The 144,179-nt window shown below is 32.3% G+C and overlaps 4 protein-coding genes and 2 long non-coding RNA genes across 11 annotated transcripts; 3 read left to right on the top strand and 3 right to left on the bottom strand.

Moving 5' to 3' along the window:
* Nucleotides 1-1,922: 1,922 nt before the first annotated feature.
* Nucleotides 1,923-22,993, bottom strand: LOC105343467 (uncharacterized). 2 transcript variants are annotated; one of them, XM_011450860.4, is made up of 10 exons: nucleotides 22,497-22,993; nucleotides 18,443-18,598; nucleotides 14,339-14,457; nucleotides 10,222-10,346; nucleotides 6,892-7,259; nucleotides 5,648-5,701; nucleotides 4,420-4,558; nucleotides 4,169-4,284; nucleotides 3,463-3,556; nucleotides 1,923-2,614 (listed from the first exon to the last, which is right to left on the bottom strand). In XM_011450860.4, the coding sequence occupies exons 2-10, from the start codon at nucleotides 18,533-18,535 to the stop codon at nucleotides 2,406-2,408; spliced, it is 1,317 nt and encodes a 438-aa protein (XP_011449162.3). In that variant the 5' UTR covers nucleotides 18,536-18,598; nucleotides 22,497-22,993; the 3' UTR covers nucleotides 1,923-2,405. The 2 variants fall into 2 exon arrangements, with proteins under 2 accessions (XP_011449162.3, XP_065940561.1); XM_066084489.1 differs by lacking the exon at nucleotides 22,497-22,993 and adding an exon at nucleotides 18,847-18,866.
* Nucleotides 22,994-37,896: 14,903 nt separating this feature from the next.
* LOC109620838 (uncharacterized) lies at nucleotides 37,897-38,698 on the top strand. The gene is made up of 3 exons (XR_010714155.1): nucleotides 37,897-38,088; nucleotides 38,236-38,355; nucleotides 38,510-38,698. It is a non-coding gene; the product is annotated as an uncharacterized lncRNA (long non-coding RNA).
* Nucleotides 38,699-40,433: 1,735 nt separating this feature from the next.
* Nucleotides 40,434-64,189, bottom strand: LOC105343466 (tenascin-R). 3 transcript variants are annotated; one of them, XM_011450858.4, is made up of 19 exons: nucleotides 64,054-64,189; nucleotides 63,827-63,890; nucleotides 63,190-63,225; nucleotides 58,830-58,874; nucleotides 58,226-58,264; nucleotides 48,442-48,564; nucleotides 48,051-48,350; nucleotides 47,806-47,880; nucleotides 47,648-47,713; nucleotides 47,121-47,414; nucleotides 46,537-46,830; nucleotides 46,150-46,440; nucleotides 45,732-45,980; nucleotides 44,310-44,366; nucleotides 43,318-43,602; nucleotides 42,904-43,173; nucleotides 42,383-42,670; nucleotides 41,606-41,756; nucleotides 40,434-41,000 (listed from the first exon to the last, which is right to left on the bottom strand). In XM_011450858.4, the coding sequence occupies exons 2-19, from the start codon at nucleotides 63,828-63,830 to the stop codon at nucleotides 40,871-40,873; spliced, it is 2,997 nt and encodes a 998-aa protein (XP_011449160.3). In that variant the 5' UTR covers nucleotides 63,831-63,890; nucleotides 64,054-64,189; the 3' UTR covers nucleotides 40,434-40,870. The 3 variants fall into 3 exon arrangements, with proteins under 3 accessions (XP_011449160.3, XP_065940939.1, XP_011449161.3); XM_066084867.1 differs by lacking the exon at nucleotides 47,806-47,880 and having other exon boundaries at nucleotides 64,054-64,184; XM_011450859.4 differs by lacking the exons at nucleotides 58,226-58,264; nucleotides 58,830-58,874; nucleotides 63,190-63,225; nucleotides 63,827-63,890; nucleotides 64,054-64,189 and adding exons at nucleotides 54,350-54,393; nucleotides 54,519-54,644.
* A 76-nt stretch (nucleotides 64,190-64,265) lies between these two features.
* LOC105343465 (titin) lies at nucleotides 64,266-70,491 on the top strand. Its single transcript, XM_011450857.4, has 16 exons — nucleotides 64,266-64,595; nucleotides 64,693-64,738; nucleotides 65,162-65,446; nucleotides 65,566-65,598; nucleotides 65,723-65,767; nucleotides 66,206-66,268; nucleotides 66,417-66,470; nucleotides 66,784-66,822; nucleotides 67,029-67,100; nucleotides 67,264-67,578; nucleotides 67,704-68,000; nucleotides 68,137-68,421; nucleotides 68,911-69,183; nucleotides 69,452-69,739; nucleotides 69,888-70,032; nucleotides 70,248-70,491. The coding sequence occupies exons 1-16, from the start codon at nucleotides 64,407-64,409 to the stop codon at nucleotides 70,366-70,368; spliced, it is 2,550 nt and encodes an 849-aa protein (XP_011449159.3). The 5' UTR covers nucleotides 64,266-64,406; the 3' UTR covers nucleotides 70,369-70,491.
* A 3,797-nt stretch (nucleotides 70,492-74,288) lies between these two features.
* Nucleotides 74,289-86,161, top strand: LOC105343464 (collagen alpha-1(XII) chain). 3 transcript variants are annotated; one of them, XM_066085575.1, is made up of 16 exons: nucleotides 74,289-74,605; nucleotides 74,736-74,775; nucleotides 75,285-75,575; nucleotides 75,890-75,940; nucleotides 76,108-76,152; nucleotides 76,548-76,613; nucleotides 76,960-76,989; nucleotides 78,268-78,312; nucleotides 78,540-78,611; nucleotides 78,871-79,185; nucleotides 79,632-79,928; nucleotides 82,698-82,970; nucleotides 83,230-83,517; nucleotides 83,739-84,032; nucleotides 84,852-84,990; nucleotides 85,710-86,161. In XM_066085575.1, the coding sequence occupies exons 1-16, from the start codon at nucleotides 74,597-74,599 to the stop codon at nucleotides 85,822-85,824; spliced, it is 2,370 nt and encodes a 789-aa protein (XP_065941647.1). In that variant the 5' UTR covers nucleotides 74,289-74,596; the 3' UTR covers nucleotides 85,825-86,161. The 3 variants fall into 3 exon arrangements, with proteins under 3 accessions (XP_065941647.1, XP_011449158.3, XP_034327371.2); XM_011450856.4 differs by having other exon boundaries at nucleotides 74,291-74,605; nucleotides 75,887-75,940; XM_034471480.2 differs by having other exon boundaries at nucleotides 74,293-74,605; nucleotides 74,720-74,775; nucleotides 75,887-75,940; nucleotides 85,710-86,160.
* A 38,240-nt stretch (nucleotides 86,162-124,401) lies between these two features.
* On the bottom strand, nucleotides 124,402-132,495 carry LOC117688212 (uncharacterized). Its single transcript, XR_004600947.2, has 3 exons — nucleotides 132,335-132,495; nucleotides 130,858-130,954; nucleotides 124,402-124,602 (listed from the first exon to the last, which is right to left on the bottom strand). It is a non-coding gene; the product is annotated as an uncharacterized lncRNA (long non-coding RNA).
* Nucleotides 132,496-144,179: the final 11,684 nt, after the last annotated feature.

The raw sequence follows: 144,179 nt of genomic DNA on the forward strand, positions 1-144,179 counted from the left end.
ATCCGATTGTACACCCTAATGCCATAGCGAGAGTTTAAAAAATGCGATCAAAATTTGGCTTTGTCATCAAGGTCTTACATAATTGTGGTGAACAGTGTAGAATGATATAAGCGAAAAAATTTTCTTCAAATGCTCTAATCCGTATCATTTAATTATTATTTTTTGGGTATTCATCATCATTAAAAGTTCTATTAAGTTTAAATGAAAAATTGAAGAAAAATATACTTACATTTTTTAATTTTTTTTAGGACATAAAATTGTTCTTTTATTTCAAATTCATGTACATGTATTACGTACAAAATTGTTGTAAAATTTATTTAGGTAAAAAGGCGATGAAAAGAGTAATATCATTATACCTTCAAATCACTTTACATCAGAATGGATATAGTTTATTTGAAGCATGTAGCCCCATCTTTTTTTGTAGTAATTTTGTCAAGGCTTTGTAAAATTAAGAAAATAAAATAAGTTTTTTGGTGTCATTATTCACAGTAAAAAGAATCAAGTTAATTAGCATCTGATCTATCAAACATTGAAATTCATTAACACTGCACAAATTGAACATGCTTATTCAAGGGCTTGGGCTTGAACTTGAGGGCAGTTTGTCATACGTATCCCTTACTGCGTAAAGCGTAAAAGAATGCGTTTCACTATTTACATGCATACGTGTACCGAAGGCTTTGCTGAGTGTTACAATACCCCTTTCCTCAAAATAAATATTCTATTAGACTTTCTTGAAAAAAAATATGCAAATCTGGTTCTAATGTTTAAAATATCGTTTCCCCCACCCCCATTCCCTAGTGTTTTTCAAAAATAGCCATAAAGAGGAGAAATAAAATTTAGATGAACGGTATGAGTTAGACGTGATTAGAGTTGTTCCGCTTGAAGTGGAATAAAATTTCAACATATTCCAACAGTCTGGTTATCCTATTTCGTGTGTTGATCGAGGTTTTAATATACCTGTTTGAGCACATATTGGAGAATTTAGTAAAAAGGTGTTAATTTCGTGTTTGTTTCTTTGACCTTAAAAAAATGAGCAAACGTTGGTGTGTGTATTACAGTAGCGAAGTCTCAGAAGACTTGGGTTAAAAATGAGCTATGTAATCATCGTCAATATTTACTTAACAACTAATGTTAATAACAAAAGCATGTACATGTAAAATTACTTGAATTCTATTAAATTATACATGTAATAAAATTCCTCATCATATGTTGATGAAAATCATCACTTAACTCTAATTTTTCCAAAGGTAAGATAAATGGAATAAAATGCATATGGCCACCGACCTAATATACTAGCATCTTCCTTAACCAATGATTTCACAGAACGTAATGTTTACCAAAAATCAATGTAATTGACCTGATGTGTAAATATATTGTAACTTGTTTGTGAGCTAAACATGAATTTATGGCGTTTATGTTCCTAGTTAATGAAAGTGAAAATCCTAGTCCTAAATTACAACTAAATCTCCAAAGAGCGTCGCCACGCACCAAACATTGCCCCGTTCGCCGCCATTCAAATTAGCCTTGATGTAATTTTTCTTGGATATCATCGAAAAAATCAATTCAATGCACCAAGAATATTACTGCATCAACATGCATGTAGTTTTTGGTAGTGATTGTAAAATTTTAAGCATGGCAATTCTATATTTTGACGAATTGTGCGAATTGTGCTCTGCAGCAATAAAATAAAAGTTTAACAGACGTTAGCTTGCAACCATGAACGGTGCAGTATTAAGTAGTGCAATGTTCAGGTATATATAATGTATCACATGCAGTTTTATTCCCAGTGAACTATATTTATTAAATATCAGCAAAATATAAGACCTTTTGAGACATAATTATCATCTTAATAATTCTAAACTACCCCCTCCCCCCCCCCAAAAAAAAATCACACACAAAATAACAACAATTAAGTCAGTATGAAAACTTCCAAATTGCAATTTATTCACACTGTAAAAGTATCACAAACAATTAAATTCTAAAACTCATCATACAAACAAACAAACAAGAAACGGATGCATTTCAGAACGAACAAAAAAATTGCATATAACGAATAAAATCACGTTTCGTCGATAATAAACAACAGTGCCGGAGAAACGAAATCCTCCATCAGGATTCCCGAAACTAGTTCCGGGGAAATGGAAAAGTTTCCTGTAATATAATTTGACAGCGCCTGTCATGTCAAACAAGCATAGGATACATTTCGGATCCTCCAATCCTCATATCCGTCGACCAATTATTGGAAAGATTGGCGTTTTATCAAGCAAATTCTCTCGGCTTGTTAGGGAGTTTGCCTCTCTCCGTAGCAAGAATTATCCTTTTAGCCATTTGTGTATTGGAATGACCAATCCTGACCCCATCCAAATGCCTTCTTCAACACCGATAAATGTTTTTTGTTTCCCTTGTCACTCTATTGATTTATCACATGCTTTCTCCTCTATACTTTCGTTCGATTCGTTGTGCTTGATTGAATTTCCGTTCCAACACTTGAAACCCTGTAAATCTAGAGACGGAATGGAAGGTCTAGGGGAGCGATCACGTGACTGGTCACTCAGGAGAGGAGACATAGAAGAGGCATCCAGGCGCACTTTACCTTTTCGTTTTCCAAACGTCGCTGCCAAGACAAAAATGAAATCAAAATATATCATCATTGATGATCTACATGATGAACTAAATTGACCAACACTTAACGATTCTTAGAAACATTGTTGCTAACTTTTGTAGCATTGTTGAGCATTCAGAAATTCAGAAAACGTTTTAAAATAAGCAATATAAAAATGTAATACCAGAATTATTAATTTTTCAATGAAAATATAATTCTAAGCAAATTCATAAAATGTGTTTCCATGTCTTCAACCAACCAGTCTGACATTCAGGAGCTAAGAATATTTGATGAGGTTATTTCTTTTTATTTGCACAGAAGATTAAATTTTCTTTCGACAGACCAGTTTCGGATTATCACTGAATCTTGCATTATTTCATTTTTGTATGATCAAAGTGAATAATCAACTGTTTGATCTTTTTAGATTTAGATGACAAAAAATATAAGTATTTTGAAAAATGGTCCGACATTAATTGTATATACTGGAATTTTACATGTAATATCTACAAAAAATATTTTATAACTTTCTGTTCATTAAATTTCATCATTCGAACTGTGCACAGTGAAATTAACATAAAGTTCTTTTTCATATTACTGCATATTAATCATGGTCTCTGCAGGGAGAATATTTGTGACCCTGAGAATGAGCCAAAAACCCAGCGGGTCAAAGTGATCCGAGAACAAGTACACGCGAATAACAAAGTGATTATTGATTGAGGTAATTAAATATAAAATTATAGAAGTGAAATTGTGAATAAATGATCTACATAAACACTAGGGAGCAGGGAGCACAGTCTCTCAGGAATCGACGACTTTCTGTTCATTTCTTTCACTCAATTTCAGCTAATTAGCTTACTTACACTGGTATTTTTGTTCCGCTTTTACACACTGATCAATTTTCCATTCATCGAGTCCCTCCGATAAACACAATCGCCGTAGTGCATTGCATTGATACTGTAATTACAAGAGACAGGAGTTATCATGGGGAAATCTCAGTAGATACTGCGAAAGGGACGGGCGCCACCACTGAGAAATTAATAAATTTGAAACTTAAACAAAACTACGGAACGCCGTTGCTGCGTGCTCCAATGATTTTTTTTTTCTACTTTGAGATTAAGCGCAAAGGCTAAAAGTGTTTTTCTTAGAGTTCAAAGAAATGATACAAATATTTATCCAGAAATTAGACAAAGTCTGATTTACTATTTTACAAATGCTTCCACACAATTCCATAAGTTAAAAAAGCAATAAATCAAGTAATTTCAATTTAACTGCTAGACATTTTTTGTTCCCTTAATTTTTATTACTTCCAAATAGGTTATATTGCAACTGATTTAAATCCAAGAATCTCTCGTACCCCAAACCTATAAATTCTTTACTTATTATAGCCAATTAAACCTTAAAAGCTCATTTTCTACTTTGAAACAAAATAATCAAGCTTTAATTTATACCAAATTGAAATAATTCAACAAATTTCTAAAATGTCTAATACATCCAGTGAATTATTGACTTCTTTAACAGGATACGACACAATTCATCTAGAGAACTTGAGAGTCAGTGTATCATTACCTGGAATATTTGTGCTTTCACCTCCATTTCTCTCAAGTTGCTTTGAATTTTCTTTTTCCGTTTATACACAAGTTTTAAACGGAAATGTTCGTGGTCTTTCACGGCCACTACTAAACCTGAGAAATTTTAAAGAAAATTTAAAAAAAATTAATAATTTCAAAAGAAAAAAAAATTAAATGATTACTAGTAATAACTATTAAAAAAACCAAATCACTGTAAGGAAATTTGATTATTCGAATTAGAGCACGTACTGTCTACAACCCGTATAACTCTCCATGGCAACAGAAAAGCCAGGATGAAAACAAAGTCCCTCGTGTTGTAATCTGGGAGCAGCAGGAGTAAGCAAAGGTCCGCCACAAAGGAAGTGATGACAATGAAGGCGTCAAAGACCTGGAATATCAATACACCACAATCACTCCGCCATCCCGTCATCAAACAAGTCTCACATTTCTGGCATTTGACTCTCGGAACAAACAGTCTTAAGGGGATGTAGCCAGGCATTTGGCAACAGAAATATGCTGCTATTAGTCTAATTATGAAACTTTTATGGGTTTGTTGACTATGCCGACTAAACCTTTCTTGATTTATAATACTTTAGTCTATACCCTGAGTTTATAAGAAGATAAATACAGATGACCAACATTATGTATTTTGTATTTTATATACAGTTAGAATCATTTTAACAAGACCTTGGACTTTCGGTAGGATGTAACTATCTATTTCTTGCGTCAAAACAAGTTTAAAATGACGCTAGTTTCAAGTGAAATATACACATATTGCCTGGTCTTAGCTAAAAACCAGACAAATTTGTTGATTTCCAAGAGCAATGGCCGAGTGGCGAGCAATGAAATAGACAGGCCTCCGTCACTTTGCCGTTTGACACAACTACCCAAAGTCCAAGTTCTTGTATTCTATTATATCATATCATATATCATATCATATATCATATCATATTAATTCTATTGGTGGGACGTCTATAAATTCTCAGAAGCTTGCAGATTTGACAGCTTGTGTAAATAATTCACGTATATTGGAAATATTTTTTTACATAATCTGATTCAATCTCATTGTCCGCGACCTACTCGCAGTACAAGATAATTCTAATGTAAAATCAATCCTTCAAAGGCAGGAAATAATGCGATTACTCTAGGAAAAACTCACACGGTTTTCTCGGTTTACGAACAGTCGCTTCTAGTTAATTGATTAGTTTATGTCTGAATAAGAAATCTTTTCGAACACTATTTGATGAATGTATACATCATTTAGGACTTAATTACACATCTTTGCGAACAATGTTGCTTTGTTTCGTTTTATTTTGAACTTATTCGGATTTTGGAACGTACGAGTATATTGATTTTGCATATAAAATAGTGTGTAGATCTAGATTAGATTTTAAAGGAAAACTTTATTGAATGAAATAAAGAGACTATATAGCATTTTCTGAACACTGAATGGAAACCTGTGAAATCGTTAACATACCTCAAGCTTTCTGTGGAAAAACTGTCTTCCTGCACAAACAGCCTTCAACAGAGTCTGCAAAAATAAACACAATTTCATAGATAATTTAATCTCAAATACTTGTAAAAGTAACATATTCTCCATTGTTGTGCATGAATAAATAAGTTCAGTTCAAAGCGACAAATTACCACTCTTTCAGATGGCCCGGCTATAACGGGGTTATCAGTAGCTGCAAGTCTGTAGCTCCCGGTCTGAAAAAATTCGGATGGACGACCTAGGAGCTACAGTGCCTACCATAGTTAAAAACTGCAATTTACGGCGCACAAAAAACTGCGCTAGTTTTGGACTGATTAACCTTATTTTCACACAAATTCTGGCAAAACAATTAGTACCATCAAATTCTTCAGACAATTTACTACTGATATTTCTACTTTACTTGCCTCAGACTTTCTTTGAAACATGCTAACCGACCTCGGAAAATAAAGTATATTAATTCACGTCGAGATCGAGAGTCGCCATTTTTACATGTAAACAAACTGCACCACTTCACTTCACAGGGCTGGTGATCGTGTTAAGAAGAATATCAGAGGCAAGTGAAGTGACGATATCTGTAGTAAATTGTCCGAGGAATTTTTTGGAATCAAATATTTGTACAGAATATGTTCGGAAATGAGATTAATCAGTCCAAAACTAGCGCAATTTTTTGTGCGCCGTAAATTGCAGTTTTTTACTATGGGAGGCACTGTAGCTCCCAGGTCGTCCATCCGAATTTTTTCAGACCGGGAGCTACAGACCTGCAGCTAGGTTATCAGAATAGCGGAAAACCATTATGTGCAAGATAAGAAACATTCTCAATCGGAAAATTGTTATATGAAGCTTGATTTTTACAATAAAATTAGCTAAAAAAATAACTTCAATGATCTTTGTCTTGAACGTTTTGAGAGGACGTTTTTTGTTCAGGAAACCAAAATTAACTTATACAACCATATGCATACTTGTGCTTAACTGTTTTCATGTGAAATCATTCATGTATAGCTGACATATGGCGAGTTTGATTAATAATTAAGTTTATAACATATAATTAATAACATATGGCCCTCCTTTCACAATGGTAAATAAAAATGGATTTTTCTATCAAAAATCAACATTGTAACAGAATTTTCAAGATTGGTGTTTTTTCCTCTGGAAAATAAAGAGAATTAACGAAATCTGAAATTTCGCTTTCTCTCTCTGTTTATATGATTTCCTCTAAAAGCCCACTATACCTCTAGCAATATAATTCCTAGAAGTGAAATACTTCCAAGGTGTAGCGCATGCGCGATCTTTTCCTCGATGCTATACTCTTTTTCAGGAATGCCAATATGGCTGGAGTTTATGTAGCTTTTGTTGTGTACTTCCGCGCTTCTCGGGTTCCTGGACGACACTAAATCTTGAATTGTCGCCTCGTCGTTGAGCTGATAATGTTCTTTCAACTCGCTCTCCGATTGCAAACTCCATCTTATATCCGCTGTTAATATCATATCAAAAACTTGTTCATATTCTTTATTGCTCAGAACTGTGGGATTCTGCTGCCTCATTCTTAGGAGAAACATCATGGTGTGATTTGTGAATTTTTCGTTGTCTTCTAATGTCACTGTAAAAATCCAATAAAAAGCAATATTAGACAGACTGTGAACACAGTTACAACATACAAACACTATGTATCGAATACATTGTACAAAAGATATGCACCACAATTCAAGACATGGTTGAAAGCTGTATCTTACAAATATGCAAGTGTATTTAGCTGGAGACATTCAAATTAAGGCAGTGAGAATCAGAGAACGAACGAATGAGCCGAGTTGAAGGCAGATGTAGCAGATATAGATATGCTTTGATTGCAACCAATTTAACACCAAAGCCGATGAGTTAGAGCAATGAATTCCCATTTTTACGCTGCTTGAACAGAGAGCATGTGAGTCATCCGACCTTAATTTTAGATGTAGCATTGATCACCAAACTGACTCACTGCTGAGACTGATTGAAATCAAGGTGAATTGTAAATCAATAAGAATACTGAAAACATAAAATCATAAAAATGTAGTGATAAAAAGGTTTCTTAAATTTAACTCGAATAAATGTGTGTGTATGTGTATGTCTGTAATATGGAGAGAGAGAGAGAGAGAGAGAGAGAGAGAGAGAGAGAGAGAGAGAGAGAGAGAGAGAGAGAGAGAGAGAGAGAGAGAGAGAGAGAATCATAAATTATATTTATTGTTTAAATGATTTTAAATATATTTTTAAAGACTTCCTTTATATCAAATAGAAATTAATAACGAAATATTTGAAAGATGTGTCCAATAAATATTTCCAATAGACAGGTGTTTGTCCAGAAATCTCTTTGATCCAATACAACTTGATATAACCGAGACAATAGATTTAGTAATTGTTATCATGTCTCGTAAAAAAAATAAATTATTTACAAAATGCACCATCTGCTTGGTCTAGACAGTCACGTGTCATTATGAAAAAATTAGCGACTCTCCCTGGAAAAAAATATCATATCCCCAACCATTAGGATATCCTTGGATTTTATACAGAAGGTATCAAAATATTTACATTTCAGATATTTTATGATTAAGTACTAAAGTTCTTCCAATCCATGACCATATATTGATGCTTCTTGATTTTTCTATTACGTTACCAAACTTCGCAAATGCTTGTTTCCATCAACTACTGTTTCCCATGATCTGTATTACGTTTTCAACGTTTCTGAATGTCAGTAAAAATAAAAATCTTTGTATTATATCGACTAAAAGACTGAAATATTCTCGAAACGATAGTTAACAACAATTTCCAAATCAATCGATCAGCTGAATTTCTACGTTCATGGTATTTGTTACATTTTTTACAACCAATGATAGACATGTACAATAGTTTGTCAAGTTCTGACATTTCTGCATTGATTCTATTGTACAGTAGGCTTTCAGTTTCATAAAATGTTCAATATATCGATAGAGAGTTAAGATTTTCGCCGCATTTGTTACGCTTATTTCACATTTGTTATTTCTGCAAATGAAAAGTGCTCTTTTTATGAAGTCGTATATATATAATGGTGTTACAAACCTCTGAACTTTGACTCTCAATATAAATGGCACCTTTCTATCGGCAATGCGATATCTTGATAGATGGCACTGATTCATCATTCCATGGGAAATGTTTTATTGTAAAGTATTCTCTCGCTTTATTCCATCATAAAAATAAATGCCAAATTAGTTCCAAAACATTAAACTTTATTGCAGCATCGCTAAGTGCTCGGTGTAGAAATTAAATCACTTCAGATAACGTACAGATTTAAGATTGATTCTGAACGGGTTAAGGTGCTTGGATATGGTTGTTCCGATTATTTGCACGTCCACTTATATTGGAAATCTTTCACCCGGTCCCAAACAAAACAAAACATCTTTTCTCCAAACAAACCCCCAACCCCCCCCCCCCCAAATATCAAACAGAACAACGAACAATATACTAATACAAGTAGACCAATCTTCAAATACGTGCACTAGTGTCGCTCTGTCGACACCATCCGAATAAAAAAAAACCTAGGAAGCTTCATGAAAAACTCGCGATCTAATTCTATCACTTAAATAAAATTCTCCCCAGGACTAAATGCGACTTCATTTAATAAACCGTAGATATATGTAACTAAATGAGGTACTGGATTGTGTAATGAATTAATTATATTAATTAAATGTGTTTATTGCAATAGAAAACATCTGAAGGAATAAAACATATCATATGCTGGCAAGCTTTGGCGTGTATTGATAAGTATAGATATGGTAAAATGTATGATTAAAGACCTTCAATATAGGCATCTAGAGATATAAATAATTTAGATACAATTGATTTGTATGCAAAATGTGCACGTGTGCTGATTGAAGTAGCTTTAGATCCTGTCTGATTACATACATAATATATACGTCTAATTGTTTCATGAGGCGATTTAGCTGTGCTGAAATTATGATCCTTTTTGATACCATTACAGAATGACAACGGACGACCAGACATGAGCCATAGATAGTTGATAATATCAACAAGGACTCCATGCAATTCAAACATCGTAATAGCTAGGGAAAAAGGCAGATGCCACCTTAAACGCATTGCGATATAGACCAAGGGAAAGTAAACGATACAGACACAAATATCTCCAAAGAACCCATACAATATAGACCAGAAATAATATTGACCATTGAGACGCAAATATTACCAAGGAACCCATGTAATGTAGATCAGAGAAAGAGGCAAACATCACCAAAGACACGAGAAACACAAACCTTCAACCATCGATAGAAGCTTATACCATCGTCAGAGGAAACATTGGAAAAGACTCTATGTGATGTAAACGAATCATTGTTAAACGTTACCTTTGATTTCAAGTAATCTAACGTTGTTTTTGTTCTTTGGGAAAAGGTGTCAATTCTTCATGTTTGTTTATCTCTGACTTGGTTTCTCTTGATTTACATGTGGTATATTAAGTTTTATTTGTGTATTCTTTCGACGTTTTTTTCGGGGTGGGGGTATTGTATTGGTGTCAGTACTACATGTACACGTGAGTTTACCTTTGACTTTATAGAGATCCAGGGTGAGCTCTCCTAACACCAGGGCACAGTCCACGATACACAGGATGACCACTGTCAACAACACGGCCTTACTCTTAAAGAAGGAGTAGCCCTTTCTTCTCCACCTACAAACAGAAACGCAAAATCATTCTTTGTACATGTAGTTCAATTACTAATAGAGTGTATTTTTATTCTCTTTAATATTTATATATAAGATCTACTGTAAAATTGATAATTTTCATGGTAATGAATAATTATGGTACACTTTTAGCTCACCTGAACCGAAGGTTCAAGTGAGCTTTTCTGATCACCTGTTGTCCATCGTCCGTCCGTCCGTAAACTTTTTACATTTTTGACTTCTTCTCTAGAACCACTGAGTCAAATTTAACCAAACTTGGTACAAAGCATCCTTATGGGAAGGGGATTTCAAATTGTTAAAATGAAGGGCACAACCCTTTTTAAAAGGAAGATAATTGCGAAACTGCGAAAATTAGGTGGGTGTCTTAAAAAATCTTCTTCTTAAGAACCACTGCACCAGATATGCCAATATTTACACCAAAGCTTGTATATATAGTGAAGATTCTAAATTGTAAAAATCGCGATCCCCGGGTCAATACTGGGGTCCCAAGAAGGGTTCAAAGTTGATTAAAAAGGACAAATTTAACATAGAAATATATGGGGAAAATGTTTTTAAAAATGTATTCTCAAGGACTAAAGTGCTAAAATTAGTGAGATTACTAAACAAGTACCCTAAGACAGTGTAGATTCTAAATTGTGAAAACCGTGATCCCCGGACTAATACTACGTACGGTTCCAAAATATGTTCAAAGTTTAACATAGACTTATATAATGAGAAAATGTTTTAAACTCTTCTTTTTAAGAATTACAATGCTACAGTTTGTGAGATTACAGTGCAATCATTCTAAGATAGTGCAGATTCTAAATTGTTTAAATCATTTTTTATTAAAAGAAGTATTAAAAAAAAAAGAAATTTCCATTATAAGTTTATCATAGTTAAATTATCTGGAAATACATGTGTATGTTTATCGACTAGTTTTTCTTTGGGTTTTTTTGGAATTTCGATCCCGACATCAATTACTCACATATCGGGATCCAAGTGATCGGGATCAACGATCATAAATTCAAACAACTTCAAAAAGGTGTGGATCTTAGTTTTTACGAAGTTTTGATTCACAAACACACAGTTAGGAAAGGTAAAGGAACAAAAAATAAAAAATGGTTTTGGAAAAAAGTAGGAATCATTGATAGACTTTATCAACTATATATAGACTTTCCATGTTTTTTGAGTTTAGTCTTTAAGACAGATGATCAATGAGAATGCAAAATCTAACATGCTTAATGTCCTCATCCCACCTGCAATATTTCTATTTGATGAATCGATAAAGAAGCTTTTAATGATTGAAATACAAAACAGATGCCAATATCATCTTTTAATTATTTAACGAATATTTTTCAATTTTTTCAGTGAAATTGGATTTCCATTTACTGCAAATGGGAATTTTAGAGCTTGAAATTCAGGCTCATTTGATGTGTAAAATAACTATGAATAAAAACATGACAAAGATAAAATTGTTTCTTCTTTTTATGTATTGTTTAATATATGGCAAAATCTTGAAATATATGAGTTTTACGATATTTATTCAGAGTTCACTTCATAATAAACCCTTTCGAAATAAAATGATACAAGGACTATTGTTTAGGTGAGCGATTTGTGGCCCACGGGCCTCTTGTTTAGATATTGTTTTTATAATCTATATAACCCTTCATTAAGTTAAACGGTAAATATAACATTGAATAAACAATGTTATTTAAAAATTCGTAATGAATTCGCATGTCCTAATTTAGATATTTCAACATAAAGAAAAAGAAGCATTTCAGAGCTTATAAAAATTTAAATTGATGATTGTTTAATCTAGATTAAAAGCGTGTTTAGAACGTTTCTTTAAATCGATTTGATTTATTTAATATGAAATTGGACGATTTTGTAAAGGTGTTCCCTCGCTACGAAATAGCATTGCTAGGTAGCAAATTGCAGAGGAAAGCCGAAATGTGACATACAAGTTAATCAAAGAAACAAATCAATATATATTCATAATTCTTAGAGTGAATTACTATGCATGTACTATTATTGTACATGTATTTTTTAAATGCATTGTACCAGAGTGCTTTCTGATGATCAATATTATATTAAACTACTTGAAAAGGCGTTCCGAACGGTTCGGAAATACTTGTAAAATTTCTACTCTCTGTTTTGTACGAAAGACGAATAGGACCACATATAAAAATATTTTTATCTCGTAATTACGAGAAAAGATCTCGTTATTACGAATTGATTATCTCGTAATAAAGAGAAAAGATCTCGTAATAACGGTAAAAGATCTAGTAATAACGAGAAAAGATCTCGTTATTATGAGTTAATTTTCTCGTAATTACGAGAAAAGATCTTGTTATTACGAGAAAAGATCTCGTTATTACGAGATAATTATCTCGTAATTACGAGAAAAGATTTCGTTTAACGAGTTAATTATCTCGTTATTACAAGAAAAGATTTATATAAAATAGTACTTCTGAAAAGACCTTCGAGTCAAATGGTTCACCCTTTCATTCTATTTTTTTCTTTCCAGAAACGTAAATTCAATTTTGATTAATTTCTAAATAACAACGGTCATTATTCATTAATTCATACATAAAATGATCGGATTTGACATGTTTTCTTATATGAATAAGTGGAAAGAACTTCCTGTAACTTATTTTGACCGGTGTAAAATATCGATTTTAGGAGATTTGAATATGCAAAGTGTGGAATTATGGCGATTATGTTTTTCTTTAAGCATTAAATATTAAAGAGCTAAATATATACATGTATCTACACGTAATTACTTTTGGCAATTATGGTATTCATCTCAAAAACTGTCAAATAATCATCACCCCATTAAAATTCACGAGCAGCATGGCGATGAGTGATGACGCAATGTCTTTATTTGCCCATGCGATTTTTTTATTCCTCAAGTTAAAAAAGAAAAACAGTTGACACCTATTGATTGAATGTTGCATCATGCTGTCGTTTCAATAGTTCAATAGTGGGTGTTTTTACTGCTTGTCTGTACAATTAAATTACAATGTAGTAGTGCATTATTTCATCCGAAAAAAATAAATTTTGATTCAAAGTATCAATCTAAAAGTAACTGGAATTGAATAGTCAACCGTCTATAAGTAGAGAAGTGAACTCAAGAGTTATAGATACGCATACATGCACATACAATGTTCATTCATTTTGAGTTAATACTTTTTTACTTAGCTTTATATCAGATATCTTTCACCACAATTAAATGACTTTAATTTTCATATCGTGTTTACAAAACATTGATTTCGAAATATTTGCTTTTCTTTTGATTACCCAGGAAGGACATCAACGGGCAACTTCATGACAAATTTATTACAGTTCTACGTGAATGTCACATCTGATCCGATCGTAAGGGTCTTTCACTCACTGCATACTAGCGATTGCATCATTTTAGTGAGCACGACTAAAATATGTCCAGAATGTTGCACAATTTAAGTAATCATCTCGACAAGACATAGTGATGGATCAATATACATTGCCATTATGGGGGTACAAATGTAGCCCGCTGAAGCCTCATAGAATCGGGAGATTTCAGAATCTGCAAAAAATGTGCCATAATCTGCGAAAGAGATATTAGATTAACGGACAACTTCAGTCATTTACTGTGTTAAATTGTTTACATTGCAGACGTTGTCACGAGACGAGACGAAGGATCAATAGAAATTATTTCCCCCTTCTCTTGAAACGAAGACAAAAGAACATAGCTGGAATACATGCAGACGGACAAAAACGAAACTCATCACTCTTTTCACCTACATTAGAGCCGAAAAGTTGAACACGAATTCATGGTGATTACTTTTCCGCACAAAGGCTATAATCCATCACCGTCTAACTTTCTTTAGAAAGTTTTCACGCTTTTAGCTTATTAAGTTTCTGATTGAATAAATTGACAAAGTTTCCCTACCGGCCTAAATAACAGAACCGATGTCTAAATACCAATGACATTTGCAAGAAACCCATTGCAGTCCTCACCTTACAAGATCCTCTTTTGGGAGGTAGGTTTCCTGTAATATCTCCTCCTCGAGTTCGTTTTCTATCTTTTCCACATATCCATGAGTCTTAGCCAATACCAATGTCTCTGCTACCAAAGTCTGAAACATACACACAAAGGAGATGTTGGAAGTTTTTTTAAAACTGCAATGGGGAAAATAAGGAAACTATTGGCGAAATCTCAATGCATGCCACTTTATTGTTATATCTGTACTGTATATTATATAAAAAGGAAAATAACTAGTATATGAACACAACACTTACTTTGTATTTGTGTTCAGATCAACAAATGAAAATTTGTATTATAAACTAATTTTACCGTTTGTTTCTGTATAGCATTTTAGCTATTCTGTTTTGGTTACGTTTAGACTTCATAAACACTATTAAAAATACATTTATGTAGTAACAGTTTCAGCGTTTTGTGATATTTTGTTTGTTCTAACGCAGATCTGTAAACTTTTGAGATCGTACCCGGGAGATTAATTCCAACAGCATTTGAGACAAGGAAAAGGTTAAGAACATAAAAATCTTACAGTTTATGTAGAATTGCGATTCATGTTTGGACCCTCAGGCCTTTTTAAAACCATAATTATGAATCCCTCCTACATAATATACATTTTATTAGAGTAAGAAACTTTCAGTCGAACCTCTTGTCATTTGAATTGCTATTACAGTATGTGGGATCTATTCAATTACATTTATGAAATCGATGAATTTGAAGAAGCTGAAAAGACTATGGATTTTTATGAACTATTGTGAATACAATTACATGTACAACAAGTAAAATGAAGCCGATTCATATAAGTTCAACTTGAATCATGTTCAAGCAAATTGTTCGAGGATTAAAAGATAATAATCATCTGATAGGCTTCCTTGGACAGGGACTTGCTATTGCTCTGCACAATAGCAAATAAGCTAAAATTCTTCAGGAATCATCTCCACAAAAGAGATATAAACAGAAAAGAAATATGGTCTATGTTATAAAAAAAATTGGCATGACAATCTGGAAATGGACACACACAAACAGACAACGGGACTGAAGCATTTTTGCTTTAGAAATCTGGATCTGTGTGCAGTAGATGCCTACGATGCCAACAATTTAAACAACAGAATAGCATTATTACGTGTATTCGACAGTCTATTGAAAAGCCCAAATGTGCAATTCGTTTGGCGTAATTGACAGTTCTTGCTATGACACGTATAATGTTATTTGTCTGCATTGCGTTAACAGTTCCCTAGATGTGGGCAAGAATATCAACTCGAAAAAACAATGCCGTCCCTCCCTTTTGATGCGAATCATTTTTTTGTAATAAAAGAAATGAATTATATAATTTGACAAATACAACTTCATTGAAAAATAAGTCTTGCAATATTTTTGGGATAACTAATTTACTTGTTGGCCGTCTAGGTGCGAAAACTGACATTTTCTGTTTCTTGATCATAAAGATTGACATTTCGCCTCTCTATGAATCAATACAATAAGCTAGAACCGGTGATGGATAAAAGAAATCATCGACCTTTGGACAAGGAGTCATAACTGATAATGCGACTTAATCTTATAATCCTTCGGTATGACAGAGAACAAATATTATTACCGTTTTCCTTATCAAATAAAACATCGCCCTCATTACGTATCCTAGCTGGACCGGATCTAATCTCCGGAGACCCGGAAACGCTCGTTACCAGATACCGGGCGCTGTTATGTAGATTAAAAATACATCTGAATTAAAGAAAGGAAAACAAGCTACATTGTAGCAAAAAAAAACCAACCCAAAAAACAAAGGATTTTTTCTTTCCATTTCAACATGTTACTGAAAATAGCCTCCGAGTGACTTGTCATTGGTGTGACTGATTAAGTGACTGGTTTAGTCCAGTTACCTTAACAATGGTTTACAAAGAAATAAAAAAAACCAAGTTGACCTTGATGACCCCAATATCTTTACTAATTTTGTTTTGAAAGCACAGTCAAGCGATTCTTCTCCCTCAAAAGGCTCGAAATCCTGTAAACAGCTCTATTTTTGTCTAATCACACTTGTGGCAAACAATTTATCTCATTTTAAGTTCGCCAAATTAAAGAAACATATTACCGTTTCAAAATCGCCCATCAAGAATGAGGGCTTATGGGACAAATATAAAAAATAGAGGCAAATAATTTCCTATATATTTGAATCGATGACGACACTTAATATGGCCTTTAATATCCAGAGTTGATTTTCTATATTACACAGAAGATAAAAATTGTGTATACAGAATGTATAACTAATAAATAGGTATCATGTATTTTGGTTACTATGTCTTTTCGATTTTGGATGATAACACTTAATATTATACGTATATCATTAAATGAATAGGCTATGTCAGTGTTGGAAAGAATTTGTTTTAAATTTCAACATCAATTTCCGCAATAATCTTTTTTTTTTAATTCCTTATAATGACCAGCTAGGATATGTACCATTCCTGTCAGGTGTCAGGGGATGCATTATAACATACATAATAATGTATATTAATCGATAAATCACCTGATATTTAATGACTTTAGTCTGATTTTTACATGTATTATTAATTTATAATTTTTGAAAAATAATTTGGTTCGAACTAATCGCAAGGGACACGTGTTTCCACAAACATCAAGAAGTTGTAGACAGTATTAGAAACTGAATTAAATAAGTACAGCGAATGAAAAACAGAATCGATCTAAAAACCTTGGCCTTAGTTTTGCATTTTATTCCATTTTCTAGATAAAATATCAATAGTACTGAAGTACCACACAATGTGCTCTTCTACCCTCACAGCAAATCAAAGTACATGTAATCTATAACAATTCAAGTCCATGAAATAACCATTTTAACCCAATTATAAGTTTTTTTTTTTTTTTTTTTTAACTATAAATCTGTTCATCTATGCTACATGTATATCTACAATGTATATATGTTTCTATACTAAAATATCAGTCTTAGATGTTTGTCTTGAATATGTGTCAATTTACTTTTAACATTTGATTAATCTGCATGACCCGATATATTCATCAGCTCATGTTGTAAATTTTGTATTCACTGCCACCCGGTAAATTCAAAATTTACAACATGACAACACAATGATGACGAAAGATCGGCAAGAGTTATTAATATCAATGGCCGCGACCAATTCAGGCAGGTCATGAAAATAAGATCATTTTTATATTCGCAGAACCGATTTCAAACATCAATTGCTGTAACGAAGAGGTTGATGATTAATTATCAGCATCGAAATGCATTCAAATCTTCCATGTGAACTTAATACCCAATCATTTCAAAAAATGGTTTTATGGTTAGTAAGGGATGAACAGCGGCTTTATTGTTCGTTTCCCCTAGAGAAAAAAAATGACAATAAAGTCTGGGGAAGACAAAGCACATAGCCAGATTTTTGACGAGGACACCCCGTATGGAGCGTAATAGAGCCCGAATGATGAAGATTCTATTTGTCCTTTTATTTTCCGGTTTTTTTTTTAAATTGACCTTATTTTACAGCTTGAACGTGATAATAAACAAGAGGCTCGTGGGCCTTCACGGTCACCTACGGTACAATCAAAGAAATATTAGTATACGGTTGGCAGATCTTAACTTTATTAAGAATATTGTATAATTTGAGAAACACCAAATGAGGTGTCGGGGATGTAATGAAACGAGACATTGCTTTTTTGCATTATCACATTATAAAATTGTTCGTAATGATTTATTCAAAATGTATGGGTTAATTCAGGGGGTCTGAAGAGTATTAAAAAAAACCCAAGGCATTTGACGATTTATGAAAAAGAAGTGATGGAACTTTGGTAGATGACACGATACTTGTAAAACTTTCTCGCTGCTGTTGAGTTTTCTTTACATAATCACAGAAAGAATAAAAGGGAACCATTGTAATGTTTGAATACGTACTTTCTCTGCACAATCAATAGTTAAAGTAACTTTTGTTGATCTTTTAATGTTTTTTTCGTACAAATATTTTATGATAGATCCGAATCTTAATGCTTCAGGCAAAAAAATAAATAAATAAAACCCCACCCCCACCCCCCAAAAAGACAGATAAAGGCTGTGATGGGCGCTGACTTACCCTGATGGCACTGTCCTTTCTTCTGTACTTGGACACTGTGTTGATGCCATGACTGGGGGCCTGGCCGCCATGTAAACCTAGGCTAGGAAACATGTAGAGTGTTTTCGTACATGTAAGCCTTCAAGCTCACAGCCGGGTGGATAGACATTCAGTCACCTTGAAGGACAAAGACTAAGCTTAGAACATAAAAAAGTAAAGAAGCATATAACTGTCACCAAGTCTTATGATAACCAGTAAAATTCTTCACCGAGTACAAGCGTTCAATAAGCAAACTTCAACAGGTCAGACTAGAGTATAAATTGATAGCAAAAACAGAAAAGCAAGAATGTTTATAAAGATATTTTAAATCAGAATTCTGATCATTCATAAGAAATTTTAGCAATTGAAAGCAAATACGCATTCACCATGAAATAAAATGACAATTCTAGAGTTTTCAGATTCGAAAAATATGAAGCTGTTTTCTGCCACTTTTATGTAAAGAATGCAAACCACTTCACGTTTTATGAACCATTATTCAAACGTAAATCCTTATATCTCTGACTCAATCAGTGTGTGACGTACACCTGCCTCTGACGTCACTCGGTAACTGCTAGAAGGTGAATTCCTGATTTCCTGTAATTAACCTTCTAAGTATTCACTAAATAGCTGGCAACTATGTAGGGTTATTCTATGTGGCCTACATGCTATTTTAAGAAAAAAGTGATTGATTTATAAATGCAAGTGATTTTTTTTTTGCTTAACTGTGGGTTTCAAACGTATTTTATGGGTCAGGGCACTTTATGGTTAAAAAAAAGATCAAAAAAGCTAAAATTAAAAAAATCAAACGGTTACTTCCTCCAAGGATTACTTCCCACTTGAAAAACAAAATACTAGGAATGATTCTGCATGCGGTGATTGCATAAAGCATGTATCCTTTTCGTTTAATTGTCTGACTGATGAAGCAAGGTTTTGAAAATGCCTCCAAATGTGATCCTTCAAAGGGCTGGAAAAATACACTTACTCGTTGATCAATGATATGGGGATAAAATTCCTATAGAGAAAATTGGTTTTTTTTATTCTTCATAAAAGGCATGATAATTGACCCTGACCCTTTTGATATATTACGCAACATCGAGTTAATAAAGAAGGTATTATCTTGACGTATATGAAAAAGAATGAATGACGAAATTGGCACATTTCAGTCTATATCACCCCAATCTCGACAATACAAATGAATCTGTAAAATCCAAAGCCATTAACTTGTCTTTAAATTTAATTAAGTCTAATTAATTTAGGTATTAGAATCAATTTATTCATCAGCCTTACAAATTTCTCGATTTTTCAAAAACAAAAGTTTAGAAGTTTGAAAATTTCATTTTTACTTGAACAAGCGCACAGAGAGAGAGAGAGAGAGAGAGAGAGAGAGAGAGAGAGAGAATTTAAAGCTGAACACCGCTCGTAAATAGGCACCGTCACACATGTACCTGGTATATAAACCCTTCGATTTCGTTACACCCGATTGCACATCTGAAACTCGTGGCCGACGTGTAGTGTTCCTTTCGTTGTCTTTGGATTTTTATGCATTTAATTGTTATTTATGTGCATATTATGTCTGTAAATAATGCAATGACCAGTTCATTTGATGTTAGTACTCTCCTGGTTTGAAAAAAGTGCGTAAAACTTGACAATTTCATCGCGACCGAGTAACATGGCGAGGCAAGATGTACGTCCACACAGGTGAGACCTCTACAGTGATATACTTTGAACTGTTAAGAGGTCTATGGCTTATATAGGGGTGTAGGAAGAGCGGTGCTGAAAGAGAAATATGGCGGACAGTGCCTATTTACGAGCGGTGTTCAGCTTTAATGAGAGAGAATTTAATGACTACTGAAAATGAGATGTGCACATCCTTGAATCATCCCCACGGTACTTGGCACAATAAGAGTATCAAAGACGCACCATGGTGATTGTCTAGAATATCATTTTCTCTTAAAATTCCATCGGTGGGCGAACCATGAAAAGGACGCTCAAGAGCCGTGATGTTTGAATAAAAGCCGTCGTGAAAATTGAATAATAACAACAATGGACTGTGTTGAAGAACACCGCTTGTCACTCGGCTTAGGAGAACTATGTATATCATATTCTTTATTGACTCTTCCGCCGCCAGGGGTAGCTCGCAATAAACCTCGTTAATACACTTTTATGATGGAATAATTTTCACGCAAATGAACTGACGTTATTGTGATGTCGATGGGAATCTGCTACGTGATTTGCAATATCAAAAAGCATATGATAGCAATCAGAGCATTTTCTCCATTTCTTCGCCAATTTTATGATGTGTAAAAAGGTGTAAAAATATACATTGTAATTGTCGATTTTATCCTTTAAACATTTGAATTACATTCGATACTCACTATTTCTATACGCAATTCACATTTTTAATCCAATGATAAATGATTTAGTATTTAAAGGAGGGATTCTTTCTCCAAGCTAATTGAAGAAGCTTTCATGTTCAATCGTTTTTTTTTATACATTTAACGTTAACATCTCTTCGTTTCGTCACAATACGTTAGTACAGGTCAAAAAAACCCAACAGATTTTATGATGATTAAAAACTCAAATCAACATGAGACCTAAATACAACCTTAAGCATAGTTATGTTTGGTAATGAAAAAACACAAATCATGGAAAATGCCAAGTTTTCGACTTTTCTTTAATTCTTCTTACGTGGAACAGATCATAATGCAATAAAATGCAATAATTCCTTTAAAAAAACCCCAAAACAACATCGAACATACGTAAGATCGATTGTGAAAAAGTGGGAATATATGTTAGGCTAATGTCTTGATATACCACGGCCGACGTCCTGGTTATTTGATTTTGGGAGACGAGACTCTCCGTATTAGTATTAGTAGATTTTTTAATGATTTCTTGGCATCAGGGCAAGCTATGGATCTTACATCAGTGTATTTATATGCAAATGTTGCACAAGAAACACACCAGATTTAAAACAGCTAGTACTGTATGATTTTTTCTTCTTCTGAAGACAGAGGGAGACAAACGGAAAAAAACACCTCACCACGTAGTTTGATATATAAATGTTGCGTGGATTAGATGTAAAATAATAAATTTTTATCATAAAAATAACTGTCTGTAGGAAAACGGTCAAACTCTATATTTTGTTTTACCAATAAAAAGCAATATTTCTCATTGTTTGGGGTCTGTGTTATTTCCATTGATTTTTGGTAATTGATAAAAAGAATAGTATATCCTCTACTCCGTGTCCCGTAATCAAGACATTCAATTTCCTGATGAATCTTGCATCATCAGACGTAGCGTGCCATGATGACGTGAAGGTTGATTTCTGAGCAAATTGTGTTTACGGGCGGTAACGACCACCGTATTTAGGGTCAGTGTTGTATATTAGAGTCTATAACATATCAAAGAACTTCAAGAATTATTCAGACAAATTATTTTTCTAAAGACACGAATTGCAAATATTGAACGGTGAAGAACACGGCCTTATGTACTAACCAGCACGAAGAGGACTAGGTAAGTAAGTAAGTAAGTAAGTTACTGTAACGGTGAAGAACAGTGCAGCTGCTTGGTATCTTAGGTTTAAGAAAGTTGCCTATTGTACCCACACAAGTCATCTAGCTTTAACCAAAAATGTTTCTAATCAAAGACTGTATTGTAAATTGTGATCGCTGTAACAAATCGTTAGAGTTTTCATGTTTAATCATTTTGTCCGCACTTAATTCAGTGCTTGTCATGATCAAGCAACAAATTGAAGTTAATGGGATAGTTAGCGCAACCTTCGCACATCCTCTGACTTTGATTACAATGCAGAAAAAATTCTTTTTGATAATCACGATGCAGATATAAATAAATGTTGATAGTAGAGATTTATATATCAAACAGAGAAAACCCCCACTGAATTTAGAAAGAAAGTTTCAAAATATTTTTTATTGATGTATGTTGTGGGTATTTTATTTTAACTTTTATGATACCTATAGGAATGTAAGTGTCATTAAAGTTTATTTGCCGGTTTAAAACAAAAGTACAAAATATTTACCTTAACGTGTGACAAATTCCCATGAAATGAAACTAAAAATCCGAATGACGAAACGATGAAATCATCTGTGTACAGTGCACGCACTTTCAGTATTCCGAGCCGTGAGTTCCCGTACGGAATGTGTTTTGACTGTGTGCTATCGACGTTTTTGCTGTTCACGTTCTCGCCCTCCTCGTCGGCTTTACTCCAGTACTATGCTGTGATGGTCCAGGCCGTGTAGTTCCGAGGTTTAGTCACAAAGTCAAATAGCACAGATCATGAATGAAGCGTCTTATGGAAATGATCAGAGATTATATTATTTACGATACGTTTAACGATTGTGTCTGATGACTCTCGCTCTCTCCGCTCCCTTTACTCCAGTACTACGCTACTTGTTCCAAAGTAGTATCGACAAATAAAGTTTGTCTCACAGAGCTGATAAAAAAATAAGACATTTTATGGAAATGATCAGAGATTTTTTTCTTTACGTTGGAAGATCTGTATGCTGACTGTCTTACTCACAGCATCTGGGGATTCATTATATCCATCTTAAATCAAACTGTAAAACTCATAATATGGATCAATCGCTTCCGGAATTTTTCATTTCATACCGATATTTTAACCCATACTTTAGACTGTGGGCTGAAAGATATATTCATTATTAACACACCATCAGCCGATCAACTTGGTAACTGCAGATTAACGTGATAACAACATCACTAATTTGTACAACAGAAAACCCACGGTTATCGTTAATTCTTTGTTCAATGCTTGATGGATTGCTGAAAAACTGTTTTGAGCAATCTTTGCAAGAAAACGTCTAATTATGATATTTGTACCGAGGGTAGGCGGGAGTGAGATTTTTTAACAAAACGAAGTTGGGTACAGCGAAGAAAACTCCATAATCATTCAAACACTGACATCAGATCTGTTATTCAGCTTATTTTGTTTTCTGTTTTTTTTGTACCTCGGCCGTTCAGCAGTGAATGTGTACAGTAAGAAAGTGCACGTGCGCATATGTAATAACTTGCACAGCGCATGTGTGTGTTGATAATGATAAATATGAGATAATAAATACATACAAGTTGCTGGCCTTTAAAAAAGGACTACAATACGTGGACCATTTGCATGTGTTTCAAAACGAAAACGTGAAAGCCTTAAAATTATCAGAGATTCCACAGAATCCAGCCCTCTGCTTTTAACCACTTGTACGTTGTATTGCGTATACATGCATGTATAGCCCTGACTTTTTATCTCAGAATTTAAAGGATTCATACTTCTAAAATAATTATCATTTATCTATGAATGAAGTTTGCATGTATGGTATCAGGCATTCGGTGAATTCTGCTATTTGTACACACATTACGATTCGCTTTACTTTATTAACTACGCAGTGACAACTTTGTGTAAATTAAAAAATTTCATATTTTGATGCATTTTTCTTGAGATTCAAACTTTTATAGTGACATAATTATTCAATCATACTTAAATGATTAAAAAATTTAATCGGGAATTTCTCTAGCCTCGCCTACTATAAATGTAAAGTTAAGTTACATGTGTATTCGGAAAACACCAAAACATTGTAAATTATGCTATTTAATGCATGTTGTAGTTTCGGCATAACATTAACTTATTTCATAATACTGATAGTTCATATCACATGCCAATCATTTCTTTAAAAGGAATACCTTGTCTGTACCGTTTACCGACAACTTTACAATTACAGCGCCTTTGAACTTATATGTGTCATATGGCACGGAATCCCGATCCCGATTCAGATAAACTTGTGCTAGCCTGGTTCCCTGAGCTACCCATTACGCACAGGAACCAGGTTAGCTCATGCGCAGGCTGAATTTTCCCCATAGCATCCGGTTTAACCTCGCTTATATATTTTCTGCGTGGACCTCAGGGTCCACGCAATTAACCAATAAATGTTTAACTTTAAGGAAATGATAATGATGATGATAATGCAATACATATCAACCAATAAATGTAGAACTAACTATAAAATGAAGTTCATTAACCACTACTGTATACAGGGTTATTTTTATCCCGTGTTATTTTCGCCCTTTTTTACTTGCAAACGGTTTCGCCCCGTACATTTTTTACTCAGGTTTGAGTTCTCAAATTCGGATTGTTACAAAGTTCAATGTCATGAGTAAAATTTGTTCTTAACACTAAACGTATTTATGAAATGATTTTTTTTGACAAACCATTCGATATGTTTACTATGTTATGGATTTTGGCTCAAACAAAGTTGGACCTTTAGCAAAACAGAGGAAATTCAGACTAAAATTTTTAGATTTTGTTTTTCAATGAAATATTTTTGGTAGTACTGTAATATTCAAAGTTCAGATTTTATTTGTTTGTTATCATTATTTTGCATATTTTCTGTTAGTTTTATCTCACTTTTTCGTTTAGATATTCGAATGGCACACACTACAAAAATATTGAAAAATGCTTAAAAACGATCAAAGACACCATATCTCAAAATTTTGATCATTGACCTTATATAACGTTTATGCCTGCAGAGTAAGGTCAATATACCTAGTTTAATGCTATAAATGTCTGAGTATTATCATCATTCAGTTTTTTGTAAAATTTAATCAAAAAAGGGTAGGAATTTGAAAAATGATACAGGAAATTCGGACTGGAATATTTATAAAAATTGTGAATTAAAACTTAATGCTTTCTGTCTGTTTAGTGTCACTGCTATTCATAAACTGTATTTCATTTTTAAAAGAGTTAAGCAATTATTATTATTTTCACAATTAAGAAAAACTCAATCATAGTGTAAAATTTTTAGGGACTTTTCTTCAATTTTCAAAAAATATTCAATGGCCATTATCTCAAAAAGTTGGTCATTGACCGGCTTTTTTGAAAGTGAAAAATAGCACTACCACGATAGGTCTTTTACACACAAAAGATGATTTTTCATTATCATCAGTGGAATTTTTTTCATTCTTAGTAAACATATACCTTAATATAAATTCGCCTTAATATAGTTGATTTTAAGAGATACAATTTGAGACATCACACTGGCGTCGGAAGTAAATTGAAAGTGGGGGGGGGGCTAGACTAATCCTCAGAAATATTGAGATAAAAGTAATTCCCTAAATCATGGAAATCCTAATCCGTGGGGGGGGGGGGGGGGGGGGTATACCTATTCTTCCAAAAAAAAAAATTACTTACCCAAATTTCTTTTCCAAAATCATAAAATTCCTAATCCGTGGGGGGGGGGGGGGGAGGGGGGGGGGGGGGGAGTATGCTTCTGAATCCAACTTCTCAATCTTTCAAGGTAAATTTAGGAACAATAATCTTTCCTGCGAGAAAAAGTGGGGGGCTGAACCCTCTATCATGCTATGTTTCTAATGGTTAGGTAAAACTTTGCAAAAAAAGTGGGGGGGCTAAGCCCCCCTAGCCCCCCCCCCCCCCCCCCCCCCCCCCCCCCCCCCCCCCGGTTCCGACGCCTATGCATCAGAACTCGCCCAGTTCATCCGCCGACAACGAGGGCGAAAGGGATGAAAGTAAAACAGGGGCGAATATTTCCCTGTATACAGTATTCAACCCAATCTTGAGGAGAACATAGGGAACTTGAAAAAAAGAGGACCCCCTCCCAATAACGTTCAATGATCTATCAGTTCAGGGAAACTTTTTCCAGTTTCCAGGGTTCTGTTTTGGAGCCAATTATGGTGAATGTCTGATGGCTCAGGAACATGTCCTTTTTATGTTTTTTGATGCATGAATCATGTTCAGTGCTGTAAGGGCGTTGCTGGTTTTTAAGTCGTTGGTTATTGATTTATGTATTCCGAGAGGAAACGTTGCTTTGAAGGTAAATTAATATCGTACGTTAAAAACCAAGTTTGAATTTCTAATTATCTGAATTGGGTTAATACTTTGAGCTTGAGTATGGAAATAGCTAGCTTGAAGTAAAATTCTTGAATCGAACGTTGGCCGGGCTAGCAATTGATATTAAATATTAATGCTAGAATATTTGAAAGTAAAAAAAAAAAATCAAATGTATTTAAGATTAATGAGAAAAAATTAAATGTATTTAAGATTAATGAGACTTTGGAGAGATTTGGAAAAGGAAGTCGGCATTCTATGCATTAAAACCCCCCAATATATACATCATAGATTGATTACAATGTAGGATACAGATAACTTAAAATAGAACGTATAAACCATATATTTCTGGATCATGCTGTCTTAGAGAAGGAACAGCTCCAGATGATGTTATTATGTGTTATAAGTCTGATTTAATTACTGATTGCATGTGATCTATTTATATTATGATATTTTCCATTTCGTTTGCTACGAAACAATTTCCCCTAGAATTTTACCAAATCGTTCATACCAAAAAATTAAATTGTATTTGCGAACTGTTAGATGTAAGAGGGGCAGTCGGCTTTCGGATGGGTGGGTGTGTGTGTGTGGGTGGGGGGTTGAAGTGGTGTCCCCCTTCTATATAGGATGGAATGGGTCTTCCAAAGATTTATGATACCTTTTATAATATATACGTTAGTGTGTTTTTTTAAATTTGCATTATAGACTATTCAAGAACTGCAAGTTTTACAATGTAGTTATTCGATGTTTCAGATATAATACATACGTATATAAAAAATCATTTATCGAAGGAAAAGATGGGGCGTTCGTAAGTATTTTCTGTTTAAGATAACATATAGTGTACATTATTTATATGACCTACATACAAGTCATTTTATTTGCACCGACTCCTTAGAACACCGTTGACCCTTCGCCCCTCGAAACTATTGTGCTAAATACATTAAAGTCCATAGCACGCAGGTAATTTTGAGCAAAAGTAGGTTCGGATAAGTAACGATGATTGAAAAAGAAGTATTTTCGCTGCTTTTTAAAAAAGGAATTTGATATCTCCACTCCGTTCTAATTTAACAGCGATGAATTTCAATTCTTTCGGCGATAATGATTTATGAAACGATGGGGAAGATAAATTTTGGATTGAAAAATTTGATATCATACATTGAATTTCAAACGTGTTTATAACAAAAAACATTTTATTCTCAATTAACGCGTAAATGTAAAATGTTTGTTGTTCAAGATGTTTTGTTTCAGAATATTTTAGACCTTTTTTGGGTACTAAATGTCATGGAACATTGCAAGGTTCTTCATCGTACTAATACCTACCGGAACCTCGGTATTGAGATATATATATTCACGTAGATACACGTAATTCACGTGGTTTCTTAGAAAATTGTCGCACCTCACTACAAATACGAACAAGGCTTTGTTTATAGTCCTATCAAGAATATTTAGGCTATGATCACTATATACACTGTAGATCAGGGTATAGTACAAATCATAAACCACTATTTACTGCGTGACCGTAAAAACGGGGGAATTTAAGGAAGCCAACTTTGTTTTTCATTGCGCATGCTTGTAAAATACCGTGTAACTGCAGTTTTTATGCAAAATAAGTCGGCCTTAAGCCGCGGTCCGGAGTACGCGCATAGCTCCTTCCAAAATGGAAAACTCTTATATAGAAGCATTGATCGTGGTTTATGGTTTGCGATTTGATTTTGATTTTGAAAATGGTAACACCCCACTGTATAAAACAGGATAGTTCACAATATACTACAGCATAATAGGGCATTGTATAGGTCAGAGTAATCTATTTAAAGTTACATTACATGACGTCGAAGGCATAACAGAATATTTGCCCTAAGATAACAGGGAAGCTTTGGAGATTTATATCGTCCGATGTCGAAGACAGGGGGCGATATAACATCCAATGCTTTTCTTGTTTTTGTATTGTCACCGAGAAGCCATGATACATGTACATATGTATAATGCAATTTTCTTGTCAAATAAATTATCCTTGGCTTTCGAAATCAAATAACATTGTCCCGACAAATTAAAAATTGAATACGATTGCTTTGAAACTGGCTCTTCAAATTTAAACCCAACTTAATTAATGTGCATTTTAATTGCACGCGAGGGTGACATTACTGGTTTGGGAGGGCAGTACGCTGATAAAAGGTAAAATCTTTAATTTTTTCGAAAAGTTCAATGAAGGCCAAAATCCACCGTCATTTTATAAAAAAAATGATCTTGGGCATCGAACATTATAGTAAGTACAAACGAACTCTTCGCTCCTGTGGGTAAAGAAATCTCAAGGAGAATAAAACAATAAATCAATTAAGGAAATATGTAAATGTATAGACATTTGGATAAATCAATTACATGCACACAGAAGAGCGGTTTGTCTCTTCCTGATTCCTACCGGGAACTAACACAAACAAAGTAAAATAAATTAACTAAATAAATCGTCAACAGGAATTTAAGGGCGAATTATGTACGTGACATAGATTTGTATGCATCATGTTTATATAAATCAATATAGAGGAAATGTTCAAGGTTAAGGCAATGTGAGAGAGAGAGAGAGAGAGAGAGAGAGAGAGAGAGAGAGAGAGAGAGAGAGAGAGAGAGAGAGCTTACACTTGTCCTAATTATTTAAAATTACAATGGGAAACCTTAGTGTACCAGTTGCAATTTTTTATTCGATATATTTATGTTTTTTAACTTGTCTATAGGTTCCCTTCTACAATCTATGTACTTTTCTGTCCATGTAGTGTCTATTCGCTCATAGATCTAATTTTAGTCTGCAACATGCTGTAACACACACAAGTAAAAGAAGATCCATATGATAATACTTCAAGAAGCTATATACATGTAGAACACACGTTAAAACACATAATTGAGGGTGTGCTGCAGTTTAAACTTATGTCATGTTGTAAATTTTGAATTTACCGGGTGGAAGTAAATTACAAAATTTACATCATGTTGTAAATTTTGTATTTATTGCCACCCGGTAAATTCAAAATTTACAACATTGCACTTAGTGCTAACTTAACTTAGAATTATGGAACTTTTATTGGAAATAAAATTTGGAGATTATTGCGTTTTGTAATATAGCGTCCACATATGAAGAGCAATCTTTATAGAATGATAAAAAAACATTTTGCATAAAGATAGATGGTGTAATATTTTTGAATTTGTTAATCGACCTGACAGAACATTTATTACAACCATATTTTCTTCACTTACTGAAAAATGCCCTACGTAATGTATTTTAAAACACTGGCCACGTAGAAAAAGACTGTGTTAAATGAAATGAAATTAAAACAAACTGTAAAACTGAAAGAAAAAAAACAGTCTGGTTCTCTCACAAGAACCAGACTGTTCATGTTTTACACATTATTGATTTTGAGCTTTTTACTGGGATTTCACACTAGGGTATAGCAATTCATTTACTGCACAGCACTGCCAAAGGTGAATTTCCAATTAATACGAGAACGGGTTAGAGAAGCATGAAATGACCGGTAATTGGCAATTAGTAAGCGAACTAGGCAAAATGTGGAACACGATTCCCATAGTTTTGAACCACCTCAATCAATGACATGAGAAATACAAGGATGCATATCTACAGTTGCAGATATTTTTTCCTTATATCGAAGAGCATGCAAAACATTCATTTCTGTGTGAACTAATTCAGGGGTCAAAATGTCATTTTTATGACATCACAATGACCGTTGCAGGAACTCTTGGTACTTCTGTATTAATAAAATAGGTTCATGTTTTAGAAGATACTTGTATATTTTCCTTTACAACTGCAGATATTTTCCTTATATCGAAAAGCATGCAAAACATTCATTTCTGTGTGAACTAATTCAAGGGTCAAAATGTCATTTTTATGACATCACAATGACCGTTGCAGGAGCTTTAAGTATTCTGTATTAGTAAAAATAGGTTTAAGTTTTAGAAGATTCTTGTACATTTTCCTTTACAGTTGCAGATATTTTCCTTATATTGAAGAACATGCATAACTTTCATTTCTGTGTGAACTAATTCAGGGGTCAAAATGTCATTTTTATGACATCACAATGACCGTTGCAGGAGCTTTTAGAACTTCTGTATTAGTAAAAATAGGTTCATGTTTTAAACGATACTTGTATATTTTCCTCAAACGTAATTATAAGAAATAACAATATCAACATGTTACCTAGATATTATTAAGAACGTGGTTTAATCACATGGAGAAATCTAGGAGCTCCAGAGGATTTCGTCACGTTAGCTATCAATGTCTTATCCCTGTGAACTTTATTAATAAAAATAGGTTATTTGACTACAGCAAACATATACAGTTGGTATTTATTGTAATAGATGATTGAACTGATTGCTGAAATCAAGGGATGATTTGTTTTTCAGTGTAATGGAATTGAAGTGTTAATTGTGTCATTTTTGTATTTTTGCTTATCGTTGAACGTTTTAGCGGAAATTTTGATAAAATGGGTAGGAATTTCATGTCATTTCTCAAATATAGGACTGGAGGAATATGAATAATGAAACAGAACTCACCCATCACAGAAAACTTCGTTATAACCCTAATGGTCAGATGTCAGAGGTTGTTAATTCAAATCTCCCGAGAAAATCACCGAAATCATGCAAGGAAATTCTACCCTTTCAATCATTTTGTCGGTTTTATAAATTATAAACTTCAGAACAATATCATTTCAGTTCGACCCAACACTGAAGACTTCTTGTATTGAATTGTGCATTTCATTAATTGATGGATTTTTGGTTATAATTGGCAAAATTTCGATAAGGAAACAACGCAGTGATCAATTATTAACACACAGACAGCGTTCATATCGCATATATAATAGTGAAGATGTACTTTATTTCTATATCCCATTTTCAAAGAATGGAAAACGTATGGTGCATGCATTGAATTATTTATTGATATCCTTTTGTTTAAACTTTGACATATTCTTTTTAAGAATTGTTGCTATAGAATGCAGAAGTCTTATTGATCTCGTATTGTCAGATTCAAAATGGTTGAGCTCATCTCGTTTGTGAACGTTACCTTTCAAGAACAAATGCCTGTCTGTCTGTGTAGAGTTTTGTGATAGTCCACAAACTTTCTTATGTATTGAAACACATCTGAGACAATGTAACATGATATGTAATAATCCTTCCTCAAGGTCGTTCAAAAAGGTTAGTGTCATATTCCATGCATTAATTAATGTTGTATGAAGTACAAAGTAAAAAAGTAAGAAAAAGAGTAAAGCAATATGAGCTGCAATTTTCATGATCAAATTTTTTTCTCTGAAAATGTTATTTTCTACTAAAATGACAAAAAAAAAATCATGGTTTTTAAATTTCTGTTAGCCATATTTTTGTGGGAAAAGCTGTAAAGAAGCCTAAAATGAAGCAAAATTGAAATTATTGTCGTCCTGTATAAAAATTGATCTGCTATATATTCCTTAGAAGAGAAACCTTTCTTCTGTTAAAAATTCGTGATTTTTTAAAATCTTATTTATCATAAAATTTAAGTTACATGCAGCATTATCACTCTAGCAGGTGATTGCAAAATAAAGGTCTAAAAAATACAACATATACACCAAATACACAGTTATTTTTATCTAGGTTCTTCGCAGTCCACTGTGCTATTAAAACCGGATGAATATTTATGGCTGAATAGAAATTACCATTGAATTTTTCGATTCCGTTTTCATTTTAGGTTTATTTTGGATGAAATCACATTTTAATAGAAGGATGTTTATGCGAGTTACATCAGATCAATGAAAGCTTTAGCAACAAAATAAGTTAAACCGATTTACTATAGTAGTTCCGTTTTGACAACGCGAGTCTATATATAATGAAGCCTGTTGGGATCGGGCTTGGTGTTCTAGATATATTCTAATCAGATTTCAAGATATATAATGAAATAATTGAAAAAAAACACAACCAATATGATTGATTACTTTTTTGTACAAATGGCCAGAGAGATGTTTTAATGCGTTTGATAATAATTAACAATGTACATGTATATTGATAAGATTGCAAAATGCATCTTTTAGACTTAGGTGGTATTGGACACCCGTCGATATTAATGTGGATAGAAGTACAAAGGCCTAATATACTTTCGCCGATTTAAAATTTTCGAATTTTACAATACTTGACCAAGAAAAATGTTTTAAATACTTTTTGGAAAGGTGAAAATTATACAAGGCCCATCTGGATTCGAACTCCAGACTTAAAAATCCGTAGTTAACTCTTTTAGATGAAATTAAAAAAATATCCCAGAAAAACCAAGATACATGTATACAACTATTGTAAAATGCAAATATGCTGCTAACGGCTTTAATAAAATTATATTTTTGTTTGTAAAAGATAAGAATCTGCGGTTGATATAACCATAATTATGTTTTTAATTTAACACTGTTTTCGATATCATTGTTTCAACATATAGCATTGAATTCTTCCTTTTTTCATGCAAACAAAACATTTCTCTGTCTTTTATATACTTTTTGTTTATCACTAAAAGGAAAGGAAAATATAACATCTTTGAGTTAAAAATGAATAGATGTTCTGACAAAAGCCAAGCTCTTGATGTTCTATATCTGTAAAAAATATCACAAAAAACAAGCAAGGACAGAAAAAGTTGTTTTCCGATGAAAACGTGCACGTCCAATTGTTTTTCAAGGCAACCATCAGATCTTCCTTCGAGAGCAGTGACAGGGCCTGCCGCTACGGAGAATGAGGGTGAAACTTACAGCGCTTAGAATAGATACACAGAATTCCAGGTATCCAGTTCCAGCTATTTTCGAAACAATTGTTATTTATGACGCTTTTTTCCGACACCTCATCATTATATTCAGGCGTCTTTCAATACAACGGAATGATTGTCATCTAAACTCCTGATCATCCCCTCGTCAAAAAAAGACTTATCGTTTCCGAAATCATAGTGCGAATATTTGGGAATTAGGCTATAATAGTAGACTTCCGTGAAATTTGAGTAAGTTATATTGGATATTTTCATTTCCTGCTGTGGTCATGGAATTCCAGGGTTTTAGGGGGAAAAGATAAATGAATGGGTTTGCAACAATGTAAACAGTCCCAAGGCCATTCACATGTCAATCATATAATAGATTGATTATTGAGTCATATAGTGCTGATGCAGCATCTTTGAAAAAAGGTTTCCTTGAAATAAGTACGTGTATTCAGATAAAAGAAATCATTCAAAAGTATGTAACTTAATTAAACATTTATTCTAAAAAAAAAAGTAAAAAAAAAAAACAAAACAAACAAAACAAAAACAAAAAAAAAATAAAAAAAACACCAAAAAAAAAAACCACCAAACAAACAAATAAATAAAAACAAAACAGGGAACGTTCAGTTCATCTGCATTGAATTGATCACGGGCGAAGCTGACCAAAATTATTTCTATATACCGTAGGGTATATTCTGGCTTTATTTATAATATTCGTCGACATCAATCATACACAGATTCAGAGAGAGTCAAGGGAGGGGGGGGGGGGGGAGTTCTCGACACCCATCTAAATTTTAAAATGAAAAATTAATTTTACATACAATACTTACGGAAATAGAAACTGGACCCCACTCTGCTTAACGGATAACACAGTTTCCCGAAATTAAGTTTATTTTCATGAACAAAAAATTGAGAGGAGGTAGTTGTAAGGACATGCACGAGCGGGCATTTCTTTAAAAAAATCCTTTACCCTTCTCAAGGATATGTAAAATTGATGCTGCAGACTAATAATATTTGTCCATGTTTAATTCTATGAATTATCCATAACACACTAACATCTATATTTAGAAGAGAATTCGCTTCCATGATTTAAAGAAACATCTAGAAATAATATAGGAAGTGTAATGGTCGGTAATACATGTAAGTGGTGCGTTATTGGTTACAAAAACTCAGACGGAAGGAAATGCGAATTCACTGATATTATGTACCGGTGTTTATTGAACTGGTGCATGTATAGGGGCTTTCTAGAGCAGATGTTTAATAAAGAAATCATAATTAAAAACTAAACCTCTGGGGAAGATATCACAGCAGGTAGCTTCACGATTAGGTGGAAATAAACATCAAACAGGAACACCTGAATCTAATAGCGCACAATCACTTACCTGACGGGGAATAGAGTTATTTGCGGTGAAGAATATGCTATTAATGCATTTCATTTTCAAATTTACAACCAGTTTTGACTCTCTGGGTGCCATATACACCCCCTCAAATGAACTTTTATGAAGCAGTACAATTGTGCTAAAATCAAGCGGTGGTATTTTAAATTGCAATTTTCTTTAAGAAATATTTCTAAGTTATATTTCTAGGTTATGAAAAATGTTGTGTTCGGGATTTATAACAATTCACGGCAATGAACTTTCAAGAGCAGTATGAAAAAGGCTGGTCTTCAGCAAACCTTATAACGTTAAGCAATTGCTTATGGAACAGGGAATATGCTTGCATTCTGTTAAAATACTGATCAAGTTCCGTATTTTTCATTATTCTATTTGGTCAAAAGGTCGAGAAATACTAAAAAAATAACCATGACCAACCAGCTTAAAGTTAATGACAATTTATCATGTTTAGAGCCAACCCCTTAAAAAAACCCCAAAACCCTCTTAAACACTGAAAGGGACGTGGTCACGATCTTGGTCAAAAATTATTTTTTCGATTTTAATGTTTACAATGCTTCAGTAAGGAAGTTTTAACAAACAACCTAAATTTGAGTGTCATTCGTTGAGTTAAAAGCGAGTTACAGAGCTTACAATTCTTGCTATGTAAACCAAAGCTTTTGTTTACATTTTGAATGTTGAAATGCAAAAATTCAAGTTTTAGACCTAAAATGAATGTGTTAAACGTTAGGAACTGTTTATTTATGCTTGATATGAACTACATAGACAAAGCAAGTTGAAAACGATTTTTTACTAGTATATTAAACCTATGTAAACAAAAACAGGACACAAGCCTTGTTTACATGACAAAGAATTGTGAGCCATGTGTCTTGCTAATAACTCTACGACTGACTCTCAAATTTCATTTGATCATTAGAAATGCATCCCTAAAGCATTGTAAATAATAGAAACAGAAAAAATAGAATTTGACCATAATCGTGACCATGCCCCTTTAAACTCAGGAAGTATGATATAATACAGAGCCGGTTAGTTTGATCATTAAAACTATAACTACTTACGCTGTTTGATTAACATTACATGTCATTTGTGTCTGCTAGTGTGTCGCTATCAGCCCTGTTTCTGCTCCGTTTTGCGTTCCATTTCCGTTTCAATTCTATATTTGTTGCTGGTATGTTTGCCCCCCCCCCCCTCCCACGATTTACCATTGTTATAGAGGTACAGTAAGAAAGTCGAGTCATTTCCTACTCTCCGCTTCACATTTGTTTCAAGTGATAGACAAGATAAGTACTGTGTTATCCAAAAGTACAAAAGTACACCCCCCCCCAAAAAAAATGTGTTTGATAATGATATACACACGTGTGCTTCTTATCTTTTATGTGCGAAATTATGTCTGCTTTCAAAATTATATATAGCAATAAGTATCGAAAGAAAAAAATAACAGATTTGCAGATATTAAGTTACTTTCAAAACTCAGCAATTTTGCATGCTCTGCAGATAAACAAGTGCCGATTGCTTTATCCAACAAGGTGAACTTCTTTGAACCGTTCCCCACAAATCCCCAAGGAGCCTGGTCAGTCCATACCTTGCGTGCTTTTCCCGACTCAAGAGCGATGGTTAATTACGAAAACTTTCATAAAAACATGCCTTTGAACGCTGGTATGTTAAGAAGAAGAGGTAAATAAGAGATAGTGATATCATGAAAGCAACTAAAAATCCAGATCCTCCGAAGACAGGGGGTTTAACAATGTGTTGATTGGTCTTTGGTTTTTTGTTCATGACTCTCTAAAGATAAGATCCATACATCGATGATAGGTAGTAATTAATTCGAACGCGTTTTTCTTTCGTAGCTCACGTGGATTTTCTGTTTTATACTAATAACACCTTTACTTGCAAATGAAACTGGAACAATGCAATAAAAATCGTAGATGTTTACAAACATTCTTTAAACACATGAGAAATCAATGCTATTTCGCTTTCATTGAGGCCGACTTTATGGAAATGTGGTGTTAGCAAAAGCATTCTTAACAGTAGCAAAACGGTCTAAAGAGTTCTGTCTTCCAAAGTGGTTGGACTGTGATATCATGTCAGTTACAGTTATTTTTTTGTCTTTTTTGCCCTTTATTTATTTCTTATTTAAGAGAGAGAGAGAGAGAGAGAGAGAGAGAGAGAGAGAGAGAGAGAGAGAGAGAGAGAGAGAGAGAAAATAAGCGTCTTTTTTGCGACGTGTACTTGCTTCTCATTTCAACATGGACCAGAGAAAAAAAGAGATACCATAATTTTTCGTCACTGTTATGTCTGGGTCACCGACAAATGTTACATAACCCAGGCAACATGGGTACGTTATGATCGCATGTCAGATAGGAGACATTTATCTTGCTCACTAATTAAAAGATGCAAATTCCTTGTCATATTATAATGGATGCGCGGGATGATGGTATAAGCGATATGCATTGGCGTTGTTGCTTTTTCTGCTAACGTTACATCACGGTTCGGTTGCTTTTGGGTGCACTTTACTGCTTTATTTTGCAGGGATATGGTGAGGCGAGGAAAGGGAAGGTTTGTCATCGATTACAAACAAGATTAAAGTGTTCTCATTGCCAAAGGTATGCATCAAAAGAATAATATACTGTTGAATTATACTAATGGTAAGCGGTTTAAGAAACTTGTAAGCGTGTTACGTAATAAGTGACCGATCGTTATTCATGAATCAGTTACAGTCAGGTTTAGGGCACATGCATGTATTAATATGAGAAAACAATTACAATAAGACCAATTCTATATTTCTGTTGGGTATATGACTAATAAGGAATTTTTGATCTTAATTCTTAGATAAAATAGTGCATGTTACCTTGAGACAGAGTATAAGAAAAACAAGCAAAAACAGTCATGAAATCGCCGATCGGAGAGGATTATGTAGTAGTTAATATGCATCATATTGCCTTATTAGACGATCGATGCCTAGTTTCAGCTGTTATCAAACAATATGTTTTAACTGTGGAACAACTCATATCCAAATATATTTATAACATTACGAATCAGTTTTGAAGACTATAACCCAATAATTTCATAAAAAGCTGAGCGACACAAAATCATACATGCCAACTATCCCGATTTTTGCGGGATTCTCCCGATTTCACGTCGTCAAAAATAGAAATCCCGATATCCCGATCGGGATTGTCAAAATACCCCGAAATCCCGATTCTCAAAAAATCCAACCCGTTTTACGACAATAAGTCCCGATTTCCATCTAAAATTTCAAATCCCGCGCTGTTTGTCTACGCTAACCAATCAAAAAGCGGGATTATGACCGCCATTGCTGTTTACCTGTATCGCGTGTGTGTATATCGGGATGTGTGAATTGATGTAATTATATGTACGCTACCTGTGTCTGGGTGTTTACAAACCTAATGAGGAGCATGTTATGATAGCCTAGTAATTAATCGGGAAGTATCGGGGTGAACAGCAAAATGCCACACTTTAAGTTTTTACACAAACTTCGACAAGAATGGGGTTACACCACCAAAGAAAACGAAACTTTTATCCCAATATCGGGAGGCAGATTCCCGATTTTCGGGATGACTATCGGGATCGTAATTGGATGACAACCATGTGTATTGCCGTGTAATAGGTATGTTTAACCTATATATAGTACAACTGAATATATTTATTGACAGTGTACATTCTATTGTGTACACATGCCACTAGGCGAGAACATTATCTACAAGAAGAATAGATATGTTAAACTTTATGAGTAACAATTTATTTTTATTTTGAGGGATTTTAGGGTAGACAATGATGGAATGAATGATGTTACAAAGAACACGAAAACAGCCATCCATCAAGCCACCTGCTGCTACCAACTTCTTTGTGAAATCAAAATTGGAGCAAGTTGAAGGTAACTAAAATTTTTAATAAGCTAATATATAATATCTATAAAGAATTTTAAGTCAGGAAACAATTATAAATACTTCTTTTCACTTTTTATAGCAACTTGACCCATAAATGCTTTTTAATATTTAATTTAATTAATTATTCATTTTATTTTGTAGATGTCACAAGAGCAGAGGTCCTGTTTGCCAACTGCATTGCAGAACTTAGTGCTTTTTGAACTGCTATACCATTCTATTTATTGTTTGTTGAGATTTTAAAGATTGATTTAATAAAGGTTGATTTAATATATGAAAATAAAGTTATGTACTTTATTTATGATTTCATTTGAAAGAGGAGATTGTTTGATAAACACATTAGGATAATGTTAATTTAATTTAATTTAATAGGAAAATGTCGTCGCGCGTAAAATCCCCCATGGAGATTTTCAAAAGTTGGCATGTATGCACAAAATGGGCGTGTCTTATAACGTAATCGAAAAACGGCATTGGCATGGCCGCGTAGTAATGCATACCATGTGCTACATCTAAAAAATAGTTATTTTAAAATGCTGTTTTAAAATGTTGAAATTTGAAATAATATAACTATAAGTAATAAGAAATCATTCTTTGAATATTATGAGGTGATAATTTTGGTCGGAGCGTGGTCAAATCTATCATAAAGCCCTTCGGGCTTTATTGGATTTGACCACGCCCCGACCAAAATTATCACCTCATAATACTAAAAGAATGATTGATTCCTTAAATAAACACACGATTAAAAAAGAATGTAGATTTAACCACGTTAAACTAGTTATTCTAAATATTTCACTATGCTTCGAGGAATTTTGTTCTCGTTAGATGTTCACAAGGATAACAAGCTGTAGTAAGTACAGAGCACCAGATCGATTTATCTACATCAGCGTCAACTGATTGTTGTGATTCGTTTGATCTTGAAATTGTCCACTGAAGTAATGTTATTTTGCTAATATCTGCTGATGCACATGGTATAGTTATTAACATATTATTCACTGAATTATTTCATTAATGTATTCTCAAGCCAGTGAATCGGAGTCTTTATTTTTTTTTGTATGACATGTACTTTCGGGCGTTAGATGGCGCATAATGAATACAAGTACTGGTGCATTTGCTGGAAGTAACTGTTATCACCAAACTGGCAAATCTTAAGGTGAATCTTCTATCCAATACAAACATTTTTAAGGCGTGCTAGTAAGAAAATGCTAAATTAAACACGTGAAATATATATGCACGTGTTCACAAAACAACTCTAAAACAGCTCACGTTGAATCCTATGTGTAACTACATTGTAAGAAATAAACTAGTATACAGCATGTTTGAGATTAATATTATGGTTATAAAAATTGCAAAAACAGTCTCTAATGATATAGATTTGACCCGACGAATATACAAATTCAAAATGTTCACGTATGTTAATAACAGGTAAACCAAAAAAAAAAAACCCCCAACACTTGATATAGAAATAGAGCCCAAGAACGCTAAAATAATCCAGCTTTGTTTTAAACTGTTTCATTGTAGTAGGGCAAGGAATTCTGCAGAAGTGTGGGAGTTCATTTCTATACAATTTGTGAACTGAGTTTCCTTTTCCATGACGTCACTAGAATCATTGGATCTTATCAGTTCACAAAATACAGCAGAAATGCAATTGCTTGATTTTTCATTCATTACTTTTCAGCCGTAGTCTTAATCAATAGCGCCAAGAGAAAAGTGCATGAGCATGATGCAAATCTTTAATCGATTTTTTCAGAACACGATCTCTAAATATTTGTGTACACAAGATAAGAACTGTTTAAAAATAATATAGTGCATACAATTAATTATGATTAACTTTTGAAGTTTTTAATAACGCTGCTAAACATACAGATTTTTGGATTATTTTTCATACCAGGAATTTAATTGATGTTTCTAAATTTATTAATTTTACAGACAGATTGGAATCTTGAAATAAACTACAAAATCGTTTTGAAATTAATATTTTAACATATGTAAGAGCAAATACCACAGAATATACACCTAGAGAAAATTTAACATTGGTTTTTTTTTTACCGGGTACATTGCATGGAACGAGTTTCTTGAATACTTATATTTTATTTGTAGATTACAAGGTTACTATACAGGTCCCTAGACTTTCCCTGACAGAATTTACAAATGCTGTAAATAATTATAGCGATTTGACATTTTACTTTACTTATAGCATTAAAATATCCAATCTTCGGGTATCAGGAAAGACACATTTAGCATGAAGTTCACAGTTTTGAATTCTAACAATAAAACGTAAATTAAAAATAATTTTACAACACAACCATTAGGTACAAACATAATAAAAAAAATAAGTGTTGCTTAATATTCATTTCATCGCTAAAGGATCTTAAACATATTATGATCGATTAATTATTGTGTTATTGTGTTTTATGTAAACAACAAAGGGCAAGATAAAAAAAAATAAATACAGAATATATCGAGAGTGAAAATATATTGCGCGTGGGAGTTCTGATGTCCAATTAGTCAAGGTTCTTTACCGCTGGCCTTTGGTGAGTCCAACATGACATTTTCCATAGAGTAATTAATATTAGTCACTGTGTATGATGTTAATTTTTCACCATTGATGTCGGCTAGGAGCTCATCTACGGATTTACTGAAACAGGAAACAATACAAACATTAATATCCGACCTTTTTTCCTTCAAAGGAGGCATATTTGTGTTGTTTTAGTATCCTATTGAATGTCAAGGTTTCAAAGAGAAAAAAACCCGCCAAAGAATGATAATATTAAGAATATTTACAACGAGAATTTAGCGTCGAAAGTACCCTCTGATATTTGCATTTTTCACTTTCAAAGTCTAAACAAACAACACTACATGTACATTTAAAACCATAGTCTCATAAAGAAGAATTCGAGAAAATGATGAAAAATATTTTTTGGTATCGAAAGATGTTTATTTTAATCGAAACTATGGGTTTCACTCAAAACGACATATTACATGTAATTTATTTGCAGTAAGATACAGTTGAAAAGTTTAGAAACAATCAGTGGTTCTATTTTCCAATCAGAAAACACCAAATTAAGGAGTATGTCATACGATAAAACGAAAAACAATTCATAAATATATTCAAATCCAAATATCTACAAACATTTTAGTTAAAAAAAATAACATTGTTATTATTTTGTGAGAATCGATTAATATAAAGATATCTCCACAAATGTTGTAGAGATCATTTAAATTCATCTACAGATAACAAACCTGATAAAATCCTCACGGAATTGTTGAAGAAGAGCCATAGTATATAGCCCGGATTCCAATGGTTCATCGGCTGATGGTGATTGCACTTTACATAAAGCAAAGGAAATGATGAAATTATCTCCCCTTGGTTCTAATAAGGTCCGAGGGGGATCTGAAAAAAGTAAACTTGAATTTATTTTAAAAATGTGTTACATAGTGGTTTATGTTATTATGTGACAAAATTAACCACGGTAAAACTCATTCGCCTATCTATTAGATTCAATTTTTTCTCTGTTCACTTTATCAGTCTGAGAATAAACCCTATCTATTTACATTTTGACGTTATGTTAAAATTCCTTAAAATTCATTTTTTTACTAAGTGAAGTTTACATTTAATTATAAAATGTGTTCAGATTTCGGTTTATAGAATTTGAATTTATCGAATTTAATATAGAAATGGTGACATTATTTATAGGGTGCAATTGCACATGTACAAACTACATGTAAACCTTCTTTGTTTGAAATATCTTGAACACAATACAGAAATTGCCGATTACATTCAAATCTACTTACGTGGCATAGATACATGTAGGTTATTTCCTCAGACCTATTAAAATTCGTTTAAATCGCACGTATTAACCCTACGTGGTTTCATAGCTCAAGGAATTCATTGCACTCACTAATGTTTTGTGGATTATTTTGAACTTATATTACGGTTAATCTTTTTATTTACCGGGAAAACTATTGATCTGTTGATACTTTTCATGAAAAATAAAAAAAAAACCCGAGTATATGTACCGCTTTTGGTTTTGACCTTTATCACTGTTGGAGCGTACTTCCGTTTTCCATCAACCAGTGTGAAGCACTTGACAACGTAAGATGTCGATGACCATAGACCTCCAAACTCGCATTTGAACCTGGAAGATTTTTTGTGAAACGTGGCTTTCTTCTTTATTTTGTCCCCGTCCTCTCGTTCCAGCACAACCTGGTACTGCAACGATCCGGAAAAGTCTTTTGGAACTGGCGGGTTTTGCCAGGCGAGATGAATCTCCGAGGAGTTCACTTGGTGTACCAAATTAGCCGGCCCTTTAAAGATATACGCTCTTCTTAATGAAGATAAATGGCATGCATCAATGATGGATAGAACTTTGTGCACGTAAAACTTTATTACAAAAACTTTTGATTAAAGGAAGAAAACAACCCAAAACCACTTCGATGTATAAGTAAAAAAACACACGCATGAATGTCTAATATTGAATATCTTGAGTAAAAGTCATTGGAAAAAAAAGAATGCCAGGGTTTATTCTTAATAATCTTACCGAATTGAGGCGTTGTGAAGGATTTAACAGAGGGGTCGCCCTTATCCTGGTTACGGACTGATACTTCATATTGGAGATCGGGATGCAAGTCTGTCAGGTGCACAGAATAACCCGGTACCCGCTTCCGTATTGGGGTTTTCATGATCTTTGGGTCACATTTATACTCCACAATGTAAGTATTCTCCGTTTCCTCCGATATATAACTCTCCGACCAGTTGACAAGCACCTCAAAAGATGAGATAATTGTGATGGTCAGGTTTTCTGGGTTACCTGTAAAACCATTCATATATTTATTTTTTTATAATTATAACTAATGAATACCGAAAAAATGCAGGGAAGCATCATGCATTCATTCCAAGAGTATGAACGACAACTCGGTTTGGTCTAATTACTGTTGCAGCGAGAGTGATTTACCTTTTGGTAATGTCTTTACTTTGACTTGTTGTGTGTACATCCTACTTTGCTTGTAAATTGAAACACTGTAATTAGTATTGCTTTCAAGCTTCACAATCTCGTGAACTTGACGGCATTCGGGTCCCAGTTTGAGAGGTACCGGTTTGAACCTCTTCTTTCTCGGGTCCAGGGGCTTGCAGTGGGCGGTGTAAGTAGAGGCCATGTCTCTATCTTGAATGTCTACCCACCATATCAACTCGCAAGAGTTACTCGTTTTGGAGGAGACAAAAAGTCTCATCGCCTTATCTAAAAATATGTATCGAATCCTTTAAAATAGCTATCCAATCAATCCACTTCGAAATCCAGTGGCTGAATTTTTTATAAAAATAATGATTATATTTTTACAAGTAGTTCAGCATGATTAAAATTGAGTCAGATAGAAAAGCTATCTTTTAATTCAAATGTTGATTGATTGACTATTTCCGCACTAAATGGTTAATATATTATATAAAATACGTGCATAATACTTGTTTGTTACACTGTACAGTCATCATTGGATTTTAATTAATTATTATAATTTAAGACGGCGATGCATTGTCTCTTAAGTCAATATCATCTTAATAGACGACGTGGCCATATATTTACATGATGTAACGTGTGCAAAATGTCATTAGTTAAAAGTCAAATATTAGATACTTATGTAGAATCTTTTGAAGAAAAGCGAGGTCATTTGGTGATTATATGTCATCATAACTATATTTAATAAATCATATTTATAATGTTAATACTTATTACCACACCATTGCAAATTCATTTTTTTAGAAAACAGAGTGTGGTTATTCAAAAACTAATGTTCGATACATCTACATGTGACTGGATAAGTATGTAAAAGTCTAGTCAATAAATAAAAGTCTTTTTTCAGCACATACACTTGATAAAGTCTTTAAACTGATCAGCAGGAGTCTTGTTTGTGACGTTTTATTTGAGGTTTATTTCTTTTTACCAGTTCTCACCTGTTTCAATGCGAGCGATGATGGACTCGTCAAGCTTCTCATCTGGACTTTCAGGATCTGAAATATAATGCAACAACAATTTCATGACCAAACAAAGAGAATTCTAAAATGTTATTGGCCGACGCTTCGCCTGCTAATTTTGACATTTCATATTATGAAATACAGAAACCGGATGCCGGAATTTCTTAAAGATTTTGGGGTAGTTGTCCTTTAAATTTTTTTTAAATTTGGAATAGTTGCCCTTTGAATATAAACGTTAGATTGTTGTGTCTGGAGCAGAACAAAATAGCAGCGTCGAGATTTGCTCAAATCTTTGCAGAGGAGAAGGAAGAACATTTAAAATTGAGTATAACATTATAATTAAACATTTTCAAAGAGTATTTGAAAGGTAAGATTAATAATTCTGAAGAGTTTAAATGACTGAAATTGGACAGGATGTTAGGCAGTTCGTACATGAATTTGCGTAGATCATCACTTTTGTGAATAAATTTGTCAATTCATAGTCCCCAGGGAAACAAAACAGTAATTAGGTTTGTTACTGACTGACTTCAGTAATATATCGGGTTGATCAATATCATAGATGTTGAGGCGAAAGTATTGTGCATGTTTTTAAGAAAGTTTCTCACTCAAGGTACTTTTTCGTTTTAGATATATACTTTAATCGACGTACATATAAGTAATTGTGCCTGACGTTATTTCATATGATTTTTTTTTCACTTGAAATTTCATGTATAATTCATATGAGGCATATTTTTTCATGATATGAAATGTTAAATTTGATGAATACTTTACACTAAGGTTGTCACGGACATTCCTTGTTGACCTTATTACCCGAAGTATCTCATGATTTTGGAATAAATCAAAAGATGTCATTTGGGACATTTTTTTCTACATCAAATGTTCTAATAGGAATTGTCTATGAGTAATTTGTAGTTGATTTTTGTGCTCTTAATTACAAGACAGTTTGAAAATTTGATCACATTTTAAAGGACAATGACATTTGATAAGCAGACAGAGTGCATTATGTAATTCTAAATTTAATTTCTGTATTTGTGTGTTTGTACTAACCTAGGGATCAGAACATTGTACCAGACGTATAGTTGCATTTAAAACCAGACGACTGATCGCACTACAGACACGCCAATTAATGCAAAAATAGACAGGTCTCTCTTTTCTCTTTAACTATGTCAATTGCTCTTCAAGATGGAAGTAATTGGAGACCATCACCTTTTAGATAGCCGTATTGAAGTCTTTATCTTAAAATACCAAGACCCAATGTATGTAAACAAGGAATTTCTTTAAATGTTTTTGTTACATGTATTTTCGTTTTAACTTCAATAGATAAATTACTGGTAATTGTAAATGTATATAGTCGGACTTTGAAGCCAAGCATATGAAACGTCTTGTGTATTAGAAACTTACTCTGCATAGCAATAGGAATTACTTTCACGTAGGCATATGGTATTTCAGGTATGTAATTCACCGGTAAACATCTCAGTTCTTTTGCAACATCAAAGGTCGTTGTCCTGTTATTCCGAAAAGACAAACAATCGGAGCAGACGACAACGAACTTTTCTAGCACCCCCTGTTTATCTACCGGAAACTGCCAGTCAACCCAAAACCCAGAGTGCGATTCCGACATAGCAGTGACATGAACCGGTCTCAGTACATCTGAAAGAAAAATATATGATCATGAATAAAGCCATATCATATTTATAGGCATATAAAATCTTAGATATTAAAGGTAACTTTGCACTAAAGAATTGAAAAACGAATTGGAAAGGTGTCCTATGAAAGTTCTTTCTCTTCTTAATTTTAAAAAATTAAAGATCTTCAAAACCTAAATATGGTCCCACGTGGTAGCTGACGGGAAAGAAAACGTCATCGTATGACCTGATTGTTACTTTCACAACGTGTTCCGTATCCGGTCGGACATCTGTGATTGTGAATGATGTTTTCTTAGTTTCTTTTTCTGACCGTTTGGAAAGGGTAACATTGGCGTGGTCTGTCCAGGTCACAATATACGACAAATGGTTTGTTTTTCTTATCTCTGGAGGTTCCCAGAACACAAATATTTCTGTGTCCGATATCCTTTGCGCACAGAGACTTCGAACTGCTAATACATCCGTATCTGCGACGAAATATTACATGCTAACGTTTACGATAATGCAAAATAGAAACTGCAAAATAATTTCGGGTTTTTTAAAACTAAAATATTCGATTATACCTTTGACGATTGCTCTGGTTCTTATGTTTGCATAAACTAGATGTCCGTGTTGTTTTCGTTCCTTTCCAATAACTGGTGTTACCTGGAATCTATACTGTGTATTAGGTTCTAGGTTGGCAAATTCTATTCGAGAATTTGATTGGAATACTTCTTTCACTTTTTGAGAGCCTTTGAAACACTCCACGTGAAACTGAACCTGGTCTTCTTCGTGATAACGCGGCGGTGTCCATTCAAGAATAACTTCTCTGGACGAATTCTCTGTCACCCGAACACTTCCATTTGTCATGGAAGGAACTAAAATTGTTTAAATTTAATGAATTAATCGTTGGCGCAAGAGCAAACTATTTTTTCTACCAAATTGGCGACATATTTGGTAAACAGTTTTAAATATATTTCAATTCGTGTCCTGTATACGCGAACTTGCAATCCAAACCAAATGTTTGATAATTTAAAATGACGAAAAAGATAAAATTTGTTTTAGAAATTTATAATAGTTAATTAAGGTCCGACCCCCCCCCCCCTCCTCCGAAATATGCTTAGATAATGTAAAAAAAAAAACCCTGAATAAAATGAGAAAGTGATACCTCTGTTTACGTGGACGTGTATGATGTCAACAAAAATAACTTTGGGTTTGTTTCCAAACTTGTCTTTGGTATGTTTGTAAATTTCGATGAAGGGAATAAACTCTTCGTCACTCCCGTAAAAGCCGTAATAATCTCCAAAGCCGATGATGACACACACGAACATTTCGAATCCTTCAAACACTTTACTTCTATCTAGTGCCTTAAACCATTCACGAATTTTCTCCCTTGGCTGATTCTCAAGCTTGACAACAGTTTTAAAACGCAATGTTTTGTCATAAAAGTCAAATATTTCCCCTGAAAACAATATTTCAAGTTTAATTATATTCTAAGCAGCTAATTACCAGATAACGCATATAGATTTAAGAAAAGATGATTTTATTATCAAACGAGAAAACTTCATATGGATGTTTTGGTGATTTTTGATGTAGGAATTGATTTTCTGCCTGATATTCGAAAACATAAACCAACAATTTAAAGATTTTTTTCTTTTACTGAATGGTACGAATAAAAGAAATAAAAGTTCTTACTCGTTTTCACGCTTTGCTCAGTATGCATTCCGTCTTTATAGTCATTTACTATGATAACACACAGTTCTACAATTTAAGCAAAAATAAATTGTAAACGACGAAATAAAAAAAATTAGATTTGTGTCACTTTATGGTATTCAGCATTTAGACTTCTATACTTCTCTGGTCATATACAACGGGGGAATGTGGAGGGGAAAGAAATTCACTTTCTTCAACGAATTCAAGACGTCTATCTACATTTAAATTTGAACAAACAAGAATATATATATATATATATATATATATATATATATATATATATATATATATATATATATATATATATATATATATATGTTGAGGCAAGAACGCATTTGTGTTTCTAGAACTGAATGCACTACTTCCTGAAGTGTGGGGAGCGTACCTGTGCAAGCATGCGTTTGTTCTGCAGGAGAAATGACTTTGTCGCACAGTGCAGACACTTTCACCTCGTAGTCTGTCTCGGGCGTCAGGTTCTTGATGATATAGACTTGCTTACTGCTCTCACCCCTCCGCCATCCTTTCTGTTCGCCTTTCTTTCTCCATTGTATTATGTACTGTATTCCGTCGAATTCATCCTTAAGTAACGTGTCCCACGTGACCTTCATCTCTTTACATCCTGGTGTCACGTTTAACTTGTGGACTCTTGGAATCTTGTAGTTGTTTTTCCGTATTGGTTTCCTTTCTGTTGGGATTAAAAAAAAGGTCTTTGTTAAAGACCACTTTTTTGAATTATTGATATTGCTAAGTCCGTTTGATTCACAATAGAAGCTCACCCTGAACTGTTCTTGGGGAAGGGAGTACAAAAGTCTTTTGATGGCGGTCTGGCTGGTCAGTGACTTTCACTCCCCCTTCCTTTCCTTGCATCTCGAGACCCCCTTCTTCTTTTTCCAAGGAATCTTATTGATAAATTAAACTACATGTAGTTGATTTTGATACAATACACTGATTTAATAATATCATGAGGGTTTTGTACTGTGCTACATAAAGATGATACATATGAAGCTATGCCAAAGAATTCATTTATAATATTGCACGTATTATTTTGCAAAGTAAGATCATGTAAAAATTCGTATTTGATATCAGTGATAACAACGTTATCAATGACAAACGACACGCACGATTCTGATACACGAACGATCGCGCACTATACACGAACGATCGCGCACGACACACGAACGATCACGCAGAATACATGGACAATCTTTAACTTACTAAATTATCACGATACACAAACGATAAGGATAAAAAACGCAAACGAATGATTTTACACCATTGAACACGCAAAATGAAAAATATTTTTTAAGATTAGAATTAAGAAAACGTATCGATTTAATATGTTTTACAATGCCTGTGTTTTATTGAAAAGCGGCATGTACAATATCTATGCACTAATTTATTTTTACGAAATAAGCGATAAGATAGGATTCACATACAAATTAAATTGTTTTGTCCCTATAACGAATTAATGTAAAGTTTTATCATAAGGTGAAGAAAAGTAAGTGTAGAAGTAAAGATACTGCATAATCTTCACGAATTAATTTTAAATTACACACGAGTTGATGTTTATGTAAATCTAAAGTAGTGGTTTTTAAGAGAGATGGAGTAGTTGCAGGTACAGAAAAATGGACGTTCATTAGGAAACCTATGGGTGTGGAGACTTATTACAAGTATCTTGGTCTCATATTTTCCTGTAGACTGAAATGGGTCAAATGTTGTAAGTCACTTGCACCACGGGCACAAAAAGCATTAGATATGTTTTAAAAACTCCTTTAAAATCCTGAATAACCGTGAACCTAGAGTGTGTTTTAAAATTTTTGATAGTATTATTGTTCCTATTCTAACATAGAGATCAGAAGTGTGGGGAACTGATATCATTGAAGAGGCTGAAGCTGAACAGAGTGACTTCTGTAAATGGATATTAAGAATAAACATAAAAGCTACTAATATAATGGCTTGGGGAGAATTTACGTTATAGACATGATAAAACAAGTGAAATACTGGTTGAAAATACCAAACAAGAGGCCAATAGGCCTGAACGGTCACCTGAGTACCATAGCCCAAACCCAAAGTTGTGGAGGAGTGTCATAAATGCATTTAATTGAGTTCACTCCCTGCCTGCATTCTCTTAATCCTATATGTTTTCAAAGATAAACTATAACAAGTATACTACTTATTACTTTACTATTATAAAGTCTACATGTTTATTTTAAGAAATTTAAAAACTGGTTTTGTTTCAAATGATAAAAAACTTGCATCACTATTTTGATCATACACCTTCTTTATTACATTATTATCTAATGATTAATTACTGAATATGAACAAGCCAAGGAAGATAACTCCATTTTGAAGAAGCAAGGGAAGATAACTTCATTAACTGTTATACTCCTTTTCCCTGAACTCCTTTCAAATGCTTTCACAATATAATATCAATAACTTTGATGGACAGCTTCATTATTTTTCTGTTCTAAACATGTGAATTAACTCATTTCTTTTATTGAAATTCCTGAGCAGAATAAAATAAGACAAATACATAACCCTCTTCCCAGCCATAACCCTTGCCTTACATGCTGGTGACAAAAAATATTATTAAAGATGACAGGATAATTTTTTCCTAAATATGCAGCTAGTTTTTATTCCATGATCTGTGTATGTAGATAAGATTTTTAAACATTATGTGTATTAACACTATATGGCCATATTGCACCCCCCCCCCCCTCCGACTTGAACCCCTGACCCAGGGGCCATGAATTTCACAATTTAAGTAGATGAGTTTGTGGACATCATAATCATGCATTCAGTTTTTTCCCAACATATGTGAATAGAGAATGTTTTCTAAGATATAATACATTTTCACTATATGGCTTAATCGGCTCCGCCCATGGGCCTCAAATCCTGTCCCAGGGGTCATGAATTTCACTATATAAGTAGAATAGTCAGTGGACATCATAACCATGCACTCAGGTTTTTTCAAATATATATGGGATTAGAGAAGACGATTTTCTAATAATTAATACATTTTCACTATATGACCAAAGTGACCCCACCCTATAGCCTGAACCCCTGATCCAGGGCCTATAAATTTCACAATTTTAGTAGAGGGCTTCATGGACATCATAATCATTCCTCACATATGTGGGAGTAGAGAAAAGGATTTTTGAAAATTTAGCTTTTTTGCACATTTTGCCCCTTCTGTGCCCCCCCCCCCCCCCCCCCCAGGAAAGGTAGAGCCATAAATTTCATAATTAAGAACCCTCTTACCATAGAGATGCTTCACACAAAAATGGTAACAATTGGCCTTGTGGTTTTCAAGAAGAAGTTAAAAATGTAAAGTTGTTACTCACAACGCACAAACGCACGACGATAGACGAAGACCAACTGCAATAGGTCACCTGAGTGACTCAGGTGACCTGCAAATGAAAACTTCAAGATACCCAAGACAGTGTTTTGAGATGCTTTATAATTTGGATTTGTGCAGCAGTCGTTCAGCTCCAAACTGGGTATCTGAACTGAAATCAGTCTCAAATCACTACGGCTTTGGGAACGTGTTGTTAATTGGTGGACCTGGAGATCCAAAGGCCTTTCTGTCAGAATTGAACCAAAGGATGAGAGACTGTGCCTCTCAGAAATGGAAATGACAGTTAGCAAATTCACCAAAGTGTGCTTTCTATGTTATATCAAAAAAAAACCCAGCTTACATGTGAGAGTTGCCTCTCTTTCCTATGCTACCCCTTAAAACAGGCATTGGCTTCTTTTAGGTGTTCCTTACACAAACTACGTATCGAAGAGGCTAGATTTGAGGGAATTGATAGTGTAGATGAATTATATCAGCTTTGCAACTTAAGACAAATTGTCAATGAAATACATTTTCAATTTCACTGTCTAAAGTTGGATGACTTAAGAAAGAATTTTCTAAAAGAAACAGCCAAATCGTCTCCTATGAGACGTTGAGTCTGACATCATCATGATTATTCACGCAGTCCGTGATTTTTCTTAAGCGGCTGAAGGTTACGACCAATTTCAAAATATTTCAGTCCTGTCAGTTTCTTGTCAGTTTCAGCCGCTGTAGATTTCGACCAATCGATGAAGGGGCGCGTAGAATTCAGTTTGGCCGTTTCTAAAGAGCTATGAATTTACGAAAGTTTCCGTAAGAAATAGAGGAAATCATACTCGGTAGATTTAAATATATGAATATGATGCCTAAAGGAACAGTGGGCAATGGCCTTTAAGTACCAAATAAACATCTTATCCCTCTGGTATTTATTTAGTCCGATTTTCTACGTACGATTTAATTATGCAAATTGGTAAGTTTGTTACCTTGTTTCAAAGACTTTCGATTTTACACATTCCATTATCAATTGATTGAATTCTATTTATTTTAGATTTGAAAGCGTCTTAGTTTTAAATTATAATTAATGGTTAAACAATGTAACAGAGGTATACTTGACCGCTTTCATTTAACGCGTCTCTCTTGCTCTACGCAGACTGATAATAATTAAATGCATGTGTCAAGATACAAGGGGTGCTTTATTTATACTAATAACAAAATCATGCAAAATTGAATCGACCGATCAAACGGTTAATGAGCTGTTGAAATACTTACTAAGAGATAAAAATTAAAAAGGGTTAGTGCCAACGTGATACATAAATGTAAACAATTGTCAATATTCTTCTATACAAGTTCGAAATCACATTTTTGCATTGTTTAAAAAACTACTCGTTTTTTTTTAAGGATAAATCCTGGCATTCCGTAGAAAAGGTACAAAACGAAAATAAACCACACGATCACGCACGGAAAAACGCAAACTTATTTTTCTGATAAATTGATCATCCCGCACGATACCGGAACGACCCCCCCCCCCCCCCCCCCCCGGTACACGAACTTTTTAACACGATTTGTTTTTCAACAATCACGTTGTTACCACTGTATCCATTTACCTGTTTTAAAAAATTAGTAATCATTCGTATACTTTCAAAACAGGTAAAATATATTGGTTGTTTAATTAGTCATTGCTTAAAGAGTGTCTAAATAGCATGATAAAGGATTTTATTTGTATTACTGATTGGTGCAATTATCGCAATTTACTGCGTTGAAAGTCAACAGTTTTAAAGGTTTATTGGGACACAGCCTATCTGAACGCAAAACATGACATTTCAACAAATGAGTGATTGGGAGAAACCAGCAATGCACAGGGATGTACATGTACATGTACATGTTGGACGGCCATGCAACTTTGTTTCGAAAATCATGGGCCAGGTTACAAAGCTGTCCTAAGATTCACCCTGAGATATGTCTTAAGACTATCCAAAGGTTAGACAAATGAAAACCTTTTACAATACCGTGGACCCGGATCCCGTATTTTCCGCGCACACTTGCGGTCCAAATTGCAACGCTGTTTAAACATCTGTCTCAGGTAAAAACCGCGTGCCCCCGCGGTTCAATCGTCCATTGATAATTTTTTTTGATAATTTTTTTGATAAAAAAATTATAATTTTGTCATGTTGTAAATTTTGAATTTACTGGGTGGGTGTAAATACAAAATTTACAACATGACAAGTTGTCATGTTTTAAATTTTTATTTACACCCACCCAGTAAATTCAAAATTTACAACATGACAATTTGTTCGACAAATTGATTTCAACCAGCTCTATAGAATGACTAGTTGTAGCTTTATATAAAAAAACAATGTGGCATGACGTCGACGTTGTCTCACAAGTATCACAAATCTATTCAAACTTAGACTTATTTTAATAAAAAATGATTTTTACGATTTTTTTGGATATATTTAAAATTTTAAAATGCACTGGTAACGGGTTTAATTATACATTAGTTGTGTTAACGATATTAATGAATAAAAAAAAATATACTTATATCGTGTCTAACACTCTAACGAATTAAATTTTGAAACCGGTGAAAAATAAGACTGAAATATCTGATGTTTTCCTGTTTTTCTTAAACGGTTTTGATATATTACTTGTACTAACTTATAAAACGTTAGAACCGGCGCCATTAAATAAACTGGAAATTCGCCATTTCCTCTGTGATTTCACTTCTGTAAAAAGACTTCGAAGATAAAATAAAGAGTATACCTTATTAGTACATTCAGTTTTGCGGTTGTGGTTAGTCAGAAACATTGTATTTTATACGCATGCCCAGATCGCATTTTCCATTATTATACAGCTTGTGGAAAGAGAGAAAAAAATGCTTAAAGCTTACGACCAATTTTGAAATCAATATAGAAATCGTACATAGATATAGCTAACATAAATTTAAATCTTTATCAAATGTTTCTCAATTTCATGATCTTAATGATAATGATTTTAACTCTTTGTCCGGGGATTTAAGAAACCCACCATTGCTGTTATAGTCAAATTATTTCATGCGCTTTGTCTTTAAATATCTGTTAATCTGAGCATCTTGTGCATGCAATGAGTTTAAAGGGACATGGGGATAATAGGTGCAGAAACCCCGTGTCCATCAGACACATCACAGTACATTTGATAACAAATGATTTAATAACAGGAATTTGTTGTATATGCATTAAGGTATTACGTTAATAATTTTGGTAGGTTAATTTTGTAAGTTTTAGCGTCTCTTACATTGTCATCTGTCAAGGTTTGTTAATGTACTAACTAACCTATTTCTGATACATCATATTTTGATTTAACATCATAAAACATACCAGATTTTTCTCTAGTTGTCTCGAGGTCCATTACAGATGGTTTACTAGAGAAATACATAAATCTCTATAAATTCGATCGCAATAGCATTAGCATACTTTATTGGTTATCACTTTTTTGTTTCGAATAAAAATCAAATCTTTAGACAGAAATGAAATAATATTAACTTACTTAGTACATTTTAGAAAGAGCTATCGCATCCAAATTAATCCGGGCCTCTTTCCAAATGAGGATGGATATTGAGCCTAGCTTCATTTAATATCCAAATCTGTTTGTGATTGGTCGATTTACTGGCCTGATTACCAATATCTATATATCAAATTTCAATTATCTTAAAGTGGCCATTGTGTGTGCTTCCCGCTTTTTATACAACCACGAAGCGGTTTAAACCTTTAAGAGATAAATGTAGCATACGCCATGATTCTATATTTCGAGGTAGAAGGGAAAATAAAAGGAGACTTTAGTACTCTTCTATCTAGAAGCATTAGATTTACTTTGTGGCAATTGATAGATCCAACAGTGATGGTACATGGCACATAAACAATGTATTGCATATGTTACTATCCTTTTGTGTTGTGGGAATAAGAGATATGTTTTATAGAGAGGCATGCATATTGAAAATAACGACCAAAAATAGAATAGACTAGATCTCGTTACGAGTAACGAGTAGGTCTTCCGTCCGATTTTGGTTTATATGATACAATGAAATATCGATACTCTCTGCCAAATCTGGGATCCTGGTGAAACTAGGTTTTTTGTCTCGAGACCGGAAGCGGACGAACAAAAGTGATTCATGAAAACATAAGCTGTTTTTTTTATACATTTGCTTAGTGCACATAACTGTTTATCATGCTAGATGAAACACCAAAGACTATCGGTTAAACTTGTCAAAAACATGAACTGTTTGAACTCTTCTGGTGAGTACCGGAAGTGACAATTGACAGAATAAAACCCGTTAAACACATCTTCAATCAATTGTCTATAATTCATAAAAGTTCGTGTTCATTCACTTACAGTGACTAAAATCTCGCGGGTATCAAATTTGTAAAAAGGAAAGGTACCTAAGATATTTGATAAATCTCACCGGAAGTGGAATATGTTTGTTTATTTAGCATATATAAGATCGTGTAATTATAGAGCGATATTTATTCCATGTAAAAAAAAATAAGGAAAAAAAGGTATTTTAAGTGCTTCCGGTGACGACTGGAAGTGACGACGATTTAAACAAAATAATGTAAACACGGATACATACTTAGGGTTATCATCCTACAAAGTTTGGTTGTTCATCACCGTTTTTTAGATCTCGTGGAGTCATTGTTTTTTTGTCTCTTGACAGGAAACGGACAAACGGAAATGCTCAGTGAAAATAAAAAGTTAGTACTTCTTAAACATTAGACACTTGTACTTTATTGTTTATAAATTTTACTAAAATTGTCAAAGAAAAACAGTTAAAAACAGTTAAAACTTTCAAACAGCTTGATTTGTTTGAACCCTTCCGGTGAGGACCGGAAGTGACGGTTGAATGAAATGCTATTAAAATGAAAGCTATTAAACGCATTTTCTACCGAATGTCTATTATCTACATAAGTTTCGTGTATTAATCACTTGACTGTCTTAGATCTCGTGGGTAAAACATTTATTAAAAAAAACGCTTTCTGAGATATTTGAGATATTTCACCGGAAGTAGAATTTTTTGTTTTTATTTAACATCGGATACATGGCATATGTAAGGATTATTACTTATATTTCAATTCTATATGAACCAAATTAAATGCAAAAGAAACAATAATTTTTGAAGGGCTTCTGGTGACGACCGGTTATTATGACGAACAAAACAAAATAGTTTAAAGACATCTACAACTATAGGTCTATAATCCTACAAAGTCTGAATGCTCAAGTTCTTATCATTTTTAAGATCTAAATGTCACAAGCTTTTGTCGCGGGACAGGAAACAGAAGACAGGAAATGAACTTTGAAAAAATGACAAAAGGATACTTGAGATATAATTTTGTTCTATTACTCCTGAAAGTTTCAAGAAAATCTATCGAGCCATCTCTGAAAAATCGTGTGTACAAAAATGGGTAACAAAATTCGTACCTAATTTTCGAGCCACAGTGGGCTCTTAAGAATGACGCTATTGGCTTAAAACAAAAACAATAGGGACAACTACAAACTATGGTCTACCTATCCTGAAAATTTCAAAGTCATATCTCTGATAGTTTTTGAGATCAGCTCTGCACAAATAAGTCGTAAAAAATGACAAAATCGGCCGTCAATCAGGACAAGAAGTGACGACAACAAAAAATTCAAAAACATATAAAATTCAGGTAGTGTCCCATCAACTTTGAAAAAATTGTTGAGATCGGTCGAATAGTTTTCGAGAAATCGCGTGCACAAAATTTGAATGAAAAAATAAACAGTAAGAAAACAAAAAGGTCTTCCGCTGGAAACGGAAGACCTTAATAAGAGAATGTACGAAAACTATAAGGTCTTCCGTTGGAACCAGAAGACCTAAAATATATGGTTGCTAAACAACGCACGAGAAAATACTGCGAACAACAGACCGATTTTTAATTACAGAACTTTGAAGCAAGTTTCAAGTCAGTCACCCACACATATACATATGTTTTGGATGTTGTTTTGAAAAGCAATACAGATCTCTTGTTTTTCCATAAAAAATAGGACATGTGCTTAAACAAATGCCTTATTAATTATCACCCGACGATTGGTTTTTAGCATATATCTTTTTAAATATTTTAGACTTCCGTTCTACTTTTCAAAAGGTATTGAACTGATATGTCTGCAACCGTTGTACTTTTCATATAATGACTTCTTGCCATATGTAAGTTGTTATTAGAGATACAACAAGGTTGAGGACTTTGTGATTCTATAAAATTGTATAAACATTCAATTCAGACAGCTTTGTTCAAATCACCGAAGAAGGTTTTTAAAGCACCTCTAGGTGATTGCATCTCCTACTTTATATATCAACGTTACAAATTATTTAAATGTAACTAATCGAGGGCATGTCCATTTGAATATTATATGAAATTGTGTAAGTGTATACTCCTGAGTTACATGTTGAACAAGAGAGTTTCGAAGTGCAGTGTCTATGTTTAAAAAAAACACGGTTTATGAAATAATACTTACACTTAAAAACCGTTGAGGTCTGTGGAAATCTTGCATGTTGTTGCCATGACAACAAGAAGAGAATAAGCATTGGGGCTCTTATTTGAATATCTGTTTTACTTCATACGCAAAATCTACAACCCCTCGCGGAAAAAAGAACTCTGTACTTTTGTTAGTGATTATCTGTTTTACTTATTAAGTAACATTTTGGTATGAAAAAGATGTACAAGATTTATATGTATATCAAGTGTGCTTTTTAAGCTTTTAAATGGAATGAAGAATAAAATGAGACTGTTTATTGTTCATTTGGCTAAATGGTGACACATTATCACTTTTTTCTAATTGTAATTTGAAAAGTCGTACCCATTTGTCGCTGAATATTTAAAAAAAAAAATTGCAATTTTGTTTGATAAAAGAAAACATTTAGCTACACTCGATTTGAAAAACTCAGAATCAACCTTGTCCTTTGGGCTCGGTGAAAATTATACCCCAGGATAGCTAATCATTGCAATATTATTCTTTTCAGATAAACAGGACTTAACAGCATAATCTGAACAAAATACCTCATGCAAATATCCATATATTGCGTTATATAACCGACATACTTGCTACATACACAGTAAAGTTTCCAGTGTTTACCATGTATATGTGTATCTGAACATTCAGCTTTTGAGCAAAACACTCTCAGAATATTGCAAGGTGAAATGCTGGAAATAATCTTATCAGATAAATTGTGCATATATACTCACCAAATTCTTTAAGATAGAGGGACATTTCTTCATCTCGATCTTTAATAAAATGGCAATATTTTACGTTATCGATTATTATGTAATATAGAACATGTTGCTTAAAAAAATTGAATTGAGGATAGATAATAGTAGAATGATAAATTTTTGCAAACATACAATTGTAAACAGTTGGCAATAAAATATGTAAATATCTATGTATCCTTCGTGGGTCATTAAAAGGTCGTTGAATACAATATTAATATTTTTAATAAATATAATTCGAAATTGAAATATACATCCAATATAATGATATTATTACTGTAATTTCACAAGACAAACAAAAGTGGAACTTTGTGTCTGGAACGTTTCCTACATGATGTCTGAAGTTATCTCTTAAGAAAATGCATATATATAATTATATATATATATATCAACCCCCCACAAAACATCATGGGTAGGTTTGTTTTATAATGCTTCGTACTGTGCTGGCCTTGTGGCCGATCGGTCGGGAATCAGTAATTAGCCTGCTCCAAATTAAGATAAAAATGTTTTATTTGTAGAAAAAAAACATGAAAATTTATTTTATACTTGATATAGTTTTCAAAATACCATTTTTCATACGTACTTTTATATAAATCTGGCAGACTTCCTGCATGACCAATGAAGGAACCTGCAATAAAAATGAAAATGCCGGTGAAGACACTGAACAAATCATCATGATTATCACAGGTCAATCGTTAAATAACTGTTATATGTTCAAACAAACGAATGCGATATCAGATCAACCCGACTAAAGGTTTATGCAAACATCAAACTGTACGTAGTTACCAACATGTAAAATCATTTTCACACGCCATGTTACACACACGGTGAATTGTCAAAACTCTTCTTAATTCTTGTTTTTCTAGATCTAGTGAATGGATCTTTTTGAATCTTGTGAATCATTTTTATTGTTTATTTCAGCTCTGCATAAACTGAAGTGAATTCATTTTAAGCCAGCCAGTTGATACAGCTTGTGCTACTAAATGCTTCTTCGTGTGTAATGAAATTAATTTCCGGTCCTTCTCATATTCATTTAATCTATTTCTTTCTTCGGGGATTCCACCATAAAAAATTAAGAAATTTGTATCTTTTGCCTTAAAAAATGAGTTACTTTGTGCCTTTCAAATTTAATTAGAGTTATTGTCTTTTGAATTTGTGTGCACTATTAGGAACTTCCATTTTGAAATAATGATGATCTTTTTTGACATTAATTCAAACTAGATATTTATTGGATGTAGGATTAACATATCCGAAGACTAAATAGGGTGTTCCAAGGATATGACTAATATACATGTATAAGAATGAGTTAAATATTCCCTATGCCTTTTGGGACCAACATGGAATAAACCAATATGGACAGTTCTGAAGAGTCTCTTTGTCTATTCATAAAAAAGAAAAGAAGTCCCAATTTTTCCAGTTTAGAAATACTTGAGATAGAGAGAAACCCAGACATACATACATACATGTGTATTGCTTTTTATAAATTGTCAGACATTGTTACAAATGACAAAGAAGAGGGCTTGAAAGACTGCCTGTGGAAATAAATAATCCTGCAATGCAACCTCTTATACATATAATCGGGTCTGTTGACAAGATAAAGAAGAAATAATCGATTGTCATATACTAGTCTAATTTTTCAAAAGTTGCAGAAATCTGTGAGTACAACAGGGAGTCCCTGAAGGCAATGCACGATAAGGTTGTTGGAAAGAAAACCTGCCGAAGATGGAAAACTGAGAGAACACGGTAATCCGAACGAAGAAACGCATATTTTCCATGAACTAAATGCTTTCTTATTCAATATAATATATTGAACGCATTGACATTGTTATAAAAAGAACTTAATAGGAATATATATTACATACCATTTATGGTATAAATACCTTCTGAATATATTTCTTTTAGACGAAAGGGGCCATTGAGTTGAAAATACTGGTAAAGTAAGAAGATCATTTTAAAGAACCCGCATAAATTACGTGTAGACAGTTTTGATTCCATACTTGGAATATTAACAAATATCTTAATATTTTACTTAATCCATGAACCATATCAAGAGGAGAGAAAGCCATCGCGAGAAAAAAAAAAGAAAACACGCTTATCATGAGATGAACATTACATGCAACAACTGCCGCACACAGAAAGTTCATCATTGGATATGCAAGCCTATAGAAAGGATATCTTACTTAGGCACAAAGTTGTTTTTCTTGTTTCTTGTTTTCTTGTTGCTCTTCTTGTTTCTTGTTTTCGTGTTTTTAGACCGTAGAGAAGGTTACAACAAATCAAAAACTTGAAATAATTCGTTACATTAATTCGCATAGTTTTGCTATTACTATAAACATTACAGACATACTACCAATTCCAAACACACCTGTGGTTAACCAGTAGGCGTGGTCAAGTTCTCAAAAAAAAAAAGGATATGACTTGCAATGTTAAAGAATTAGTGAAATAGTATTCCTTATGCCTCTTGATTTCTTAAAAGTATCACAGTCTTATCATTAGAGAGAGAAAATCCATTTTTTTTTATATGTAATAATACAAGTGCTTTTGAATGAAATGAGAAGATACCCATCAATCAAAACAAGATATTTGATTATTTGTCAGACAATGATAAAGATGATGTTAAAGAGAGATAAGGAAAGTGTTGTTGGAAAACTAAATCCTGCAGGATATCCGCTCATTAAAATTGTTGTACTAGTTTCTTAATGATTGCATAAATCTGTGAATACAAGTAGGGGGAGGGAGGGGTCAAGCACCTTTAAATTTAAGACAATGAATGATAGGACAGGTTGTTGGCATCTTGGAAAACTTTGCCCAAAGATGGAAAATTGGGTGACCATTTGAATCCAAACGAAAGAAACGCATATAATGAAAAAACTAAATGGTTTGCTTTTCGATCTGAAATTTTGAGCGCACTGACATTGTCATAAACAAGCGGCCCATGGGCCACATCGCTAACATGAGCAACATGAGACATAATAGAATTAGCTTTATGAAGTCATATATAAAATATTGGGACAATGAATGAGAAAAATAAACCCTGTCTTCAAAATTTCTCCAGATGTTCTTATGTATAGTCCCGTTTGTAACTTGATGATTTCATAGTTTTATCACATATTGAGTATTGTCATTCTATGTTTTAAAGATTTTTCTCTACATATTTATATGTAAAATTCGACTATCCCTCCAATTGCGACCCCACCCTACCCAGGGATCATGATTTAAACAAATGGAATCTACACAAGTTACAGCTTTTCTAGTCCATGTTTCTCTGTATAATTCTTATGTAAAAAATCGACCCCCGTTGTTGTCCAATTCTACCAATTCTAAAGTTACAGCTTTTCTGGCCAATAAATAATTTTCTCCATATATATTCCAATGTAAAAATTCGACCCAAATTGTGGCTCCACCGTATCCCCGGAAAACATCATATGACCATATTTGAATCTACATTACTTTATGATGCTTCTATAAAAGTAACAGCGTTTTAGACCAATTTGTTTTTGAGAAGTACATTTGTAATTATATAAACAATTTTTCATAATTCTTAATTATGTCTCTTTAAAAGATAGCATGGTCCTTCATTTTAACAAACTTGTATCCCCTTTACCTGAGGATGCTTTTTGCAATATTTGGTTAAAATCGACTCTATGATTCTGAAGAAGTCCGAAATTAAAAAAAACCTGACGGATGGACAGAAAGGCAGACTGACGGATGCCCGACTAAAAGTGATAAGTTCACTTGAGCTTTCGGCTCATGGGAGCTAAAAAAAATCTCTGAATTGTAATTTCAATACCCTTTTAAAGTATATAATATACCCCAGACTACATTTATTGTAGAGGAAAGAGACCACTAACTCGCAAAATACTGGTAAAGGTAGGAATATCATTTTAAAGAATATGAATAAATTAGACCGTTTTGATTCCATTTTCAACATTTATTTTTCTTGATTCAGACACTGAACCAACTCTAAGAGAGAGAGAGAGAGAGAGAGAGAGAGAGAGAGAGAGAGAGAGAGAGAGAGAGAGAGAGAGAGAGAGAGATTCTGACGAAGCACTAAAACTGTTTATCTTTCATAAAGACTGTGTATAGAAGAGTTACTCTATTAAAATGAATCAAGTGTCCCGCCAATCAATTCAACATCGTACGTCTAAGAATATTAAATATGCGCGTCCTATCAATAGCCTCTACCGTGTTTATTGAAACAGGCATTTTTCTGAAGTAAAGCATAATTTTAGATGTGTTCTGTTATCTGAAGATACCTGCAAAAGAAAACTAATCGTAATGTTTTTGACTGGTCTTAAACGTACTTAACATTATATAAATTATGTATATATTGTATATGTCCCCACGTGAGAGTGTTAAAGCAAAGAACCTTTAATTTATTAGGAGGGCTGAATGGTCGCCGCCATTTTTAGACCTAATTAGCCAGAAAGTTGCTTTTTTTGTTTAAATTATGTTTTCAGACTCTAAATAAGATACCTATAAATCATTAATTCTAAATAATTCGTTACATTAATGCACATAGTTTTGCTAACACTATGAATATAAAGGAAATACTGCCAATTCCAATCACATCCACGTATCCTTCATGGTGAAAGGTAAGTTGTTTTTTGATAAAAAAAATCCTTAATTTCAATAATACAGTTTTTGGTTTCTGGTAATCTTTTGTTTACTAAAGTATTTTATTTATTTATATAATATACACATTTTCATAATAAATCCTATATGAACTATGCGCGGATTTTTTACCGGTTCTGAGGTCCATTTTCGGTAACTTAAATATATTAACTTAAAAAGTTTGTTTTTCCTAAAAAGGGACATGGGTCCCATCCCTTCTAACGAACCCCCTCAAGGTCCGCGCATGTGAAAGAACCATGTTAAATATATGTATTTTAATGTTTCCTTCCCTGAGACAATGTTTAGATAATGAAAACCTTTTTCCTTACCTTCGGGAACAAGTTCTATTCTTTTAAATTTTCTGGCTGAAAAGAGATGTTTCGAATATATACATGTACTATAGCAAAAAACCCGTATATATACCAATGTGAAAGAATAAACATGAGTTATTAACCTCATAAAGTAAAAAATAATAACGCGTTTAAGAGGTTGCTGTGAGGATGTACATTATTTTAAGTGATATGAACATACGCACTTATTCGATTTTGGAATCCACTAAGTAAAACAAAAATGTTAGGAATGTTAACGAAGTTGACTGTTAAACACTGAAATTATAATAGATATTAAAATTGTAGAAAGAGTGATGAATATATTATTAATAACGTAATGCATAGCAAGACTCGCTAGCTAATAAATAGACCGTTCAAAAATATCGACACAGCAGGAGTTATGACACCATATCATTAGAGTTGTTCATGTAGTCCTAAGGCGTAGGGAGGACAAGATGCAATGCAATGATTTACAATGGATTTGAAAATAAAACATCAGTTTTTCTTATATGAACAGTGCTTTTAATAATTCAAATTGTAAGTTTTGTCATATTTCAGCGTATATGTACATGTAACTGTAAGAGTTAACACTAATAATCCTTTACGTGTATAAAATCTAAAAACTTATCCCACAAACCCATTTTCAAGTCTTTGTATGGTTTTCTCCAACGTTAAGAGGAACACTGTCGTTTTCTTTTAGTCTGTAAGTAACGTTTTAGAAAAATGAATTCCTCAAAACAACAAAAAGGAACAGAAGGTATTATGATTTAGTCCTATTTTTCTAAATTTGAAGAAAGCTTGAACGTCAAAAAGAGAAGTAAATTTGAAAATAAACAGAAATTTTATCATCATCAAGACATCTACCTTGACAAATGTGCTATTTTTCTCCATATTTCATCCGTTACTCAAACGCAAAGTTCACAGGAGACACAATCTCTCTGGCACATACTCATTTTGTGTGACATTTTGTCCAGTGTGTATTCTGTAACGCTATTTAAAGGACAACACGTTCGGCAGATCCAGCCTTTTGATACTTTATCGTTAAAGCATTGGCTTGAATGAAAAGAATTAAGACAGATCCCAGATCAACATTGCCATTGTTCTAACAACCGTCACATACAACATCTCAGGAGTCCATTTAAATCTGTGTTGAAACAGACGGAAAGGATTCTTTTTTAAATTATAATTAATGGTGGATGATGGACTAAACATTTAATATGGCGTCTACTAGCGAGGATATAGAAGAAAACATAGATGAAAACGAGAACACTGAGAAAGACCCCAATGAACAAGAGAGCGAAGAGAAAGACCCCAATGAACAAGAGAGCGCAGAGAAGGACCCTAATGAACAAGAGAACACAGAGGAAGGGCTAAATGGTGGAAATCATGAAGAAATTACGCCTAGGGTAAAGTTTTATGAATTGTATTTGGCCGATAATTACATTTTTCACCCTGATTCATTCTGCTATATGTAATTAAATGTTTTTGTCTTTCAACTTTAAGACTCTGGAGACATTACCCGAAGAACCAAGCGATCTTAAAAACCCAGGTAACAAAAATCAAATAGTAGTAATTGCGATTATAATTTAGGATACTTAGGATCCCCTGACGACTTTAGTCATTAACAGAATACTAAACAATTAATCGAGCCAATTCTGTATTATTTTGCTGCCAATTAGCTTGAATAGGGGTTTGAAATTAATTCTGGATCTCACATCAGGCGTTTTTGTTTAATTTCGTTTAACCCGCTCTGTTCACAATTTTATATCAAACAAAAGGTTAAGTGCATCGATGATTTTAGTTATTGAAACTTTTATAAATCACATTTTCAACTGTTAAATTTGTAGTAATGTTAATTACAAATATGTAAAATAATGTTAAATATGTTAAAATATAGGGGAGATAAACAGTTCTACAATGAATGAAAAATAAACATTTAAATGCACGTTTTCGAAATAATTTTTAAAACCAGATGAAGTTCTTGTGCCAACTGACCTAAAAGCTGAAATAGCCGCCAACGAAATCTTACTGACATGGGGGCCACCAGCGGGTCTATCTAAACACCAGGTCTCTTATGAGGTAGAATGGAAGAAACAATCCGATTCACAATGGACTAAGGCAATCACCCGGGACCACAAATATCTGATAAAGAACCTGGCTACAGAGACTGATTACGACATGAAAGTTTCGGCGTACGAGAAAATCATCGATCCACAGGAACCAGAAGACTCGGAGCCCGAACCAGAAAAAGAGAAAAGTAAATAATAAGAATCTTAATGTGATATCAAAACAGTGATTGCACGCTTCAAGTAAGAGTGCAAAGTTTTGTTACATGTATTTTCATGGTATGTTTTTGAAATATTTTTTTTTATTCAGAGTTATTTGAACATATGACAATTTTTCCTGAAAGTAAGTATATTTTCTTTTACAAGAACTAAATAAAACCAAATTATTTCTTTGATAACTCATCTATAATAGCTTCTATTTTTAGAAGTGTATATTGTTCAATTTTGTTTCATTTTTTCCCCTAAAGATTCGACCGTTAGTCAAGTCGGAAGTGAGGTAGAGGCATTCACACGTAAGAAATAACTTTATTTTGAATATTATAGAGAACAAAATCCGATCTTGTATGAAAAAATATAACTGCATTTTAAAAAGATAAATTTTCGTATGTATTTTTTCCAATTGATAACTACGATTGATATAATTTGAAAAATCTCATTTTGATTCTCAAATTTTATTTTAGGAAAACTTGCCTGAAATATATAATTATTTTTTTTGTGTTTCAAAATCTTTCAAGCTTTGGCTTTGGTAATAACTTCTAAATATCTTATAAAATTAATTAATCAAAATTCAACTGTAAACAAGTTAAATTCAAAATTAATATAAATAAATTAGTATTGAAGTAAAGTCGGTTACATGTATTCTTCTATTTTCTATTTGTGATATCCTTTAACTGAAAATTAAAGTAAAACACATAACTAGGTCACTGAGTAAATGCATCTATTGAAAACAGAGAGAACCAAGGAACTAGCAAAGATCGTAGCTGAACTAGAAAGAACTCTGGAGTATCAAAAGCGTAAGTAAATAAACCAAAATGAATTTGTTAAAATGAATATCCACAAATGATTTTAATAAATTGAATATATTTTTATCAGTTATATTAATTACTTGCATAATTTATACTCTTGACGAAAACGTATTCATATGATTATGTATAAAATCAGGTCTCAACAAAGGTGAAAAAATACCAAAAAGGCTTGAGTCTAAACTAAATATGGGTAAGTTGTGATTTTAAACACTTAAGTCTACTATTTTCTCGTAGGATAAAATACTTTCATTTATCAATCCTTTTTAACATACTTGAGTTGAAATACCAAATGAAAATTGAAGGGTTGTTAAATTTAGAAAAATATAAATTTAAGACGCATTTTAGCTAACAATTAAAATAGATGAAGATATCGATGTGACAGCAAAAAAGAGTTAAGATCCAGAGTTGCAAAAAATATAATGAAATGTTGAAATACGTGTATTAAATAGGAACTCTCACAGAGTGGAACGTTGTGATTTTCATATACCTTTTGTTTCAAATAGAAATTCTGAAACCAGTCAGAAGGAAAGATTGTCCAAAAAGTAAGAAAATATGATTGAGATAATAGAAAACGGAAAAATTATGATCCATATCTTAGTTCAAGAAGATAGAAAAACTCATATTTTATTGTATTCAAGTATTAATATTTTGTTTTAAGAATGTAATAGAATTTATCTTACACAGTATACATTATTAATGTTACTGTTAAAAAAAGGAATTCTCTCAAATGTCGACGTTTTTTGAACAGGAATTCTTTTCATTATTACTAATGATATGTTTGCAAGATCTCCACAACTAAAAGCTTCCGCCAGAATGCAAAGTAAGTTTTATGTTTATTTTAAAACAATGATACCTTAAAGAATTCGTAAAAGGTATTAGAATTTTAGAGAATTTGAAGAAAACATCTTATATAGTATCTTAATTTCGGTAAAACATCTGGATAAAACTATGTTTATCATTAGACACAATATTTCTTTCTATAGCTGAAATTACCCGACTTTTTGAGCGCGATTGGAAAGGAGAAGGTGATATTGTTAGAAGAATCAGAAATGGCACTCGAGCACAAATCTTGAATGAATTCGAAAAACTACGACAAAGATTGGACTTTGACAGCCATAAAATGTTCATCTGCATAATTCTCAGTTACGGAAACGTGGAGGGGTTCAGGACAATGGATGAGGAAATGATCGAGTATCAAGAGATCTTCTCTATGTTCAATGGATCTAATTGGTTGCATTTCAGTGAAAAACCAAAATTTTTCTTTATTGATGTTCAACCAATGAAAATGGAAAGAACAGGTTTGTATTGAAATCATAAGGAAATACCACTATGAGGAATCTTGCTTGATTAAAGAGATGTCTTCGATCCATGTTATTTAAATAAAACGATCAAATTATGATTGAATTATTACTCTTCATCTTAGGTGATTATCCTCAAGACCTTCGTGTGAAGGAACTTTCAGAGGACGAAGTTGAGATCCGGTGGAAGCCACCGAAAATGTTTCAGAGCAGCCAGCTTAATTACTTAGTACACTGCTATAGGTTAAATGATCAAAAGGTTCATACTAAAACCCATGAACTCATTGCGAAGAAAACCAGTTGTGTTCTCGATGAAATGCAAAAGGACGTGACTTATAAAATAAGTGTATGGTCCATTCAGGCAACAACCCAGAAAAAGAGAGGGCTTCCAAGTCAAACCAAATATACTTTGAGAGAAAAGGGTATATATTCTTAAAGAGTGACAGTCGTTTGCTCTTTGAATTCCAATTAAATTTAAAAATGTGCATATTGATAGCCAATGTTGCTGTTTTTAATTTCTTGAATATCTTAATTTTTTAACATTTGGTTAAATTGTAGTTTTAGCTCCAGTATCTGAAAGGTTAACAGCGAAATCAACAACATACGACACAATAACAATTTATTGGCCTTTACCGTTGGAGAATAGAAAACCGCCGTATTTCGCGAAATACAAAGAAAAAACAGCTGATAGTTTTAAAAGAACACTTTTACCTCCCAATGAGACTGAAGTGAATCAGGGCCACGTTTTGAACTTTTTAAAGAGTAACACTGAATATATTATACGACTTTTTGCTGGAAACTCTAGAATTCTCAACGAAGTGAAAATTAAGACACTGGCAAAACGTAAGTACCATTAAACACATATTAAGACTTTGCATCAATGCACTGGATTTAAAACCCTATTTACACGATGTGAATTACATAATCTCTTGAACAATCTTCTGAGTTGGATATACCTCTATTGATTAGTCGGACATGAAGATGCTATAGAATAAGTATATTTACTATTTTTAAAATACAATAAGAAAACTGTCAATTTGATCTAGAGAATCTTGGTTCTATTTCTTTCCTGTCATTCTGACATAATGGATGGAATAAAAAAACTACCTTGCTATCTTCTTAATATTATTAAAACTAACCGTTTGTTTATTTATCGGAAGATCAGAGGATTGACGTCATTTAACTTCATATACAGATTAGAATATTTCAATTTTCATGTGGTTCGATCAAACTTAACATATCCTTAATTATCTTTATTTAATAATTTTGTGATGATTTTCTCATTAGATTTGAAATTGCAAATTTGAATGTTTCTCGTAATGCCTTTTTAAGATCAACCCAAAGACCTTAAAGCAAAACACATAACACCTTTTGAGATTGAGTTAACATGGGCAACCCCAAGCGTATATCTTCGCGGAAGCTACAGGTACCACGTGTTTTATCAGATGAAGAACTCCACAGAGAATAGTGTTGTTACGCTCGTTGAACAACACACATTGACTGACTTAATACCAGATGTTGTTTACACTATATGGGTAACAGCTGAAAAGGACAAATTTATGGGAGATCCGTCGGACTCAATAGAGTGCCACACACCAAGATGTGGTAAGTTACAACGATGGTTTACTGCCTTTTAAGTTTCTAATTTGTTTAAAAATTTCAGTCGAAGTGAAGATTACTAAAAAGAGAGTGAAGATAATTGTTTTGTTGTTGGTATATTTGATAATTTTTTATAGATTCTCGAGGTCTTGAAAAATTGCTTATGTTTCTTCTATGCAAGGTTAATTAATTATAGAACTAAAAGCAAATTAATTTTTTTGAGAATTCAATTAAAGGTATACATCGAATTTCTCTAACGAATAATTGCAATCAGGTCCCCAGAATTTACAAGTAGATGCCCATGAACGGAGTATACGTGTGTATTGGGACGAGGCTGTTGTTCCAGCCGAGACAGAAAGCTTAAGTTATAGAGCTCGTCTTCAAAATGATAATATCCGTCCAATAGTTGGAGAGGTGCTTCCTACGCCCGATGCCAAGTACAATTACGCCTGTTATTTTCGGGATCTATGGACGGACACGCAATACACTCTAGTCATAACCACAGTGATTGACGAGGGAGACTGGGACCCACCCACCGAAGTACCAATCAAAACGAGGCGAGGTCAGGCTATTTTAATGTGATGATGCTATGATATCTTTACACGATTTAAAATTCTTCATCAGTGGTAAATGAGAGAGAGAGAGAGAGAGAGAGAGAGAGAGAGAGAGAGAGAGAGAGAGATTAATATCATTCTGCATTTTTCTCTTAGATCCCCTTGTGAGTGATCTTGAACCACATGCTAATAATTTCCTGGTTGCATATTCTAACACTCTCGGTATTGAAGTTGGAGAGAAGAGATTAGGGGGAATATTCGTTCCGACTCTTTTAGAATTGCTAAGAGATTACTACGAAACGTAAGTAGTATTAGGGTCAGAGTTTTAAATGATAAAAATATTTTATCGGATATTATGTGGAATGTAAAATTGATTTTGGTACATATAAATTACACATATAAAATGATGATTTGATTACAAACTAGCTTTAATGTACTTCCATTATGATTTATCGCCAAAGTTTAGTAACTTATATCTATAAAATAAAATTGAATCGTTTTTTGATATATTTGTAGAAAAAACATTGTTGAAATAATGGATATTGTTGAAGACGAGGTTCAGATTCGAAGTGCAGTAACAGGAAAGATACGGAAAGTTATATCAATAAATACATTACTCTCTCGTCCAATGTTTTGACACCTAATTTGTTTAAGAGTGAAAATAAATTAGCAGAAAATGTCATATCTTTAGATCTCAAGATCATGTATGCAAAAAATTTGATCGTATGTTGCACAAATAAACAAATATACAAACAAAAAGAAAAAAATATACATTCTGTTTTTCACTATTTGAACGCACTTTTGTTTATTTAAGGGATCTTAATTGTTACAATGCACATTAAAAATCAAGCTCTTTGAAAAAATCAAAGCGCGTAAACTTGGTTATCAAGTTTAACAACTTTGAAAAAATATTCCAAAGTTGTTTGAAAAATGTCTTGCAGGGCTAACAATAATTTTCAATGCTTAAGTTATGCAATACAAATTTTTAGTTTCAGTCGAAGAGTTATGGGAAATATAGTTCATTTTTTTTGGTTATAAAGAAACAAAGATCGTGCAATGTTTTTGTTTACATGGGAGCAATATCCCGGACAAAATTATTTTCAAGCTGATTTTTTATCTACTAATTTTTTTAAATATTAATAAACAGTTCCTAACGTTTGTCACATTTGCTTTAGGTCTAAACCTGGAATTTTCTATTCAAAATTAAAACAAAAACATGACCTGGGCTGCTTTGTTTACGTAGTAAAGAATTGCGAGGTCTGAATCTCGCTTTTAATTCTACGACTGACACTATTTTGTCTATTTGACTATTAAATGGCCTATTAGGCTACTGAAGCACTGTAAACAATAAAATTTGAATGATAAATTTTGACCAAAATCGTGACCATGCTCCTTGAAATAACAAAACCCTTCCATTTATTCTCTTTTGAATTTACTGTGTTTTGTTTAGCACACACAGTAGTAGTATATAGATTAAGGGTTTTCGAGGTATTACGAAATAAATGTTAATATTCAAAGTGTTATTACGATATTTCTTACAAGTTCAATCTATTTAAGCTTATATTATAAACTTTTATTAGGTTCTTAAAATGCAGCGTCTTTTTCTTAACTCATTATAGACGGACTACGACGAAAAAAATGAAAACAGGCTTATTTTCTAAAGTGAATGGAGCTTAGTGGAAGACTTAATAATACATCAATGAACTGCTTAAATAAAATTGTGCATTATGCGTAGTTAACAGGTTTAGCGGGCTCACAAACAGACTTCCGGTATTAAACACGAATGAAATTAAAGGAATCACAAAAAAACATTTTGCATAATAAACGAGTGTCAGGCGAAAAAAGTCCCAGGTGTAATATGCCTCTTATTATTTTATCCATATCATGGCGATTTTATTTTATTTGTTTTAAAAAACCAAAATATTTTTCAGGTATTTTGTCCTTAACTCGATAAGTACAAGTATCAGAACATTGTCATATCCTCTTACGCACGTCGCATATATTTTAACCCCTGAAATAGGACAATATATTGTTATGGAGAAAAAAGTACACATACAAGATTCATCGTCATCCAATAACATGCGGAAAATTGTTGCAGGGGATTATATACCTCTCTCAGTCTTCGCTTGACAGCCAATATTAACATTTATCATTTTGAATACATTATCAACTATATCTTGATTAAAAGTGGACATATGCAACACGCCTTATATCTTCAAAATCAATCATTACCTCAAAAAAGGTAAATTAAAACTATCTATGATGTTTGTATTTATGATACTCCTTCAGACACCAAAGTTAGCATCCATTATTCCAGAATGATTGGTCCACACTTTCTCAAAACATGCAGCTGCTGTTTCTTTTCTATTTTCTTTGGTATTGTAAATTGTAGTGCTAGATTTTGTTCTCTTTGTTTTCTCAAATGATAATTTAGAATCGCTACTTATAGTCAAAATTTATATCGTCGGGTCATGTACAAATGAGTATTTTCATAATAAAAACATGTTACAAAACTTACTATAAAATTTATTATCACAATACCTTTTTATGATACACGTGTATGGATAAACAAGCGATATTTGAGCACTGAATGCATTTTTTTTATGTCGTCGGTCCTATAAAACACCAAGCGGTGCAGACAATGTGAATACTGCGCGTTAGCGCTTGTATGCTTATCAATATTCATATTGATGTCTATTTGTAAGAAATATTTGTGTATTGTCGCATTAAAGCCATTATACACGCTCTTAGTCAGGGATATGAAATATGGATGGAACAGTCATAATTGTCTGCGACAAAAAATAAAGTGCAAGAAACTTTGTCGATTTTTTTTTGCATTGACAAATATATATGATTTAACGATTATTTTCATTTAGTACGTATCAATTTGGTTATGTAAGTTTGAACGTTTCATTTAATCTTAAAATAATAAATTTACTCAAAACACGTGATGACGTTATATTAGTGCTCATGGCGCATGAATTAGCCAAGAGTATTGAAAGGAAATTGAACATCGCAAATTTTTAATGAGAATATTAGAAATATACCCTGAATGTAAATATTGAGGTTTGAAAAATACGTGAGAAATATGAGCAGTAACCACATATTCAGAGGATACAGAACATGATGGTTTTTATTGTTCATAAATTTTCATTTTTGGTCGGAGTTGGTATAAGCTAAAAACCAAGCTTATCTTTAAAAAAAAAAAGATATGTGAGCTAGCGCTGAAGCACTTTTTACACATATAAAGCAAGGTTCTTGATTAACTTGGTTATTTTGTTGATTCTTTAAGTAAACAGTGGACAGTACTGCGCGGTGGAGGGAATTATCATACGTCAATGTACATTTTCATTTCTAAACTTTTAAAGAGGCGTGATTTACTCAGATTATTTTGTATTAACTATATAATTGTCCATATCCTACAGCTGATGCTGATAACAGTTTGATTGGCTTGATTTGGCAGCCAAATTGACCAAGAGAAATCTTTGTTTGTGCTTCGATGTAAAATTTACCTGCTTGAATGTCGTTTCTTTGTAAATAACAATCGGGCTTTTCCGACCGAAAAGTTGTGGATGCGTATTCCAGAAATAAAGAAAAACGATGTATTTTTGTGCTCGACAGCGCCATCAATAAGTCTGATTGAAAATCCAAAGCGAAATGAATTAGATATTTATTCCTTTCCGTAGGTGTAAGGTCTTGAATTATTGCATAAAGGCTAAAATTTAAGATTAATGGAAATCAAGGGGAATCTATTATAACTCACTTGTAAGAGTTTTTAAATCTATTGGCTGTTATTTTAAAACAGCTTAGCATTTCTTCTGTTTTTGTAGAGCCTCAAAGTTGAAGTTTTCAATGCAGTTTAAAGTTATTAGGTGGAATAACACAGTAAATTATTTGATTATGAAAGACATAGTGATAAATAAACTGTAAATATGTACAATAAGCGAAAAATTTGCAGTTCAGTGATAAAAAATCAATATCTAAAAAACTTCAACTCAGTAAGTAACAACAAAAACCCCTTTGAGATTCGAACTCGGGGTGTACGGATCACTGCTATTGAGTAAGTTACATGTTGCCATAGATAAAATTGTTTTCATAAAACGGATTGTCATTTGGATCAGATGTCAGCCATTTTGCAATAATGTGTTTTTCAACCTTAACGTGAGCATTTTTGAGATGTTTCCTTAAACTGTGGTTAAGTTCCGGTTAGTTGCCACTCTCATGATCTAGGCATAATTGATAAAAAACCCAAAGGGAATGAGTAGATAACAGAAAAAAAGAACGTATAAAAGAAGAGAGAAAATATCCTTCAGACGATTAAATTGTCCTAAATTGTACCCTACCGGAATATACCCTCTTTATCAGCCATATTTAACCGAACACGACGCATAATTTCTTTCAGTTTTAGTATACGTTTCCTTATTGCAGTTTAATTGAGAGTGTTGTTCACGTTTTGATAAAAACATTCCCAAAACTCCTATAAATGGTTATGTTTTTGAAATCGAAAGGATATCAAATAACGGCAACTCTGATGTGATTGTGGCCATTACGACGGTACTCGGATGTGTGACAAATCTAGTCCGAGGAACATCGCAGGTCGGGTATTTAACACGAGTTATAACGGCAAGCCCTGTAAATGATTTTGATCATTTGATATCTTTGTTAAGGTTTTACAGAAATAATGACAACCTCTCATGCTGCTAAATCAAGACTTTAAAATTCAGAGATAAACATCTTAAAATCACACTGAGTGAACATATACGATCTGGAATTCTACAAACAGAATGATATATGTTATTGGGATAACGAGTTTATTATGAAATGATATTATTTAATGATGTGTCGGTTACATTATCTTTTGGAAAATGATGAAGGTAAGACTAGTTCAATTCTATTACCAATTGATGTTTCTGTTATGATGTGTATTTCTTATTACATTTGTAATTTTATAAACACAATGGCGGTCAATTTTGTTTGTTTACTGTTAGATTATCATATTTTCAGAGAACCGCCGACCGGTCGAAAAGAAATCGTCGAAAACCAGGTACTAGAATCTACGTTCATTTTTAGTTATTCAGTTTGTTTAAAGTAGGGCCGTTATTGAACGGTTTTGGGCCATTATATTGTATTTTGAATATTTTCCTTACTAATTTTTTAAGTATAAAGTATATATATATATATATATATATATATATATATATATATATATATATATATATATATATATATATATATATATATATGATAGAAGAATTACTTATAAAGTTGTGTGCATCAAACATATAATAGGTATTAGGATATACTTTTCTCCTTATCCCGATCTGCCTTCCTTAAAAAAAAAAGACAAAAGAAGAAATTATCAATTGGAAAACATTATACAAACATGCTAATGAATCTCTGTTTGGTCCTGTCTAGATTTATAGATTTATGATTAATCCGTCTCGAATAAATAAATTCATTTAACAATTACCAACTTGAAAAAGGAGGTTATAATATTTTATCCAAATAAAAGTGGCAATGATCTTTATAACTAGTATATGACATTCAATTTAGATGGGATTGTTGATGGGTTCGTTCAACCAACCACAATCAAAGCTTTTCTACGAGCAAAGGAAATAAAATTAACATGGCAACCCCCTCTTCATACCAAACGAGGAAAAATGATGTATCGCATAGAATGGCGTGAAAAACTTAAACCAGCAGCCGAAACAAAGAAAGCTGAAACAAAGGTTCACATCTTCACCATTAAAAAACTCAAACCGAACACGGAATACGATGTCCGGGTTCTAGCATTCGTGCCCGGAACTTTACCCCCAGAACCCGGAGAGGAAGAAGTATCGGAAGGTATTTTTCAAAATGATAAAAGAAACAGCGTTCACTGGTATAACAACTGAATATGAAAGCATACGGAAAGGATATCTGTGTGACTATGAAAAATATCTTAACTTTGTGACTAAATACATTTAGATATGTTTTTTTTTAAATTAATTTCCCTCATTGAGAGATATCTATAAGGTACTCACAATTAAACACATGTACGTTTAACATTTTTCATAATATCTGATCAATTTGAAAAAATATCATTATTTTTTATATAAATCTCAGTATCACGTATTGCAATACTATAACTATGTGACATATCTTGTGCTTTTCAGCAGTTTTACCTGATATAGATGAACATGGACCCCATCTTCCAAAAATTCCAGAAGGTAGTCTATTCTGAGTATCCTTTTTCTTAATTCTCATACAATATACGTGTATTTTTTCTTAGGTCATGCGCAAAATAGGATTAAAAAAGACATTTTAAAAAATACCTATTTTTCCCAATCATTATATGTGCATAGAACCAGGTTAATGTCCTCAAAACATTTTGTAGGGTCTATCATAGCACAGGCAGGAACCGAATACGCTTTGATGACTTGTAAGTAGAATTGAATCTTGTTTTCATTGTTTTTATAGATTGTTTTACATATAGTTTTGACAATACATTTATATAGTCCAGAGACACTCATTCTTCACCTTTTTAACCGTGAACGTTTTTGTTTCAATAGCTTAAATTATTGTAAAGATAAAAAATAGATTCGTTTTATTGATAACGTTGTCTAACAAAGTCGTTTCTTGACTCACTATAAAAATGATGTTGTGTTAACAAAAACAGAAATTGCAGCTAACTTCGGAGAATCTTTTTAAATTATATCGGTACCTATATAAACTTTGGCGTACAATCAATTTTGGAAAAAAATATCAAATTAGGCCATTGTTTTGTACATTTATGTATTATCTTTTTCATCATTCATTTTTATACTGTCATTACAGCCAAAATAAAGGAGGCAGAAACAATAATTGAGATGCATCCTCCATTGGAAGAACTAGATGAACAAGGTGAAAATAGACCTTTTCAAATTTATTGATGGCATTCAATAATACCCCTTTTATTAAATAACAAAGCTTAATAAGCAATCGCCCTCTCTTTTACTATATTCATCAAAGAAATAAATAAAATGTAAAACCCCAATTTTTAAGCTGATTTAATATACTGTACAATGTACATTTATCAGTTTATAAACATAATTATGCATATTTTTCTAAAAAAGACGATTGAATATTGCTGATAGAAGCATTTGAATTCAACGCGAAATTTATTTGGGCAAAGTTCTAATCAATTGTTCAGAAACTGTATATTGTAAACCTTACCGTTATGTGATACCTTTTCATGTTGTTTTTACAGCTTTAATGGAAGATCGGAATGCAGAACCAGGTAAATAGTGATCCATTCATAAAGAAGCCTAGTTGGTCGTAGATATATTTCGGCTATATTAATCTTCTTTAGAAGGAGGACTTTGTATAGAGATAAAAAATATCCAAATTTTAAAACTAAAATTAAGGAATTCTTCTTAACTATTTAATGGGTTAAGACCAAGAAAGCATATGAAATTGTGTCTCACAATAAAATCACATTTTTTAATGTGTAGAACAAACCCCTTTGTGTTAAAATGTATGGACTATTGACTAATATGCACATGTTGCATCAGCAGTGTGGTAAAAGGACTTCAGTGCACAAAAACACTGAGACTGAAGTTTTTAGTAGCGACGATACTGACATTATATATAAAAATTTAGAAGATTTATTCCTTATTCAAAGAACGTTATTCGATTCAACTTTATATATTTATCTGAACATTCTGATTTTTCAAAATAATATGCTTAATAAATAAGTTCTAGAAATACATGGAAATGAAATGAGATCAAATAAATAGATTCTTTCTTAAAAACGTGTTCACTAAAATATGAAAAATACTGTTTTGTGAGGCGTTCTGTTGGCAAAGATATCTTGTAAGACAATCATAATCTTTAACCAAAACTAAAAAATTCCAAATCTAAATTTCTTAGTTTTGAAATTGTAAGACTTTAATCCGAAAAAGTGAGGATTTTTTGAATTTTTTCTTTTGTATCACTTTAAGAAAGGCTTGGTGACACTTCAAATACTGCCTGTTTTCAAGGCATACTATTCCGACGGTTGACTGACGCTTCACCGCCCTATTTAAATAATACAATGACCTAAAACCGTAACAGTGAAGTTCAGATTTCGCACTGGGGTATATACTTTTATTTATTTGATATTATGCTTAATATTATAAAGAAAGTCCCACTGACAAACATGTCTCTAAATGTTTTCAAACAGACCATGCTTGGATGATCTTTTCGCGAAAATATTACAATCTTTTCGTTTGAACGGGTAACTGTCGGTGTTTAAAAAGGGGTGAGATCGCAGTGTTTAGAGGATTTATTCTTTGAACCTTCCGTTAGCTGTGCATGGTACCTTAGACCATTCATATTTCTATATTAATAAAACTTTTGATACTAACAGGTAACGGATGTAAAACCCAAACATTTAACGGAATCCTACAATTTTAACCTTATAGCGAAAATGAAAATGAAGTCAATATCACATTGTTCATAACCTGTATGTTCATTATAAAGTTGATTTTTTTTTCTACTGTGCCAAACCTCCCACTAATTTTAACTTTTTCTGTAGATACCACACCACCTATCTTGACGCCAAAAAGAAGGGAACCAAAAAGTACACTATACGTTATTTCAGGAGTGGTTTTTAAAAGAAAATATAATAACTGTATAGAAAGACCGAAATTACTATCTACATTAAACTGCGATCAAATATTATAAAGGATTTATGATTAGTTACATTAAAATTCAATAGTTTACTTAATCAAAAAATAGGTTAATTGCATACAACGATATTATCAGAACTTTCCAAATATTTAATACATTTGTACATTGATATTGTAGAGGTTGTTTTTATCATTATAAATGATTTGTTCAAGAAAAGCAAGCCACTACCTGTCCTGAAGAAGACTTTTGGTAATACACTAATGTATCATCCAATATATAAAACAATTTTTGATATGGCAAACAAGATGTAATTAAAAATATTCAATAAAATATGAAAAATATATAGCATTTGATCCTTTCTAATAATAGAATAGGTGAACACAAAATTGTTTAAACATGTATTTAAAATGCTGATTTTTTTCCTATGTAATTTAAAGCACTTATAATTTATAACGTTTTTTCTGTCTAATTAAACGAAAGTTCTGGTTTTTAAATTTTTTTATTACAGCTAACTTAATGCGACTTTTTGAAAGAGACATGATTGTTAAAGACGATCTTATACTAAAAATTCACAATGGTGGCAAAAACTTCATACTTAACGAGCTTCATAAGATCACTTCAAGGAAGGACTTTTTCAGTTATAGCATGTTTATGTGCTTTATTGCAACGCACGGGAATCAAGAGGGGTTCAATACGAGTGACGAAAGCACAATTTCTTACCACGAACTCTTTAGATTAGTTTCTCAAAAGGAATGGAAAGATTTCACGGATAAACCCAAAATTTTCTTCATTGACACTTGTCGAACGAAAATGGATAAAAGAGGTAATTCAAATGTTTTTATGAATTTTTATAAAAACTAAAGAAATAGGTTTTGAATTAATTGTAAATATGTCGTTTCAATCAAACGGATCGGTGAATATTCCACTTCAACATAAAGGAGTTTAATATGATTCCGTGCATGAAATTATGAGTATGGCATGGCATATCATTCTGAAAAATAAATATCGTTTATCGATGTTGAAATGTGTGCATTTTACAGATATATATATTCATGTATAAATTGTAAACATCAAATAAATTATTATAAATATGTTAATATGCAAATACTTATCCATATCACTACATGTAATGGTGAACAATCTTTTAATGTCCTTCAGTATGCGCCCAAACCGCTATTTGAATAGAATGGACTCAAATCCGTAACCTATGAAACAGAAATAATTGATTTTCAATACTGAAAACGAATTTGATTTTCTTTTATTTTGAAGGTTTATATCCTAAAGACCTTCAGATCGAGGAACTGCCTTCTCATGAATTAGCAGTGTCTTGGAGTCCCCCTGAGTTATTCGATCATTATGAGCTGAACTATATAGTCAATGTTTATGAAATAGATCAGAACAAAATCTGTGTGAAAAGGCGTGAGCTGCTATCTTTAACACCAAGCTGTCTTTTACGGGACCTCAATTCGAAAACTATCTACAAAATAAGTGTCTGGCCAGTATTAGCCAAAACACAGAAAAAGAAAGGATGGCCGAATCACACCAAATACATGATTCAGGACATTGGTATGTATTTTTGAATAGATTATAATTGACTTCACTTAGTCTCGTAACATTATGTAGAATTTTTTTTTCATCTCATATCAAAATTGTTATTGTTATAATAGCTTTAGTAGTAATAGGTTTGATGGTAATTACAGGCCTAAAGACTGCAAACCAATATAATCAAAAGTAGGGTTTCCTTTCAAAATTTAATAAATCTTAATTTTTGCTATATTGTTCCTAAAATAGGGACTTAAAGTCTTTATGATTAATGTGATTCATAGGAAACAATGGATAATTTGTGTTAGCAGAATGTTTTAACATAAAGATATGTTTAAAATAATATCATATTATATAAAACTTGATAAGATTTACACTAAAAAATATATTAAAGTATATTAAGGTCAGAACAAGTGAAGACCAAGGACAATTTTTTTACGAAATTAAACGATCCAGTGTATTTTTTTAAATTATAGACACTTTTAAATTGTAGTACGGAAAACGCTTCAAATAAAAACAAACAGGTAAAATGCATCAAAATTCATTATTTCAAGTAAATTAGATCTCTCGAAAATTGAATTTAAAAAAGAAAAGAGAAAAGTGGCAATATAAGGACATATACCTTTGGTTAAGAAATTTTTAAAAATCTTTGAAAAAATCTTAAAGCTATAGAATACTGACAAAGACAACTAAAAGAAGATGGTAGATATTTGTAAAACTATTTTTATCTCAGCTTTCAATTTTCTATTTTATTTCTACTTTCTCAAGAGTTAATTTCCAACTATAACCTTGAGGCACACAAAGAGGTGTAAAACATGGTTGACTTGGCATTTCAATGGCGTGTTAATGCAACAGGAGTCAAATACCATAAACAACTGAAAACATTCATCAGTTTTTTGGGAAATGTTAAAGCTGTATCAATCAAACTCACTGATTTCGTATATTTTCCCCTCGAGTGTCATTTTCTGGATCCTCCATTGTTTCTGCGTTCCTTCAGTACATGATTCACATATAGTGTTTGTCAGTAACTTATGAATCATAAAATTGAAATTTAGTTATATGCTATTATGAATACAATATATTGCTTTCTAATTTTGCAATATTCTGTTTGTACCCAATCCCAAATTACTAACTGTGAAATATCCGGAAAACACTCGCCATGTTACTCAGTCGCGATGAAATTATCATGTTTTACGCACCTTTTTTAAACCAGGAGAGTACTAACATTAAATGAACTGGTCAATGCATTATTACAAACATAATATGCGCATAAAATAAGAATTAAATGCAGAAAAATTCAAGACAATGAAAGGAACACTACACATTGGACAATCTTAAGGTTATAGATGTGCAATCGAGTGTAGAGAAATCGAAGGGTTATACATCAGGTACCTGTGTGACTGTGCTTATTTACGAGCGGTGTTCAGCTAAAATAATCGCTTGAAGTTAGAGAAATCTTATTTACTGAAGACTGACATGATGAAGAACTCTTTTGTATTAAAATTTTTTAAAAATAATTATTTTACGTAACACCATCTATTCCGGTATGATGTATATACATGTATGTACAGAGTGCTCTGAATAAAACGCCAGTTTTAAGCCTTCCTGTTATTCAAGTAACTGACTGAACAACGTTAACAATGTTTAAGTTAACTCATCAATCTAAAGAATTAATACATGTATGCATAAATATATGCATTTTTTATTAAATAAATGTCAGTTGTTATCCTCTTTGTACTTTCATTCAAAGTTGAAAATGATATCGTCAAAATTTTTATTCCAAGTCAAGTTCTTCATTAACTGAATAAGTATGTTATAATGGTAATTGGGATGTTTAAAATACATTCTGTATAGTCGGATTCACCATGTCGAAATAACGACGGCATGCAATTTCTACGATACTTGGCGTTAGTTTACATATATACGAAAAATAACCCTTAGCGAGATTTTAAATCCGCGGGATATGGTTATCGCGACTTATCTCGGGTAATTATCAGTTTCTCGCGTTAAATTACGAGACTACAGCACAACTTACCGTGACTCGCCACCGTATTTTAACAGTCTTGAATTTAGTTTCCTGCTGCTGAAACCCAGGGGATAAAGTCTTATTTGGAGGGTCATTCTGTCTCGACTTCGTTTTTGTCATTGTTTAGGAAGTTGATACGTTACGTTCTGTGAAGCTTTATAAAGAGAAAGTACAAATCAAGTGTAAGTTTTGTTAAGATCGGTCAACAATGTTGAAGATATTAATTTTAAACAAGTCACTTTTTATTTCTATCCGGGGTTGTCTTAAAAACATTTTCACTAAATTTTCTAGAAACTTAAAGCAACCAAAACAATATTTCTATTAAAACTAGGGTAGGGGCCGCAGGCCAGGGGCAGTTGAGGACATATTGCTTATGCAATATTTCCAGAACCATAATTACATTTGATATCCAATTATCAATGGATATCACTAAACATTTCTTAATTGCATAAGAAAGTAAAAAAAAAGCAAAGAAAATCCATACTTTAATATTATTGTTTACATGAAGAATAATCAAACAAAAACACCTTCTTTTTCAAAATTTTGCCTTTCTAAGTGATAGTCAGAAAGGGGGAAACTCTTGTAAGTCTAGAGATAAAATAAATGGTGTGTCTAGAGAAAACATAAATGGTGCGATTTAAAATAGATTAAACAAAAGTTTATAAGTATACTTTGCATTGGCTATTATGAGACTTTTTCTCTCTCGTATTTTTAATTTTTACTTGCTAAAAGAAACTATTTGATTTAATGAAACTTTTTGCACTAAGCGGAAAGGAACCAGATCCAAATGGTTGCTTCTTCGACAAGTTCTATAACCATATCATGGTGGCTGAATGAGGAAGTGGCCGATGAAAGCTTTACAGCTAAATGCAGGAAGAAGGGCGGAGGGGACGAAATATCAGAGGAGCTAGAAATCGTGTCGGGTAAACAACAAACCCATATGATAGGTTACCTCGACAGCAACACAACCTATTTGGTTGGAATCTACATCGGTTCTAATGTTTATCTTCCGGAGGTCGAACTCAAAACAAAAGCTAAACGTACGCAATTTATAGTACTAGTCATGGCACATGTATTTTTAACTGTTGTTTGTTTTAAAATATAAAGTGTATTTCAAATGTATATCATTTAAGATTTGCAATATTAAATCTTGCCTTTGAAAAGGCATTTTCATATTCTAATAAACAAACTGTTCATGAATTTTACTGATATTCTTACTGTATTTCGAAACCCTTGTCGAAGAATATATGAATACCGCTTTCAAACTGTTTATAAATAACAATTACTGGGTTTTTTTAGTTCAACCAGAAAATTTGAAGGTAGTGGATGTACAGTCTTTTGAAATAACCGTATCGTGGGATCCACCTTCGCAAGATTACTATGGCATATCACACTATTTAGTAGAGTTTCGCTCGAAATACCTCATCGACTTTGTGCAAGTTTCTTCAGTACCTACTTTAAAACACTACAAATACATACTTACTGGCATGGAACCGGATGTGATATACAAAATAAGAGTGTTCGCAGAGAAAAACAAAGGAAAGGGGGATCCAACAAATTTCGTTAAATGCAGAACTCCAAAAGTCGGTGAGTATTCAGAATATTAAATCAACTTAGAAAATGAGTACATGTATATAGAGAAAACATTTAGAAACACCTACACTATAAATGCTGAATAATATTACCTATAAAAAAAATCTTTGAAAATACAGGAAAAGGTATGAAATCGATCTTATTAATAGTTCAACAGTATCATAATTCAAATGCAATCGTTCTTGAATTATTTTCTGGTTTGATTCCAATTTAAGGCCCAACAGACCTTGAAATAAAATCGGAAACTACGTCGATAACGATATTCTGGAACGACGCCACACTTCCGGACGAGGACGCTAAAATTGCATACAAACTTTCATTACGTTACGAAGGAATCCATATAGCAAATGGTGCTGTCGTCAAGTCCAAAGAAGAGGATCCGGAACACAAATACAGCTGTTACTTTTCTAACCTGTGGACCGGAACTACGTTTAAGTTAACAATTCTGACGATTAGCAATGATCAAATTTGGGATCCACCAATAGAAATGGAAGTTAAGACAAAGAAAGGTATCTTTCATTGACATTTGCGCTTTGTTATTTTCTTGGAATCTACAGACAAAAGACATGCATACAACAATTTAATAGAAAAAATTCTTTTAGATAGGTTTAGATGGTAGGAATTGGCAAATTGTTCTTATCATTTTTTTTTTAAATTTGACTTTGTTTACTTTCTTGTTATGATCATGGACCTTTTTAAACTGAAAAATTTTGAGTTATTTAGCACATAAATTATAGGACTACAAAATATTTTACCGAGTGGTCTATTCTTTGGGCTAACTTGTTTTATTTTAAATATGTTTTTTCCTTGAAACTCAACACCAAAAAAAGTTATGGTAGATTTACAATAAAATGGTTTTTAAATTAGCTATGTTTAAAAATATATATATTTTTTATTCAGTTTTCTTGCTTTTATTAATATGAAAATACATACACCTTATATATGTCAACTAAAATGATTAGAGTAAATAATTTATCAAATTCATGTTACATCATTTCATCATGTTCTTCATGCATAATTTTAAGAAATGCATTTAACACCCACTAATGCAACGTTCAATTTTGTCATTATTAAAATACGTATCATGGTTTTTAAATTTTATTTGTTGTAGTTTGATCTTTGTCTTCACCATAGCAAAACAAAGATACTAAAAACTCTTTTTGCAGCACATGTTTATTTCTTTAAGATGTAGCCAAGATATTGCCAAAATAAATGCCAAAGATGTATAAAAACGCCAAAGATGTATCAAGAGGACTATCAAATAACTAATCCAATGCAAAACAGTTGAATATCATGTTTTAACCCAATCTTATGGTAAATTTAAATAGATATGAACAGATCCGGTTTGGAGCCGAGAGACAACAACTTCATCGTCGCCTATAACGACTCCGTGACAACCACAGGCAAAGGAACGAATGGATGGTTCATGTCCTCCATTATCAAGAACCTTCGAAACAAATATTTACAGTAAGCTGTGACTCATACGATTTGCAGTCTTTGATATTTATGTTTTTGCTCTTTTTTTCATACTTTTAACATGTTTTAGCTCACCTGAGCCGAAGGCTGAAGTGAGATTTTCTAATCAAGATTTGTCCGTTGTCTGTCGTTGTTGTCATCGTCGTTGTCGTTTCACATTTTCAACTTCTTTTCTGGAACCTCTAGATCTGAGCCAATTTTAACTAAGCTTGGCACAAAGCGAAGGGAATTCAAATTTGTGTAAATGAACGGCCACACCCTCTTTATAAAGGAGATAATTTAGAATTATTGAGATTTTTTTTTTGGGGGGGGGGGTATTTTTCAACAGTTTTCTTTCATAAACCATTGGGCCAGAAAAGCATCAGTGGAAACATCCTCAAGTAGTGTAGTTTCAAAATTGTTCAAATCATGATCCCCGGGGGCAGAATGAGCAACAATAGGGTGATCAACTTTTAAATAGGAATATAAAGAGAAAACCTTTTGGATTAAAAAGCTCAAATTTTTGAAAAAGAATTCTCAAGTATTGTAGATTCAAGTTTTTTAAAATCATGGGCTCAGGGGGAAGGGTTGGGCCACAATGGGGGAATCGAGTTTAACGTATGAATTAAAAAAAACCCAAACAAAAACAAAACACTTCATGTATAAAATTGGTGATTAATTTGAAATTGCGTATCACATGTATAATTTGTAATACCTATTGTATATTTCAGACATGATTTGGAAGATATTCTGGGATTTGTTCTGGAAGATGTTCCAAAAAGACAACAGAAAAAAGAACGAAGTCCAATTATTATTTCCTCACTTAATTCGAAAGTTTCCATATAACAAACAACAGAAATTTGTATATCAGTATTTATCTTAAAATCTAAAGTATATATAGCGGGGATACAGTGATAAAAAAGATAAAACTTTTATGAAGTTTTATTCTCGGTGAAATAGATTCAGTATGTAGTGGATCGATAAAATATCATAACTCTGGTGCTGTACTGGTTTTTTGTCATATAGAATAACGTATTTGTTTCTGGTCACACTTTTTTCTAATACTTTCTATATCTATACCGTAATGATGTTTTAGTAATGTATTAATTGCAGTAATACTCGTTACATATTATTTTTTTGAATGTGTTTTATGTAACAAAATTTTCTATGCATGTTAGTTCAAATGAAAATACTTGAAAATGTTCTTATATTGCAAAGAAACAATGTTTATCTAAATTTAAATTGAAGTATTTTACCCCTCCTTATTTAAAAGGACTTTATGCGGTATAATGCATTTTTTGCCCCCAAAATTAACGTTTTTTTTAGCTCACCTGAGCTGAAAGCTCAAGTGAGCTTTTCTGATCACTTTTTGTCCGGCGTCCGTCTGTCCGTCCGTCTGTCTGTCTGTAAACCTTTTACATTTTCGACTTCTTCTCCTGAACCACTTGGCGAGTTTCAACCAAACTTGGCACAAAGCATCATTTGGTAAAGGCGATTCAGGTTGCTTACAATAAAGGGACACGCCCTATTTAAAGGGGAAATAATTAGCATTTATTGAAAATTTGGTGATATTTTTCAAAAATCTTCTTCTCAAAAACCATTTTTAAAACTTGTGTGGAAGCATTCTCAGATGAGATTCAAGTCTGTTCAAATCATGGTCCTCATGGTTAAGATGGGGCACAATGTGGGCTCGAAGCTTTACATAGGAGTACAATAGAGTTAAACTTTAAAAATTTACTTCTCAAAAACCAATAGGACAGTAAAGCTGAAACCTGTGTGGAAGCATCCTCAGATAGTGTAGATTCACGTTTGTTCAACTTGTGGTCCCCGGGGGTAAGATGGGGCCACAATGGGGGGGGGGGGGGGTCGAAGTTTTACATAGAAATATTTAGGGTTTATCTTTGAAAATCTTCTACTCACAAAAAAAAGCTGAACCTTGCATGGAAGCATCCTCAAATAGTGCAAATTCAAGTTTATTCAAACCATGGTCCCTGGGGGTAAGGTGGGGCCACAATGGGGGGGGGTCAAATTTTTACATAGGAATATAAAGAGAAATTTTATTTGAAATCTTCTACTCAAAACACGACTGGCCAGAGAAGCTGTAACTTGTGTGAAGTATCATCAGGTAGGGTAGATTTAAGTTCGGTTAAGGTGCAACATTAATAGTGAAAGCAACCTTAGATAGTGTAGATTCAAATTTGTCAAAATCATCATACTTTTCAGGAGTAGGATGGAGCCACATGGGTGGGTGGGTGGGGGGGGGGGGGGAAGAGGGTCCAATTTTACCAAGAAAAACATTTTATATTCACCAAAACTCGCATGTTATAATATATGGATTTACTTATATGCAAGCATTTTGACATATTTTTGGTTCTTTAAAATTGTTTAGACTTTGATTTAGACCTTCTTGAGAACTGTAATGCTCAATATGTGAAATGACTATACTGTGACAAAAAGGGATCAATAATAAACAGAATATCCAGGGAAAAAATTATTTTTAAAATACAGGATCTGTTAGACTACATTGTCCATAATTTTTTTTGTGGGTATATTACTCCGTATAGCTGATTTTATAATGTCGATTGTTGCTCATGTGAGCAATGTGGCCCATTGGCCTCTTGTTTAAAAAGCTTTAAATATAAGGTGGATGCTGATCCAAATGTAACGCATATCCCGCAATCATCGTTATCAAAGAACACTAAGAAAACACACACAACTGCCCTGCATGCATTTCACTGCTTCCCAAACTTCATTCGTTGAACCTTACTTGGCCCCCTCCTCCAAGTAATCTAGTACAATTTGTGGCATACACGTCATTAAGACATATCTCACCCAGCTCTGTTAAGTCCTACATTGCAAGAATATCATTTTATTCTCGTGTTCACAACCTTTATGACACAACTCAGATATTCATGTTAAAAAAAGCTATGATTGGCTTAGGTCGGCTGGATCAGCGCAAAGACAATCGTAAACCTGTTACTCTTGATAGTTCACGTCTTACCATCGGCCTGTCGCTCAATTTATGAAGGAACCTTGTTTACAGCCAATTTGTAACAGCTTTCTATGGTTATACTTTAGGATTGGGAAATTGGTTCAGAATTCAATGACTGACATTGGTCATGCCGTCCAGTTGCAGGATATTACATTCAACACTGATAACAAGTCAGTAGTCATTAACCTAAAACATTCTAAGACAGACCAGGAGGGGAGGGGTGCTGTAGTTAATATTAAATCTGTCGACAAACATCTATGTCCAGTGTTTCTCTTCGCAAATTCTTTAGATTAAGACCAAAAGCCCTGGGTTCTCTATTTTGTCATGTTAATGGGGCACCAGTAACGCGTTACCAAACAGCGCTAGTTTTCAACCAATCCCTCGTAAGGTTAGGGTTAGATACACAAACTTATAAGCTGCACTCATTTCTTATAAGGGTAAGGAGCAGATTGCTCAAGATAGTAGATGGACCTCAAATTGTCTTTTTAGGTATATCCGCAAATAAACCTCTCTTTTTTGGTTAGTTTACATGTACCTTAACTTTGTAAACCCATTTCAGAAATTGTATGTCTCAACCTAAGATCTTTTGTAGAATTACCTTTAAATATATGTAAACTTGTAAACTGGTGGTGATGTGAAGTAAAGAAATGTCTGCATCTCAGAACAAATATTCCATCTTTGTGAAGTTCGTTTGATTGCGAACAACGCAAAACCTTAATAGTCTTTTAATTTTTGTTGTATTTCACACAGATCATAATATAACTAGCGTCACATTAGGTCGCTTCTTTTCCTTAGTTAGCGAATAGGGTATAATCGTATATTACATAATTCACTTTATCACAAGTATCACTAGCAACAAACCATAAGCAGCTATGAGATTTAAAGATTAAACATTTACATGGTATATTAAAGCTACTGATATAGATTAGGAATAAAATGGTTATTTTGAAATCCATTTTAGCAAACTATTACAAAAGAAAGAGAATCAATAATTGCGTTACACACACTTTGTTTATTCTGCTTTTATATAACGCTTTCTCTTAAATATAAACTACTTGGACTGTTTCTCCCTTGTAAAGTTTAGAAAATGTACGAAAAAAATCATCTTCATTTATAATATTGGTTGTGTTGCTATTCGTTTTATAAAGTACCACAATAGAATAAAAACCATCAACATATGATATTCCAATAACAATAGAATTGACATTTTAATCATATTTAAAGAAATATATATTTTATATCTTTACGATCTATAGATACATTTGTTTTCTATATGATTTAAATTTTTAACATTTCACATATCGTGGAAGATGAAAAAAGTAAAATATTAATTTGTTTTAACAATTTGAACTCCATATTAGGCAGACAATATGTTACCTTCTGAAATAAACTCGAATGATTAGATGCTAATATGAAGAGACGGTTTCCATTGCAAATAGCAAACATTCAAAACAAACAATTTGTCTCTACGCTGACTTGAATAACGTTATAGACCCGTCCAGCATAGCTAGGACTTAGAATACGAGATAGGATTGGTTGGCAAAATACCATATTTGGATTGATGAAAAGTGCTCGAAACGGATTGTCCAAATACATATGATTTATCATTTGCCCTTTTATATTCATGTAGGAATTCAGAAGAGTTAAGAGAGGAGTTGGATTACAAGTCGACGATGTCTGTGACCTACTGGAAATTAACAGATTGTACATTATAATAGCTTTTACTCTATATGCCTTTATTGCATGGTGTATTTAACTTAAAAGAATTAGGAAAATGTAAAAAAAAAAATAAATAAATAAATAAATAAAAAATAAACAGTCACAAATCTATGATATTTTGAATATTCTCTATTGCTACGTTCTGAATACAACATACTTTTGCTCAGACGACCTTAACAATTTTATTTTCAGAGAGCGTATAGGTTTGGAACCATGTTTGCTATGACCACTTAATTCATTAGTATTAAGCCAAATTGAAACGTTGAACCATTCAGAGGCACAGTGTTTGGGAGAAGGTCAAAGAGGTTTGATATGGATTAATGAAGGGACACAAGTAAACATTTTACAACTCATTTCTTATGATTTACGCTTAATTAAAGGATAGTTATACAAGTAAATAGAAATATTTTCCCGATGATATTGATTAAAAGACGTCTGGCGAATACAATCAGCTAATCCAACGTCAGAAGGTTGGTTTGGTGATAATTGTTGATTATTCAAACATCAATGACATTGGTGATAATGAACAGTATTTAAAATCAAAAGGTCAAAGGAAAACTACAAAACAGGAGTCGTCATATTGTAAGTTTCATGACTGATAGAGCGACCTTGTCAGCAAATACAATCTTCCACTGGGTCGCATGCTGAAATTTTTTTAAAAAAACATTACGAATCGTTTCAGCCATTGACTTGAGCTAAATACAGGATTAAAAAAATCTAACAAGTGGGAATTAATTGAAGTGTTTGCGAAAGAACCAGTCCAGTTAATTTTTAAAAATAAACTGCCATCGACTACTAGTGGTTTAGTATCTAAATCGGTAATGAATGGCATTTAAAGTTATATTTATCTCGTGGAACAGAAAAATACAAATGCCAACATCATTTTATGTAGTGCATGATAATGAAACGAAATATCGAACTGTGTGCTAAATAAAAACTTCAAAGGAAAAAAATACAAAACTTGAGCACATTACAAAAATTAGAAGTAGGATCAGGTGCCATGGAGGAGTTAGCATCCTCTGCTGACCGGTCACACCCGCCGTGTGCTCATTGTCGTAATCAGGAAAACAGGATATTCCGTAGACAATTCGGGGATTGATAATGGCCAAACAATAAGTAAGAAAATTGTCAGTCAGCACACGACTTAGGGGGAGATTGGTTTTGCTGATAAGATCGTTGTATTGACCATCAAATTTACGAAATGATGACATCAGTCGAGACTGTTGGTAATCGTGTTTTATCAATGACTTGTTTTACAATTGTACTGAGATATGTAAAATCTAGCATCTAAATTCTAGGTAATTTGTTTTGTTTTAAATAGACATATTTAGAGATGTTTGTCAAACGTTTTGGTGTTTTTATCAGTATTTTTTTGTAACCAGTATTTCGATAAGTTAACATGTGGTAAAAATTATCATGATTATGGTTTTTTTTATCTGTTAAACTCAGTTTGTTTATACTTCAACTCAATGAAGGCAGCATATTATTTGCTAAAAGCTTATAAAATCGCATTGTTTAATTATCGCTTGTCCGTGTTTATTTTTAACTTTGTGATTGTATATACGAAGTGTCTATTGTTTTGACTTCCCTTCTTACATTTTCTATTAAGTATTGGCAGGAGGTTGAAAGCTACACAAGGTATGTGAAGCAGAGGACACTCACTTTGAAGAAGCTACACAAGGTATGCGGAACATAGGACACTCACTTTAAAGAAGCAATTATTATAATCTGACTAATCACAAATCGCAAAACATCCGGCTTCGGAAGATGTTGTTTGACGTAAACGCCGTTTGTACAAACACAGATTACAAGTAACAGGTGCATATCAGTGGCGGCAGAGACAACAAACATTTTTCTTTGATTTACATATATAGGACATTTGATTTCCAAGAACCCTCCATCTTCCCTAACCTTTTAGTAGCAGGTAACAATAGGGATATAAACAAAACTTACCTTTAAAAGTTTTGGGCATCAAATGATATTGAAACGAGGATGTGGTAACTTTATATGCTTCGCACAAGCCTAATAACCTGCTCATCATAAACACAAACTAATGCAATGTTTCTTTATTAATAATTATTTAAACATGACTGTCATTTAAAACGTTTTAAACCCATCAATATGCCTAGTAAAACTGAAAAAAATATACCTAATAACAACACAAAGTAAAACCGCGTATATATTTTTGTATTTGATCTTGCTGTCTTGCAGAGAGCGAAAAGGAAAAAACTAGACATTATGACTTTGGAATGAAAGTTATCTGGAATCAAGTCCGTCTTAGCAGTGACCACACTGCGGTGATTCTGATCTCCATCTTCGTCTTACTTCTCTTGAATAATATGAAATACTAAATATTGCTAACTGTTAAAGAATTAAGAGCAATTTGTTTCACTAAGGAATAGAAACGGTTATTAAATACAGAAGAAAATAGGACGTTTGGAGACAAGATTTTTTATGAAAATCATTTTACTCTTCCCATTTTATTGTCACTTTTTCAATATGAAGACAGGACTCCATAAAATTCTCACACAACATTGCATCTATGACCTACCTTTTTACGAATACGATGCTGTGGTGCAAATATAGCCGTCGCCCCTTCCTGGGAATTAATTACTTCTCTTTGGTACATGTATTTTTAAATCATGCGCATTCAATGGGGGTCCCCTTTTCTGTTTTACCACTTGAACAAAGCGGTTAGTGCCATAATTCAATCCAAAATTTCTCCTTAGAAAGGATTCAACAAAATAATATCTTTGCTTAATTTAGCCATATTATATTATACGATCTTGGAAGGTCACATGAATCCAATTCACGATTTTTTGGGGGTCACCATGTTGTCTCGCTATAATAATTTTTTTTATCTATTTCCATGCTTCATCTCTGTCTCAATCCATCACATATTTGAAGTATGTCTGAGTTATCCAGAATCTCGTATTTTAAAATTTAACGTTATATTTAATATCTATAATGCAAGGTTTATCTTATTATACTTTAGCCTTGGATTTTGCTTTAATTTTCATAACGGGCCAAAGGGACAAACCGTTTGAATTCTATTCTGTGTCAGACTGTTAAAATGTTATCATGTATCAAATGTATAAAATCATAGTACATGTAAATACATCTAACGTTAACACATTATTAATGTATTCATTTCCCGACAATATTGTTATATTATTTTTGTGTTGATACCGTTATACTTTTACCTCAGGGTCCACGCAGAAAATATATAAGCGAGGTTAAACCGGATGCTATGGGGAAAATTCAGCCTGCGCATGAGCTAGCCTGGTTCCTGTGCCTAATGGGTAGCTCAGGGAACCAGGCTAGCACAAGTTTATCTGAATCGGGATTCCATGCCATATGCACACATAAGTTCAAAGGGGCTGTAATTGTAAAGTTGTCGGTAAAAAGTAGTCAGTACAGAAACAAAGTATTTCTTTTAAAGAAATAATCGGCATGTGATATGAACTGTCAGTATTATGAAAAATGTTAATGTTATGCCGAAACTACAACATGCATCAAATAGCATAATTTGCAATGTTTTGTTGTTTATAGAAGATACGTTTTTCAAAAGGACTCGATTCGATCAATTCCCCATCTTTAACTAATTGTAAAAAACATAAAAACAATTAGGAATAATCCGATGCATGTCTGCCCAAGAACCTTCAAAGTCCGTTGGCGTGGTCCAAGCAGAGCACGGTTCACAACTGCTTTGTTTCCTTTCACAAAAGTTGCTGTATTTATTTTTAACCTTTAAAAATGAAGTCCTAAACAATAAAACAGCTTTTCCTAATTCATAATTTCTTCACAGATCGCTAGATTTTTTCCTGCACCTCCTAGGATTAAGATTTCAAATCCGATGTGTTTTGTTTTAAAGCATTTGTGCATACACACTTTTATACTTATTTATGTAATAAAAGTGAATCATTTATTCTGCTTAAGTTTTTCGTACTTCATGTTTGTGTTCACAAATGGAAGGGAAAGTAGACCCTGTCACTATTTGAAAAATTACCAGAAACGTTACGTACAAGCAGAGGTCTCACCGTTTGAATAATGAACAAGAACATGTATCAGTTAATAAAAAATGAGCAAAGAAAGGTCGAAACAATATGGAGAGTGGAAAAGTCAGAATAATCGAACTAATGGTAACAGAACTTGGTAATAAAAGTAAAATGAAAACATCTTTCAATCGTTAATTGGTTTGGGTTTCATTTTAATTTGCAATACCTAATTTATTCAAGTTTTTTCTGATATACATTATTTTACTTAAGGTAACTCCATACTCGTAAAATTCTCTGATGAAAGTTGAAAAACCGAACTGATTTCAACTTAAGGATGACGTTTACTTAGAATGAAAAAAAATTCCACTGATGATAATGAAAAACCAACTACTGTGTGTTGTAGACCTTACATGGTTCTGTTATTCTTCACTTTCAAATAAGTAGATCAATGACCTACTTTTTGAGTTAATGGCCATTGAATATTTTTTGAAAATTTAAGAAAAATCCATAAAAAATTTACCCTATAATTGAGATTTTCTTAATTGTGAAAATAATACAAATTGCTTAATTCTTTGACAAATGAAATACACTTTATGATTGGTAGTGGCATTAAATAGATACAAAGAATTTTAAAAAGTTTTCATTCACAATTTTTTAGGGTATTCTAGTCCGAATTTCCTCTATCAGTTTTCAAATTACTACCCATTTTTGATTCAATATAACAAAAAACTGAATGATGATAATGCTAAAACATTTATAGTATTAAACTAAGTATAATGACCTTTCTCTCCTGGCATAAAATTTATATGAGGTCAATGATCAAAATTTTGAGATATGGTGTCTTTTACCATTTTTTAGGCATTTTTCAATATTTTTGTAGTGTGTGCCATACGATTATCTTAACGAAAAAGCAAGATAAAACAAACAGAAAATATGCAAAATTATGTTGACTAACAAATAAAATCTTAACTTCAAATATTATAGAACTATCAAAAATATTTCAGTGAAAAACAAAATCTGAAAAATTTAATCCGAATTTCCTCTGCTTTGCTAAAAGTCAAACTTTGTCAGAGCCTAATTCCATAATTTAGTAAAAATATCGATTGTTATGTCAATAATAGTTCATTTCATAAATACTTTTTGTATTTAAAACAAATTTTACTCATTAAATTGAACTTTTTAACAATCCGGATTTGAGAACTCAAACCCTGAGTAAACAACGTCCTTAATAGACTTTAATTTCATCAATTGTTAGAAAAAATATACATGTCATCATACTTTTTGAGATGCCAGATAAACATAAACTAAAGCATATTTTAGCATCAGAAAACCGTATTTTTTTGGTTAAAAGTAAAATTTATGTAGGCGGAAATTTGTTTATCTTGTTTAATGTTATTGTCACCTTTATCAGAAAACAAAAACTACAAAAATATTTTAAAATTAATCGTTGGGATCAGAAAAACTATGGCATTTAGTCATACAACAGATAGAAAAGTCACAAAAAGAGTTATTTCCCCTTAGCATCGATAAAATGTATACGAAATTGGAAATTCAGGATACAATTAAGCTGCGAAAATATCTCGAACCTACCAATAAATCTAGTTACTTCTGTGCGATTATATTCGCATAAAATATAAAATTTTCTTGCACAAAATTTAAAGAACTCAAAGTTTTACAAAAAAGTATGACATCACAGAACACTGGATCTACTTTAAAGTTCATTTTTTCAGATGTTCCTTTTTTAATTACTTAAGAAAAAAAATTATTTGGCATATTATATTTTTTGTAATTAATTTCTAGCGAAAATAAAAGCTTGCTCAGAGAAGGCGTTGCCATTTCCAAAAGGATAATTTGTCCAAATTAATATAATGTATTATTTACTCACCTAATTTTCATTGAACAAAAATTTCGTCATTGTCACATTTATAAATAGTTTTATTACATGTAATACGCATAAAACATTATGATAATATATATGGACATAATATCGTTGTATGATACTGTTATCAATAAAAGTTACATTAACTCATTCCTTTGAAACAAATTTTCATTGGCTTCAGAATCTCCCACAGTTTACGCTACTTTTCCTCAGAGCAATTTGTAAGTCTTTTCATTCACAACTGGCTATCTTAAACTCGTCTTCAGTCCAAGCATGCAAATATTTTTTCTTGGGTTTTTTTTTTGGCTACCTGATTAGAAAAAAAACCATATATAAGCTTAAAAATTAAGATATTTAATAGTAATTAATGCATAAATTATACAGTTGCGTTAATAAAAATGACTATTTGAATTATTTAAATTTATACTTTTTACAAACCTTTTCTTTCCATAGTTCGGTGACTTGCATCTCCGGCAGGCCCCGGCTATTAAACAAACTCTTAATGAAAATACACAAGTTCGTGGACATCGGCAATCTAAAACAAGTTTGAAAAAAATATCATATTTTTTTAATTATTCCATCAATGTTTCAAAATGAACATTTTCGAAAAAACAGATATAGATATGTACGATAGGAACATTTCAAGAAAAAATCCAAAATTATATATCAAATTTACATTTCCGAAAAATGAAATAAAATCATTCAAAATGTTTATTTCCGAGATATTCTATACATAAATACAAAATGTATATTTTCAAAAAAATTCAGTAAAATAAAATTACTTTTCTTAAAATTTCTGAAAAGATATATTAGTTGTGCTCAGATTCTGAAAAATTCCGAAATGAATTTTGAATAAATGCGATTGCTTACACAAACCAAGTTGAGTTTTTATTGAATTATTAAACTTTTTGACAAACAACTCTTACCATGAATAATTTTCAAGATATGAGGCGGGGATGTCTGTAAACTGGAATCGAAGCAAACTGAAATCAGCAGTACAACCACAAATGTGCTTGCAAGGTTCCTCATCTTAGTTTGATATTGTTTTTAACATTTTCAAAACCGATCGTCTTATATAACAAAGCTTTTCTGCGCCGAAAGAAAAACAGTCCTGATTGGTCCATTATATTAGGAGGAGGGATTTTCATTGACTGTCATTCAATAAATCGTTGAGATATCAAATTGCATATTAAAAACAATTATCAGGTAAGTTACAGTTAAAAGTAATTTCTTTAGGATTAGAAAATTGTGATGGTACATATGTATGTAAGCTTGGAATTTTTATTTTTAAACGAATTCCATTCTGGATACTAATTGACAAATTACTTGGATAAAAATAGCAAAATGTAACACAAATTGACTTAAAGGGGCATTGTCACGATTTTGGCCAAAAATGATTTTTCCGATTTTAATATATACAATGCTTCAGAAAAGCATTTTGAATAGGCAACCAAAATTTGAGTGTTATTTGTTGAGTAAAAAGAGAGTAACAGAACTTGAAATTCTTCGTTTACATTTTGAAGTTGAAGTAAATTTCAGTTTTAAACATAAAACGAATGTGTTAAACGCTAGAAACTGTGCATCTATGCTTAAAATAAATAAAAAGATAGAGAAATAGGCTGTAAAAAGATTTTTATTGGTATATTGAACCTATGTAAACAAAAACAGGGCATGGGCCTTGTTTACAAGACAAAGAAGTGTGAGCCCTGTATCTTGCTTACAACTCTACGAATGACTATCAAATTTTATTCCATAATTAGAAATGCATCTCTAAAGCATTGTAAATAATGAAAACATCAAAGTAGAATTTGACCAAAATAGTGACCATGTACCTTTAATGTCTTTAACATTAAATTTGCATTTAAGTTTGTATTTACGTCAAATCATACAATTATAATTGTTATGACGAAAACATGCTTCCTATATCAATAATGTAATAATTCTATTATTAAACTTTTAATATTTTTTAATATAATATCATAACTATTTGTTGCCACCTGTTGTTTAAAAGCAATATCACAAAACTGGGATAGAAATATTCATACTTGTCGCGTGCGAAATCTGTCTGCGCACTATTCGAAATATGTTGATAATAATAGTTAACGTCTTAAGGCTCTCAATCTACATCCACAATTCGCACTAAAGTAAAAATAAGTAATAAAAGTATTCTTTGTTACAACTATGGGTCAAACACAAAAGATTCATGCACCTAGAAACATTCCTATCGTTAAAGGGGCATGATCACAATTTTGATTTAAAAAAATTTTCCCGTTTTAAATGTTTAAAATGTTTTAGTAAATGCAACTATAAATGTTTCAGTGGTAGGGTTATAAGCGAGATACAAAGCCCACAATTCTTTGTCATGTAAAGATATCTAGAGTCATGTTTTTGCTTACGTTTTGAATTTTGAAGTGGAAGATCTGGTTGTAGACTTAAATTATGTGTGGTAAACGAAGAGAATTAATTAGAAGAGAGAAAAATCAGAATTGAAAAATAACATCTACCAATAAATTGTACTCATGTAAACAATTAAGGGCATGAGCCTTGTTTGCATGGCAAAGAGTCGATAGCTCTTTTATGACTTTTAGACAGACGCTCAAATATTGATTAATTATTAGAAATGCGATTTCAAAGTATTGTGAACAACAGAAATAGAACAATAAAATTTGATAAATAAATCGCACCCGTTTGAACAGCTAAAATAAATCTTTTGATTTTAGATAACTGATCACACCATTTAGTTTATGTAACAGAATAAGAGAATAAGCTGATAATATTCAAATTAAGAAAAAAAATTCAAACAATCATAACTTACGATCACCAAACTTTAATTAACCTTCAATACAAGGTTGTGTGAAATGTCCTGCTCCCCCTTTCCGGCACACCATTGAGGAGTTTTCACATCATTAAAAAAAGTAAGCAAAGATTAGTGTCTCATCTTATATTCATTTCAAAATATAATTTAGATAAGTATGTTTCTTTATTTTTGAATGGTCTTTTTATAAGGCGAATGCAGATAATTTACAAAAGATACATGTAACAACAGGGACCCGTTTCTCAAAAAGGCGTAAGTTAGTCCGACTAACGAAGTTACGCCAATATTTAGTCGGGTCTAAGTTGCGTTTCTGAAAGAGGCGTAAGTTAGGGTTTAAATGTCGAGGAACTTAGACATCTCCGCAGAGTACTAAGCATGCACATATCGTATTTCGTTTTGCTTTGAGGCTATGATTATATGTGGTGGATCAATTTTCCAATTCATAGTACATGTAGTACTCGAAAGTACGCATGTTATACTTTACCACTGAATGTGCAAAGTTCAAGTTGTTTATAACATTTTATATTATTGAAATTGGAACAAATGCCTATACACTTCATAACATAATGAAATAGAGAAAAACAGTTGATATGAAAGCAGCATATATAAGAGGTTTAAGAAACCAAATATGTGACAATTAAATGCATTGTAGATGATCTTGAGGCACAATCGTACATATTAATTGAACGAAACAATACAACGAAATTAACTTCAATGTTCGTGTAAACTTCAAATATTTATAGCATACAAGTACATGATACAGTAGATATGCCCGCATACGTCTGCAGAATCAGTAATAAGTATATGTTTCATGTAGATATTTATACACTTTCAGATGCTGGGATAAGGCTTGATTCTTTTTTATCAATTCATTATATCATTTATAGAAAATGATATGACTATGAGTTAAACAGCAACAAACTTAAATCGAAAATTCTCGTATCTACTGTATAAATAACATGTAAATGAACCTTGTCTATGTCTAAGAAGGAAAAAAAGTTACATCCTCTGCTCGAATTCCAATATTGAAAGAATGTAGACAATGACATGGAAATGATTCTTGATTTTATGAGATTCAAATGATAATAGTTTTAGAAGATATCAAAATATATTTAAAAGACAAGAATTATCAACATTTGAGGCCGGGGTTCTTGTGGTGGGGCTGTATATAATTGTTTATATAATAAGTATGACAAATGCAAGCTGTTTAAAATTGTAAGTAATGCACACTATTGTAAAACTGCTAAAACAACGCTTTTGTATTGACGTCGTGCACGATACTGGTGTTACATAACGTTAACGCTTATAACGTCAAACGACGCACAAACGCAACGTCGCATTTTAAAGAAATTCAATTTCTTAATAGCCCTTGATACACATACTGTAACATCTCAAATATGATGGAACAAAACTATCATGAATTCAAAAAATTAAAGTTCAATTCAGTTAAATGAGTACAAATAAACAATGCATATGAATATGCACGAAGATCTTTGATAGTACATGTAAACCATACCTATTTTAAAAGAATTACGATCGATGTTAAATATGAACGCAATTGATCACTTCATCCTAGAATGAATAAGATTAATGAATTTGATTTCCGAAAATTGAAGGTGTTCATGTGAAATTTTAGAATCTTCAAGAACCTTGACAAACGCTTGTCAACAGATCTAAAATTGATGAACACTCTGCACGCTTCTAAAACATATTTTAAGTAATATTTTAACAAACAAAAATTGATTGCAGATTGATGTATATAAGTACGAATAGATTATTGATTTTTAAATCAATAATCAGTAAGCATAGACTAGAATTTAATGTTTCTAATCAAATTTGAACCTATGAAACGAAACTGATTTCAAAATATTGAGAATACTCCTTTGAATAGGAGCAACTCAAAACGTTTACAGTTGTAATTTGTCCTTGTCTGTGTGGTTGTTTGTTCTTTACTTATATTACTTACAACTTTACAACACGTGTGCATTCTCATTTTTTTTACTCCTTGTATCTTAAAGTTTACAAAACCGTATGAAAGCTACATGTATTTTGAATGTTTATGAACTCACATTTAGATTTGTCGGGGAATACATCTTTAATTTAGAATTATAGCATCTTTTTAATTATTGTGTTTATATCAGTTACCGGGGTATACCCATCTTTGATTCTTCATACTTAAGGTAAATTTCATTAACGAGTAGTAATGTTTATTACATATGTTTAATAACTTAAAGGTAAGCCCATTATTTATCAAATTGATTTAATCTTAATTTATTTAGAAATAGGAACAGTTATCGAACAATAGGTATTTGTTTAAAGTTATACGTACATGTACAAATATTTCAATCAATTTGAATGGTTTCCTTAATAACACGTAAAACAAACCAAAAAATAAAATTCTGTTTATTTTGCATTAGAAACGAACCACTTGCCATTTTTGTGCACAGACGAAGGACTTACGCCTACCCACTAGCAGGCGTAGATTTAAACCCAAATTTATTCCCGACTAAGTTTCCTCCTTTTTGTGAAACGCAACTTGGTCTGGTGTTGATGTTTAGTCCCTGATTTAGTCCATACTACGCTTACGCCTGGACGTAAGCCTTTTTGAGAAACGGGCCCAGGAGTTTATTTTTTCCGATATTTTATTTTGTTTTTTTATTTGAATTTTTTTGGAAATGTGCGTTTTGTATTTATGTATAGAATTTTTCGGAAATAAATATTTTCAATGAATTTATTTGACTTTGCGGATATGTAAATTTGATATAATTATGGATTTTTTTCTTGAAATGTTCATTTCGCACTTACCTATTTCGAAAATGTTCATTTTTAAACGTTGATGGAATACTTCGAAAATTATGCTATTTTTACTTACATTTTTTAGATTGCCGATGTCCACGAACTTGTGTACTTTCATAAAGAGTTTGTCTAATAGCCGGGGCCTCTCGGAGATGCAAGTCACCGAACTATGGAAAGAAAAGGTTTGTCAAAAGTATAAATTAAAATGATTTAGATAATCATTCTTATAAACATAGTTATATAATTCATGTATTATTTACTTTTACATATTTATATTTAAGCTTCAATATTTTTTTCTAAGCAGGTAGCCAAAAAAAAAACCCAGAATGATTGGACTGAAGACGAGTTAAAGGTAGTCAGTTGCGAATGAAAAGTTTTACAATTTGCTATGAAGAAAAGTAGCGTAAACTGTTGGAGATTCTGAAGTCAATGGAATTTTTTTTCAAAGGAATGATTTTATGTTACTCTCATTGATATTATTATCAAACAACGATATTTTTCTATATATCTCATCATACATGTATTGTTTTATGCGTATTACATGTTATAAAACTATTTATAAATATATGACAATAACGAAATTTTTGTTAAATAATATGGTGAAAAATAATAGATTGTTCAATTGGACAAATATATGTAATCCTTTAAGAAATGGGAAGGCCCTATCTGAACAAGTTTTTTTTCGTTATGGATTAATTTGTATTATCAAAAAGAAAATATATTATTATTATTACTATTATTGTGTAAGAAATAGCGATTTCTATGTTTAAAATCTAAATCTAAATCTATTTAAACTTTTTGGTTGTTAACAACTTTATTAAGATTATTCTCCTTGGAGTTCATTATCATTGTTTTAAAGTTAAGTAGGATTTAATGGGTTGAATAAATTAAACAGGCTAGTCATGGATTGCATTGAAAACGTTAATGCAAATGTATTATTATGTATTTAATTATTATCGCAAATACGAGCGGTTTTTAATTACTTATTTTGTTTTTAATAAAAACTACGGAGACAAGGCACATCTGCTGTGTCGGATGTATCATCTTATTCAATTATTATTAATTTTTATTAAAGGTCTTTTCAAATCATCTTGTTAAATTTAATTGTCCAAAGTATTCATGCAGTTGATGTCATTAACCGCCCTCCCATTTTCCATATTATCCTATCTCTAATTTTTGCTATCCAGGAGTCTGCAATGCGAGGACGTTGACAAATCAAATGGTAAAGTAAGTATATATAACATGTAATGGGCTGAAGCTTTCTTCAGTTACAGCCTATCTCTAATTTTTGCTATCCAGGAGTCTGCAATGCGAGGACGTTGACAAATCAAATGGTAAAGTAAGTACATATAACATGTAATGGGCTGAAGCTTTCTTCAGTTACAGCCTATCTCTAATTTTTGCTATCCAGGAGTCTGCAATGCGAGGACGTTGACAAATCAAATGGTAAAGTAAGTACATATAACATGTAATGGGCTGAAACTTTCTTCAGTTACAGCTTCCCATCCGACAAAGCGTCTGAACTCAGATAACGTAGATTTACTTTCATAACTTTCCCAACATCAACGAAAATTCTGGTCTCATTTTCTACATTTTGGATAGCTTTTCATCAGGTTTTTTTAAAATTTGAGTTATATTAATCACTTGGTTATTATTATATCTTTATGAAATTAAATCAAAGACTCTCGAACGACATTGCTTATATCCGATTCCGGGTTGCTCCCGTAAATTTTAGGAGAGCCGGACACTTTATATTTTATATAAAATAAAAGGACGTATTCATATGATCCCTTATAGAGTTTAATATTCTCAAAAGAGAATACGATCTTGTGTTGTTAAAAAAGTTGATCTGCCAATTAAAAAAATACATTTAAAACCATTAAATAAAAGGGGAACAGAATCATTCTTCTAATTCTTAACAAAGTATATAAGGTTAATGAGATTTTTTAGAACCCTCAAACAAACACAGGTTAACGTTCCTGCACTTTTAAGCATCAAGTGATGTACTTACGAAAGTACCTCAGATAAACAAGTTTTGCATATTGTTAAGAATTTATTACCCTAGACGACGTAGATGACGACTGTTTATTTTTTAATATATTACATATATATTAGAATTGATAATACAATATACTTTTAAACCTGTTTTGAGATTCATTTAGAATAGAAACAGCACCATGTTTAGATGAAATGTCACAGATTCATGAAAAAAATATAATTATTGGTTCTGAAAAGTATTTTTTATTTAGTTTGACCATAAGATTACGGCTTTTTTAAAGCTTAAAATCATTTAATTAATCCATCATGATTGCTTTGATTATTCACATAAAAACAAAAGAAACATTTCTCTTTGTATACTGACAAAGCTTTTTTGAGTAAAGCATGCATGTTAGAAGTCAGTATCTGCTGAGCAAGAACCACATTTTCTGAAAGTAAATTTTTAAATTGATAATCTTAAAACTGTTCAACCAATTTATCTTCTTGTTTTAAGACCATCATTGATAATGCAGGAAAATAATATTTTGTACTAATGTTTAATATAATCTTGGTTAATATTAGCCATATGAATGCACAAGCAGTTTCATGCTTTTACTATGCACTAGACCTTCCTATGTGCCCACATTGATTCGATATTCTAAATACATGTATGTCTCTGCTTGAAGTCACCACCAATGGTCAATGATAACTTTGTAAACGATGACATTTTTCAAAATTGCATTTTGAAATGGGTCTTAGTTTTCTTAATATATCAACCAAACATTAAAACGCGAGAGAATTCAAATTGAGTTGTACAATGAAATCATCAGTACTTTGGTTTATAGAGACATAAAATACGCAAATAAATAAAAAGTGCACCTGGGAGTCTTGATTATATCTTTATGTTGTTTGTATGGTTTTTTTTTTTTTGGTAATTATCATTCTGATGATTTTTTTTAAAAACCAACTATTTTATGTCCATATTTAAATATTCAGCTTATTATAAAGATTTTATATCATCTGTAATGTGTATCAAAATACAATAAATGAAAGAGAGTGCAGAATGTTTTAAATATTTACTAAAGTTAAATTGACTGCTGAGGGTCATTACCCACAACACATGGTTCAATATTTAAAAAAAAAGGTATTTAACAAATTATTATTTCTATAATTTATAAAAAAAAATGATTGGAGAGCTGAAACAATCAAACTTTATCAAACTTGTATCTCAGAGAGATGACTTATAAATCACAACCCTGACAATATAACCTACTACGATCTCGGTGCAAAATTTCTGCATCAGAAATTCTTACTTTCATACTGTAAAATACAAGTTGCAATTTAATATGGAATAAAAGTACACGTGCTTTCATCTCTTTATGTTATTTACTAGTGTATTTTAAAGTTTTTATAACATAAATGCTTAATATCAAGATATGTATCATTCTAATGAAATCACCAAATAACCTTTGCACTTCCAAATCAAAATGTTTAGCGGTTAAACCGCAAAGCATTATAAGGCAAACGAGGGATTTCATAACAGAAGTTGCAGTCAAATATAAAATTTAAGTACATGTGTTTTCATCATTTTATTTTATTTACTGGTTTTTATTTACGTTTTCACAATATAAAAATAAATATAAGAATACGTGTATTTAATGAAATCACCAAATAACATTAGCAAATACCCAATCAAAATATCTCTAGTGTTAAGCGGATAAACTAGTAAAGCAATATAAGGCACACGAGTGATTTGAAAATGTTAAAATAATACAAAACTTTTCTAAAATGAGGAAAGTGACCAACGTCGTTTTGGTTGTGCTGATGATTTCAGTATGCTTCAAATTAAGCGTTCAGGCCCCACAACCTAAGATCTTGACGCTTTTACGTGGTAAGTCTTTGTTGAACGTTTTTGTAACGATTAGTTAATTATTTTTCTTTTTATTCTCAATGTATCATATCTTTTCCTTTAATCTATAAGCACCATTCGTTTTTTTTGCTTTAACATGAATTTAAAATAACTTTTGCTTGCTAAATCCATCTCTTTCCATCTGAAATTTACATATAAAAAAATTGAATTTATCATGGAGTTGCCCCCCCCCCCCCCCACACTTGTTTGGGAGTATGTAAAAAATGGAATGAAAATAAGGAAATTAAGAGTGAAATTGAAGGTATAAATATACCATGCCAGAACCCCCCCCCCCCCCCCCCCCCTCGGATTAGGATTTTAAAGATTTTGAAAGGTTGCCTTTTTTTTGCTTGTCAAGATTTTTGGGACGAGTTTTTGGATGACGATGCTACGTGCCTGAATTATTGCTCTATATTTTTCAGATTGCCAATGTCCACATTGGTGTCAAAATCATCTGAGGTTTTGCTTAGTAGCCGGAGCTTGTCGGAGATGCAAAACGCCAAGTTATGGAAAGAAAAGGTATACCCGGTATTTCAGATGAAATGACGATGTGCATGTTTTGAAAAATATTATTCAAACCCTATGAATGTGTCATGCGGCTGACCGACTTAAAACATCTTTATTAATTTTTTTCATCAATAGGTAGATGAACAAATAGAGATTATGTAATTCAGGATTCCCTTCCAACCAATGGCAAAGCCGTATTGTGTAATTAACAGACCATTGTGAGGGGGCCAATGAGTTTTATATAGAAAAGAACAGCGATGACGTTGACATTTTATATAATTGATATATTTGTTGAAGTGTTCACCGACTTCATTTTACTAACAATTAAATATTTGAACGGAAACCATTTTGTTGATAGTTAGAAAAGAAATATTCGCGAAGAACTATACGCTAATTGTAATTTTCCACTGTTGTACAACGAAAAAAAACCCCGCTGAATATAAGGTAGGTATCAATTAGCCAGCATGATTTCTTCATTTTCCCTCAGTATTAGAAACATTTTTAACAAGAGATTGGTCTTTCCGTAGGGCGTAGCTATCTATTTCTTGCGTCAAAACAAGTTAAAATGACACAGTTTCAAGCGAAATATGCACCGATTGTGTAGTCTTAGCTCAACAGCCAGACAAATCTTGTTGATTTCAGAGAGCCAATGCTGACTGGCCAGCAATTAAATAGACAGGAGTCTGAATAGGTACAGCTTGATGATTTTTTTTAAAGCTAGAGATCCTGAGCAATATGTCGGCAATCCGAAAGAGCTAAATGTTGTTCGGCAAAGTCCCCATGATTATGCGTAATCTTACGCTGATGATTTCAATGCAAGTGTAAAGAAGAATAATGACCTTCGTAGAATAATGACCGGGGTCATTTTTCGACGTAGAATAATGACCCCCCTTGCTGTAGAATAATTGGATATTTCTGAAGAAAAAATACCCAGGGGTTATTTTTCTTCATGTTAAACATGAAGAGAAATGACCCTCGTAGAAAAATGACTCCTGCTGTATACAAGACTAGAACTGGGGAACCACGTATCCAAGATATCTGACTTTGAAATCCCTTGAATTTTTACTCTGTTCAGCTGATTCGAAGTTATAAACACCGAACTTGTAAAGAAATCGCTGTATACAGTTTTTCATATCCGTAGCAAACAAACACAAACACACTTTCATTGCCACAAATTGATTGTTAACAGTTACCTTTCTTCTCTCGTCGACATATGGCGGGAAATGACGCTGCACATTTTATATACATGTAGCTTTATTATTTAAAAACGATATTTGATTAAAAAAAAATATGCACAGCTTGCTAAACTTAATTTTATCGCGATTTTACAATTGCTTCGGCAACAAATTGCCAGGTTTACACGTCGTGCGTGTTTAGAAATCTGTACAGGTGTTGCTACTGTTGCAAAAGCCATTCCATAATTAACAAAAACAGATATGGGTTACCCCATATCCAAGATATTCGACTTTTAAATTACTTGAATTTTTACTGTGCTTAGCCGATCACTGTTAAAAATCAAAGTTAAATTAAAATCACTGAACTTGTTAAGAAAACTAGCGAATATAGTTTTTCATGTCCGTAGCAAATACTGCCACCACTGCCAGTCTTGCATCACTAGCAAACAGTGCACACATCGTTACAGTTTACACGAGTGCGATCAGAAATATGTTGCAGGTGTTGCATAACCCTTCCGTCATTAGAAAAAAGAAAAAAACACACTCAAACACAATAAATAAAGAGATTGTGACAACTAACGAACAATAATCATGGAAGTAATATAATAATTGTAATAATATAAGCAATATTCATTAGTGAAAAATTGTCAATCGAAGAATGACCTATATTTTCGTGAAAAAAGACTGAGGGGGCAGATAGCGTAGGAATATGAATACTTCACATTTATATTTTTTTGAAAAAGGTGGTTTTTAAAAATTATTTTACGTTAATTTTGTTTTTTTTTCACGTGTAAAATATACAATGATATCCTAAACATTTGTTATAATGTTGTATCTGCTGTTGATGAATGGAACTATATTTTTCAGCTCAATTGTGTAAAGAGTACCTGACTTTTGTAATATATCTTGAATAGATAGTAAGCACTGATCGAATATATCATACAGAATGAGTATTTTATATTCTCTTTCAGAGGAAATTGTGTGATAAATAACGAACAATAATCATGAAAGAATATATGTTGTAATAATATAAGCAATATTCATTGGTGAATGAATTGTCAATCGAAGAATGATATATGTTTTCGTGAAAAAGACTAAGGAGGCGATTAACGAAGGAATATGAATACTTCTTATTTACATTTCTAGGTTAAAGTATTTAAAAAATCATTTTACATCAGTTTTGTTTTCTTCTACGTAATACATATACATCGATATTGTAAACATTTGTTGTAATCTTGTATTTGTGATCATGAATAGACTGTATTTTTTTTAAGAGCAACTGTGTGATGAGTACCTGACTATAGTAAATCTTAAATAGATAATAAATGCTGATCGAATATAATGAAGAGATTATTTCTAAAAGCGTTGATAAGGGGTTCGGGCTCCTTTTAGGGGTTTATATCCCTATTGATTTTGATCACACGAAATTAGAAACCCACGCGTTTAGTAGAGGAACTTTCTAAATATTTATAACATGCACCTGAAGACTTTTATCAATAATTAAATGTGTCCATTTAGCTCACTAGACCTTTATTTTTTTTTTTTTAACTTTTCACAACGATATTGTGCTGAGTGGTGGGCCGTCATCTCCCTTTTTCTTTAAAGTGTACATCAAACAAATTACAGGGCCGTGCAAAATACCTTAAGGGGCTACTATTTCCAGGTCTCGAATTTGCGCTGTACGGGTACCAAAAAGTGGTTCCAAGGGGTTTATATCTCCCTTGATTTTGATCACAAGACTCATTTATATTTCTTATCCAGGCGATCTTTACTGCCTCAGAAGTTGTCAATGTTCGTACAAATTATTGATGCATTAATCATCTTGACATTAATGAAAGTATGCCGATGATAAAGTAAAATATATTTTCTTTTTGAGTACTCCCAGTACTCTCAGTACTTTGATGATTTTCCTTATTAGCCGTTGGCTTCTACTGTCTTAATGGCTGCTGTTAGTGGCTCCTAACTTCAGCATGGTTATAATACCTAACAATGGAGTGAACTTTTCATAATTTTGGTTTCATCATTAATTCTGGGAGATGCACTTGCATACCTAGTAGTTTGTAGTAGGGGAAAATCGTCAATGCAAGTATAATTCATGAACAATATCGAGTCTACTCTTTCATCGCCAATAAACAGAATTTGGTTTTATAGTGTCTTGTCTCTCGAAATAATTTAAATGTGCTATCGCTCGTAATAATGAGATACAGAGTAAATGTAACTCGTTAAAATGACACCCATACCAAGATACAATATGTTAGTATCTTTTTATAACGGATTTTATTTTTTAGGATATACCCCTTCTTTCACTTTAAGTTTATTTTAATATGAATTTTTATTTGTTACTTTCTATGAACTGCAGGAAAAATGACAATATTGTAAAGACTATTTCACAAATAATAAAAAATTATACTGAAAAAGATTATATATAATGGGGTCATTATTCTTCAGGGGTCACTTTTCTTCATGTAGAATGCGCTCTTTTTTATGAAAAAGACACTTATTCTTCGGACAAAAGGGTCATTTTCCTACCTAGAATAATGATCGGAGGTCTTTTTAAGCGTAGAATAATGACCGGGGGGAGGGGGGGGGGGGGGACTTTCTACTTAATACCGGACATCTTACCGAACGTAGAAAACGGGGCAAGACAAAAAAATCCACTGTGTATTATACCTTGTCTTTATCGAAGGAATAGTGTCAAAATCTGAGTTTCAAAAAGAGGTCATGAGTAAACCCAAACAGAGTTATGCATATCAAATGCAATAACGACGAAAACGAGACAGGGTCATATTGTGCTGAATCACAGCTTAAATCTGAAAAATGATATCTTAATCAGAAAACTAAAACGTTATGATAACTAGATATTTAGACTCAAATTAAGGAAATAAAAAAAACTACAGAAAGCGCAAAGCACATCAAAGAAAGTGGGAGTGCAAAAACAAAGAAAACACAATGTAAGCGAGATTAAGACGAAACAAAATGACATGTGTTATTCAAATCAACTCGAATTAAAACAAAGCACGACGAAATGCAATATAATGTGGTGGATTTACTTCAAATAGCACAACCAAAGACGCATCAATGCAAAGTTGCTGCTTAGAAACATACGCTACGGTAGCGCGCAGTCTACTCAAAAAGCAGTCAGCAACCAAAAAAGTAACGTCTCGTACATGTACTATAAATGTCTGCCTGAGATTCAAATTTAAAAAAAATCCATTAATGATTCGACCGACATGGATTATAATCCAGAACAGATCTAAAAATACGTCGCTGCTTCCTTTGAAGACTCTTCAACCTCTTTCAAGGGGTATGCTTTCGTCCACCGAAAAACACACCTAAGACGCGCGACCCGAATTCGGGTTCCTTGGCTTTCCGTAGTTTTTTGTTACAAAGCACGTGACATATGTACCATGTTTGAAAAGGTTAAAGGGGATAACATGAACTGTAGCCTCAAGAAAATATGCAAATGTCTTTGGTATATACCGGTATCTCGAAGTATTTTTGTGTGAATATTATCGAAAAAGACTACGGAAAACCAAGGAACCCGAATTTTGGCCAGATACAGTAAGGAACTGGATTTTTAGAAATGACCCTTTCAGTGGCCAAAATGACTCAAACTCATATTATACACTTATCAATTGAAATCTTTTTATGTACATGAAACATACTTAGTGGACTTAGTAGCATAACTTGCAGGGTTTTTTTTTTTACCTGAGCACTGGCTCTCTAAATTTTTATTCCTCTTATTATAAAACCTTTCTATCTTTCGCAAAACCTGGTGTGAGAATAACTATTTAATACTATAGGAGGCGTGGACGTTATTGTAAAAGTGTCTGAAAATCACATAATGATTGTAAAACAGATTAAATCCAGCAGTGACGTATTCTGGGTATCAATCTGACAATAGGATACAACCAATTAACATACTTAATTCGATGTATGTTCCCCTAAACCAACCTGTCTGCAGAAACGTACAAGGATGCGCTTTCAGAACCACATTTTAATGCAGACATTAATCAAAGTACTGAGAGTACTGGAAGTCGGGGTCTTGAAAGTGATTTTTTATTGTCCAAGTTTTTTCGAATATGCCTCAAAATATGTTTTAATCTATGTTATAATTCGGCTTTTTGCCCGATAGTTTGTCTAAAATCTGTACTGAATCCCGGCCAAGACATTCCTTCAAAATTTTAGAAAATTGACACCATGATAATTTATGTAAAATAAGACCCCAAGTGGAAAACCAAAAAAGGGAGACCGGAAGTGAATGAATCACGTCAGTCATACTTTGGGATAAACTTTCCTGATTGGTTGTAATATTTGTCGTTATAAATAAAGCAACAGAATGGTGAAGACCTTAACTGATAAATGCGCAGAGGTAAGTCAGTTAAAGGACTGGTTAGGGAAAAAAGAATGTCCAAATCAGTCACTTAGAGCTAATGAAGAAGAGAAGGTGTCGTGTCCGAGGGAAATATTTCACACGGCGGTAATTTGTCTTACAGACAATGAATATTGCAATGTTTATTGTGTGATGGTTTAAATTCGTTAATTTTTACGATTGATTCCGAATACTTCAGACTTTTCTTTGTATAAAATCCCTTAAGAGATGAACAACATTTACCAAAAGTAAACTGGAAGCCTTTGTGAGAGAAAAAAATGAAGAACCCATATAATGTGTAAGACAGCTGTGTATACCCCGTTCAGATTTTAAGCTCGCGCATGCAGTTTGGTTGTATTCAGGTGATAGATTGTTAAATAAATCACAGATTTTCAGATTGCGTTGTGAACTTTACTTCAACCCCTTCTATTATTAAATGAGTCCGCCCACCAACTGAATCATCAAGAGCGTTATGCATTCAGTTACGTAACTAATTCCACAAATCACTACGGCTATTGAACCCGAGCAAGAATTTTTTTTTTAAACTATTTGTTTATTTTCTTCATAGAATTTAGATTTTACATAGAAACATAGAAAGATTTCATGTGGGTTTTTAAAATGTATTTACTGAAATGCACGAAAACTTTCTGCACTCTTTTTCTTGGGCGTAGACTCAATTCGTTTATTCTTCGCGCGTCTTCCGCTTTGAGACTTCGGCTGACAGTAAACTAATAGACGGGGTCATGTGACCCCGCCCAAAACAAGCCTACTTTAAACGGCAAAACAATATAACCTGTCAATATTTGATGAGCTAGATATGCAGCAGATATGAACATTGGAACGTTTTACAAAACAGCATGGTAAATGCTCTAAACTTCAAAGTAGACTTAAATACCACTTAAATACCACAACAAGATTGCAAACAACTTTCAGACCTATGGGATTTGTGGAAAGATTATTACTCAGATCTTGCAGAAGAACACCACGAATCAACACAATTTGATGACTCGTTTAAATGGCAAACTGACAAATACGTTTTCGACCTTGATGACAAACTTCAAACAACAAATTCCGAAAAATAAATATCACCTGATGAAATTCAGCGACAGGTTAACTAATGATCCGTAGCAAAAAGGAAAAGCTCCATTGTCTGATTTTTGTACGAACACGTTATCTTTAATGGGAGTCAACTTGTGGAAGAAACGTGTATTTTGTTCAATTCCATACTTAAACATACACACTGTCCCCAAATGTTCAAAGCTGATAAATAATATCACTTTTAAAATATAAAAACAAAGATAAAAGTAATCCTATAATTTAAAAAGGCATTGGACTTACATCTGCATCGATTAATTTGTCTGAAAAGGTAATTTTGTCTCTAATTGAAAATAAGTTGCTGGGTAAACAAATCTGTTCTCCTCATCTTTTACAATTTGGTTTTTGAATTGATCATGGTGCCACCCCTGCTTGTTATGAAACTATTGGATTTTATACTTGTAGAGGATCCCATTTGTGTACCTTCCTTGAAAAGAAATAGCTTTCGGTAGAATATGCCATACAATTGTCTTTGAATAAATTACATAATCTCGAAATGCTAAAACACTGGCGAAATTTCAGAAACTGGTTTAATGATAGAAAATATTTTTAGTCCTTTACTGGAGCTAAATCAGGGGTCTTTGAGGTGTTGGTCAAGGAAAATTTCTCAGTATCTAAATATTTCCTGTACATGTATATATTGATGACTTAATGTATGACTTGTACAGTTCTAGTAATGAACTGCTGTTCGGTAACAAAACATTCAAGGGATTTTGTAAGCAGTTGATATCGCACTTATTCGTAACTCGCCTCAGTCTCTCCAAGAATCACTGAACAGTGGAATCATATGCTTACAAATGGAGACTTCATTACAATTCGAATAAAGTGCTTCCTTGGTTTTTGATCAATGTAACTGATACTTAACTTTTTAATAGTTACATACCAATCTGCGAAGATGTCATCTATACTGGTTGTCGGTTACAAGCTAATATGAAAAGTTATGGGCTTGAAAAACGCAAGAACTAAAAATTCATTTGTTTAATTTTGTAAGTGTGAACAAATCCCAAGTTAATCCAGTTATGAAAGCTTAATTTGGTAAAGGATTGCTCCTCCTCTCTATTCGTACGAACTCTAGACAGACCCTAAGAACGACCTGAACAAACTGGCACATTCTCAATGGCATTTCGTAAAGATTTTCTTTAGGTTTTCTTCTTATATTAACCATATTTTGTTGTATGTACATTTAACCTCCGCCACTATGGTCACCAGAAGGCTATAAAGACAAATGTCGCCTTCTATTTCTGAGCAGATTGGCCAGAGTAGACAAAACAATAGTTCATAACAATATGATTTTTTTTAACCTTTTGAGAATGAGAAATGACAATAACAACAAACTGTCAACCGTTTTAAAATCCATGTAGCAAAATACAAATTGAAGACAGAGCAAACAAAAACATCAAAGAGAAAGAGGTGGCATCGTGGTGCCTAGGAAGAGTAAGCATCCCCTGTTGACCAGTCGCACCTGCCGTGTGCTCCTTGTCACAATTGGGCATGCCATGATCGAGGATAATGCCAAAATTGCGAAATGTCATGATAGGGAGAAAAAGGAAACGTTGATGATTAGTTTGTATGTGATGGTCAAATACGACCTCGAGCAAACACGGACCTCCATTACATTGGAGATGGGATCAGGTGCCTAGCAGGAGTGAGCATCCCCTGCAGACCGGTCGCAGCCGTCACGTGCTCATTGTCATGTAATGACAATGAAAGAACCGTAGCCAATCCGGTGTATAAATGATGATCTAATGAGTAAGAAACACGTCAGTCAGCATGTGTTTTGATGAAACATTGTATTTGCTGACAAGATCAATGTATATCGACCATAGAACTTGCGTAAAGATGAGTTTAATCGAGGTTCTTGATATTCTCTTTCCAACCATTTGTTTTTTTAGTAGCTTGCCTTGTTTAAGAAATAGTTCGTATGTAGAGCAAAGTTGTATCCATATTGTGAGCATCAACAAATGCAAAACTGGAAAATTCTGGATTGGTTATGGTTGCGCAAGAAAGACGGGTCGCTTCAAAGGAGCAGTATTGGTGTTTGTTTTTGATTTAAAAAAAATAAATATCGTTTAAACAGTAAGACTTCAATAAATATTGACTAATTTAGTAAATCTGCTGCATAAAATATATTTAAAGTAGAATATCATAAATTTTATTTGCATTGACAAATTTTGTTCATTTAGTACAGCATCTTTCATATATGTTAGCAAACATATTGTAAGCAGACATATTTTTGTATTCTTATGAAGCAGAATTAATTGAAAAAAAAACTTGTACGTGAAAAAATAAATCACTCACTGTGGCCTTCAACTCAACATTCAGTTATATCGACGACGCATTATCAATTTGCAATTGTTATTTCCATACTTACGATAACTAGATATATATATCCCAGTGAACTTGAAATAAAAGATACCACAGAGTCTGCGTCATCTGTTTCATGTTTGGATAAGTTTACTGGAAATGGACATTGATGGTTACTTAGCAACAAAACTTTATGATAAATGCGATGACTTCAATTTTTCTGTATTTAACTTTCCTTACTTGTGTAGCAATACACCTTTATCACCTGGATATGGTGTTTTTGTCTCTCAATTAATTCGATACACAAGGGCATGCTCTTCGTATGAACAGTTTCTAAGGCGAGGCAAGCTACTCACAGACAAGTTGATAAAACACTATCAACAGTCTTCATTGAAGTCATTTTTTCGTAGGTTCTATGGCCGATACAATGCCCTTGTAAACAAATCTTCCACTGGGTTGCATGCTGACCGACGTTTTCCATTCTAATCGTTAGACCATAATTAATTACCTAATTTTCTACGAACTTTTTCCGTTTTCCCGATTACGACAAAAAGCAAACTACGGGTGTGACCGGTGGGCAGAGGATGCTCACTCTTCCTAGGCACATGACCATACCTCTATCTTTTTAGAGGTTGGTGTTGCTCTGCTTTGAATTTGTATTTTGTTTTTGGATTTTTTTAGATGGTTGACGGTTTGTTATTGTTATTTGTCATGAAGTTCTTTTTACTTTTTATGAAGTGGTAAAATCATAATGTAGCATGGTAAAATCTTTTATATATTGCGGTGAAAGCGATACGTGTAATTTCAAAATCTCAGTATGGTGTGCCAATTTAATCACATGCCGTTGTTGAGTCATCCTATAATATTATCATTTTTTTACACCCTGCGATTATTTCATAAACTATTGTAACTTCTGTAAATACTGTTGTTATATATTGTTTAGTTTGAATTATATCAATTCCAACTGGATTTGTTTTCACTGAAAGGTATTTTTGGATTAAATATGTCTGTAATGTACAAATATGATAAAAACATTACATTATAGCCGTTCATGCATGAGATTATAACGTGGCAAATCCGATATATAGTGTGCTCCACCAAAGCCCCTTAAACTAAAGATCTTATATCTTATAATATGTATTTACAAATTTATTTTATCATATACTTGTCATGGCTTTTGTTTCGTTTACTAAAAAAGTAAGTTACTCTGATGTTTAGAGGGTGTCTGTGTTCATTTCTAGTCAGAAAACTTTGCATCCTATTCATGTAATAGTTCTTATCATATTTATTAATTATTATGCCTAGTCAACTATATCTGATTGGAAACCCAGTGCATTTTATTTTTTGTGTAGAAGTTTTTCAAGAAAAAAACATAATCATTCTGCTTTTTTCAGCATCATCAGAGTAATTTAAGTCTGACTTCCTATTCTTAATTGCATATTTAAAACTTCTAGATAATGTTTGCATTAGGATACCGGTAAATTCAATTTGAATCAAAAAACAATTTTTTTACTAATTTTCTTAATATTTTGTCTTTTTATATCTCAATTTGGCGATCGCTTGCGACTCAGTTAAACGATATGGAGAATTCATATATAGTGGTTTTTAATTGGAATTAAAGATTTGTACACACATGTTTAACATGACATATAAATAATTCCCTTAAATATATTTTATAAAAGTCGAGAACAAAAACCAGTCGCACGTTTGTTTAGGCCACCTTTAATCTACGGCCACTCTCCATAAGAGGCCAGTTTCAATCCCCCTTCATTTATTTGATGAAATATAACCAATATAAGCGGTTGCCAGTGCGCCCTGTGCTTTCATTAAGCCTGTTTTCAACAGTCTCCTTTTCTGTTTTGGCATAAGACTTCTGACTGTGTGACACATGACCACTTATCGAGAGAAGCCAAACTTTAACAGCTGATAAAAAGTTAATGTCAAATAATGTGCGTATTATTTGAATTCTGCTAGGATTTAATAAGATAATCGAAATATGTTCAATGCAATGCAAAATGTGTAACTGATAATTTTGAGATATATATATATGCCCCATTATGTTAACATATAAACATAGATCTGCATAATATGATTTATGACAACTTTTGAGTAAAATAATCATTGTGAATAAATTTACATGAAATGGAAGGTAGGAAGAAGGCAGTCTTCTCTCCTTTAGAAAATAAAGTCCATGATACTTTCCAACTGCTTCGATTCACTTTTATGTCATGCGGCTTTTTATTCTTAACAGATCCTGTTACGAACAAATTCTGCTCTATTTGTTATTATTCAATATACCAAACTTATAAATTTACTGGCTAATTTATGATGTTAGAGGCAGTTACAAACATTCCCATTACGGAAACAATATCCAATCACAACATTTCTTGCGTTTCGCAGAGAAAAAAAAAGATATAATTTTATATATATATTTGCAATATTATAATAATATATACATGTAATAACGCACATTTTGAAACTGTTGCAATTCAATATGAGAAATATCGCCAGCATCGTTTTGTTTGTACTGATGATCTCAGTACGCTTTGAATCAAGTCTACAGACCCCACCGCCTCATGTTTTGAAGGTCATTCATGGTAAGTCCTGCGTTTTTATAATGATTATTTAACTGATCTAAAATAGCAATATTTTTGCTCATTCTTTTTCTAGCTTTATAAAAAAATGAAAAATAATTTCTGAAGTTTTGATATTTTAAGTAAGTGAAGTAAATCAAAGTAAAAAAAATTTTTAAATTGTTTAAAAAAACCCGTTGCAATTGATTTCTAGACTGTCAATGTCCTAGAAGTTGCTTACTTTCACTGAGGCTTTGTGTAATAGCCGGAGCTTGTCGGAGATGCAAAGCGCCCAGCTATGGAAAGAAAAAGTAAGTAGCAAAGTTTAACTACAAAGTTGGTTTGAAATCTTAAAAAATTGAATGCAAATGTTGTGAGTTAGTTATTAAATTTTGCCAAACATTCTTTATTTTTCAATCAACAGGTAGCTCGAACAGAACTGACATTATGGAAGACTTTTACTGAAACTTCAACATGAAATATTATTGCAAATTAATAAGTTTTATGTCATCATTGTATCGCTAATTCTATTTTTAAAAATTCTATATAAGTTTCGGTTTCTATGGTTATTTTTAGCTAAGTCGTTATATATTTACATTTTCCAGTGTCTTTGCTTGAGATAACACTATGTATCGATTTTGTAATATATAACCCATAACTTCAAATGACGCCAAATTGAGGCGACAGCGGGGTTTGCTTATTTATATTTAAATATTTAATCGTATGATGGCTTAAAAGTATATAGATATAAATACACATGTAATAAGGAATCAAATAATTTAAAAGATATTTAAGGAATAAGGAATCATTCTTTGAGTATTATGAGGTGATAATTTCGGTCGGGGCGTACTATCATTATTGGATTTGATCACGCCTCAACCGAAATTATCACTCATAATACTCATGCAAAGAATGATTCCTTATTCCTTAAATATTTTTATACAGATTGCCAAATATTTAGATTAATGTCGAGGACGAAATATACAGTGAATTAAAAGTACATACTACATGTATCGTAAGAACAATCCGGATACTTAAATTCCAACGGCCCTTGCTCTCTGTTACGAAAGACTAATATCAATCGCAAAAAGTAACCATTTAACATAAGACGTGCTGCAAAATAACATATTTTATTTTAGAGGTTTTGTCACGGGGTTTTAATTTTAATTTGTATTGCCATACTTTAAAGAAGACATAACCCTTACAAAATTTTGAAATTTGCTTATTATTTTTTTTTCTATTTCAATCTGTATTGTCATACTTTACGTGTGTTATTGTAAAGAAGGCATATCCTTTTCAGAATTTAAAAATTATCATATCATTTTATTTGGGGATTTTTCAAATATTTTTGCTGATAAACGTGAAAATTTTGCTCAGTGTACCTTGTCCGTGATAGCCGTAGACTTGTTAAGTTACTCTGTCCATGCAACTAATCAGTGATACGCAGATTCGACCAGTTGTAAAACTTGTAGTCAGTCGGTGGATATTGCATGTTTTACTCGGCGCAGCTGTCAAAATTGAACTTGACGCAGTCAGAAATGATACACAAAAGGAACTGAATTAAGAATAAATGACTAGAATTCGACAAAAAATGATCTGCTGATCAAAAAAGAATAAAATAGCAAGATACTTACATCTATACAATCGAATACAAGGTACAATATCCATACATTGAAATCTGCACTTGATGATGATGAGAAGGTTCAGAAGACAAACCCCTCTGTAATATACGAAAGCCGAGAAGGATCATTCGAGATTCGAGATTCAAAATACGAGATTTGAAATACGAGATTCAAGATTCGAAATTAGAGATTCAATATCTAAATTAACCAATCAAATCAGGGATCTGAAAATATGTATCCTAGCGACAACAAACTGTTCTAAATAAAGATCATTCGTACATGCTCTTGTATACAAATTGATATTTAAATGCTATGTTCACTTTTCCCTAGCTAACTAAATAATTATTTGTATTTATTTTTACACAGAATATTTAAGTAGACTAGTAATAATGCAGTGTGCTTCACGGATCTAAGTGATTTTGTTTGCCCTTGTGCATTTCAACCTGATGCGTTTGAACCCTGGGGTATTTAACCACCAATAATAGTTTAAACCCCGGGTTTATTCACCCCTTTAGTGTAAAAATGCGGTTATGGTAGAGAATTTCATAAGCGGAGCTAATTTTTTCTGTAGGGGGGTCCTAGGCCAATTTTAAATTATTTTACTATGTAAATTTAATAAGCTCCAATTTTCCCGAGGAGGGGGTCCAGACCTCCTCACCCCCTCCTTTCTAGATCCGCGCACGAAGATTAGTATCTAAATAATCTAAATATAAATAATCAGTCCGGTTTCACCAATAAATATAAGCATTAATTATCGTTTTTATGTATGTATACAGGCATACACTAGTACTAATCATTGAGATATTATCATATCATACAGAATTATTAATTAATACAATTTTTTTCCTTTTTTTCAGTAAACAACTCATTATGAGTCTTACTTTTGGCATTGTTTTCAATATAGAAGGATACATACTCTTTACAATTAAAGGTAGGGATGATAGGGTGCCAATTTGTTCACATTGCCGATTTCTTGTGCAGAGAACATCAAAACTTTTTTAAACATTTGATTGTGCATTAATTTTTCATAATTAATTGTTGTATTTTGTTATAATTCATTCATTGATATATCAACAAGAAAGAATAGAAGGTATAGACAGGCATATGTATTACAGCCAAGTTAAGTTTCTCTGTAGTTTCCTAACCCCCCCCCCCCCCCCCGAACCAAAATTGACAATAATTACATATAAATCATACAAATGTTTACTTTGTCTTTAAGTAACTCTCTAAAGATGTAAATAAGCACTGCAAAGATGTGTGTATTTAATATATTACTACATTACACTTAGCCAGATAAAATGTAATCAGGGTGAAGCTACAAGGGGCGAGTGGTGCAAATTTACCAATTAGTTGTCATACACACAGAACACCAAATAAAGAAACTGTGAGTGGTGTGGGGAATGCATAAAAGATGGCGGCAAATTATCTCAAATAATCAGTGCAAAAACCAACAAAAAGGCTGTTATTGGTTACCTATCCTGCAAATACATTGAAAAAAATGTTATCGTCACATAACATAGCCGATTAAGTTAATGTGTACATATGATAAACGTACATGTAATTCTAATATACAAGGAGGCGTCCGTATCAGGCGGGGGATCCAGAAAAATAAATTCCACAAATGATCGGTTGAATTACATTAAATGCTTTGAAAATTGTTTCAAACTATCGCACGGGTCAAAATGCATGATAGAAGCTATGTACAGTGTACTTGGAAACTTTCATTTTATATCAATATGTAGTATTACCTATTATAACAAATGAGAGTATAGCGCAACTGCCACAAGCAATACATGTCCTTTACCGGCACCACCCCCCTCCCCATAAAAAATGAAACAATTGTCGTTTTATTTGCTAAAATGTGTGTGGTTCAAGATTTTTCTAAAGGACATACCCGATTAGAATTGAAAAATGAGTCGTTTAAAACTAATTTTGTTAAAATTTTTAGATTCATTTGGTTATATTTTGGTCCATTTGGGTAAATAGATGCACCAGCGCAGCTCTAATTTATATATAATAAGGCAATACGAAATATTTAAAAAAATTAATAGCTATAAACCAGTGGATAAAAAAAGGAAACTCGATGAGTGCTAATACCTGTGTTGTATGAATGGTACAGTAGGATATGCGCAAAAAAGTCCCGTCTACTCTTTCCTACCCTACATTTATTGGAACATTAAATCCAATTATAAGAGTCAAATCATAAGTACGGATATATACCTGTTTATCAAAAGTAAAACTATTCATAATTTATCTATAGTGCATCGTTATGGAGCTACACAGAAAGTTTTAAATTAATTTGCCGAGCCAAATCAAATAAAGCCTGGAAAACGAAGTGGGGACAGAATAACTGACAAATTTATTAGGACTATATACCCCCCCCCCCCGCCCTGAAATTTATATACTGAAAACAGATTATTGAGTACAACATCCGCACCCAATTTAAAGAAAATTTCATGTTTTTTTTATCATTTTCGCTAGCTAATGTAAGACATCACAAATACCCCAAACCCCCTCACGGAAAAGGAAATGCTAGGTAATGTGAGAGAGAGAGAGTTTCTCTCTCTCTCTCTCTCTCTCTCTCTCTCTCTCTCTCTCTCTCTCTCTCTCTCTCTCATATATCGACAATGGCATTGATACCCTACAATACACTATTCCTATTTGGATTGTTGTCGTTGAGGTTGTAAATCATTGTATCTTCTATGGTTTAAAACTTTATCATAACCTATATTTTGACATGTCGATTATTTTTATTGAATTTCGTTTCATAGCTAAAACCACACTCAGTTTTAATTATTTAGATTAAACAGATCTTTCTTCGCGAGCCGATTTTTACACAGTTGGAGCGAATACACAACGGGTTAAAATGGTTCGGGGGGGAAATACATACAGGACAAACAAAATCACATAGATTCGCAAAGCCCACAGTGTTATCACTAATTTAATTGTTTATAATACTGTGTGGGGTTAATTTATTAATATTAATTTAACAATTTTATAACCACTTTATAAGAGCTATTAAGACATTTATTTGTAGGAAAGAGCATGTACGAATGATCTTTATTTAGAACAGTTTGATGTTGCTAGGATACAGGTTTCAGATCCATGATTTGATTGGTTAATTTAGATATTGAATCTCAAATTTCGAATCTTGAATCTCGTATGTCGAATCTCGAATTTTGAATCTCGAATCTCAAATGATCCTTCTCAGCTTTCGTAGTAATACTAACAGAACGAGAAAACACTGTAATTTTGCGCCTTGATGTTTTGAGGTATGCATCACACATTACTTTTCCAAAGTCTAGAGACAACTTATCATGATTTCCACTGGAAAACACTTTCATTGATACAATCATACTTTACCAACACACACCATGCTCGCAAGATATAGGTATCCGGGTGTAGAATAATTTTTTTAAAATCCAAACTCAAGTTGATAATTTTTAAAACAAAATTTGCTACTCCTACAACTTAAATTAGGATAAACAGTTTTCAAAAGTGCAACATCAATCCAAAATCTAGGCATCCATTTCGACAGTTTTTACCATGAAAATGTGTCATTTTCATCTCAGCAACATTGCGAGATGCTTGTAAGACACTTTTAAACTTAAGACTTGACTATGAATTTCATGCTAAAAATAAAATCTAAAATATGGTAATCTGTATTCAGTTCTCATATACTACAGATAATGTTTTTAAAAAAATTATACATATGCAATTATTTGAGAAATAAAGTACGAGTTTTCGTAAATGTTGCAGAATAACCTCCGAGGTCGAGAAATGTTGTTTTGAAATATAAAAGCCGAGGCGTTAGCCGAGGCTTTTATATTTCAAACAACATTTCGGGACGAAGGAGGTTATCCTGCAACATTCACGATAACAAGAACTTTATTTATATTCTACTAACAGCCCAGTATTTCTACAGATCGTTTCTCCTATAGAGAGACTATCTAAGTCATTTTGACGGCTGTTCCGTGTAACTCCAATGGTTTTCTTAGTAATGTTTACATGTGTATCGATCAAAGGAAGCACATGCAGACGACAGAATTTTTCTTTGGATTTTTAAAACTCTTTACATATTAGTTTTATAAAATATCTTTCAATCATGTTCCTAATATTTTAAGGGCAATTTAAAACGATTATTACTACTACACGTTATATATTTTATGTAAAAACACGTAGTGAAAATGTGCTAGGGAGGTCCTCGGAACAGCCGCATTAATCTCTTAAAAATAAACATTTGAGGCAATACACATCGTTTTGACTGGAACTAACACGTGAAATTGACATAGTTTTAAAACTTTTTACGGTTTAAAGTTGTACTTTCATGGTAAGTGCGAGACAAATAGATATTTCTGATCTGATAATTTACTGATGACATTCGTGGTATATTGGAGAATGATGTCCGCGGCATCTCTTTGATCTCGGCAATAACTGTAGTAGAATTATTGCGTATATATCTCACCCCTACGAATGTGTTCGGAATGTTTTATTTATCGTTGCTAAGTATGTAATAAATCCAGAGGTGATCGAATGAAAGGTCACGAGACTTCCCCGATATTTGTTAAGTTCCTGTGAAATTTCGAGCGGAAGTACAAATGTTCGGATAATATTCTCAAAATACGTAAGTACTTGTCGTTTTTCATATCATATCTTACTTTGGTATATGTTAAAACATAAAAATATATTAAGATTTATGTCTTATTTCATCATCTAAACTAAGTTTTTATTTAAACTAAACGATGATATTTAAAACAGAGTTATCGTTCATGTTAAACAAATCTACACATGGCTGAAAATATAAAAATTGGGTTGCTTAATAAAATCATAGCCATATTTAATGCTTTTGATGTGCATTACTATGCTTTTTAAAAAATGAATTGGTGTCTGTTTTGAATTAAAACGCAGTAATATACCGAGCCAATTTCATGAAACATTCTGTATAAAATAATCTAGTCTGTTTCACTATTGGTTCTATTACTAGGTCAGGCACGGATCGAAAATTAATCATTAAGGGGGGTCGCTACTAAGCATTTTATTGTTGCAAGAACAGAAAAAACCTATATAAGTTTCATTAGACTTGTGACACCATGTGAAACGCAATATACGCCTGATTTTGAGTTTCTTTCATAAACGTTCCTTCGTACGTCCAGGAACTCGCGATGTTTTTTTTTATTTTCGTAAATAATTTTTATTCAAAGAATTAAAACATCTTATTGACAATACTGGAAATGATTTATTAGATATTAATATCAGGCATTGGTGTACACAACATTTTAAGCTCTACGGTTTGTTACTAGCAACCAAAACATATTTTTCCTCCTTCTCATAAAAGATACAAGAATATCGTTTCAAACAATTATCAGTATATCCTTCCTTGAACAACGAAATCATATTTTAGTACTTAAATTATCAATAAAATAAAAGTTTGATGTAGTATTTCACCTTAAGGAGAATAATAAAGTTTAAAAAAGACGAGGGCCATCAAGCCCATTTACTATTTCTTGTATTTTGTTGAAAGAAAGCTATCAATACGACATGAAAACACATTTACAAGATACTTAAATAGTTTTTTGAATTACATATTTTCCTGTGTCTGATGTTTCTTTAATTTTTATATTCCGTAAACAAATATTAGATATGACTATTTTTCTTTAATTTTACGGCACAGCAATGCAAAAACAGAAAAGATCTGGAACAGTTAGCTTTTAATCAGAATTACAACGCTTTAGTAAGAACAACAAGTTTGTGGTCCAGCCATTCAAACAAAATGTAACAAGACTTAATATATTATCATAACAAGGATTGTCTTTTTTCCTCTTTGCTCCCGAGGATACTGCTATCCTTGTTCCACAAGTAGAGTTTGTATCTTTTTGACCACAGCTTGTAATCTGTAAAATATATGAGATATACAAATTGAATGTACATAATCTATACACTTGCTCATTGCTTAACACATACACATCATGCATGATATGTATCATTAAAAAATTACCATTTTTTTTTTAAACAAAAGTTAACAATACTTAATAATTTAACATTAACGAGTTTAATGGTTTTTAATACATGTACTTTTTTACTCAAAATTTGCAACTTTGACCATTGTGGATTTATTTTCCCAGATACACTTATGAAAAATTAGTTTTTCTTTCGAGAACATCGTACGCCAAAAAGAGAAATATTTAGCGTAGTTAAGGGTATTTAATAGGGTCCATGTCATTTTTACTCCAGCAATATTTTAAAAGCAACGGTGTACTGATGGAAAAAGTTTTTCTTTAGTTTAGATCTTATTGTAATATTTTAAACAATTTATACCCAAATTAAAAAAACCAGGATGTACAATACCTTAAGTTTAGATCAATATGATCAAATTTATGTTGTTATGTACATTGATTATTAATATTTTTCCAGTCAATGACTCATTAGACCAATCTCAAGATATTCAGGTATTGCTGGAAAACAATCAAAACATGTGGTTTAAACTCTGTATGACAGGAAATGAGAAATACCTGTGGGTCAGCATACTACGGTGTGTTTATATTCAGGCATGTTGACTAAGATTGTACAGTCTTCGATGTTTTACATACTTCATCCCATTATCTATTTACATGTATAGACATCGTTGTTCTCGGTGGAAGAATTTCAAAACACAAAACATAAAGGACTAAAAATGATATGGGCCTAAAATGGCCCCTAAAATGAACATCATCATTTTACTGTATTTCTTTGTTTTCTATGTACATATATATATGTAATGTTTTTACATAATTTTCATTTTGATTTATCTGCCCACAATTTAGAAATATGACAGCGGAAAGACAACATTTTCCCGCCATTTTTGCATTTTTTAGCATAACACAGCTTGTTTTCAAGCAGTTTTTCTTTCAGAAAACATAGAGCGCATGCTTGAACAAACAAAACATTTTAATCAGAGATGTATCTAGCCAAGGCTAATAAGTGACCAACAAATTTTCCTTGTTCAAGCATGCGCTCTATATTTCCCATTCATAAAAAGAGAAGAAAAATGCCAATTTTTGACCGATTTTGATTGAATTATAGAAATAGCGTCACTTCTGACTTTTAAGTGTTTAACACAATATTTATACAATTCATGTGGATGTAGAATTGACACAGAACTGAAAAAGACAAATAAATGAAGTTTATCTATTCAATTACATTCATTTGACAGAGAAACCTTGGAGTCATTTAAGCTTTATTTCCATTAACGGAAAATAATCAGATTGACCTTTGTCCAATCAGATCATAGATGGGCGAAGTTAAAATATAGCCGCTCTTGGCTTGAATGAGAGATGGAGAAAAGAGAGAGAAAGAGAGAGAGTTATTTGGGAAATTGTGAAAGATGCCGGTGAAGAAATCCTCATTGGTTATAAACTGGCAAGCAAATTAATTAAGATCTATATATTACATGTATATCCTTAAGTGGTGTAACTTTAAAAAGATTTAAAGAACTATTGTTCAATAAAATGTCTTTGGCCGTCGAGAAAATACATGTACATGTATAGAGATGACGCAACTAACCAATCAAATTTCCTGGTATGGAGTACTAGAATACGGGCATCAAATACTTTGAAATGCAAACCAATGATTGTGATTTGGTGAAACGATAAGACAACGCAGGCGGAAGCTTTGTGGAAAAAAAATGGCGGACAAATTCGTTCTCAGGTAAAGAATGTTTCAAACCGAGTTATCAGGAAGAAAGTTTTTATAAAAGGTAAAATTACTACCTATGTTTATTTCTGGGAAGATTCGGCATACTTTGATTAGAATACTACTGGTAATACTTGTGATGAAAAGCAGATTCTTAAATATTCGTACAATCTTTGATGTTTGACATCACCTCATCCCATTATCTATATACTGTATAGACATCGTTGTTCCCACTAAAAATAATTCATAACACATATATAAATTTATAGGATATACTAGACCTTGATTTGTCACTTTAAAACTATTGATAGATAGTTTGCTCATCGGCGTAGTCTATAATTTACTCCAGAAAAGTTGTTACGTAATGTTTTGACTGACCTTTGTCCAACCAGATCGTAGATTTTGAGAAAAAAATACTTTTAAAGTTTACAGAAATATTTTTACACCATACAGGGAATAACAATTATGTCGTGACTATTAATCAATCTAATATGTCTGTGAAGCATATAATCCATACACAAGCTTGTCGAGGAGTCTCATTTATTCATTAAACTGGGGTTCACTCTGGAGTAGAAAAATTATAAAGAAGATGGGTGAATAAGGCGTGTAAAATGTCCATATGAGGAATGATTAGATACTGCAAAATTAAAATATCAATAAATCTGATGAATTTTTTAAAATAATTAAAAACAGCGTATATTTAACGTAACATCGCTTTGTAAACCTTAAATATTTTAAATACTTGTAAAAGGTTGATTTAAACTGGCGTATGCGTGTCAAAACCTCCAAATAGTGTCGTTTTTATAACTTCAAAGCCTTTTCTCTTATAGAGTGGGTCTGAGCTCCATATTTTTGTCATAGTCTTAAACCGGTTTAATGGAATTTAAACTGATTTTGATCAACAGAAATGTGGAGAGATGACCCACTATACTTAAAAATTTCATTTTGTAGCCCAACATTTGATCGTTTTAGAAAAATATTACAAGTTCGTAAATTCGTCGCCAATGTCACATATACCATTTAATCAATGCACAATGTTGTGAATGAAATGGCTTAGTGGTTAGAGCACCAGACATTATTTAACTTCATAGAGTTTCGGTTTTTAGTTTGTGGGTTCGATACCACCAAAACTTAAGTCTTTTTTAATTTTTTCTTATCGGTTTTTTTTTTTTAGATATTTCAAACCGAATATAGTTAGAAATTACCCTTCTGTAAACTTGTATTATAACATATCAAATATATTAAATTAAAAAAATGTTAAATTTGAAATTGTATTTTACGACTAAACCAAATGGGCAGTTGCACCATCTTATTCCCCAATCTTCTTTGTAATGACGACCACCTCCCTGCCTTAAATCTTTCAAAAAGAACTATGAAACCTATAGTTTTGGCGAAAAACTGAAAGATCTGGTCTACAACATCATGAATTTAGTTTTCCTGTCAGGTGTGAGGGAGTAAAGAAGATAATTTTTAAACATTATATGCATTAACACCTATTCATCCATTTTGGCCCTGCCCTATAGTCAAAAACCCATACGCCAGGGGACATGGAATTTAAAATTTAGTAGAGGAGTTGTTAACATAATAATGAAATCAGTTTTTCATTCAGATGTAAGAGAATAGAGAAGAAGATTTTAAAACATTATATGCATTAACACTTTATTGCCATATTGCGCCCCCCCCCCCCCCCATGTCCTGAACCCTTGACCCAAGGGCCATGAATTTCACAATTTAGGTAAAGGAGTTAGTAAACATCATAACCATGTATTCAGTTTGATGCACACATGTTTGGGAGTAAAGAAGAATATTTTTTAAGGATTAAATACATTTTCACTATATGGCTATATTGACCCCACCATAGACACAGGGGTCATGAATTTCATAAATTTGGAAGACGGCTTCATGGACATCATAATCATGCATTTAGTTTTTAATACGAATATATGTGGGAGTAGAGAAGAAGATTTTCTAAGATTTAATACATTTTTACTATATGGCCATATTGGCCCCACCTTAGAGCCAGAAACCCTGACCCAGGGGCCATGAATTTCACAATCTTGGTAGAGGGCTTCATGGACATCATAACCATGCAACTAGTTTTTTCCTCATATGTGAGGGAGTAGAGAAGAAGATTTTTGAAAATTTGGCTTTTTTTGCATATTAGGCCCCACTTGTGGTACCCCGGGGGTGGTAGAGCCACAAATTTCACAATTAGATTCCTCTTACCACAGAGATGCCTCACACCAAAAAATGGTAACAATTAGCCTTGTAGTTTTTAAGAAGAAATTAAAAATGTAAAATTCTTAATACACGACGGACGACGCACGTCGCACAACGCACGACGACGGACGAAAACGGATAGCAATAGGTCACCTGAGTTTAGTTACTCAGGTGACCGTAAAAGTGGACTAAATCATATACTGAGTATTTTGAAGAATATTAAAGCTATTTTAAATTACTAATGGCATTGTCTAAAACAATGGAAACTTGATCCATAGTATAAAATACTTAATTCACATAATAAAGAAGAGCTCGTGTCAGCTCTATTCTGAAAAATAAATCAAATCACAAAGTAAGATAATATAGTAGATGACGCGGCCACTGATAAGTGGTTAGCCTTTCAATTTCAAATTTCTATTCTATTCCCATTACATTTCTTTATCAATGAGAAGCCGCTCGCTTGCTTTCATCATTAACATGCTTTTGAGATCAGTAGCCAAACTCAACCCCTATGGGATTTCCTAGAGTTAATCAAACCGACGATGTATTAGCTGCAGAACTATAGCGCTACGGAAAATTTGGGTTGAAGGACCGAGAAGCTTTGGTTCCATCCATATAAAAAACTGTATATCAAATGAGAACAAAATATTGCGCAAGATTTTGGACTTATTCAACTTATTTTTCCGTGGAGTAGATTTTGAAGAAATTCTTAAGAAAAAAATACATTTTTGTTAATCACAGGTTCCAAATGGGAACATAAAGAATTTTTTTCTTTAAAAAATTGGTAGAAATCAAACTATTTGTGCAAAATTCACCCTCTTCAAATATTATAATGTTGTATGGAGGCATTGTCAGTAAGAAATATTTTATATCGTCTACTTGTTCATTCTCATCCACTTTATTTGGTGGAACATTTACTATGAGAAAAAAATAACTGCAAAGATACCAAGTTTGTTTATACTTTTCAATAACTTTAAGAATTGAAGCAATTCTTAAAATATGTTCAATGAGTTGTTGCTTAAAAACAGTTTCATATGTGAACAGTAAACAAACTTCAAAAGTTAATTTGAAATTGCATGCTTCCTATATTTCTGAACAGGCTTTGACCCTGACCTTGGAAGTAATAAAATTAGCCCTCATTAGTCTTACACGTATCTAATTAACTGTTCTCAAAAAAAGTTATATGAATGTTATTCTAACATTTGAACATTTGTATTAGTCATCTTTTACAATGCCTAATGTTATGGAGTAAAACAAAATATTTTCCGTTTTACTTATTACTCTGTTTATAATATTCTGGATGTATAACAAAACTAGTGAAAATCTAACAACTAGCAAGATCTATCTATTTTATTTCAACCCCAACTAAACGTCTAATGCATATGTCGAAGCTCGAGCTAAATGAAGTGTGTAATTGTTCCGTTTCATCGAGTGTTTCGTTGATACCTAAAATCAATCCCAATGGTTGATTTATTTAGAAAAAAACTAAAGCACTAGTTTGTTGAAAAATCTTATCTCTACCTCAAAATGAAGATATAATTTAAAACTCCTTTTATATAAAAACAATAGATGTATGCAACAATTACATCATTTACTAAAGTTTCAAGTGTTACATGTATCTCCCATCAAGATCACACTCCGTTTACGGCCACAAACATATTAAAAAGATTTTTTTTCCTGAAAAACTTAACACGATTCCTAAATACGCACACATTATTTACCACGTCAAAATAGATTTCAAGCCCAAATTCAAAGTAATTAAAATGTATTTCGTGTTTTGTATTTTAACATCTAGTTACTTGTAAGCAGCTTTTTGTTGTTGTTGCTTACTTCTTTTAATAGAAAAACAAACACAGTTTGTTTAAGACTATATAATAAATAAAATCTCAAGGTAAATAAATGTATTTATAAATGATAAACAAAATATTAAAACTTTTAAGGTATTTTTTTTCAGAATACAAAACATTTTATTTCTTTTTGGATAATCTGGATTTCAAAGGAGGGAGAGAGAGTTAGGAATGATGCGTTATCCAAAAATATGAATAATATTTTTTTTCTTAAAATAACGCTAATAAATAACCTGTCCTTAGTAAATGCATCATCTGAAAGTGTCTTTGTCCTATCGTATGGCTTTTCTTACCAAACTTGCAAACCTGTAGTGTATTATTTATCTATTTTATAGTATCTTCTACTCTTTCAATAATTTGCTTGAAATACAAATTTGATAACATAAGCACATTATACTTACTTAAACTTACCCTCGTTTTCCATAATTTGGCGTTTTACATATCCGGCAAGCTCCGGCCACTAAGCATTGATCCAGATTCCTCACACAGTCATATGGGCACTGACATTCTATAGAGAAAAGGAAACGTTAATTTGTCCCAAACTGGTGAAACCGTAAGTAATCTATAGTCTTTAAAGGCTGTCCGTCATTCTGTTCCAACTAGGATTTTCAGGTGTTTGGGTTTGTTGAGTTTGATGAATTGGTTTAAAACTTGCTTTATCGCTTTATTGTAGCGAGGAACAACAGATCCAATTTGATTTTTATTGATCAACAGATGATGAAGAAATTTATTCTAGATGACTCGGTTTTTTTTTTTTTACAAATCAGGGCCGTCTTTATTGCATGTTTTCTTAAAAAATTAAGATTTTGTATTCATAAAAAAATCTCTCTTCACTCTTTTAAGGTTGATGGTCTTTTTGAAGTGTTATTTGGTTATTTTGTCGTCATTACTGTTCTATTATGAGACTTACTTTGGTGTTTTTTTTTGTTATTTAACTACCGGATATTATAACAAGGATCGTTTCCATTTTATTAACATTGATAAGCTCTTGAACTCCATTTAATGATTTTCCTAATGCAAAAATTTTCTTTCTTATTTTTAGCATTAACTTAAAATCAGAACTAATTTTAACCATTGTTTTTCTTCCTTTCGGGATTTAAGATTTCGTTGGTTATTTTACAGTATGTAAAATCTAGATTTCCCAATTTTGCAAATCTTCTTTGGCTCTCGTAACTTTCCGCTTATGTGCGGATAGATCTGGGGTTTTATTTAAATTGATAGGGCATATATCTTTATTTCTTATTTGAATTTTGTAAAAAAAAAAATAATAATGATTAATTTTGATGATGATTTCGTCACCTTTTACCAGGTAAGTAATACATGACAGGCGTATTCTATAGAGTTGTTATACGGAAAAATCTCGAAATGAATATCATCGCATATAACATTACAAGGTTTAAATGGGGTTTCAAGTGTCTTATAATTCTTACAAAATTCCTCGGGTAAAATTGTATACCCTTAGTTAACTTGTAATCCTTTTAAGCATTCGAGAAATAATGTAATAATCATTGCTTGGGTGAACCTTTGGCCATGAACACAATAAAGTATGGGGTGCTTGTCTGAAAAGTTATCAATTATTCAATTTCTTTTCAAAATCACCATTACATAATGTTTTCATGTCAACAGCACCCAAAAGTTAATTAAATCATTAAGAACATGTAAACTTTCACCATGTCAACAACTAAATTTTTATCTCACTGAGTATAGATTTTAATAAGATAGTAAGACATGACTTTAATCAGTATTACATTGGAATTAAAACAAGTTTATACATGTAAATACATATTTATAAAATTTAAAAAAATGGTAGAAATGAATTTTTCCATTGTTATTTGAATTTATCAATCAATAAATTTTAAGAATGAAAGGTTATTATTAAAAGGCTTACCTCGGATAACTGACAAGACCCGTACAGGAATGGCTGCCGAGCAAAGAATAAAACACACAGGAAATAGACAAGCCACTAATGTCAAACATCTCATTCCCAGCATCATATAGTGATAACCTCTCCAGGTAAGATATGCTATTACACGTTTACTTATTGTGAGTACCTTTTGTCTCATTTATATGCTTTCACATATAAAAGGAAGGCGTTGCGCTGTTATCGAATGGAAAGCATAAAACGGGTGGGTTTGACATCAAAGAAATTTAAACCGAGGTAACCAGAGGGGAAATTTGCATGAAAAAATGAGATCACTCTGACAGCTAGAGTTCATGCAGGGGAAAAAAGAAATCTTGCGCGACGCACGTTTAAATATTAATTAATTTTAACCTATTAAGTATTTAAAGATTTATTTCCAAAAAATAACTTATTAGAACAATTTAGATCAGCAAGATCTAAGAGCCTGACCATATCTGAAGATGACCTTTAAATGACGATGAAACATCTGAGCCATGAAATATGATGCGCCCTCTTATTTATAAACATTATAAAATGCTTTCTTCAGCCATGAGAAAATTTTACCAGATCCAAATTATCAGTATGATGGTATGAGGCCACAATTCATTTTGAGGTTAGTAAATTTTATATTATTCATAATTTAGTCTCCGGCTAACAAGAATGAGATGATTAATGTTCCTTAGAATAAAGTTACAATATCTAGCTTGCAATGAAATGGGGGAAAAACCAGAAATCAAATTACTAGTGTATTCCCAAGACACTGAGTCTATGAAAGATACAAAGTATTGTTGTAAATGGCCCTGGAAGAGTCACCAAGGTTGTAGTCTCTGATGACAATCAATATGAACTTAATTTGATCTCAACAAAATTCAAAAGAATTTGCTCATTAAGCTTTTGAGTGATTTCTAATTCATGCCTTTTTAAAGAAAATTATCAATAACGATATGATATTCATTTATGGATTTAGAAAAATAGTAGATGAGAACGTGTTTAAGTAGAATGACATACTAGTATATAGTATACAAATATCTTTTATGTTCATTTTACGCCTTAAAGTTTTAGTGGGTTTTTTTTGGTTAAAGAATAATGACCAGTATAGTAGAACATGTCCTCATTCAGTTTTTATCATGGGAGTGGGGATTCCACAAAGTAGATGTAAATAATGTAGTCAATACATTTTAACTCTACAAGGTAAAAGTCATATAAAAAGATTGAGGCAGAGATATAAAGATTCCATAAAACGACATATTGTGAGTTTCATTTAACCCACATTATTCTTCAATGACCATCATTACCCTTGCATCTTTAACGTAACAATGCTTTCAGATTGTTTTTCAAAAATAAAACACATTAAACTTAGAACGGGTTAGTAGTCTGAGGTAAAAAAGAATGAGCAACTAAAATGGCTGTTAGCAAAGTGGTTCCACATTAAAATTTCCGAATGAAGATCTAAGTAAACATAAAAATCGTATTAACGTGTCTTCTGTGTTCGAGATCACGTTTTAAGATCAGCCGGCTTCCTGTTGCATGTCTGGGAGTGAGGCGGCTGATTTTAAACTTAATTAATGTCACCTACACGCTTCCTTAAACTAATCCGATTTTTGTTGTTACACACCATTATGATCGCATTAGTTATCTGTAGAATGCAAAAACATATGCATAGCCAGAGGATGAAGATAATACAGTTAAAATTTAACGATTAGATTATACTTTATACAGAATAAAATTAAGGAAACAAAGAAAACAGATAGATAGATAGATAGATAGATAGATAGATAGACCTCCTTTTGACTGCGTTTTCGTTGATACTGTCTAATCACACAGATGGATTTTGGGAAAACCCCAGCTGAAACAACATCATTTAAAATATCATTTTGTACATCATCTTAATGATAAATATCTTCACTAATTCATTGTAAAGAATACCATTAGATTTCTTTAAAAAAGCAAACATCATTAAATGAAAATAGAAGAGAAGATTGTGCACTATAATTATGACAGTGCCAAGGGGGGCATTTTTGCACCTGCTTAAGATGCAGTTTTGAAAAAAAAAATTATATATACCTCAAAATAGACAATTCCATAGAGAGTATAATAAATAATAACCAGTTTTGTTTTTATGTGTCTCCTGTCATGGGTGAGATATTTACCATTAAAGATTATTTTCCAATGGTGAATGAATAAAAATTCCTTCAGGATAGAAAAAAATATACAGGAATTATATTTGCTTTGAGATAAAATGATTTTTAACTGGAATTTTGATCTAAACATGTTGTTTTCTTGCATGAAATTAAGATATATGATAGGATTTGAACAAGATGAAATAAATTTTGATTTAAAAATTTGATAGGAAATCTTAAAATTTACGAAAATAAATTTCACAAAGGAAGAACTATTCCCTAATTCTTAAAAGCTTATAGAAAATTGCTAATCCCTATGGAAAATTTATTTTCGTCCCGGGATATATCTTAAATGATAATTATCTCCCTTGACATGTGAAGTATAACACAAGTGGGAACAAACTCCTTAAACATAGTTTATAATATGTCATATATGATTTGTTTAAATATGCACCTTTGACCGGTGCAAAAACGCTTCGTTAGAACTTGCTTTATTAACCGACACAGCGTTTAAACATTCTGTGCCATTCCCCCCTCCCCCAAAAAAGTAAACACATGTACGTATTTATTCTATTAAATGTTATTTATGTATTGTCAACTATTGAAAGCTTTAAGTATTGTTTTTTTTTATTTTGAAAAAGACTTGTTAATTTTTTTAAATTTTATTGTACTACTTTCAATTATGGACTTTAACAAAGATTATTAATCATTATAGTCGACATATAAACATAATTTCATACATATGATAATAGTTATTATAATAGCAATAATCATAATAAATAATGCAATCATCATACATGGCGTTATAGAACAATCATAAGATATTTGTTATCACTTTATAAAATATTGAGTAGATTTTTTTCTCTCATCTTATATCATATGCTAAATACAGGTATCTTGCTTTATAAAAATTAACAGGTTTATTAGCAAACAAAATTTTACAATTTTATAATCTTGCATACGTAAATCCCATTATACAAATAAACCTTAAACAGTTTCTTATCTAATACATGTTAAATATTGTGTTATAATATATGTAAATATGCAATATATGGTTAAGGAATCGAATATTTGTATAACATGTCTAGGGAAATTAGATAAATAAGTAAAAAAGTAGCGCAAGTTTAACTTTACGTAGCAATACATCATATTATTCCATTTTTTTTTCTCGTAAAGCTACAGATCTGCAACTAATAATCATTATGATGAAATGATATTGGCTCTCATTACATTAAACAATTGAATATAGAATTTATTCATTCATAAATTCTGGTACATGTATTTTGATGAGTACCATCTTGGGCCATAAAATAAAACTGTCCTATGCATATTCCTTTTTATGATCAGAATAATCACAAAATAAGGCTCTAGGTGGCAAAAACGAAATTGAAATGTTATGAATAGTAAAGATCTGCCATTCAGTCACCATCAACATAGTTAACATTCAGGTGACTGAATGAGAAAGCGTCATCCTGTAAATTTGGATACGTATCAATGTAAAACACTACGTAAAGAAAGAATAAATATACAGGTGTTATGTGGTTGTCGTGACCAAAATTAGACTAAAAAGGAAAAATAAAGCCAGGATCTAACTGTTAACCATTTCTCATAGATTATTGTTTTATCTTTGAAATTATATCTCATGACAGGAACTAATGATATCAAATGTTCCTTTTGTAATGATATTTAAGGACCAATACGTGCTTACATAATGTGTGTATAGTTACACAATAACATTTAAATAAACTATAATTTATAAATTGTGTACAATGTTGTAATGACTCCAATAACGTCATTCTTTTTCGGATTCTGTTACCTAATATTGCGTGATTTGTAACAATTGGGTTCTGATGTCAATGAATATTTTTTTAGGTTTTATTTTTTTTCTTCGGGTTGTAATCAACTAAACGTATACATGTACGTTTTAATACACGTCAAAACGCCTAACCTAGATATGCATTTAAACATCTTCATGGTAATATCATTATCTTTATCTCTAGAATTACATTGTTGATCTTCCTTAAAATTATAATATTAACAAATACGTTAATAATTGTCGTGCGTAATATCATTTTTTTCATACTTCAAACATTAGAGAGATGTTGAGATTTTAGATTGGTATATGTAAAAAGTCATTAGTGTTCAAGTTTTATATATATTATCGATGTTTTCAAAAACCTTTATTTTACACTCGTGATATAAAAGAAAAAAAATTACGTTATCGTAAAAAAAAAACCAGGCTAACAACTTCAAGGTAAATTATTTGTAAATCGCTTTGGGTAATTTTGGTTTTGGCTTCCATTTAATTGTTCTTGGTCACTAATTACTGGAATAACCCTAGCATTGCAAAAAAAATTCTTATCCTAGAGAATGAAATAGCAAATAAAGTTGATAAATTTTTCTCACAATTTTCGTAAACGTCACTAATTGTGCATGAATCACTCATAGTGTATGACACTATCATCAGCATTCATGTACAATCATCTAAAGGTACATTTTGATGGATCATCTAGTTATCAGTTTAAACTAAACCAGTTTACGTCGAATCTTAATTAAACTTTAATGTTAAATTTTGATGTATAATGTAGTTATGCACTCAATGATCTTCAACACCCTTTAGTTACCCAAACCATTAATAAAATTATTATTATTAAGTTAACAAATATTGCCCGATGTTTGACACATGATCACCAATAGAGCAATGTTGGAAACGGAAGAAGACAATTAAAGTTAACTCGACAATATTAACAAATCTCATGAAATGTCGAGAAATCGTACTTGAATTTTTTTTTCTCTCAACAAAATACCAGTGAACCTAGTACGATAAGTTACAATGCATTGTGTCTTTGCTTTGTAGTTACACTGCCTGGAGGGCTGTAAGGGAGTAGCTACATCACTAAGTGAGCACGTTAATCCTCACAGCCCCCAACCCACCCACCTCGTTCAGTCATCATGTAGATTGTTGAACTACAACCGCAATTCTTACTCACATTAAGCCTAGAGTATCCAATACCAACGCCTGTACCAAACTTAATCTATACGGCGTGTATTTTCCCCATATAGCAATGTGATTGTTGAGTGAAAAGTTACATATATGAAACAATAATATCAATGGGTTTTTTTTAAATCAATTCATATCGTTCAATTAAAAGGGTCATAAATATACATGGAATACCTGACACAAAGAACACTTATCTAACTAATATTGTTTTAAAGCCTGGTTCGTTCGTCATGAACAATGACATCAGATGAAGGTTAACCTAGCTAGTGTGTATCTTTTATGTTCGGCAATAAGTACACAAACCTTGCATTTCCTGAAATAAAAATGTATCCACAAAATAACTGTACATTAATATTAATTGCCAAACTTCCTATGTATAATTAAATTGAACATATTTCTTTGCACTTTCTGATAATTGCGTTCTAGCCAAAGGTTATCACGTTTCAGTAATCATGATGGATAGGTAAAACCAAAGTGTGCTCTTTCGTGTGTTTTGCTAAAAGGCAACACACTGAACACTGAATATCGGAAATGTTTACGTATGTTTTCATTGATGGGTTTCTGGTAATTAGTTTTTGTAAAATAACCAAACTCTAGGAAAGAAAATTATCCATGCTGAATTTTGCACTTCATGAAATTTTGTTTTTTTTAAGGTCAATATATAGTTCACATAAAAGATTTCCGAGTTGTCGGTTTTTTTGGTGCTAGATCCAATATGACATAATAATTGATTCGATATACCTTTTCCGTACTTTATGACTGTAAGGGAATGAAAAGTAGAAAATAAAACATGTTCTTGCTTCATGTTTATTTGAAATTAAATAATAGTAATCCCAATACATGTGTCCAATTTAATATCATTAAAAGAAAGGTCGGGAATACCCTTTATGTTACTTTAAGATAGACACTAAGCAATATGGATATAATTCAGATATTGATATATTGATAGATCTTGACCTTAAGGCATATATCATTTTTCTGTTGTCGTTGCATATTTTTGCATATTTTCACTAAATGGCACTAAAATGTGTCATACATATTAGGCTTATGAAGATGATTTTAGGTAGGTCCTTTCTAAGTTTTTTTTTTGTTTAAGTTATGATATTTTTTCTCTAGAAAATATTCTGTAATTATAGCCAAAAAATCATGTCTCATTAGTTGATTTTCTGACCAGATCATGGGCAATGTATAGACCCCTTTTTCATAACATCAAGATTTTAACATTAAGTGATTATGTAAAAAAAAAAACGACAACAACATTACAGTTGCCATATCCATCTATGAGCTGATATATAAAAGACGATTTTAAAGAAAAGAACACCAAATGTTAGAAATGAAAATTATTACCAAATCTGACTTATTTTGAATTTTATATTAAAATATATTCTTATCTCATGGTAACCGGGTTATTTTTCTACTTGAACTTTGGATATTCTTTTAATTATTTACCTCTTGCGTTTGAAAAGTTAAACAAGATATAGGGGTTTACATGTTTATTTTCTTTCTACAGCTTTTAGAATATGTATACTATGGACAAAATGTAATTGGCTAGTCTTTTCCGAAAATTCTGCTGTTAATTGTTTTGTATCATCTGAAAAATAGTAGAAGTCTCTATTTCTAAGAGATATTTCAGTGATAACTTGTAAATCCCGAACAAACGGAATATGCATGTACAAGAACAATATCTTGAAGCGTATAGGACTTAAAGGTTAAAGATAAAAAACCTTCAAATCATGCAGAAAACTACCATTGCTCTGCTAATTATGCAATACCATTTATAAAAGTCTATATTTTGTGATTTTCCATTAATGATAATTACGTATTTTCAATGCGTTGTATACAGAACTATCATCAACCGAGTAAAAACCAACCATTAACAAAATTGTCAATGATGGAATATTCTCAGATTATAATGTTATGATGTACCAACAAAACAAACTCCTCTCCCTGTTTATCCTATTTCAAAAAGTGTCCTAACAGTAACTTGTGTAACTGCCCTAATTTATCTATCTGATGTATTAGTGTTGTATACACTGTACTGATTTTGATGGCCAAGTAATTGTGTTCTTTGACCTAAGGAAGCTTGATTCATGTAGTAATCGTTAAATTTAAGATTTTGAAAACCTATAATTTAACGCTTTTATATTGAAAATTGGCACAATCAAAATGAGCGCCATAATCAGGACTCATAAATAAACTAAAAATGTCTTAAGACTTTCTCCGAGTTAAATCCGTTAACTGGAATTTTGATGACAAATTATCAACATTTTTTTCTTCAAGAATGGTAAAATAAGAATGCATAAAAAAATTATACAAAATGTAACATCAAATGCAAAAAATATAAATTCACAGAAAATTTCAAAACCATAAGAGTTTACGCTTCAAACATTAAACCTTTTAAATGTAACATATTGTACAGTTTTCGTACAGTCTCATACAAAAAATCTGAATCGGTATTATGCACTTTCAAAAAGCTTTGTCGAGTTCAGATTTTAAGACAATTTTTCGCTTGTTAGAAATTTACAATATGTACAATTTAGCAACACAATGAATAAAATAAGCCCGTGATGAATTGCTCAATTTTAAACGAAAATAACAAAGAGACAAACATACATGATATGTGAATATAATGACTTATATTTAAGTATTGGTTATTGGTAATTAAGAAAAGCTGATGAAGGAAATCATTCATTACAATCGAAACAGAGCAGGCCTCTTCGTTTTTTCATTTATAACATTAAAAGATCATGCAAACAGTGTTTATTACAAACTTAAAACTCATAGAATTCAATTAAAAACAGAATAGAATAGAATAGAATAGAGAATAAAATAGAATAGAGTAGTCATCGCAGACTATTTGAATAACCAACCAAATCGCAGCGTTTGATACACATTTACGTTACTGAAAATTTTCATCACTGTTAAATCCAAAGCTTCAAAAACATAAGATACATTCATTTTATGATCTTCCACATTATGCAAGAAATCAATATCTACTTTACCCAACTATAACCTGTTGAGGTCTAGCCTTTGTAAAGGCGATAGTCACCTAAACCTTCAAACCTTAGATCAAATAATTAAGAAGCAACAATGGATCTTGTAATTAAAGAAGAAAAAGATTCATAGACAACTTCAGAAAACCCATGAAAATCAATTTAAAAAAAACAGTTTGCAAATCAATCTTCATTCATGAATCAGAATGAAATTCAACGTTTTTGTCCCCTATTGGTATATGAAATTCACGTGGAAGAAATTGAATATTAACATGATTTCCTGAAACTGAATGAAATGAGTTTGAAAATCCAACGAACTTTGAGCTTGAACTTAAATCGCAGTACTACTTGTAGGTCGCGTTCTCCCCACATTTTCCCCCAGGCCCCGTGGGTCTGGGATACTGTATATCTGTGGATTGTCAGAACTACGAATATCCAATAAATGGATTTTCATACCCTGAGGTGGGGGCTGAAGCCGCTAATGCGATGACTTCTGGCGATTGTTCATTTCCTCAGTAGGTTGCTTGTTTGTTATCAAGTTAAGTAACAATTAAAATTGATTGAGGTTTCGCAATCATACATTGAGAGAGAGAGAGAGAGAGAGAGAGAGAGAGAGAGAGAGAGAGAGAGAGAGAGAGAGAGAGAGAGAGTGAGTTACATGTGCTTGTTTTAATTTTTTTAACCTCTCATATAATAACGTGATAAACACAAAAATATATCAAAAATATCTAGAATTTTAATAAACTAATATTGTGACCGAATTTGTACTGTAAAATAAATTACCCTAAAATTGTTAAAATGTTATACTATTAAGTTCAATTATATTAATAAGACCTATTTTGTCTTAATATATTAAATACGTTTTTGAGAGGCTGTGGAGTGAATTGGTCTTCATATTTGCAGAACGCCTTCAGTTGTTACAACGCACTTTGAAAAATTATGCACTTTGAAAAATTTGTTCAAAGTGCGTTAATTTTTGTAGCAAGTCAACGCACTTTGAAAGAAAAAATATTTTTTTCAAAGTGAGTTGATATCGTCGATATTAACGCACTTTGAAAAAAAATTGTTTAGGGTTTAGTCGAATAATATTTAATTTTAGATACCATAAAGAATTGTTTAAACCTTGTGTAGCTTAATGGGATATATTTTAGAAAGAACCCACTGCATTCTCAGATAACTTGATAAACAGTTTCTAGATTAGAATTTTTTTTCCTTATCTCATTAGCTTACGTAGTTTGACAATTTACATAAAGAACAACTCGGGAGATTTGAATCATCCTAATATGACATAAACCGCATCGCTCAGCAACTGCATTTTCCTTTTTTGTGTATGCAGCAAATTTAAACTTACTAATTATCTGGTACATTAATATTGTGCTGTTCCAGAAACGAAAATAATTTAAATTATTTATTGATAATGGAGCTAAGGTATAACATATTTCAACTGTCTTCAGGTGCTTATAAACAAACATGTTGTGAAAAAAGGATACGTTAATTAGGGTTATCAAAAACAACATGATCTTTTAGAGGATCAGTTTTTAAGTTTTATTATAATTTAATGTTTGTCAATGTACATGGAGTTTTTTCTTTAAATGAAGTGATTTATTTGATTAGAATTTGAAAAGAGGGTCTACGTTGAAACACTTAATAAATATATTCTTTAACATACCATTCAAGAAATGATTATTTGACCAGCTCGTTTTTTTTTCTTTCAATTTCACTGTATTTGATTTACAACAAAGCGTATTTCTCTTATCGATCTTATACATTTACTCTAAGTTGCTAAATATCATTTATGTTTTGGAAGGAAAAAAGAGGGGTAGGGGACCTTCTTCCTGTAATGAAATGAAGCACTGGTAATTGACCAGTATCTTTGGTAAACCCCCACCCCCACCCCTATCCCCGTTTTTAAAGACGGTCAATTTGATTCATAAGTGTTAACAAATCATCATACTATTAACAAATTAGGAATTTAATTTCAGAATTTGTTATTTTTACATATTTTTTTTTAAAGTGCGTTAAGTGTCTCGATACTAAAAATTGTTAATGCACCTTCATAACACACTTTGAAAACTTTTTTCAAAGTGGGTTAACTTGGCCGTGCCTAATTTTTAAGTGCGTTGCCACAAACCCTGCTGAAAGGTTAAACATGCTATGTACTATGATACAGTGAACTTCCATTGACTTGTCATAAACAATTATGTTTTTATAGTTTTATATATGAAAAAATATTTATTTTTCTGTCTGATGTTGAATAAGTGCCAAATCTGATTGGATTTCTTGGTCACTTCAAGGTCAAATTTAATGTCGAACAATATGCTGCAATTCAGAGATTCATAAAGTGCACAAATTAAAAAACCCAATGGGACGGTTGAAAGATATATTTCAATGTAAATATCTTTTTATTTTTCTCTTTGTTTTATATTCTTATCATTACTTTTACAATTATTATTTTTGTGATCATTATTTTATTATTTTAAGGCAAGTAAGCACCGTAATAGCATTAAATTAATATTGAGAGAGAGAGAGAGAGGGGGGTTCCTTTATAGATTTCATTAATAATTTATGAGTCTCTCTGATATATCAGAACTAACCTGAAGTAATTATACTAGCCCCTGTATTCTTAGTTAAAAGAGGTTTTAGATTTAATTAGAACACAATGGTCTCGACATTTGACTGGGTCAGACACACTTGGTAATACACTGTGTGAGCTCGGGTTAGGTATCCTGTATCACAAGAACCATATAACGTCGCCGCTGCCTTAAGGTCATGTACGTCATTTGAACAAAGAACAATAATCTCTATGTGTCGTAATGTTTACCAGTTGTATTCCTCGCATTACAAACGGGAAAAAAATAATGATTAACCTAAATTATCTCATCTTGAAATGCCATGGAACTTGCATGAAAATTTAAAGTTTTAATTGAAATTCAAACAATCCGAAGTATTGCAGTCAGAAAAAGCTCTGACTCTGATAGAATACGTTCGTGTTTCCCCCTACAAAATGCTGGAAAATGCCAGGACTTTTATAAGCTTCATTTTGTTTTTGAAAGTCATACAAATACTGCAATTTTTTTCTGTGAAAAATGATACAGGTAAGTTAACAACATTTTAAAATATATAGGTTTTTTTTTTTCAAATGGTGCTAAATAAGCCCTAAAGGGTGGCAGAAGGTCAACATAAGCAAAACAGAAGTATTACATGTATTATTGTTGCTATTATTACACTTCGGTATAAAAGATCGAGTTTCATATTCACATGAAAGGAAATATTCTGTCATTTGAGAGAGTGGACTGTTCCTGTTTGATACACATGCATTTGTTGATAAATGAATGATTTATTTTCAACACTGTTGGAGATAAAACTTAGCCTTAACGGTATTTGACATTTTTGAAAAATTATTTATATGAAATAAAAAAAAAAAACTGGCGCTACTATTGAGTTAAAAAGTTTTACCAAAAGTTTACAAGAATTATCCAGTCCAGTAGTCTTTTTGACCTTCTGGCATTTTCCATAGGAACTATTGTAACTAAATTAAAACTTTCATTACCTTTTTAAGTTAAACCAAGATACATGTAACAATATTCTGTTCTACGAAATTAGACAACAATTAAACACATCAATACAAGATTGACCGTATGAATTATTTTTTTCAACACATTCAACAGTTACATTACTGTATTCTACTTTTGCTTTCAGAAAGTAAAACTATGTCATCA

This window comes from Magallana gigas, chromosome 5 (genome assembly GCF_963853765.1).
Source record: "Magallana gigas chromosome 5, xbMagGiga1.1, whole genome shotgun sequence".
NCBI lineage: Eukaryota > Metazoa > Mollusca > Bivalvia > Ostreida > Ostreidae > Magallana > Magallana gigas.

Bases quoted from the DNA above. Each gene is read 5' to 3' on its own strand.
- LOC105343467 (XM_011450860.4), bottom strand. From the start codon at position 18,535: ATGTTTCCTAGCCTAGGTTTACATGGCGGCCAGGCCCCCAGTCATGGC. The intron at 4,559-5,647 runs GTATGTTAACGA...TTGATATTCCAG, and splicing joins TTTTCCACAGAAAGCTTGAG to GTCTTTGACGCCTTCATTGT. The intron at 3,557-4,168 runs GTAATGATACAC...TTGTAATTACAG, and splicing joins TGAAAGCACAAATATTCCAG to TATCAATGCAATGCACTACG.
- LOC105343465 (XM_011450857.4), top strand. From the start codon at position 64,407: ATGGCGTCTACTAGCGAGGATATAGAAGAAAACATAGATGAAAACGAG. The intron at 65,447-65,565 runs GTAAATAATAAG...TTTTTTATTCAG, and splicing joins CGAACCAGAAAAAGAGAAAA to AGTTATTTGAACATATGACA. The intron at 65,768-66,205 runs GTAAGAAATAAC...TATTGAAAACAG, and splicing joins TGAGGTAGAGGCATTCACAC to AGAGAACCAAGGAACTAGCA.
- LOC105343466 (XM_011450858.4), bottom strand. The intron at 48,351-48,441 runs GTGAGCTTCTAT...TAATCCCAACAG, and splicing joins TTCCCCAAGAACAGTTCAGG to AAAGGAAACCAATACGGAAA. The intron at 47,415-47,647 runs GTAAGAACTTTT...TATTGTTTTCAG, and splicing joins TGAGCAAAGCGTGAAAACGA to GGGAAATATTTGACTTTTAT.
- LOC105343464 (XM_011450856.4), top strand. The intron at 84,033-84,851 runs GTATCTTTCATT...AAATTTAAATAG, and splicing joins GGAAGTTAAGACAAAGAAAG to ATATGAACAGATCCGGTTTG. The intron at 84,991-85,709 runs GTAAGCTGTGAC...TGTATATTTCAG, and splicing joins CTTCGAAACAAATATTTACA to ACATGATTTGGAAGATATTC.